This window comes from Peromyscus californicus, unplaced genomic scaffold (assembly GCF_007827085.1).
Source record: "Peromyscus californicus insignis strain IS unplaced genomic scaffold, ASM782708v3 Scaffold_21__1_contigs__length_65335640, whole genome shotgun sequence".
Lineage (NCBI taxonomy): Eukaryota > Metazoa > Chordata > Mammalia > Rodentia > Cricetidae > Peromyscus > Peromyscus californicus.
Genome location: NW_026294514.1, coordinates 61,996,645 through 62,108,608, shown reverse-complemented (window position 1 = coordinate 62,108,608; position 111,964 = coordinate 61,996,645). Strand labels below are relative to the sequence as shown.

The following is a 111,964-nucleotide window of genomic DNA, read 5'->3' as shown; positions in this document are numbered from 1 at the left end:
AGATCCGCAGTCATTTTCAACAGGGGTCCAACATACTGTACAGCAAACGCTGGTCCTCAGGGGTTCTCCTGCAGTTCTTCAGCAGTGACGTGACGCAGGTGGCCCCAGAGCATCAGTAGATGCCTCTGCAGGTGGGTGGTGGCAGAAGCTCCCAGGCTTCCTTCTCTAAGAAGGAAGTCATGCAGAACTGAGGACATATGCATGTCATCACGATGACTGTGATGAGTACCGAGGACTCGGAGTCTCGGATTTTTTTAAAAAAGGAGATTATTTGTCGTGTTTTGTTTTGTTTTTGAAACAGGATCTCATGTAACTCAGACTGGCCCCAAACTCACCAAACTTCTGATCCTTTTACTTCCCTGGCGTTAGAATCACAGGCTCCACCATGCTTAGCTTGCAGAGCTAGGGCCTCCTGCATGCTAGGCAGTCTATCAGTGAGCTACATCTTCGTCATACTGACATACATTGTGTGTGCAACTGGGCACGGCGGCGCACACTTCATCCCAGCACTTGGCAAGCAGAGGCAGGTGGATCTCAGTGAGCTCCGGGACAGCCTGGTCTACAGAGTGAGAGCTCCAGGACAGCCTGGTCTACAGAGAGAGAGAGCTCCAGGACAGCTTGGTCTACTTGGCTTCTGTGTCTTTTTCACCTACCTCCAGGACTGGAAGTTGTACAGTTGTAGATCAGGTGCAGACTCTGTGTAGTGATTTTGTATCTAGATATAATTGGTTTTCTTTATACTCCTGTGTGGTTTTGTTTTTAAATCATTAATTTTTTTCATACAGACCCGTTCTAGAAAGAGTCTGTGGATGCCACCAGAGACCATCAGTGGCCAGGGAGCAAACAGGCCAACCTCCTGTGCTGTTGTCTACTTCTTGAGGGGTCACTAGCTGCTCACAGGGTCCCGCTGTTACGCTCTAGCCAGACACAGTGAGCAGAGACAGATGCTCCAGCTCCCATGGGAGGAGAATGGGGGACCTAAGATGACACCAGCCAGCTGGGGACCTGCTCCTGCCTGTCAGGCGTTCAGGGACCTCACGAAAGAGCCATGTCAAGGCTGGAGATGGCGTTTGATGCTCTTCCAGAGGGCCTGGGTTTGGTTCCCAGACCCACATGGCAATTCACAACCATCTGTAACTGCAGGTCCAGGGGATCTGACGCCCTCTTCTGGCCTCCTCAGATACCAGGCACACGTGGTACACAGATATACATGCAGGTCAAACACTCAAATCTATAAATTAAAAATAAATCTAAAGGAAGATGAGGAGGAGTTTCCTACGGAGACATCCTGAGAAGATGTCCCTATGAGTTTTCTAAGCCTGAGGAAGACCACAGCTCAACACTCTGGTCCCTCTGGATCTTGAGGGGGACAGCGCACCCCACGTCTCATCCGACTACCTTTGTAATAAACCCTTTCATAGCAAAAGGGCTCCAGCTGCCTGGAGAATGCGGAGTCATGATTAAAGTCCAGCCCCAGGTGTGGGCCCTGAAGGCAGGCAGAGAACCTGGTGAAGGGTGGACTGCTCGCCAGTGGACACAGCCCCTCAACATCTCCCCCTCGGGTAGAGCAGTTTCCTGCCGGCCTCGGGGCTGAGGCTGACATCCCCTCAGGCGAAGACTCTTCTAGCCACAGAAGCACCGCCAACAGGAAGCCTTTGCTCACATTCCAGAGCTGGGCAGGCGCGAGCCCGCATGGCCTGGGATCCTTCCATCTGGTTGTTCTGCACAGCAGCCAGCATGGACAGCCTCTCTGAGACCTCCTGGGTGCTATATTCTCCCACATTAGGGCTGGCTCTCCAGTCCAGCATCCCTTCCAGAAGAAAGCCAGTGGGTCTGGCCTGATACCAGGCTGCCGGTAACCTTTTCCGTGTCTTTACCTGCCTGGCCCAGTCAGTATGTGGGCACAGTGACACCAGCTGGTTGCGACAACATAGAGTCTCATCATCTCAGCTTTGTTCTGTTGAAGATTCTGAGAAATACACAGGCAGCTGGGCTTGGGGCACCCATGTACCTAGCCTCTCCCTCTTTGAGCTTTTTATTGACATGAAAACAAGCATGAGCCTCAGAAGTTACTAAGAATAAATTCAAAGGGAAGCTACGGGGTAAGAGCGAACGCCCTCAAGGCCTGTCTGCCAAAGGATTTGTGCCCAGGATAAACCATGCAATCAGAAATGGGCCCCGGACTCCAGCAAAAATGGTACCAGAGAAGATATATGGAGGGTTTACAGAGACATGAAGCACCAACCAGCATCACTGGTCACTGGAGAAATGCTATTTAAAACTACAGTGAGGCTGGGGGTGTGGCTCAGTTGTTAGAGAACTTGCCTGGAATGAACAAAGCCCTGGCTTTGATTCCCCAGAGGACATAAACTGGCCATGATGACACACTGTAACCCTAGCTCTCAGGAGGTAGAGGAGTAGAGGTAGAAGAAATCTCATGTTGAGGAAGAAGAATTTGATACCAGCTTGGGTCACATAGCAAGATACCCTCAGAAAAAGCAGTGTTCTCCTCCACGGCACATATAATAAATTTGGAACAACAGGGAAGATTAAGGGCCCTGTGTGGCCCCTGCACAAGGATACCACAAAAGTTTGTGAAGTGATCCATATTTAAAAAAAAAAAAAAGAGGCTAGGGGTGGGGCTCAGAGCACTTGTCTAGTATTAAAGCCCTGGTTTGGTCTCCGAGACCGCTAGACAAGCACAACGAGACCGTGAACCCAACACCCCTGCTTTGAACAGCTACAAACCTCTGAAACTTTTATACATGGGCAAGTGGGACCGTCTTAAAAACTGAAGCATAGTATTTAAAACATTTGCTATCCCACTCACAATAACTAACAGCGTGAAGCGTGTGTCCACACAAAGTCACAAACACCAATTCTCACAGCAGCTTACTAGTCGCAGGCCAAACCAAAAACAGCGCCCGTGTTCACCATGAACAGTCAACTAGCTGTGGTATGTCCACCCAGCAGGAAGCTGCTGCTTGTCCATAGGAAGGAACCAAGTCGGACATGCACAGCCAGAGGCAGAAAGGTGTGTCTGCCCTGACCCTGCTTATACAGAAGGGTGGGAGGCTCACTCTTGCAACTTGTCAGCTCAAGGGTCTCTGTGTCCTCTGGGGCTGTCCTGGTCCCCTTGGTATGCAGTGGTTTTCCCTGGCCTCCTTGTAGAAGCCCTGCCTGTGTGTGTGTGTGTGTGTGTGTGTGTGTGTGTGTGTGTGTGTGTGAGAGAGAGAGAGAGAGAGAGAGAGAGAGAGAGAGAGAGAGCACAGAGGTCAGAGACGGTGGATTCCCACAGCGCTGCCTGACATGGGATGAGAAGCAAAGCCATAACCACTGCGAGGCCAGCTAGCGCTCTTCACCACTAAGCCATCTCCATTCCCTTCTCTGTTGTCTCAGTTATTCAAAATAAACAATTAACTGCGTGGGTTTCAGTAAGAGACGCAGGTTCCCTACCGTCTAAAGGAAGCCTTCAACCCTAGCCTAAGAGCCCGGACTTCACACCACCCTCTTCACCTGTAGGCCGAGCTAGATGTGTGTGCTGTGGTATTGTTACACATGCAATAGATGCAACACCACGAGCAGCTTTGAACAGATGCACTTCCGGGCGAAGGCTGGTATCACCGGTATTCTCCAGTCCATCTTCTGCTTTAGTCCTCCAAGGTCTTTGTTGGTTTGTGTGTTTGAGACAGTCTCAGTAGCCACAGCCGTGGGCCGCTCCAGGCTTAGGCTTTGTATTTAAAGAGATGGAGGTCCCTGCTGCAGCTTGCCTGCACCCGTCTGGCCATGCCCAGTCCTGTTTGTCTAGATTTGGCCCTGGGTGGTGCTGTCAGGCATAAAGCAGATTTCTTTTTCTCTGAGAAGAGGCTGTGGGGGCCTCGGATGGTCTGTGTGTCCCAAGTCTTTGAAGCAATGCTTTGCTGAATGACACAGTTTCTTTTAATAGCATAGTCATTTTCTTTTCATAAACTTTTATTGAGGCACAGCATCCTTCCAGGCAATTGGTGTGGCTTAACACACACACACACACACACACACACACACACACACACACACGAGAGAGAGAGAGAGAGAGAGAGAGAGAGAGAGAGAGAGAGAGAGAACGACAACTCTATGGTGACCTCTTCTCAACAGCCGACAGGAGGAAGGCACTCTGGGTAGATAGACTCCTAGACCAGCAAAACTGGGTCTACACACACAGCGTCATTATCACCATCCTTAGAGAAAGGAGCCTTGACACAGGCTACAACAGGGAGAACCATGGCGACCTCAGCTCAGAGAAACTAGCCAGACACTCAGTGGACAGGCGCTGTTGGAGTCTACCTGTGTGAGGAACTTAGATGAGCCGAATTCCTAAAGACAGTATGGAAGATCAGGTGCCAGGGGCTGGGGAAGAGGGTGAGGAATTGTTGGTTTTAAAAGTACGTTTTTGGGGGAAGGGTCTCATGGAGCCTAGGCTGGCTCCAAACGTGCTGTGTATCTCAGAATAATCTTGAACTCCTGACCTCCGATCTCAGCCTCCCAGGTGCTGGGATTATAGGCACGAGCCACGATGGCTGGTGCATCCGATGGTTTAGATAGCAACGTTACCACCATTTTAAAAAAATCATTGAATCTGAGCATGGGAGCTCACACCCGTAATCTCAGGCCTCAGCTGAGGCAGGAGGATCAAAGTTTGAGGTCATCTGGGCTACATAATAAAACTGTATTTAAAAGGGAAGGAAGGGCCAGGCGGTGGTGGCACACACCTTTAATCCCAGCACTCAGGAGGCAGAAGCAGGTGGATCTCTGTGAGTTTCAGGCCAGCCTGGGCTACAGAGTGAGTTCCAGGACAGCCAGGGCTGTTACACAGAGACCTTGTCTGGGGGGGGGGGGGGGGGGGGGGAGGAGGGAGAGAGGGAGAGAGGAAGGGAAAAAAAGAAAGGGAGGGAGGAAAGAAAGGAAGGAAGCAGGCCAGGAAGGAGCTGAAGGTCAGCTCACTGGTAAAGTGTTTGCCTGGTATCCCTGAAGTCCTAGATATCACACACACACACACACACACACACACACACACACACACACACACACACACACGGGGAATGGGGGTGGGTGTGTTGTGGTGTGCTGGTCACCTTTCTAGACAGTCATCTGAGGTTGCAGCCATGGTCAGCCGGCCCCGTCGTTTGGGGGTCTGCAGCAATCCACCAGGAGGCAAAGGGAGAAGAAGGAGCTTGGGTCCACCATTCCCTTGAGAGCATGCAGTCTCTCAGACGTAGCTACCTTCGGAGGGTGTCTCCTCCGTTCTTCCACACTGGGCCCTCTTAATTTGGTCTTTAATGGCACTCTTTCAAGCCACTGACTTAAGAGGGTTTACGGATTTTGTTTGTTGTATTTTGTAGTTCAGGCCTGAACTTGCTATGTTGCCTAGGACAATCTTGAACTCCTGATCCTCTGTGTTTATACATTACTGGAGAATATATAAACCCCCAGGGGGTTGTGCTTGCTGGCTGCACCCCCAGACCTTCTAATTGTTCGATGCTGAGCATAATAAGACAAGAAAGCCAGGCAGGGTGTGACTCAGACCCCTCATCCCAGCACTCAGGATGCATAGGTGGGAAAGTCTTGAGTTTGAGGCCAGACAGACAGGACCCTGCCTCAAAAACCAAACCAAACCTATCTTTTTACCAGAATTTGTTCTGAGGCTATTTTTCCTGACCACGTGATAACTAGACTATGGGAGAAGGGTGTTAACACACGCTCCAAACCTTTCACCACTGTACTAGTCCACCAAAGAGAATTTAGGAATTACTGGGTTGCCAGATATGGCACACACCTTTAAGCCCAGCACTCGGGAGGTAGAAGCAAGAGGATCTCTGTGAGTTCGAGACCAGCCTGGTCTGCAGACTGAGTTCCAGGACAGGCAGGGTAGGAAAAACTGGGGGGGCAGGGGGAACCTTTCAACGTGGGTGTGGCTTAACTCAGAGAGGCATGGAGCTAAGAGCTAAGGTGCACAACAACTTTGGAGTGGGTAGAGAAGCTGCAAAGACCAAGAGTTTTCAAAACCCAAGGCACGGGGATTCCCTGGTGTCTCCAAACCACTCTCCCTGGTTCGGGCTTTAGAGAGCCCAAGGGCTGAGCTTCCTCCTCTTCTGCATGGCAGGAATGTGGCGAAGGTCCTAAACTCTCCCCACCTCCAGCTTGGCTTAGTGCCTACAGCAGAGGGCAGAAAGCCCTGGGGCTGGAGCTGCTTGCTTGCCCACCCCTGCAAGTCCCTGTGCCCGTCCACTGCAGTGGGTCCCACAGGAAGCAATTGTCATGCATCCCATCACACTCCGCCCTCCAAGGCCCTGGCATTGTCTCTGCCGGGCAGAGGAGCAAACTGGAGTTCAGAGAGTTCCAGCACTTATTCAAGGGCACATGGCCGCAAAGTGACAAGAACTGAGTTTAGAGCATCATGTGGCCACGATGGAGAAGTCCTTGTCCTGTGTCTAAAGGGAAGAGCTAGGATAGAGAGGACGGGTGGAGACAGAAATTACAGGACCTCCACACTGGTTGGTTTTGTTGTTGCTGTGGCTGTTTGCAGTATATGGGCTTTGCCACACTAATGCTCGACCACTGTGCAATATTTATTTTTGAGGCAAAGAATTTGGGGGATTGAATGAAGTGTGGTATCCCCAGACCTCTAAAAGAAGCTGTGTCAGCATATGCCTAACACTACGCAAACCTTTCAACTTTGGACTAGTCCACTCTGAAGGGAGAGGCAGCTCCACCCACTCTTATGAGCTTCCTGTGGCCAGGGCCCCAGACTTCAATGGCACAGTGTCTGGAGCAACGACGCCACTTGCATTTTTCCCCACTCAGGTCTAGGGATCCACAGAACACTGGGTAGATGTGGGTGGATCTGCACACTGCTGGAGTGTCAGGGTCCAGAGGACACAGCAGAGACCAGAAAAGCACTAACACATTCCCAGTGAGGGTTGGCAGCGGAACAGTGAGAGAAGCAACTTCCTCCTAGCTGCCCTAGACCTAGAGTACCCATGTTGTAGGCCCGAGTTCACAAGCCTGCCACCTGTTCCACATAGCTATTGAGCCCTAGGAACTGACTAGTGTCACCTGAAATAGCCTTAATTGTAAAATACACTCTAGCGCCCCCGCCCCCCAACCTACTGGGGCTCAGACCCAGAGCCTGGTGCATGCTCTCCGTCTCCACCACTGAGCTACTTTTTTTAAAGCTATTTTTATTTATATATTATGTGTATATGTGTGTCTGTGTGAGGCTAGCCTGTGATACAGCTGCGCTCAGAGGGCAGAGATCCCCCTGGAGATGAGTGACAGGCAGTTGTGAGCCACCTGACATGGTCCCCTGGAAGAACTGCCAGTGCTCTGCCCTTACCGACTGAACCCCTCCCCAGCCCCCACTGAAGGGATTCACAGCCTATACTCCACATTGCAAATCTTAGTGGGGGAGGAAGATAATATAAAATACTTACTAATATTTTTAATATTGCTCACATCTTGGAATGATACTATTTGGCACATATTGGATTTAATAAAATATATTAAAATTATTTTCATCTGTGTATGTGTATGAGAGAGAGAGAGAGAGTTGCTGGAGGTCTTGGAGGTATGCTCAGGACCTTGTGTGTGCTAAGCAAGCACTTAGCTACTAACCACATTCAGACCCCCCCCCCCCTTTCTGTTTCGAGACAGGGTTTCTCTGTAGTTTGGTTCCTGTCCTGGATCTCGCTCTGTAGACCAGGCTGGCCTCGAACTCACAGAGATCCACCTGCCTCTACCTCCTGAGCACTGGGATTAAAGGCGTGTGCCAGCACCGCCCAGCTCAGACCTTCTTTTACACATTTTGTTTAAGTTGGCTACTAGAAAGTTTAACATACTTTGCAGAGCACGATGGAGCACATCTGTCATCCGAGCACTTAGAAAGTGAAGTCAGAACAGCAAGCATTCAAGGCCAGCCTCAGCTACACAGTAAGTTCAAGGCCCAGCCTGGGCTATATGAGACACTGTCTCAAAAAAAAAAATCAAAAGTAAAGTAAATTAAAAAACAAAGCCATGTCTCTTCTTTCTGTTGGACGACCTGACTATCAGTGTTCCCTGCAGGTGGGCAGAGGGTTAAGTTCCTGAAAATGAAGGTACCGTCACCTGGGAAAACCTGGTTCAGGGGAGGAATGGGGGTGGGGAGAATTGAGCCACCCTGGGGCTGGAACTCAGAGCTGATTACCAGGGTTGAGGATGGGTTTGTGGGAGCAGGAGAGGAGGGTTCTGAGGGAATGGCTGCAAAGTGGGGTGGGACCTTCCTGCAGCCATGCCAGGCTGGGGGAGGGCTGTGTCAGGTGAGGTACAAGAAAGGGCATTGTTTACTGTTATGTTTTTGTGAACTTGACACGGGCTAGAGTTACCTGGGAAGAGGAACCTCATCTGAGACAATGCTTCTATCAGATTGCCTGTGGGGAAGTCTGCAGGGCATTTTCTGGATTAATGACTGATGTGGGAGAGCCCAGTTTGCTGGGGGTTGTGCCACTGGTGAGCAGGTGGCCTTGGGGAGCAGTCAGTAGCAACACTCCTCCATGGCCTCTGATTCAGCTCCTGCCTCCAGGTTCCTGCTTTAATTCAGTGCCTACCTTGGTTTCCCCCAATGATGGACTGTGGTCGGACACATAAACCAAATAAACCCTTCCCTCCCCAAATTGCTTTGGTTGGTGGTGTCTTTATTACAGCAATAGAAACCTAAGGCACCAGCTGGGGTGGTGCACATGTGTAATCTCCACACCTGGGAGACTGAGGCAGGTTTGAAGCCAGTCTGTGCTACACAGCAAGACCATGCCACAAAAAATTTTCCCCACGTTCTTCTTTCAGTATCATGCCAGAGTCTCCTGGCTTTGTAAATCACAGACAGCTGACATCACCCAGGTAATCTATGTCTGCCCTAGGCTGCATCCTTGGTATGTCCTTGTGGTCCTAGACTCTGGCTTGTCCCCCAAATCATAGCTGTGGGTGACCAGAGCCTAGAGGTCCCAGGAGGGTTGCATCCCGGGGAGTTGGAGCTTGCTGGCCTGGCCTGGAAGGTCTGAGGCATCAGAGCCCCCAGACTTTTGCTTCCACATTTTCGTGTGGAGTTTTCAGAGGATTCTCCCACAGCTGTGTCAGCTCTGGACCTCAGGGACTGTGCCAGGAGCATCATCACAAGTGCAAGTTTGGCTAGCTGGCAGTGACAGGATGCAAGTGTGAGGGACAGTGTGCTGGCAATGAAGGGGAGAATTTGATGCCAACCACATGACTGGTGTTGTGAGCCCACAGCCCAGTTAGGCCCCCGCACTTCCACCGGTCATTACTGAAATGTCACCTCCAAGATGCCAGAGGATGCTTCCTTGGGGCCTTTATTTATTTATTTTAACTTTTTTTTTTTTTTAAGAGTGTGCATGACTGTGTGGCTGTAGGTTCCAATGTATGTAGGGGGGGGGTACCCCAGGAGACCAGATGGTGTCCGATTCCCTGGAACTGGAATTATAGGTGGGTATGAGCACACACAATGTGGGTGCTGAGAACTGGACCAGGGACCCCAGGAAGAAGAGCTAGTGCTCTTAACCACTGAACCATCTCTCCAGCCTTGCCTAGTAGCTTTTTGATCATGGTGTTGAACACTTTGATCCCAGTATTCAGGAGGCAGAGGCAGACAGCCTTCTGTGAGTTTGAGGCCAGCCTGGTCTACACAGTGAGTTATAGGGCAACCAGAACTACACAGTGAGACCGTGTCTCAATATATATATGAATATAGATATATTCACTTTGTGTATATATGTGGGTAGGTGAGTGCGTGCTTGCCATGGTGGACATGTGTAAGGGTCACAGGAAAACTTTCTGGATTCAGTTCTCTCCTTCCACAAGGTGGGTCCTAGAGATGGAACTCTAAGTTGTCAGGCTTTACTGCAAACACCCCATCCTGCATGGGAGCTCCTTAAGCCAGGAGGTAAACAACAACAAAAGAGTTTCAAGAACTCCCTGAAACTGACTAGATTCACTAGGCCACTCCCTGCTGGAGTAAACTCTCAGAGGAATTGAGAGGGCCGGGGAGCCCGAGCAGATCCATGACAGGTTTCTAACAGCCCTGCCAGGGACCAGGCCTTGGTTTCCGTTCATTGGAACTGGCTGGAGCTGAGCCAGCAGTTCTCAGGAAGACCACAGCTCAGGGGCAATCAATCAGCAGGTGCCCCATAGCCTTGTTAGCTAAAGATAGCTTTCCCTATCCTGCCACTAGGAAGTCCTTAACCACTAGGGCCTCCCACCAATCAGCCCCCCAGGCTAACCCCTCCTCCCTGGAATTCCCCTAACCCTGCTTAAAAGGAGCCTGTGAACTTTTCTGGGGGTCGCCATTGGCCACCCCAACACGTTGGAAATAATAAACACTCTTGTGGTTTGCATACAGGACTGATGGTCTTTTATGAGATTTCTCTCGGACCCTAACAGAGTCTGAGACCAGCTGAGCTGCTGGAAGAGGCTGAGAACAGAGTCACTTGGAAAGGACACTCTCCAGCCTGCTGATCTGCCTGCAGGCTGTGCAGCGTCCTTCCGGTTTCCCAGCTCTGTGAGCTGTCACCCATGCTGGGGTGGGCCTTGGTGACGCAGCTGTCTTTGAGCCATTTCTGCTCCTGTGAGTGACCCCTCACCCATATTCCTGTAAGTAATCCCAGCCAAACTTGTTGGTTCACCAAGTTGGACTTTGATGATACCCGGTCTGCAGTGGGTTTCCTTATCTGGGGTGAGTAGACTAGTATGTTTTGTCTCCCCAGGAAAAGTGTTATCACATAACACGCCTTTATCTACTAGGCCCATCTTGCTGGACCCCTAATAGCATTTTAAACACACACACACACACACACACACACACACACGCACACGCACACGCACACGCACACGCACACGCACACGCACTCCAACTTGAACCTAGGTTCTCTTTCATGACAAGTATAAAGGTCTGCTACTGAACTGAACCCCTTATGGTTACTACCTCCCCAATAACTGTTTTGTTTTGATTTGGTTTTTGAGGCAGAGAGTCTTAACTCTGTAAGTATGGTCCAGGCTACTATGATCCTCCTGCCTCAGCCTTCCAAGTGCTGGAATCACAGGCATGAGTACCCATGCCCAGGAAAAGTACGTTTATTTTAATGACTTATTTTCTTGAACAGCTCTAAAAAAGAAACACATATTTTACTTTGCGTGTGTGCTAGAGATTGAATCAGAGCCTCCTTCACGCTAAGCATTGGGACTCTGCACTGAGTCATACCTCCCTCCAGTTTTTTTTTTTTTTTTTTTTTTTTTTTGCTTTGTTTTGAAACAGAGGGTCTTGCTATGAACCCCAGGCTGGCTTCTGGCCCTGGAATTCTCTTGTCTCAGCCTTCTGAGTGCTGGGATTATAGGCGTGTATCCCCTACGCCCAGCTAATCGAATTACATTTTCATCAGGGCACAGGCAGGCTCTGAATTACACCCTCCACCCCACCCCGCCACCCCGCCCTCGGTCCCAAAGATGCACATGCTACCAAATCGTCCCTTTTGAAAGCAGATGCTGCCGCCCCGGGCTCATCACAGACACATCCCAGCCTTCAGACCACAAGGGTCCGAGCGGAGCTGGTCCCCAGTCAACCACTGCGGTGTTCACAAGCTGTTTTCTCCACGCTTGGCTGACGTAAGGCCAGTCCTCACCACCCTTCCTTAGGGAGAATGACGGCGCTGCTTGTTTTTACTTCAATCTCTTGTTTTAAAAGTTGCCTTATTTATTTTCGAGCCTCTTCTTCCCTCCACAGTGGTGGCCCTCACATTAAAAAAAAAAGTGTTTGTGTGTGTGGGGGGGGGATAAACTAAGATGCTTACGGCATTTGTCTCTTATCTCCCGGGAATCAGGAATTTTTTTTTCTCAATTTGTTTATTTTTTTGTTTAGTATTTTTAGTTTGTTGTGGAAACGTTTCAGTGCTACATGAGAAGCAGCCCCGCACTGCCTGGGGCATCTGCTACTCCAGGGCCTCAGCACAACGACTGCCCCCTGCACACGTGGGGACGCGCGGAGGTCACCAGGCGCGCCCAGTTCTCCCGTCTCAGCGGGTCCCAGGCCGCGAGCTCCCTGGTTGGAGCGCTTCTGGAAGAGCGTGGAACTGCCTGAACGGTTGCCAAACTTAACTCCCCAGCTTTGCTACTGGTCCCCTGGGACTACGAGGTCCCTCAGTTCCCCCAGGGTGGATGCTGGAGGCAAGATCAGAGTTGATTTTAGGGTCCATGTTGGACTGAGGGACGGGTTAGCCTCCAGTACCCAGCCTCGGGGAGGATTAGGCAGACGCGACCCCTAGGACGCACAGACACCCCGCTTGTCCCCTGTCCAGCAGGCAGTCCTGCTGCTCCCGCGCCTCCTTAAAGCCGCAGCTCCGCCCTGCCCGCCCCGCCCACCCGCGGTTTTACCCAACCGCCGGGTCCCGAGCGACACCGCCGAGCGTCACAAAGCCACGAGCCCACAAAAGAGCGTGCAACCCTCTGCGTCCCGGTGCCGGATCGCCCATCCCAGCTCCACCATCATCACCCGCCACCATGTCCAGCGAGGAGCTGGCCCGCAAGCTGCAGCGCCGGTTGAGACTAGAGGCGTTGGCCGAGACCAACCACGGCTCCCCGCAGCCTGCACCCTACGCTGCCCCAGCTGGGGACCAGGAGCCTGAACCGCCTGCCCGAGCGCCCATGGCCAGCGCGGATTCGGAACTGAGCGCCCAGCTGAACCGCAGGCTGGACATCCACCAGGGCGCAGCGCCGTCCCGCCGCAGCAAGGTCTTCAACCCCTACACTGAGTTCCCGGAGTTCAGCCGTCGCCTCCTCAGGGATCTGGAGAGCATGTTCAAAATGTGAGCGCTCGCCCTGCGCCTCCGAGGAACGGGAGGTCTGGGACAGGGCGAGGGGCGGCCGCGCTGTGAGTGGGATGGTGCTGGGAGGAGGTGCAGAGGCCCAGGGGTGCAGTGAGCATCTGGCCCAGTGTAGCCAGATCTTGCACGCAGGAGTTCATTGCGCGCGATCAGGGACCTAGCCGGGCTAGGGATCTGAGAGTTAGGAGCTCTCTTTCCCAGGCACAGCTCCGAAGTTCCCACTAAAGCCCCCTCCTTGGAATTCCCTGCCCGCTCCACTCACTCACCCGTCCCCCTTCACCCACACAGTTCCAGATATTTGCTCTGAGCACCTTCTAGGAAGCAACCCCAGGGCGCACCTCACCTGCCAGCCTTAACTTTATCCCTCAGGGAGAAATTAGCAGGATTGTCCTGTTATCTTTTAAAACAAAGGTGATAGTTAATCCTAGTCTTCCGCACCGGGTCTGAGGGATGAGCCAAGGCTGAGAACTTGGTTGATTTCAACTCACACGGGCATCCCTACGCTAGTGTGGGGCCAGGAGCCTCCTGAGGGCCTTTCCTACTCGGTTACCCCTTCCAGCTAGTTGGGTTGCAGATGCCGCTGGCTGGGGACTGATTCCTGCTACTCGTCACTAGAATGGTGGCTGCTGGTGGCGTCATCCTATCACCCATCTGATCACCCATCAGAAGAGGAGGGCATACAGAGACCCAATGGGTAGCCTGTCACGTGAGAGGTCTCGTCTCTGGCCTCATTTCCCCACTTGAAACGGGGAAGCAGTAAGCGAGGTGTGGTGACACTCGGATTTAATCCCAACATTTGGATTTGGGAAACAGAGGCAGGCGATCGATCTCTGTGAATTCGAGGCCAGCCATGGCTGCATAGTGACACCCTGTCTCAAAAAAAAAATCACATTTATTTATTTACTGTGAGTGTGTATGTGTGAGGAAGTGCACACTCGTGGAGGTCAGAGGACAGTTTGTGAGAATCGGTTCTCTCCCTCAACCATGCAGGTGTTGGCATCGAACTCAGATGGTCAGAGCTGGTAGCAAGCGTCTTTACCAGCTGAGCCATCTCGCCGGCCCGACCTTTGCCTTTTAAGGTCACAAAGTAGTCTGTACACCGAAAATGTCACCAAGCTATTAATATTATTTCCAGAATTGGGCCGAGACCGGAAAAATGGCTGGGGGGGGGGGGGGCGAAGGCCACTGGCCAGGTCATGCTTGGGCGTCTTTAAAAGCGCTTGGAATGTGTTTGCCCTCCGCAAGGAGGCTCTGTTTAGAGGCTCTGGGTGAGCACCGCCTCCACTACTCACGCTTGCTCCGAGGTCTGCAGAGCCCACACCTGCAGTACTCACCGCCTCTGACACCTCGATTTCTCAGTGCCTGGCTCCCAGCCACTGTTTTCTGCATTCAGTTTGGGCAGCCCAGGAAGGTGGAGTTGGGACTAAAGACTGAGCGAAGGTAGAAAAGCCCGGGAACAGACAGAGACCGCAGTGATTTACTTTGCCTTTTGCGTTTCACGGAAAGGGCTGCTCTAGCCTGGATGTTCCCGGTGTGGCAATCCCTCCACAGTCCTGGCAGATTTATCTTCACCTTGCGTGAAGTCTCTCCAGCTCCATTTATTTTTACTGGGAAACACTCTTTGGAAGGTTAAGTTTGTTAGTGGGGGCTGCCTAAGAGGAATAAAGTCCATCCGGTCGGGAGGTCTTTGGGACCCAGCCGTGCTAGCGCTGGTAAAGACCAGGCGCTGGCCCAGCATCAAGCTAAGGGCAAGGCAGTGTGTGACTGGTGTTCCGGGAGAAGCGGCATCCCAAACTGTGCAGGGCATTTCTACAGAGCTGTACTGTCCGCCCGAATGCTAGGTTAGAGCTTTTACCACTCGCAGTAAAACTTAGCATTAACAAATGTTAACTTAGGAGTTATCCGGGCCAGCTTCCGGTGTGGCTGGACCTGGGAGACTTGGGTGATGATGTGGTCAGCAGTGGTTCATTTGTCTTTTCTTCCCACCCTCTCCTCCGCTTCTTGTTCTTTGAGTTAGGGTCTTATATAGCCTCAAATTTACTATGTAGCTGAGGCTGGCTAGCTCCTGGTCCTCAATGCTCCCTTCTCTCTCACAGGGGGCCTCACTCTCACAGCTCAGGCTGGGCTTCTAGCTGTTGAAATTATTTGCATACAAGGTACCGGCCCAGTACCTTCTTGTTTTGTTTTGTTTCCTCGAGACAGAGTTTCTCTGTGTAGCCTTGACTGTCCTGGATCTCACTCTGTAGACCAGGCTGGTCTGGAACTCACAGAGATCCACCTGCCTCTGCCTCCCGAGTGCTGGGATTAAAGGTGTGCACCACCAATGCCTTTCTCGTTTAGAAAACATTTCTTTTTTTCTAAAGCCAGCTTCTTTTTCCCTTTTTCTTTTCTGTCCTTATTCTCAGGTGGCTCCTTCCAGTGGCAGAAGTAGGGTCACAGCTGCTCTAGAAAAGTCCAGTGAGGAAGAGTAGTCATAGCCACCTTTATGTGCCCTTTTTAGGGGTGTGTGTGTGTGTATGTGCGCGTGTGTGTTTACTATTGTTTGTTATTGCCTCTTAGCCAGGAGCTGTGCACAGGGTGAATTCATTGCTCTCACTGGCCAGGACGTGCCTCGTGCCTTCCCACCAGCTGTCCCTATCTACCTCAGGCTCCCCGTGCCTAATAGAAACAGGGCTTGCTCAGCTCAGACCTTCTAAATGTCCATGAGACTCAGTAATAAAGTCACTGTCCCCCACTCAGTTCATTTTTCCCATGGGTGCTTCTGCTGGGTCTTCCATCCTTGAGGCAGCAGGAACTCCATCCCCACCCCCAGCCCCCAGGCCCCTCCCCCTCTGACAGTCAGGGACCCCAATGTGGAGATTTGTTGTCTAGATGCTCCTAATGAACTCTGGTTTTAGCTCTCATCTGGCCTGCTGTCCCAGGGAGACATGAAGCCCCGACCAGCAGTGAATGAACACAACATTTTCTGAAGGGTCCAGAGGTGCCTGTGGTCACATCTGCCCAGCTGCTCTGCCTCCTCGTCAACTGTTTCCTTCCACCTTGAGCTGCCTCTGGGTGGCCAGCTGGCTCTCAGTCCTTCTCCGTCTATGCCATCAACTGGTGTTTGTACACACGTACAGGTGTGTGCCTGTGCTCTGTTGCCCTTACCCAGGCAAGGGCAGGCCCTGAGCCCTCTTCTGCTCACTGGGGCTTGGTGATTTGTAGATCTGCGCTGACCTGGCCGTGTCACCTGTCCTGTAGGCTGGTTAGTACTCCTTTTCCTCTGCCTACAGTCCTGCATGGCTTAATTTTATTTATTGAGACAGGTTTTTACTATATAACCAGACTGGCCTGGAACTTAAGGCATTGCTCCTGCCTCAGCTTTCCAAGTGTTGAAATCAGAGTGTGTGCCACTTTGGCCCTATATTACTTTTTTCTTTTCTCTGATACAGGATTTCATGTATCTTAGGCTAGTCTTGAACTCACCATGTAGCCAAGTTTGACTTTGAACTTCTGATCCTCCTGCCTCTAGCTCCTGAGTGCCATGACTACAGGCTTATACCACCATATCCTTTCATGTAGTACTGGGGATCAAACCCAGGGCTTTGTGTATGCTAGGCGAGTACTTTACCAGCTAAGCCACACCCCTATCCTTCTGCATGACTTTTAAAAGAAAATATAAAACTGCCTAGGTCCTCCTGAACACCCACTTGTCCTCTAAGCACCACACTTTGCCCACAGAGTGCTGCCTTGACTTTAGGTTTGGGCCAGACAAGGAACTGGGCAGAAAGCCTGGGTCTCCTGCGACCCAGACTCTCCTGGAGACCAGTGCATTCTAATCAACTCCTCTCTGCTTTCCTGACCCTGAGAGCCTGGTCTGCTGGGACAAGTTCAGGTCCCCTCACCACACCATCCCTCTCCCTGCAAAGCAGTGTGCTAACACAAACCAACAAAACCCAAACACAGTGTGTGCCGGCCTGTCTTCTGTGGCATGGCTTTCTACCTTTTCCTTCTGGCTGACCAACCTCTCTGGGAGGTTGTAAGGAGCATAACTGCCATCAGGACTCTGCGGTTCAAACCTGGCTCTTCCTCTACTCTCCAGGAGAGTTCTTCTGGGCAGCCAGTTTAAGCGTTCTGTGTGTTTGAGTCCCCTTCTGTCCTGTGGTATGTGGGGAGCAGTTCACTGATGCTTGTTGGAAAGACTTACTGGGTTGGTTTCAGCCACTGACTTTCAAATCGTATTTATTGCTTATTATTATTATTTTGGCTTTTGGAAGTAGCATCTCAGTCTGTATCCCAGGCTAGCCTTGAACTCAAAGCAATCCTCCTGCCTCATTCTACGTGCTGGGATTACTCTCAGATTTTTAGATGATTACATGACTGTCGTTTTGTCCCCATGAAAAATTGCACTACCCTTCTTGTTTAACGATACACTTCACCAAGTCGAAGGTATCTGACCCCGAGGGGCTTTTGCTCAGTTGTCTGTCTTTCCTCTTCTGGTCATTTGTGGCAGGGTCTCACTGTGAATGGACCGCTGGCCCACAGCATCACACCCAGAGATAGCCCGCTCTTTGAGCTGTGTTGTGGTGGTCTGGTCCTCCGGGGGTCAGTGGGCGGATCTCTGGCTCAGTGTCCCGCTTCCCTGAGGCCTCCAGAACTCAGTTCCGTACCCTGGGTGGCTGAAAACAGGCACACTTTATTCTTCATAGCTCTGGAAGCCAGAAGACTGCAGTGCAGGTGCTGGCTAAACCCTGCCTGCCCTGCTGGCCACAGGCAGAATCTTCCTGCCTCCTATCTCCATCTGTCTGTCTTTCTGTCTCTCTCAGTGTCTATCTTTCTCTGTCCCTGTCACTTGGTCGGTCTCTCTCTCTCTCTCTCTCTCTCTCTCTCTCTCTCTCTCTCTCTCTCTGTGTGTGTGTGTGTGTGTGTGTGTGTGTGTGTGTGTGTGTGTGTCTGTCTGTCTGTCTGTCTGTCCGTCTTCACATGGCATTCTCATGAGACTCCCAGGTACTGGATTCAGGGCTACCCTAATCTAGCATAACCTCATCTTTTTTTTTTTTTTTTTTTTTTTTTGGTTTTTCGAGACAGGGTTTCTCTGTGTAGCTTTGCGCCTGTCCTGGAACTCACTTGGTAGCCCAGGCTGGCCTCGAACTCACAGAGATCCGCCTGGCTCTGCCTCCCGAGTGCTGGGATTAAAGGCGTGCGCCACCACCGCATAACCTCATCTTAATTTAATGTATCACCTCTGCAAAGACCCTATTTCCAGCCAAGGCCGCATTGTAAGGTTTGAATGGATAGGATGTGGGGGAAGGGGATTCTGCTTAACAAAGGAAAGTGAATGAGACAAGCCCCTCAGCCCTCAGATTTAGGAGTGAGATTTAGGAAGGTGGGAATCTCATCGAGGTGCTCCTGCAGCCCCAGCCCCCTCCCCATGGACTTGCCTTCTCAAAACCCAGTCTCCTGTAGCAAAGCGATCCAGAGGAGCCCAGCCCCATCTGTACCAGGAGTGCTCTGGCTTCAGCTGGCCTTGCCAGAATTTCACTTTTCAGTAGTTTCTAGATGCGCATTCTGATGTCCCTCTCTCCCCCGGCCCCTTGCAGGGTGTGACCTGATTAGATCAGCGTGCACAAAGCACACCCACTCTTTGTAAGGAAGCGAGGCTAGAAGGATTTACCTAGACACAGCAAAAACACTCCTTGGTCTTTTATATTTGATTTTCCTGTTTTAAATGACTTGGCCGAGGGGTTCCTTACATTTTTTTTCAAAGCTTTAAAAGTGTGGAGAGAGGGAATGGTCCCCAGCCTGGGAGCTTGCTGGGTTCTTGGAGTAGGTGTCAAGTGTCCTGAGTTCTAAATGGAGTGCTGGAGGAGAAAGACAACTTTCTAAGGAGTGTGGGAAGCCAGAGGCGTCGGCAGCCTGGCCAGGGCTGTTGCCTCTCTGTTTCCAAGCGTGTAAGTGTGTCACTGAATCGCTGGAGCCAGAAGAGTGGCCTGATTTCAAAGGAAGGGTGAGAAGGGCCCAGAAGAAACTGACCCTGTAGTGTGTGGACACGACTGAAATGCGATCAGAGCTGGCCGTGCAGTCAGGGCTGGAGAGGACTTTAATTAGCCTGGCTGCTCCAGAGGCCCCTGCGCTGGGAGGTAATGGGGACAACCAGCTGCAGGCAGGGCCCAGGCACAGCAGCTCAACATGCAGCTGCGGTGCCTCCCCAGCACAGTGCTTGTGTTTCAACTCCCCAAAGAGAGGGTGGGGAGGGGAGTGTTAGCCGATAGGAAAGTTGCTGTTTATTAAGAATCTGAAATGCGGATATCATGATGCCCTGCCAAGGCCACATTCCCTGTCGCCAGGACACCACCGACCTGTGGATTTCCCTCTCCCTCCCCACTTTTTCTCCCTCCTTAGTCGGCCTAGGAGGAGGAAGAAAGGAGTGTGTGGGGTGTGGATGATTCGATTTTCCTTCTTTCTTAGTTTTGGTTCTGGAGCTAGAACTCAGGGCTTGTGCATGTCAATCATACCCTCCACTGTGGAGTCACACTCTCAACTCTTCCAGATTGAGAATTTTCATGGAAGTGAAGTGGGTCGTCTTAAGGCAGCTAGAGGGAGGTGCCCACATCTGGGCATCTTAAGCTTTAGTGTGAATTGGTTCTTGCCATAGGGCAGATGGGAGCCAGAGCACAGCTCATTGGTAGAATATTTATAGTCAGCACGCTTGAGGCCCTGGGCTCGGTCCCCAGTGCAAGCACACACAGATACACACACAGATACACACACACACACACACACACACACACACACACACACACACACACACACACACACACGATAGGAAGAATAGCAACTCACCTTGGATTTGAAGTATTCTTATCTCACTGGGTTTGTACATTTTGTTCATTTAACCATCTTGACTTGAGGGAGAGGCAAGAGAACCCAGGACTGGCCTGAATCCCTGGGAAGTAGCTCCAGGCTGGTCCTCCGAGGGTCTTGGTCTCTAGCAGAAAGATGAATGACTGACAGTTCTCTCTTCCCCCTCCCTTGCTTCCCATCTCTCTCTCTCTCTGTCTCTCTCCTATCTCTCTCCTCTCTCTCTTTCTCTCTCTCTCTCTCCTCCCTCTCTCTTCTTCTTCTTCTTCTTCTTCTTCTTCTTCTTCTTCTTCTTCTTCTTCTTCTTCTTCTCTCTCTCTCTCTCTCTCTCTCTCTCTCTCTCTCTCTCTCTCTCTCTCTCGTCTCCTCTGCATCATATCGTATGGGGATTTGAAGGATGGTACTTTAAAATGGAGAGATGAGAACAGTTTTTAAAGCCTGAAGGGTTTCTGTGACAGGGAAGTCACAGCTGGGTGGTAGCTGCTGTGTCCCTTAAGCAGCCCCTTGTCACCTCAGAAGCTAGCACTGCATCCTGGGTCCATCCAGACCAGGGACCACCCAGGCAAAAGTGGCATTATAATGGGTTTTGCCAAGCTGGAGGAGCTCCCCTTTCCTATGGCCTGTGGTGGGGTTTCTGTTAGTGAGGAAAGAAAAGTGGCCCCAACTGTGTCCCTCAGGATCCCTTTAGTGAGATAATGTACCATGATTCTTGTCTGCCTACCTACTTTGTGTGTGTACGGTTTGCTCTGTTTGTTTGTTTGGTTTGGTTTTGGTTTTGGTTTTGGTTTTGGTTTTGTTTTTTTGAGACAATTTCTCTGTGTAGCCCTGGCTGTCTTGGAACTTACTCTGTAGACCAGGCTGGCCTCGAACTTACGGAGAGCTGCCTGCCTCTGCCTCCCAAGTGCTGGGATTAGAGACCACTACCGCCCAGCCCCTACCAGTGTTTTTATTTACCTGAGGGGTTTTGGATGGTGGGCATGGAGGCCAGCAATGGGGCTTGGAGAATCCTATCATGGAAAAGGGGTGGTTCTTACAGTCCGTGCTCCTGGGACACTCATGTCTGCCTCTGCAATCCACATCTATCGCCAGTGTTTTCTTCTTGCCGATGGGCATGGGTCTCTGGGCAGGCTAGAGTACGGGCTACTGTGTGGGGCGGTGTGGGATGTTATGTGGACCATCTTCCCAGCCTTCCCTCAGGTAACCCTCCCCCACACCCCTCTGAAGGGGCTCATCTGAAGGGCCCAGCCCAAGGGGCTCATCCACCCCTGCCTGCCTTCAGTCCTCGAGAGCTGCTTACTGCTGTTCCCCGCTTTGCCTGCCTCCACCCCTCCACCCCTCCCCTCAGCTCCCTTCGTGTTCACCAAGTGCATCCTGGGGGTCATCCCTCTGACTTCCTCCCCTCTGAAAGCTGCGAGTGTGTGGTGTCAACTTGCTTTGATGGGCCTTGTCCCTTCAGTAGCGGCCTGTAGTTTTGCTGCTAAGGTCCCTAACCCTTGACTTAGAGGCCTTGACTTGTGTAAGCAGTTGTGTGTGTGTGTGTGTGTGTCTTGTTTCGACAGTGCTGGGGATAGAGCCCCGAGCCTTGTGCATGCTAGGCAAGTGTTTTACCACTGAGCTACACTCAGCCCTGGGCTATTTTATTTATTTATTATACAAAGCATCACTGTTGCATGTGTGGCGCACATGTGTAGAGGTCAGAAGACAACCGTGTGGAGTCTGTTCTCTCCTTTCCCTTGTATGTGGGTCCCGGGGATCAAATTCAAGTCTTCAATTCAGGTCTTGGCATGCATGGCCAGTACTTTACCTGCTGAGGCCTCTCTCTCTCTCTCTCTCTCTCTCTCTCTCTCTCTCTCTCTCCTCCAGCCTGGAATCCCTTGCTTCTGAACGAAGGCCGGTTCTTTGGCTTAGAGCTAGACCTGGCTTTCTGGTGATGGCAGCAGACCTCCTTCCAGGCCTAGGCTAAGCAGGGCCTTGGGGACAGGGTGGGGACTGGGTGGAGACCGAGTGGAGTGGCAGCGGGGCTCCTCGTAGCTGTGTTAGGGTCTGATTCCAACGTAGTGACCCTCATCTCTGGTGGGTGTGGTGGCTATCTGGTCTCCCTCTCCAAGGCCAGTGATAGGTCACAGACCCACCCTCGGCCTACTGCCAGCTTGGACTTGGATTGCAGGAAGCAGAGGAATAATGTTCAGGACTTACAGGCTGTTGTGTGCTGGTCCTTAAAACACTAAGAGAACCCCCCCCAACCTCCCCCCAGTCTCTCCCTCCCTCCTCCCTGCCACAGTGCTTACTGAATACCCATTGTGCTTTGGAATAGATCTTGCCAAAAATACCCCACTGCTGACAGCCCAAGCTCTTTGGCCATGGGGACCTGCTGAGTTCAGTCATGGCCTTGGGGAAGCTGGCCCTGGATCCTGCCCAGCCTGGTCTTGGCAGTGACTTTCTCTGCCCCTCCCTAAGCGCTTCAGGCTTCCCTATGCAGTACCCAGTGAAATTGAGCTCTGTGTTTGGAGTCATACAGAGTGCCTACTGTATACAGGCTCCCATGGGAACTCATTCCTTTGTTTCATGCTCTGAATTGGGTGTCAGCAGCATGATTATGGTACAGCCAGGAAGTAGAACCACAGAGAAGCCAGACCATCAGCCCAGTAAATGGTGGACCTGGAGTTTGAACCCAAATGGCTTGCACTCTGTTTTCTGTGTCAGGAGCCTTCTTCATTAATGGCACTTCTACCCCGAGCCCCAGGCTCTAAATCACAGCCACCCTTGACCCACATGGCTGCACTTCCTGCCTCTGCAGCCTGCCTGAACTCCAGGTCCCACTGGACCGCCCACCTCATGTCATACCGGGCCTCATCCATCTGTCATACATGTTGTAGCCACAGGGACCTTGCCTGAACCCAGATCTTATTACTTATCTCCTTTTTCAGAAGTCCTTGTGGATCAGAGGCAGCAGAGAACATTCGTAAAGCAAAGCTCAGACTCCTCATTGCTGACCCTTAAGGCCCAGCCCACCCTTCTCTCACTGACCTGCCCTCTAGCTAGTCTCTAGCAGATGGTGCTTAGGTCTGTCAGTCATTGTCTCTTGTGTGATCTCCTCCTCTTTCTGGAAATCAGCCATATATATACGTGTATGTGGGGGGGGGGGGGGGGCGTGTTTTGAGATAGGGTTTCTCTGTGTCGCCCTGGCAGTCCTAGAACTCACTATGTTGACCAGGCTGGCCTCGAACTCAGAGATCTTCCTGCCTTTGACTCCCCAGTGCTGGGATTAAAGGTGTGTGCCACCGTGCCCTGCCTAGAGCCAGATATTTTAAAAGAAAAAAATGTTTTTTAAAGGCAAGATGTTGTGCAATTCATGCTGGCCTCAAACTTAGTACATAGCCAAGGATGACTGAATTTCTGATACTCCTGTCTCTACCTCCAAGTGGAGGCGTTGGGATATTATAGATGTATGCCACCATGTCAGATTTATGTGCTGCTAGGGATGGAAGCCAGAGCTCAGAGCATGCTAACTAGGCACTCTACCAACCTAACTGTATCTCTGGTCGAGGATTCTTTATGGTTGAGTGTGACCGACATTTCTCTGGGGTCTTCCTGGCCATCTCAGGGGCAGGGACCTCCTATGGAGATTCTGGGCTCCGTCAGCTGCAGTTGCCTGAAGGCCCTATCCAGCGCTAGGCAGTAACTGGAACCTGTGGTGGGGTCCTGCGCCTCCCTTCAGCAGAGCCACTGACCCGCTCAGGCTCAAGCCTGTAAGTGAGATGTGGAAAAGGTAAATGACCACTTCTCAGGTTGTGCCCAAGATCGCGTGACCACTGAGTATGCAGTTTGGGGCCTTAATTAGGTCACTGGTTCTAGCCGGGTATTCTAGACACTGAAGGCTGCTGGGTTTAAGGTGGTGCCAGCGTAGAAGAGGGCATGGGAAGAAGTCTTGTTGGCAAGGAGGAGTGGGGCAGAGATGGATGTCTGAGGCTGAGGACAGGAGGGTGGTGGCCTGAGTGTACTCCCTTCATTTAGGAGCCGTAAGTCAGTCCTCACCTTACACTAAAGCTGGGCTGTGGCCCTTGGCTGTCTCCAAGCCCCCACCCCCATCTCTGTCCCACCTCTTCTCCCCCAGCTGGCCTCCCCAGCCCCTTTACTTCCTGAATTTCCTGACCTGGGAATCAGGGGTGAGGGTGGATGCTGCCTAACCAGTCCTAATGGACTGTAGAAAGCCTCTGGTGTTTGGGGGCATTGTCCCCACAGTCCCCAACAGGACTAGTCCCAGGGGCACCTCTACCCTGGGGCCCAGCCCCTCAGGACTTTTCAAGGCTGCAGCATAGTATGCTCCTTTGGCCAACTCTGGTTGCAAGAACCCTCCAAGTGCGGTGGAAAGGCCTGTAAGCCCGGCTCCTCTAAGATTGAAGACACATTCAAGTTCAAAGGCCACTTGAGCTACAATTTGAGTTCAAGACCAGCCAGAGATGTAGCTCAGTGATGGAGTACTTGTCTAATGTGAGAGACCCTGAGCTCAACCACTGGTAACCAACAAAAAGAAAAAAAAATATCCCGGGACTTTCCCTCTGCCCCCCCCCCCCCCCGGCCCCCCCCCCACACTGTCTAGGGCTGCTTCAGATCGGCATCCTGCAGGCCACCAGAGCCTCTGCCCTCCCCATCTGCTCATTTTCCTCTCTTTTCTGAATGAACCACCTGGAACTCTAAACCTCCAGGTTTTTTCACTCAGTTCCCTGTCCCAAGTCACAGGCCAGCCTGCTTGTGCCAACTCAGACCCAGCAAAACCTAGACCCCTTTTGAAAAGCACCCTGAGATCATGAAGTAACAGTCGGTCCCTAGCCAGGTGAGTTTTTTCCGGTGTGCTGGGTACAGCTGAGAACTTATTTGCCTGCAATCATTTTTTATTTTTTTTAAAGACTTTTATTACTTTTTAATTATGGGGAGGGGGGAGTGCACATGTGAGTGCAAGAACCTTCACAGACCAAAAGAGGGAGTCAGGCTATTTAGGGGTGGAATTGATGAAACATTTGATGCGGGTCCTGAAAATCAAAACTCAGGTGTGTTGGAAGAGGAGGAGATGCTCTTAACTGTTGAGCCATACTTCCAGCCCCTCTCCTGGTCATCTTAGCAACATCTGGGAAAAAGAAGGGATGACCAGAGAAACAAGAGCACATGAGAGTACCTGCGCTTTGAACTGGTGACTCCAGCAGCCATGCCTTCTTCTGGAGGAGTCCAGAGGCTGAACTGGCCAGTCATATTTGCATTGTTGGCTGTTCCCTCAGCACCTCCTTGGCAGGTTCTTGGCATTTTATGAGAGGCAGCTCATGTGATTAACTTGTTAGGTCATTATCATGCCTCTTTAGGGTATCCTTGAAGGGCCAAACCTAATCAGAGGGAGAATTTACACACAGTCCCCCACAGCTTTGTTGACTTTCTTTCTTTCCGGCTGGTTCCATTCCCTGTTAGCAGCTCTCCTCAGCAGGTATCCTGCGGCTCTGGCATCTCCAACATCTTGGGGTCTCCAAAGGCAATGCAGGCTTCACCTTCACAGCTTCATGCAATGGCCTCTCTAGGCCTCCGTTCAGGGACACCCCGACACTTGCCTGGCCTCACCAGCTCACCTTCCTTGTCGTGGAGGGAGATTCTATAACCCCTTCTTCTGTCTTTGACTCCAAAGCCAGAACCATATTGTTATGATTTATTACTGGGGAGACCCCGAGGGTATCCCACGTGTGCAGGGAAACATGCTGGCATGTTGAGTAGTGGCCGGCTGGCGGGTGACCCACTCCATGCGGGCACGATGGCGGTGGCCAGTAATACACAACCCAGACGCTGCATCCATGTGGACAGTTTATTCTAATAGAGAGACAAAGAGGCAGAAAGACAGAAAGAGGGAGACAGAGAGAGAGAGAAAGGAGGGGGTGTCGAGGGATGCACACTTTGTGCGAGTGAAAAGGCAGAAGAGAGAGAGAGAGAGAAAAGGGCGGAGTTTGTCCTTAAGAAGAGCGTCTACATCAGGACGCAGGGCGGCCCCAAGGGGCAGGATCAGAATGTTAACATTTCCCCATTTTGATTATTATAAAAAGAGGTGACTTATGGGAGTAAGTAGGGAAACAAAGGCATTGAATTCTTGAGGCTACTTCAAACTGGCAAGGGGCGAAGTGGGGAGGGGGGTAGCCAGGAGTCACGCATGGCGGGAGGCGAGAGTGAAGAAGCATTGTTAGCTGTCATCGTGGAAATCTCTGGCGTCTGTTCCTTGAGGTTGCTAGGAGAAAAAAAAATAGATGGTTATCATTGGCCATATGAGCTGTGCTAGCCGTGGTAGAGTGATAACTGCCAGAAAGAATGGAACAGGGAAGTGCCCTAGTTGTACAGAGGAGGCAAGGGTGAGCAGGGTCCAGTTGCTGGGCAGGTGCCCGCCTGAGCCTGGAGAGGTGGTACCAGCAGTGAATTGAAGGATGTGTTCTTCAGGATGGTAGGAGTCATCACATCTGCCATTTCTCTGGAGGTGGGGTGCATCCCTCCCAGTTGGCATCCTCAGTTGGGGGTTGGCATCCTCGGAGCTGGTGCCAGCTGGTGCAGGGGCTGGCGTATCTGGAGAGCCCCTTGGCCCAGGCTGGATGAGGGAAACTGCAAAATATTCTCGAAAATAGATGAGGTCAAAATGGGCTCTGAAGACTGCTAATTTTTATCAGACCAGATTTTTTGATACAGTAGCAGAACTTTTCCCAGTGACCTGTAGGTATCTGTAAGACAGCTGGAATAGATTTACATCATAGCAAAAGGGTTGAAAATCCATAGAAATTTAAGGACTCCTAAGAACTGTTTGTAGTCAGTGTTGTATCAGTTTATCAAAGCTGCATTTATCAATATTAAAATTTTGAACCTCTGGAGTTACATCTGAAACTAGTCTATACTGTACCATGAAGTCTGTGAATGAGGCATAGCTGTCTGTAATTTTAATAGGAAAGTTATTAATGAACTGTCAGTAATCTTGGGATTGGGGCTGTCAAACTGATACACCCTAGTCATCAAACATCATCAGACCTGAGAAGGATAAATTTAAGAAGTGAGACAGCTTTCCAGCTACCTAGGCAGCAATCCCAAGTCTCTCTGTGGTGGTGGTGGTGGTGGGGGGGCAGGAGCCCCAAAGGAAGCATTTGTTCAGCGGATAGGCCCAGAAGATCTGACAGATTTTTCCGTGGAGTAGGAATTTGGGGAGATCGACCTACCTGTCTCAGCAGGGGGCCAATCGATCCCCATTGCTCCAGTAATTCACAGTCTGGACAGGATCTCAGCATTTCACTGCATGGCTGGCCTTGCCATAAGCTTACGGGTGAAGGATCTGTGGCCATTCATCTTTTTGGAGAAGATACAGGATGCTGCCAGGAGCTGACATCTCTTTATTATAAAAAAGTTTTTACATTACATGTCTTATTCTCAGATCTCTACAGGTGTTTGAGGACCGGGGGAACAAAATCTGTTAGATGTATTTATAACTTTGAGAGCATATATATATGACTCAAATCTGAGTATACAGGTTTCCCAGTTAGTTACAGCTTAATGAAGTTAGCAAGGACAGTCGGACTGACCTTTGAGTACAGTCAGATTATAATCCTGAGTGACTTACATAGAAATAATCATTTCTTAAGCTGTCTCCTGAGAAGGCAAAGAAGAGTGACGGGGAAAGATACCAAGGCTGAATGAGAACAGGAGAGAAGGGGTTTGTGAGTCCGGGTGCAAAGGACTTTGTGAGAAGAGGAAAAGGGCCCTCTTGGTAGACCAGAAACTCCATCCTGAATGATTTATGTAGAAATAATAATTTCTTAAGGTCATACAATATCTTCCTGCTTCTTCATAAAGAAAGTCAAATGTCTTATCTTATTGCAGAACCATTATAATTAATAAATATCAATGGACATTAGATAACTAATTGGTCCTCTATGCCAGGGGGTTTTCATTCCTAACCTAGCCCTCCAGCCTGTCCTGAGAACAGGGAGCACAGGACGACATATTCTCCATAGCTGCTTCAAGCTGAACTGGGGCCCAGGTGTTCAGGACCCAGGCAATGGAGCATTTGTCAGAAGCATGTGGTTGTATGACCTGGCTGTAGAAGCAGGGGACATTTACGTTTGGCTGGGCTGGTCCACATCACATAGACAAGAGTCTCTGTTGGCATCCGCGGCAGGCAAAGTGCTGCAGGTTCCATAACCGCTGCTTTGATGTTTCTGCCAGCCTGCTGGAATATAGACTAGAGATGGGAGTTAAAATTTATGAATTTGCCGGGCGGTGGTGGCGCACGCCTTTAATCCCAGCACTCGGGAGGCAGAGGCAGGCAGATCTCTGTGAGTTCGAGGCCAGCCTGGTCTATAAAGCGAATTCCAGGAAAGGCACAAAACTACACAGAGAAACCCTGTCTCGAAAAACAAAAAAACAAAAAAAAAAAAACAAAAAAAATTTATGAATTTATTTGGAGCCTTCAGGCCTGCAGTTTTGGTAATTGGAGACCAGGAGAGAAAAACGCCATCCTCAGGAATAGACATGTGAGAAAGACTCCTGAACTGGAGAAGGGATGGGACATCTGAAAAGCAGCATATAGGTTTAAAATCCTGAGCTTGTGACCCAGATAGTATCAGAATTGTATTAATGTTGAAATTTAAAATCTTAAACATTAGTGCTGCTACCCTATCCCTGCTTAAGAGTGTGCTGTCCCGGCCCGCAGGCATGGCTGCAGAGGAGCAAAGGCCAGGCTGCGACTGAACCTTTGCCCCACTCATGCTGCCTCTAGTAAAGATGGTGGTGAGGTCATAAGACCTGTCGGCTTTGACCTTAGCCAAGATGGTGGCTTGACCTTATTTAAGATGGCACCAGCTTGACCATATGACTGCCCTTATCAAATATGGCAGCTGAGTGGGAGAAGAGGAGGGAGAGGGAACAGGGGCTGGTATGTAAAAGGAAAGAAATTTTTTTTTAATAAAAAAATTATAAAAAAAAATGGCGGCTGACCACGTGTTCATGTGGGTTTTTGTTGTTGTTGTTGTTTGTTTTTGTTTTTTTTTGTCAAAACAAAAAAGGACAAGGAACAGGTAAAGTGAAGCATTTAAAAGTTAGTCAGAAACAAGTTAACAAGTTAACAAGTTAACATGGCCATCTCTCAAGCCCGGGTAGTGGCAGAGCAGCAGAGGGAGGGCGGGCTGATGGAGGAGGGAGGGCAGGGCTCTGAGCAGCGGTGGAGCACTGCTGGGGTGGAGGAAGGGCCCCGCACCAAAGTCCTGCCGGTGGAACAAGAGGTCCTGGCCAGAGTCAAAGCGACAGAGAGAAAAGATTTAAATGATAGAGTTACAGACAAGGAAAGGCAGTAGAGGCAAGGGATGTACATGCGGCGGCGAAGAACCTGGCAACAGGTGGTGACTAACTGCTTAGCAGAGGCTGCAGGAGCACGGAGGATAGACAACGGGGAGGGGCTTGGGGGTAGGTGCGTTTTTCCACAATGAGGTATAAGGGCGCAAGATAGCCAATGGACCGTCGTCACAGAGACCATGAACCGAGGAATTCAGAGGGCACAGGCTGCCTCCGGATGCTGTCACATAGGGGCAGGGGCAGCAAGAATGAACGGCTCAAGATAGCCAATGGACTGTCGTCACAGTGGCTATGAGCCATGGAGGGCATAGGCCCCAGGGGCTTAGAGCCTGAAAGACAAGTGGTCAGCACCACGCTCGTCTGGAGCAAATCCTCAGTTGTGGGAAAATGGCCAAAAGGGAAGCTTACCGAAAGGGGTGGGGGGCCTACCGGTTATGCTGGTGTTGGGTGGGGGCTTACCGGTTATGCCGGTGTTGGGTGAAGGTTCCGGGGCTCCTAGCATGTCTCAGCCAGCAGGCAGGGGAAACGCGCCAGGAGGACCTCTGATGAGTCACTAGCACCAATGTTATGATTTATGATGAGGGTGGGGTGAGGGAGGGACATCCGAGGGTATCCCGCACGTGCAGGGAAACATGCTGGCATGCTGAGCAGATGCAGTGGCGGGCTGGCAGATGACCCACTTCATGCGGGCATGGCAGCGGTGGTGGCAGCCAGTAAGACATAACCCAGACACTGCATCCACGTGGAGAGTTTATTATAATAGAGAGATAAAGAGGCAGAGAGATGGGGCGGGGGAAAGAGAGAGGAGTCAAGGGGCGCACACCTCGTGGTAGTGGAAAGGTAGAAGAGAGAAAAGGGCGGAGTTTGTCCTTAAGAAAAGGCTTCTACATCAGGACGCAGGGCAGCCCCAAGGGCCAGGATCAGAATATTAACATACATGGCTGAAGCAGACAAGTTCTGCTGCTGGCTGGGGCTGGAACATGGTCCCCTCGTTCAATTACATCTTCACCAGCTTTCTGTCTTTCACTGCCTAAGCTTGATTCTCCTGAGACTTGCTCTGTAGACCCAGAATGGCCTTAAACTCAGAGATCGACAGCCTCCGCCTTCCCAGTGCTGGGATTAAAGGTGTCCCCACCACACCTGGCTCTAAAGTTTTCTTTAATTCCTTTTCACACATTGGAAACAGCTGGGTGGGATCTTGCCCTGATCACCACTCCCTTTATTCCATTTCTTAATCTTTTTATCTCCTTGAACAGAGGACTTAGCTCCATTCCACTTTCTGGTGCCCTTTTTCCTCTCAAATATTTTTCCTTGCTCAGCTTGCTCCTTTTCGTTGTAGATCTTCATTAGAGTTACCACTAATATCCACACAACAGAGACTATACTAGACTGTTCTAAAACTCGTCACTTTAGCCTCAGGCAGACTCTTCCCACAAGGGTAGAAAGCAGCCACTTCCTTCACCAAAATATCACAAGAATGATCTCTAGGCAACATACTAAAATTCTTCTCCTCTGAACCCTCTTGAGTGAGCCCCCCACAGTTCAAATCACTCTTACACCACTGTCTTCCATGCTCCAGCCAGTATGGCCCATTGAGCAGTGCTTAAAGCATGCCATGACTTTCCAAACCCAAAGTATGGAAGTCCAAATTCCTCCAAACACATGGTCAGGCCTGTCACAGCAATACCCCGCTCCTGGTACCAACTTCTGTCTTAGTTAAGGTTTTCTATTGTTGTGAAAAGACACCATGACCACAGCAACTCTTTTTTTTTTTAACTTTTATCTGTATTATTTTATGCTGAATTTATTCCTGTGCCATAAGTCTTTGTTTCTCCAGTTTCTTCTGGGATGTCTTCTTCTTCTGTACAACCTCCTCTTCTGGCTTTGGAACAGTTTGTTCCTTTTCAGTGAGGATCATCTCCATGTGGCAAGGGGAGCTCATGTATGGGTTAATCCGGCCACGAGCTCTGTAAGTTCGTCAGCACATCTTGGGTTCTTTGTTCACCTGGACGTGTTCAATGACTAAAGAAGCTACATCTAAACCCTTCATTCAGTTCAGCATTACTCTGCATTTTTAAGCATGTGCAGTAAAAAACTCAGCAGTCATTTTAGGCCACTGACCCTGTGTCCAGCCCCACTGTTTGGCCTGGGCACACCTACTGACTCCACCATTATACCGATGGAAAGGCACACGTTGCTTCTTTACAGTGACATCTTTCAGATATTTGGTGGCTTTTCGGATATGCATACCCTTGATGGCCTGGGCAGTTTCACAGGTGTTCTTAAAGTGAGCCCGAAGATTTGAACATCTTGATTTGCATGATTTTGTAGGGTTTTCTGGGTCAAGAGAGTAGCGAAGCGTCTTCACAGGTCACCTCAGGCTGCTTTCAGGAAAAGCAACCACAGCAACTCTTAAAAATGAAACATTTAATTGGGGTGGCTTGCTTACAGTTTCAGAGGTTCAGTCCATTATGATGGGGAGCATGGCAGCATACAGACAGACATGGTTCTGGAGCTGAGACTGCCACATCTTGACCAGAAAGCAGGAGGAAATCGACTGACTGTCACACTGAGGGACACTTGAGCAAAAGAGACCTCAAAGCCCGCCCCCACAGTGACACACTTCCTCCAACAAGGCCATACCTCCTAATAGTGCCACTCTATTTGGGGGCCATTTTCTTTCAAACCACCACAACTGGTCTTCTACACACACACACACACACACACACACACACACACACACACACACACACACACACACGTTCATCTTTTTGCCAGAAAAGGAAGAGAATATTTCAGAAGGGAGTCCACAGGCATTGGCTGTGTAAGAGCAGATGAAGCTGGAGTTCAAACTTGCTTTGTGGCTACATCCAGGCCACCCTCCCCAGCTGCTCCATCCTTGGCTAAGGCTGCCTTGTATACTCAACAGCTGGATCATGTCCTCCAAAATTCTGTCCTGTGTTGGCACCCGGAGGAGAGGTTTTCCTGAGACAGACATCTATGTTCCTGCTACCCTGTTGAAACCACAGCCCTTCCAGACTGCCTTGTGTGAGTTAGCCGGCTGCTCCCTTTCCAGAATATTCTGGCACCCCCAAACCACTTAGCAGCAGAAGTCCCCTTGCCTGGGTCTGCATACTTGCCTCTGTTGGCTCCAGTGCAGCAGGTGACTCTGCACTCCCACCTCACAGTGCAACACTTCCATTGTGTCTGCGTCCCTTCTGGGACTGTCCCTTCTGGGACTGTCTTTGTGTTTCCCTTCTGCCCTGGAGAGGTCCCAGCACATGTGAGCCCAGTGATGAGGGACTGAATGAATGAGTATCAGGAGCTCCAGAAAGCCAAGAGCTGTGGGACAGCAGTGGCCTGTGAGCAGGCTGGACACCAGAGGTTTCGTGTTAACTCTGTCCTTGTGCTCATTGCTGAGAACCAGGGCCATCCACAGCCCGCGTGAGCACTCTGAAGATCCGGTTTCCCAGCCTGCGCTTGGGAGGGTAGGAAGGACAGGTGCTGTGATAGCTAGAGGGGGCCCAGGGAACTGGGTAGAGGGACTCTGGGCCTGTGGCCTCAGGAAGTCCCTGAGGCTAATCTAGACAGACAGAGTTGGGGCCGTCAGGTTGGGCCTCTGCGTGGTCACCTGCTGGGGGAGGAGCATGCAGTGGCCTCCCTGACTTAAAAGTGCCTGGGGTCACACAGGAGCTGCTGACACATGGGCTCTTATCCAGCTGGACTGGGGTAGACAATGATTCTGACAATCCCACAGTGTCCTTGTTCTGTGCTCCCAACTCTAGTCATTTGAAAAGACATACGTTTCCAACAAAGCCTTGCTATGTGCGTTTGCCAGTGTACGAGCCTGTGAGCTATATGCACCCAAAGATAGCTATGAATGTGCCCCAACACAAAATCATAAAATTACTTAAAACAGATTTTTTTTTTGAAGGGGAGCAATTATTTTTGTAACTCGATTGTGAGCTTCTTAAGCATGACTTTGTAGATGACATCATGTTACAGTGTCAAAAGATTGTCCTTGCTGAGGCACAGGCTCCACCCGGCCCCAGGCACCACCACCCTCCTGAGAAAGCCCTGAGGGGTCCCTGGGGAGTTTCTGATGGCAGAACGTCTGCACAAAGGTTACCTGCTTGCTTTCTTTCTCCCTTAATGGCAGGATTATTCTGGGAGGTGAAAACCAAGAAAGCTCAGGGGCTCTGCACAGTGCCAACAAAAAGAAAAAGCAGCTCACAGGGGTGGGGAGTGGGGGGGTGGGGAGGGTGGGGAGGGTGGGGAGTGGGGGTGGGGAGGTGGGAGGCAGGTGTCCAAACTAGTCAGACACTGGAAACCAGCTCTGTCCCCTCGCTGCTAACTTTTTAATAGCTGGGCCCCTAGGCCAGGTTGGGTGGGGCTGCTGTGGCCAGGGACTCAACCTGCCCTCCTCAGCCTTCATTGCTGTCCAATTGGCAAAGAGTAGAGACTACTTCCCAGTGGAGCCGGGACCCTGGCCTTGTCCCCGGTGGGCTGGCACAGAGTGTCTCTTCTACCCGGAATGGGGAGGCAGGTGGTGGGTTACATTTTCTCCAGATGTCAAAGATGGTGAAGCCTGGGACCGAGCTGAGTCTGGGCAGATCTTTGGGGTAGAAGCCTGGGAGCCATTTTCTTGTCTTGTCTGTGGACTGTGGCTTGTCTGGGGTAGCAACTCCTTCATAAAAAGAGCCCCAGGCACCAATCATGGTGCCTGCTGAGGAGGATTAGCTCCTTTGACAACTCCACAGAGCAGGTCAAATCTCTCCCAGGTGCCCAGTAGGGTGAGGCTTGTGCCCAGGTCTTCAGAGACATCTGAAGACTAGAGTCCTCCCACATCGAGTTCCGAAGAACCTGAAGGGGCGAAGGGACAGAGAAAATGGGAAACATGATACATCTAGATGGAAGCCTCAGGAAAGGGCGGGAGAAGGGCTTGGGGCTGGGCTATTTTCTTCCTCCTCTTCCTCTTCCGCCACTCCTCCTCGTCTTTAATTCTGCTAAGATTTATTTTCTTTCATGTGTATGAGTACTTTGCCTGGATGCACATGTGTGTGCACCACATGTGTGTGCACCACAGGCCCGAGGAACCTGTGGATGTCAGAAGAGGGCATCAGATCCCCTGGAACCAGAGTTATAGTTGGTTATGAGCCACCATGTAGGTGTTGGGAACTCAACCTAGGTCCTCTTGAAAAGCAACCAGTGCTCTTAACTACTGAGCCACAGCCCACACACCCCCAAACCCAGCCTGTGCTTGTTCTTTGCTGGGTGAAACAGCTTAAAAAAGGAAGATTTGGGTTAAAATTTATTGCCAGGTGCAATAGAACATGCCTTTAATCCTAGCAGTTGGAATGCAGAGACAGACTTTGTGGACCAGACTGGGCTACATAGTGAGTTCCAGGCCAGCCAGGGTTCTGTGATGAGACCCTGGCTTAGACCAATTTAAATCACAGAAAGGCTTGGGTGTAGCCTAGTGGCAGAGGGCATGCTTAATCCTGGGTTTGACCCTAACACCCTCCTCCCTCCAATTATAGGGACAAAAAGGCGGTAAAGCTGAGTGTGGTGGCACATACCTGTAGTCCTAGCACTGGGGAGGCTGAGGCAGGAGGATTTTGAGATTGGGGCCTGCCTGGGCTATGTACATAAGCCGTAATCTAAAACAAAACATAAGGAAAAAGGAACTAAGGTACTGTGGAGGAAAAATGGGGACCAAGGGGCTTTTCTAAGCCTAAAAGCTTTGGAAGATGTAATCTCTCTCCCCTGCCCAATATGTGTGGGGGTGAGGGGTGACCTATCAGTTGCTGTTGCTGGGCCTCATGACTTCAGGCTCTCGAGTCACAGTGGACTCTCGTCTTCAGCAGCTGGACAGTGCCACACTTCTGAGCAAGGTGCTGAAAGATTAAACAGGTGAAATTTTTCTGAGGTGCTCAGCCGGTGGGACCATTCCTCTGAATGTTTGTAAGGTGGGAACGATAGCGCTCCACTGACCAGAAATGAATTCCGTTGCATATGCTTCAAGTCTTGCTGTGGGGCCAAACTCAGAGCCCACTCATTCCTAGACCTTACCAACGTAGCTCTTTTCATTTCTGCCGCTCTTCAGATGTAAACTGCAGAAGATGTAATCCAGGTAAAACGGCTCGGATCTTCCTTGGGACAGTGAGCACGCCTTGTGCCGGTCCTCTTTCGAGTTGAGGGCTTCATAGTTTAAATGCAGTCACTGGTTGCTCTTGACTTCCCTGCTAAAAGCCTAAAAAAGCCCTTTAGAAAGCCTAAAAGCCCCTGCCTGAGGTGGGGCTGGAAAGATGGCTCAGTGGTTAAGAGCACCGGCTGCTCTTCCAGAGGACCCAGGTTCTATTCTTAGCAGCTGCATGATACTTAACAGGTAGCTCTAACTTCACCTCCAGGGGATCCAGTGCCATTTTCTGGCCCCCGAAGGCACTGCATGCATTTGATACATAGACATGCATGCAGTCAAAACACCAATGCATACGAAAAAATTAAAAAACAAACAAACAAAAACAACCCTGCTTGAGAATCCCAAGTTAAACTTGGCAGGAGCTGGTGAGACGGCTCAGCCGGTAAAGACACTTGCCACCAAGCCTGTCCCAGAGAAGGAGACAGGCAATTCCAGCGAGTTGTCTTATGACCTCTACCCAGTGCCACGGCATAGGCGCCCCCATGAATAAATGAATGTAATAATAAATAAATAAATAGTTCATGGCAGCTTAGACCTATAATGCCAGCACTTGGGAGGCTAAGACCAGGGTCACTCACCAATCTGAGGCTAGCCTGGGCTAAAATGAAAGACTATCTAAAAGAGAAAGAGGAGGGTGAGAGAAGAGAGGGGGAGGGAGGAAGGGAAGAAAGAGGGAGAGAATCCACCAGCTTAATTCAGATCCACCTGGCTGTTTTCATCATCTGTTGAATGAGGCCACTAATTGTCTCCCTCAGTGAAGTGAGGAAGGCCCTTAGTAAGCTCTTAATTAGCAGTGCGGGCAGGCAGCTATGATTAATTTGTTCCAGGATTGACCCAAAGACCCAAAGGCTTGCACTGAGAAGATACACCACAGAGCACTTGGAGTTACTATCTTGAGTCCTTTTTTTTTTTCTTTTGTACTGCGCAGCTGCGTAAGTCACTCCCCGCTCTGAGGGGGCAGATACAGTGGGAAATGAAAGCGGGCCTGTCAAGTTCTGCTCTTGCCCGCCTTGCAAACCCAGGCCCTGAAGGAAGCGACTGCTTGTAAAACCTCTTGCGAAGGGTCACTTTGAAGACAGGGCGACATGTCTGATTTTAAACCCCAGCTCCACAGGGGAGAAAGATGTCACTGATGTGGTCACTTTATAGTCTTGCCAGGACTTCAGTAGATGGCACTAGGCCTCTGTTTCTAGCAGGAATAAAAGGAAGCAGCCTTAACTGAGCACCGGGGCGGGGATGGGGGGATGGGAAGCTGGCTGGTGCCTCTTTTCTTTCCTGCTATCTTGACCTCAGAGATGTCCCTTCACGTCTGTCTATGCTTATTCCCATGTCAATCAGGTGGCCTCCCGCAGAACAGAGTCAGGGCTCTCTTTTGCCTCCCCCTTGGCTCTTTTTTCTGCCTAGGATTACTGCTTCTGGTGGGCTTCTGCTTCCCAGCCAATACTTTGCCAAGGGCCTGAACTCTCATCTCAGCCCCTCCTCCCCCTCTTTTTAGTTATAACGTCATTTTGGTTTTGAGACAGGGTCTCATATGTAGTTCAGTCTGGTTTCAAACTCTGGATGTAGCCTCAACCTTGCGCCTCTGCCTCCTGACTGTTAGGAGTATGGGCTTGTATCCCTGTGCCCTCCTTTCCTTATTTAAAAAGGATGTTGAGGGGAGGCGGCCCAGAGAGATGGCTCAGTGGTTAAGAGCAATGGCTGATCTAGAGGGCCCAGGTGTGGTTCCCAGTACCCACAAGGAGGCTAGCAACTGTCTGTAACTCACGTCCCAGAGGATCTAACACCCTCTTCTGGCCTCTGCTGTTACTAGACACACATGGTGTACACACACGCAACACAGGCAAAATCCCCATAGATATTTTTTAAACTTTTAAAAGCTCATTTGGAGGCTGGGAGGACGGGTTGGTTAGTGGATGAAGCACTTGTCACACAAACGTGAGGGCCTGAGTTCAGGTCCCGGAATCCACACGAAGCTGGAAGCAATAGCTGTCTCTATTCCCAGAGCTCCTGCTGTGAGATGGGAGGCAGGAAACTCAGCCAACTAGCCTGGCGTACAGAGTGATGAATGTTAGGAACTCTGCCTCAGGAAGGCAAGGACTAACCCATGATATTGTCTTTTAACATACACATCATCACATACATGTGCATGCATGTACAGTTATGAAAGAAATTAAATTGTGCTGACCTGAGCCTAGTGCTTACTGGGGTCTGTCCTGAACTATGTGAGCTTTCTGTTAGACCTAGAAGGTGTTAGACCTCAGGTCTGTTAGAAAGTTTTCCAGGTCAGAATCCCAGAGGAGACTCAAGGACGGCTTTACTGAACCCGTCTCTTGTGTCTAGAGGGGAGCCCCCGCTCAGACTGGCCTCGTTGGCAGCTCCCTCTGGGTGAGCGTGGGGAAGGCTCCCTCCCCTCCAGAGCAGCTGAAGACAAGTCTTTGCCTTGTTTGTTGACCTTTAGTTATCACCCCCATCCTTACACCTAATCCTGTCAGCTGCTCCTCCCCCTCCCCTGTTCAACCGGCATCAGAACCCTCTGTTAATGCCTGGACTGATTGTGTCTTGACCGCACCGTCCTCCATGGCTCCAGCCTTCTTTGTAAATGTTGGAATGCAGAGTGTGAACAGAGGACAGAAGACATCTGTCTGCATCTCGGCATCACAGTTACTTTAGTGGGCCCTAACTAGGCCACTTCCCCTGCTTTTGTGTGTGCATGCAGGGCAAGTGCCTTGCCACTGAATCACAACCCCAGCCCCAAGGCCGGCCAACCCTTGAATCCACCTTCTCCCGTGGAAAATCCCCAGACGTGGAAGACTGTGAGCTTGGGATAAGCCTGTGTCATCTGGTTCCCTCTTGTAAGTTTGGGACACATAACCTCATGGATGGGGTTCTGGAAAGTTCCACATTGTAGAAACCTGTTGGCTTTGACCAGGACTCTTGTAACAGAGACATCTGGGTCTAGCCTGTTTGTAAGAGCTTAGCTTTACAGGGTCAGTTCTCAGGGGCTCTCAGAAAGCTCCTCTCCTGTCACTGCTGGGCTCCAGGCAGCATCTGCAGGCAGCTCTTTGCTTCCCTGGCAGGTACCCCTGGTGCTGTCTGCTACTGACTTTGAGTGGGATTTTAGCCTGTCCACCTTCCTAGGGTTCTCTCATTGACTAGCCCCCGACTCTCTGAAGTGCAGCGTCTGCACAGGGTGGAACAGAGCATCATGGAACTGGAGAAGAGGGTTGCCTTTATGGGACTTTGGGACTTTGCAGCTTGGCTTGCCATTATTGAGCATTGTCACAGCCTCCTGGACTCTGTTATTCAACAGGTGTCCGAAGTCATGCTGCTGAACTCTACCTCTTCTGAGGCCTACCTAGGCCTGAGAAGGCGACCTGGGAGTGGAGGGAATTTCCGGACCTCACTTCTTCTTCTTCTTCTTCTTCTTCTTCTTCTTCTTCTTCTTCTTCTTCTTCTTCTTCTTCTTCTTCTTCTCCTTCTCCTTCTCCTTCTCCTTCTCCTTCTCCTTCTCCTTCTCCTTCTCCTTCTCCTTCTCCTTCTCCTTCTCCTTCTCCTCCTTCTCCTTCTTTTCTCATTAAAAATTAAAAATATTTTATGTATGTGGATGTCTGCATATTGTGTGTATATGTATAATGCCTTCAGAAACTAGAAGAACATTCCCTGGGACTGAAATTACAGATGATTGTGGACCACCATATGGGAGCTGGGAATAGTACTAGAAAGGTAGCAGTACTTTTAACTGCTGAGCCATCATCTCTAGCCCCAGGACCTTTGTTTTTAAAAATTGTGATAAGATTAAAGTCAAGAGAATTTTCACAAGTTCAGCTGTGCCTACTTGCAAAAGATCATCCCAAGCTGGGCTTGTGGACAGCATTCCCCCATACCCCAGTGAGGTCTCAATGACAAACCAAAGTTCATTCTGGGTAGCTAATTCGTTTATTAGGGTTACTTACCGAGCACGAGTAAGGGCTTCTGGGCAGAAGTGTGAGTGACCCACTTGGAAGGTCTGCAGCCAGCATGGATGATGGCTTCCACATGGCTGTGTAGATGGATCCCTGTCCCCCAGTCCTTCCCTACCTGTGTACTCTAGCCCCCCCCCCCTCACTCCCCCAGGGCAGGCAGATTAACAACATACAACCGGATATTCCAGTGAGGTCCCATGTCTTAGTGTTTTATTGCTGTGAAGAGACACCATGACCACACCAACTCTTATAAAGGAAAGCATTTAATTAGGGCTGGCTTACAGTTCAGAGGTTTAGTCTATTGTCGTCATGATGGAAAACATGGTGACATGCAGGCAGACGTGGTACCCAAGAGGTAGATGAGAGTTCTACATCTGGATCAACAGGCAGCAGGGAGAGAGAGAGAGAGACTGGATCTGGCTTGAGCATTTGAAACTCCAAAACCCACCCCCAGTGGCACACTTCCTCCAGCAAGGCCATACCTCCTAACCTCTGTCAAGTAATGCAATTCCCTAATGACCAAGCATTCAAATCTCTGAGCCTATGGGAGCCATTTCTTATTCAAACCACCATATCCCATAACCCTCCCACCCCTTTTCTATGAGGGAATAGTCCACAAGCCCAGCTAGGGTGATACTTTGCAAGCAGGCACAGCTCTACTCATGAACACGGTAGCAGTTTGGCTCAGAGGCTAGTCCTCTACAACAGATACATATAAATTTAACCTCCTCTCAACTTTCTAAAAATTGGTGCTTGGGATCAAATCCAAGGCCTGTGCACTTTCAGTAAGCATTCTGACTTTAAACATTCAGTTCAGTGGTGTTCAGTGCATTCACACTGTGGCGCAGTCATCCCCACCATGGGCCGCAGAGTTTTCCTATCTTCTGACAGTTCCCTTGCACTTCCCCTAGTCTCTGGCTATCATCCCTGTACTTCTGTCTCTGTGAATTTGGCTACTCCAGGTGCCTCATAGAAGTGGAATCCTGCAATGTGTGCCTACACCTTGTTTCACTTAGCGTGAGTTAATTCGCATAACGATGCATTTACTTCATCCATGCATTAGCATGTGCCAGAACTTCCCTTCCATTCTGTTTCATGGATTCACCGTTTTTGCATATCCAGTCACAGGCTGATGGACACTTGGGTTTCTTCTATTTAACTGTTGTGGATAGTGTTGTGATGAGCCTTCATGTACAAGTATCTTAAGATCCTACTTCTATATCCATAGAAAGTAAAATAAACAAATAAAAAATAAGAAAGGGATGAGTATGTATCTCAGCCGTAGAGCACCGGCTTGGTATGTTCAATCACCGGCTTTAGGTTCAATCTGCTATACTTAGAGAGAGAAAAAGAAATATGGGATATTTGATCACACTGTGATACTCTGAGACGGTTAATAAAGTTAACCTTGAATCAGGGGTAGAGTCAATGACTAGCTGACTTGAATTATCCATAGAGATTTTGGAGGACTCAAGATATGATAGAGAGGCACAGGAAAAAATAGGGAGGGGCTTGGATAGATTTGCCAGCCCTTTCAATCTGGGAAACATGGAGAGAGAGGGTTACCTGTTCGTTTCTCCACTGCTTGCTTGATCTATCAGGTTTTTACCCCAATATCCGACTCCCAAGTTTTTGTTGATAATAGAAGAGTTTAGATAAATACTTCAACAATGGAATTGTTGGGTTGTATGGTGACTCTCTGTTTAGCACCTTGAACTCCTTGCTGTGTTTTATTCCTGGTCATCAAACCAGCATCCTTTCTCCCCTGATTATATCTTTTGTTTTACTAGTTTTGGGCCTAGATTCTTTCCTGACAGATATGCCCCAGCAAGATCAGAGATCACCTTCCTTAGATGGCTCAGGAACAGACAGCCCCCCTTATTGTCTGGGTGAGTCTCCCACAAGTGCATAGTGGAGAGCCCTGCTCACCTGAGCAGTGGCATCAGAGTTGGCCCTGGTTTTCTGTTGGGCCAGCTTGACATCTCTGTTTCCAAAGTAAAGGAGTGTGTGTCATCCCAGCAGTTCACCTTTGGACATATCACAAGCAAACTGAAACACAGGAACACTTGTACCCCAGTGTTCAAAGTGGAAACATTTTTTATTAGTACGATGCATTTTGATAATGTTTACTCCCTCCCCTAACTTCTTCCAGATTCACCTCTACTTCCGTACCCACCCAACTTTGTGTCCTTTTTTTTAAACCAACTGTGGTGGTTTGAATAGGAATGGCCCCCACAGACTCATGTCTATAAATACTTGGTCCATAGGAAGTGGCACTGTTAGGAGGGGGTGTGACTTTGTAGGAGGAAGTGTGTCACTAGGGGGCGGGCTTTGAGGTCTTAGAAGCTCAAGGCAGTTCTTTTCCTGCTGCCTGTGGATCAAGATGTGGAACTCTTAGCTCCTTCTCCAGCACCATGTCTGCCTTCACACTGCCATGCTTCTCACCATGATGATAATGGACTAAACCTCTGAAGTGCAAGCCAGCCCCAACTAAATGTTTCCTTTTATACGAGTTGCCCATGCTCATGGTGTCTCTTCACAGCAATAGAAACCCTAACTAAGACACCTATCAAATACAAATACAGTTTATACTGCTCTTGGTCTTGGATATGTGACTTTCATTGGAGGCTGGTCTACCAACACCATACCATTAAAGAAAACACTCTCTCTCTCTCTCTCTCTCTCTCTCTCTCTCTCTCTGAGTGTGTGTGTGTGTGTGTGTGTGTGTGTGTGTGTGTGTGTGTGTGTGTGAAATATCAACTGCCAATACTTCTTAGCTAGGGCTGGTACTTCATCTCTCCTCTCCATGCTAGAATTTTATCTAGCCTGAGTCTGCATAGGCCTTGTGCATGACGTTTAAAATACTCTTAGTTCCCATGTGCAGTTTCCCTGCTGTGTCCTTTACTCAGCCATTACGTTGGACTCTTAAAACCTTTCTGCCCCCTCTTCCATCATGATCCTTTAGCCTTGGGAGGAGGGGATGTGGTATAACTGTCCCACTTAGGACTGAGCATTCTGTAGTCTTGTTCTCTGCTCCTTGATCAGTTGTAGGTCTCTGTGTTAACCACCATCTATTGCAAAAAGAAGCTTCTCTGGTAAGAGCTCCTGATACACTAATCTATGGGTATAACAATAAGTCATTAGGAGTCAGTTTAATATTATGTACATTTAGCAGAGTGATAGTAGCAAGTTCTCCCCTAAGGCCCATGGCCTATCTAACCACAGGTTCTTGGCCTCAGTAATGGTGCTAGGTGTGGGTGGTTTCAACTTGTGGAATCTGCCTGGAGTCCCATGAAAAAGTGGTTGGTTACTCCCATACATTTGGGCCACTGCTGCACCAGTGGGTGTGTCTTGTTTTAGCTCCAGGGTTCACATTTGTTGAGAATGATGATTCCTTTTCTCCCGTTAGTGTCCGCAGCACCTTCGAACACTGAAAGCTAGCCAATAGAGATGAGGCTTCCAGCTTAATGACAGCTTCTTTTCCCCAGGTTCTGAGTCAGACGTATTGTGTCTTCAGTATGGCATCATCTTTTTTAAAGTAGGTTAGACTTCTGAAGAGTTTCCTTTTTAAGATGTATGCTTTTAAGTTTTATTTTTATTCATTTGTATGTGCGTGTGTACTATGTGTGCACTCATAACCACAGTGGCCAGAAGCAGGTATCAGATCCCTTGGAACTCTAGTCATAGGTGGATGTAGGCTTTCTGATGTGGGTGCTGGGAACTTGGATCCCCTGTAAGAATAATAGTGCTCTTAACCGCTGTGCCACATCGCCACTCCCAAAGTGGCATCATTTGTGAGATCCAAAAAAGAGAAATAGCTCAAACATCTATTTTCATGACTATGGGAGAGTCATTTGGAACCTCACACAAGGGCTGCAGACAAGGGCTGTACCACCCACCAAGTTACTTACATTCCTAGCCCTAGAGCTTTGATTTTTCAGTTAAAAAAAAAAAGTAGGTAAATGAGGTCTACATTGAGTCAGTTTTGGTAAATCCATGGAAATCATTGTTTGCTTGTTTTGAGATAGGGTCTCAAGCTTTGTAGCCCAGGTTGGCCTTAAACTCACTGAGATAGTCCTCCCTCAGCTTCCTGGATGTTTGGTATTGTGTTATTAAGTGATCATACATCATCCTTTTATGCCTTGGGGTCCTGGACTGGCCCATCTGGAAACCTGGAGGCACCCTGTTAATTTCCAGACATGGGGCACCGATATTACGGGATTCTCAGAGGTTATCACTAGTCACACAGAGATCTTGCCTGTATACTTTGTAGAGTAGGTCTTCCAGCAACAAGGCTGTGCCCAGTGGGAGCTCAGAGGGCTTGAAGAAGAAACAGCTAGCAGGAGAGGGCAGTGAATCCTGGCACCAGAAAAGGACATACAATGGATGCTATTGGGGACCAAGAAGGCTGCGGAGGAGGGAGTGGTGCTTGTGTTTGCAATGAGCAGAACAGCATGAATCAGCCCCTGTGGCTAGAATGCGGTGTGTCAGTGTGTCCAGGAGTCCTGGCCCCTTCCAGCATGACAATGTGAGCTTTAAATACCACTGCCCACAGTTAAGATTTCCAGTTGCCCACAGGCTACATTTCTTGGTGAATGGTGGTGGTTCTCAACAGAGATGCTTTTTCATTATGGGGGTGGGGGCAGATAGATAGTAGAAAAGACTGAATATAATTTTTTAAAAATATGGAAAAATGTGCTTAACAAATATGACCACTTCAAGCTGGTATAGTTGCACACAATTGCAATCCATCTCTTGGGAGATTCAGAGTGAATTTGAGGCTGGTCTGAGCTACAGAGTGGAGCCCTGTCTAAACACACACACACACATATACACACACGGGAGTGAGGAGTGGACCGGTGGATGGTTCTGTGGTTCAGAGTGAGCGCTGCTCTTATAGAGGACCCAAATTGAGTTCCTAGCACTCACATCAGGTAGTTCACAACCTCCTGTAACTCCATCTCAGGGCGATCTGAAGCCTCTGGCTTCTGTGGGCACCTGCACTCATGGGCACATACCCACACCCAGATTCACATACATGCACATAATTAAAAATAATAAAAATACAAAGGAAATAAAATGACCATATTAACCATTTAAGTGAACACAGTTGAGGGGCCTTCAGTATGTACACAGAGTTGCACCAGTGACTTGACCCTTGTCCCAGATTGAACCTTTACCCATGAAGCCATCCCTCCCACCCCAGAAAACACCCTTCAACCTGTCTATATGAGTTTGGCTACTGTCCTTTTGTGACTGACTTAATTGACTTATTGTGGCATCCCTGAGGGTCACCTGTGTGCACCATGCGTCAAAGTTCTCTTCCTTTTATTGCTGAAGAATATTCCAATCTGTAACTGTTCTGTACTGCACTGTGTGGGTGAGCCCATTGTGTTATCAGCCCCTCTCTCTCTGGACTCTTGGGTGCTTCCCAGATCTTGGCTGTGGAGACCTGACTGATTCATTCTCTTGTTGAGACAAGGTTTCTCTGTGTAGCCCTGGCTGTCTTGGAACTCACTCTGTAGACCAGGCTGGCTTCAAACTCACAGAGACCCTCCTGCCTCTGCCTTCCAGTGCTGGGATTAAAGGCGTGCACTCCCCCTCCCCCTCCCCTCCTAACTGATTCATTCTTGTTTCTGTGTATGTGATGCTGGGGAACGGAACCCGGGGCTTCCTGCCTAATGCTAAGCAAGTGTTCTTTCATTGAGCTTCATCCTAAGCCTCTTATTTGTTCTTTTTATTTTATTGAGATGGGGTTTCTCTTTATGGGCCTGGAATTCACTACTTAGAACAGGCTGGCCTGGAGCTCACAGAGATCTGTCTGCCTCTACCTCCAGAGTGCTGTCACTTTCTTGTTTGTTCTTTAAAGCAAGATGTTCAGACCTGAGCAACAAAGGGTTTCTGGGAAGTACGAAGAAGCAGGAAATATAAGAAGGGCTCACTGGGAAGGGAGCCAAGGAGCCCTTGGGAAGTCCTGGGAGGCCCTATGTGTTGAAAGGGAGCTGGGTAGGAAGTGGCTGGGAGGAAGTGCAGAGTAGGTACCTGAAGATGGCTGGCCCAAGGAGAAAGGGTCAAGGTCGACCTCTTACTTCATGAAGCTGGTCTTATTTCCAGGCAGGGATGCATGGCTAGAGTGACAGCCAGGAGAGGAGCTGGCCCGTGGGAGGACAGCCACCCACAGAGCTGTGACTGCTCAGGCATGGAGATAAGTGACCCGGAAGTAGAAGCACAGAGCCTGAGGCGAGACCACACCCACTTCACAGCCACTCTTGGGGTGGAAGGCAGCTTTCAAAGACACAAGACAAGCAGGAGAGAGAGGGGGTTGCCAGGAATGGGTGTGGCAGAGACTCCAGGATGGCGACCACTAGGACGGTCTGTCACTAGGTGTAGCATTTGTTGAGTTTCAGGGCATGCCCCACGCACAGAGTCCAATATTTGGAGGTGTTGGATCTGTGTTGGTTGACTGAAAATGAAAGCCATGAAGGAAATAAAGGACATGAACAACGTTTTGAGAGTGCAAAGCACAAAGACAAATTTTTTGCTAAAAGAGGAGTCTCTTCTGATGAGGTAGCCTGAGGGGTCCTTCTGATAAGGTGGCCTTGGTGGTGGTGGTGGGGGGGGGGGGTTCCCTCCTGATGAGGTAGCCTTGAGGGGTCACTTGTGGTAAAGTGGCCTGAAAAGCCTTGCAAAGCAGGAGGCAGTTACTCTTCCGTAGATAAAACCAAGAGTTACACATCTGGGAAACTAGTTTTGTCCTGACCTTTCCTCCTCTGACCTTGCAGGTATGATGCTGGAAGGGATGGCTTTATTGACCTGATGGAGCTGAAACTCATGATGGAGAAACTGGGGGCTCCCCAGACCCACCTGGGCCTGAAGAGTATGATCAAAGAGGTGGATGAGGACTTCGATGGCAAGCTCAGCTTCCGGGAGGTACCGCTGGCCTGCTGAGCCTGAGAAGACCCCCAGTCCACAGCCCCTGAATGCAAATGGGTTTGCCTCTGAGAATGCTCTTTGAATGGATATTTAATCATCAACTCAGCTTTTAAACACATCCTTTGTAAACTGTGTGGGTGGAACATTCCTATAATCCCAGCACTCGGGAGCTAGAGGCTGATCATGAGTGAACAGTGAATTACATGAGACCCTGTCTCAAAAAAAAAAAATCTTTCATGGTAGCTTATGTCTATAATCCCAGTACATGAAGGCTGAGTCAGGAGGATTGCTATAAGTTTCTGCCTATGAGCCACTTTGTCTGACTTCTTACATAATTTTTGGGGGGTGTGTATGGGTTTTATTGGAAGATTTTTTGATGTTTCAGTTGGACATGATGTCACATAACTTGTGACAGCCTCCTAATGTCAAGATGATAGAATTAGACATTTTCTGTTTTCCTATTGTAGGTTCTGAATCAGCCAGGCCCTTGAGAGCAGTACTCTTAACCACTGGGCCATCTCTCCAGCTTCCTCTCTCCTGTTTCATTCAGAGGCCACCACAGGTTATCCAACTGAATCGAAGCTCCTTGGCCATCTTTTGTTTAGCTTCTGGTGTGGCCATTTCTCACAGAGGTGGACATCCAAGGTTTGGAGCGCTCCAAAGCAGTTTTGTCAGCTCTCGGCCCCTGTAAGCAACTCCAACACTATTCACATTAGTCCTTTCTTTGTGAGCGCCAAGCCCTGTCTTGGTCCCATTTCTAGATTGTCCTAGGTCTGTGGGCTTGGAAGTGTGAGGACATGTGACCATCTAGACCCCCCACAAGCTTCACCCTGCTCTGTGATTTGCTTTGCTGTATCTACCCACGGCAGAAGTCACCTGGGCTCTCAGGCAGACCTCTGGCTGTCAGAACTGTGTGTGCCTCTTGAGAAAGTTCACCTTTCCTGGAAGCAGAATCCATCCCAGGCTGGCTTCAGACGGGGGTTCTTCTGCTTTAGGTCCCCAAGGGCTGAACCTGTAGACTTGTACCACACGCCTGCCACCGTGGAGTTCTCTTTGGTTTTTTGAGTCAGAGTCTCACTCTGGTGTCTAGACTAGCCTAGAACTCAATATGTAGCCCAGGCTGGCTTTGAACACATAGCAATCTTTCTATTTTAGCCTCTTATAGTGCTGGAGATTATAGGCGAGTATCACCATAGTCCATTGGTTCTCTCTCTATCTCTGTTTCTATGTGTGTGTGTGTGTGTGTGTGTGTGTGTGTGTGTGTGTGTGTGTGTGTGTGTGTGTGTGTGATTTTAGGGGTGGGGAGAGTTAAGACAGGGTCTTAAAAACATTTTTTTACAAATGATTTTATGTGTATGAATGTTTTGTCTATATGTACATCTGTATATCACATGTGTGTCTAGTGCCTTGGAGGCCAGAAGAGAGCATCAGATCTCCTGGAACTGGGATTACAAATGATCGTGAGCCTCCATGTTGGAACTGAGAATCAAACCTGGGTCCTCTACAAGAGCAACAAATGCAGTTAACTGCTGGAGCCATCTTTTCATCCCTGAAGACAGGGTCTTACATAGCGAAGGCTGGCCTCAAACTCACTCTTGTAGCTGAGGATGACCTTGAACTCCTGATCCTCTTGCCTCTGATGGGATTACAGGCTTGTACTGTCACACCTAGCTTTACCCTGTTTTACCTTATTTATTGAACGGGACATATGTGCCTCCGTGCATGTGTGAAGAGCAGAGGACAACTTGGAGAAGTTAGTTCTCCCCTTCCGCTATGTCAGCCCAGGGCTTGAACTCAGGCTGTCAGCCTTGGCAGCAAGCCCCTTTGCTTGCTGAGCCTTCTTGTCAGCCCATCCTTGGGTTCTTGACACATCCTTTCTCTACAGTGAGTTACCTCCTTTGTCCTAAAAAAGAAATTTACGTCTGTCACTTACAAACGAAGCCCTCTAACATGGGAAGTATTTGTACACCACTAACCACAGTCCTGAAGTTAAAAATTCCCTCACTCTTGGGACGGGCATCCACGGGCTTGGGACTGAAAGAGCTTCTGAACTGTGCTAGCTCCCTCCCTCTGCCCTTGGCCTTTGTTCTCTACCTCCGCTCCCCTCCCCCTCAGAGTCACCACTGGGACGTTTTCCAGCTCAACACCATGCCAGCCTTTGTGGACTATAAATAGGAAAACAAACAAGGTTGGGCAGAGAAGGGGACTGTCATTCGAGGCAGTGACTATAACAGGTGAAATAGGAGTGCTGGGTATGCTGGATGCCGTTGGGTTGAACTGGATTTCCTTTTTCTTTTCTTTTCTGGCTGGCTGGGGTTAGGAGACCCCTGGGTTTTGATGGGGAATGCTGTTGGTCCTGGATGTCTTGGACCTCAGGGCTCAGAGCAAACAGTACTGGAAAAGGCCCAAGGGATTCGCTAATGTTTCTGGTTCACAAAGCTCTTCTGTGAATGTGAACAGTCACCTCCACTTACACTTTTTGAAAATTTAGTTTTATATTTTTAATTGTTTAGTGTTGAGGGAAGGGGTACATGGATGCCACAACACAACTGTGGAGGTCAGAGGACAACTTCCATCATGTGGGCCCTGGGGATCAAGCTTAGGTTGTCAGTCTTGATGACAAATACTCTGAGCCTTCTCACTAGCCCCACCTCCATTTTAGAGGTGAGAAAACTGAGTCTTGGGAAATGGAGAGTCGCTGGATGCTGAGCTGGGACAATGTTCCCTCTTTGCTGAGTCTCTGAGAAGTGTTCCTGTAGAAGGTGGCTCTCCTTGTGGAGACCTCCAGTAAACGAAGGACTTTAAGGACTGCTAGGTGTTTGGCCAGGTTTCTTTTGTAATAACAGACCTTCCCAGCTTGGATTATTTAGAAAGAAAAGAAGTTTGTCTTGAACTGCAGTTCTGGGAGTCCAAGGGCATGGTACCAGCCTCTGCAAAGCTCCTGGTGGAGGCCGTGTGCAGCTTTAAGTCAGGGTGGAAAGCACAGGGCAAGCACGGATGGAGGAAGATCGTCATGGTGAGAGAATGGGAGTACACAGCCCCTAAGAAAAGCATCCTCCCTCTCAGGGGCCTATTGGCCTTCTTGCGGCTACCACCTCTTAACACTTTTGGACTAAGGGACCAAAGCGTCACAGGAGTCAGGTGCTGAGGGGCAGACGTTTACTCCATCCACAGCTCACATTTGCAGTGCTGAAGTCTTCGCTTCATCTCTTTCATGAGAGAAGAGAGAACCAAGAGGAAGGCAGCAGTTCCCACTCTCCCCACCCTCCTGGCCTGCATCCCATTGCTGGGAGCCTGGCCGCCTATAACAGACTTGCTTCCTCTCCAGCCAATGTGCTGGCTCTAAAAACCTGCTGCAAACTGAGTCTTTGCCGGCCTCTAGTGAGAGAGTTGGAAGCTGCAGGCGGGTGAGTGTGGCATTTCTGTTCATCCGGACAGCCTCAGGGACCTCAGAGAAGCTACAAGTCCCCACACACCTCCCTTCATCCCTTGGGTTAGTGGTCACCAGTGTCCACCGCTGAGTGAGGCCTGAGTAAGAAGTGCAAGTGTCAAGCAGGCTTCCTAGCAAAAAGGAAGTTGTAGCCTTGGGAGCTAAGACCCTGGAATTGGGATTTGGAAAGCCTGTTGAGGCGGTTGACTGTCTTTCAGAAAAAGCATTCTTTAGGGAAGATGGCTATATTTTCCCTCTGTACATGCTTTCAGTAGCACCTGAAAACCTGGAGAAACCTCTTTCGGTGGTTTGGGCCCATCCGTTTATAAATGGGGGATGGTGGTGTCCATAGAAATTGGATAGTGCTTAGAAAAATCTGTAATTTTTCAAGACTTATTTTATTTTATTTATGTGTATAAAGGTTTTGCCTGCATGGATGTATGTGTACCATGTGCATGCCTAGTGCTCACAGAGGCCAGAAGAGGGTCTTGAATCCCCTAGAACTGGAATTCTAGATGTTTGTGAGCCACTGTGTGGGTGCTGGGCAAGAACCTGAGTCCCCTGCAAGTACAACACGACCCACGGAGCCATGTCTCCATTTCCGACCCCCAACTTGTAGGTTTTTGTGGAGGCAAATCCTGACAACCTGAGTTCAATCATGGGCTCACACATGGTAGAAGAGAACCAGCCAAGTTGTCCTTTGACCTCCATATGTACACCATGGCATGCACAGATACAAAATGAATAAAATGTAATAAGGGTTTTTTTTGTAATTCATAGGTTTTTGTTGTTGTTTGTTTTTGTTTTGTTTTGGGTTAGAGTTTCATACCATAGCCCACGCTGGTCTGAAACTCTTGGCAACCTGCCTACCTCAGCCTCCTGTTGCTGATGTTACGGGTGTGAGCCCCCACACTAGCTTTGTAAGAATACTTAAGAAAGGAATTAAATATTTATAAAGTGACCCAGGGAGAGAGAGGGTCAGGGAGAGGAGAGCCTGGTATTTAAGAAGTGATTCTGCAGAGGCCCTGATACAATTGTCCTCCAGGATTTCTTTGCTCCGATCACACATTTTGAATGTGGAGGAAGACGGTGGATGACACAATAAATGTGGGGCTTACTAAGTAACTGTTTGGAAGAAAATAAGGTTAATGATTACCCTTGCAATAGAACAGAATACATTTCAGAGATTAAATATTTACAAGTTTTTTTAAAAAGCCATAAAAATACTAGACAGAAACATACCTGACTGTTTATGTAACCTTGGTGTCGGGGAAGGTTTTCCTAAGTCTCTCTCTGGCAAGAGGAAAGAAAAGGATTTGGCAGATTTTATGTCAAACTTTTCTGAGTCAAAAGATACTGTAGGAAGCCAGGAATGGTGGCACACCCCTGCAGTCCCACTAACTCCAGAGGCCAGTGTTGGAGTATCAGTTGAGACCAGTAACATAGCAGGACCCTCTCATCTCAGAAGCTAGTGAACAGAGCCGGCTGTGGTGTTGCCTTTAATCCCAGCACTCAGGAGGCCAAGGCAGGTAGATCTCTGAGTTTGAGAGCAACCTGGTCTACATAGTGAGTTCCAGGATAGCCAGGGCTATGTAGAGGAACCCTGTCTCAGAAAACAAAAACAAACAAACAAAAATAACAAACAGGACTGGGGAGGTGACTCAGTGGGTAGAGACACTCGATGTCCAACCTGCTGACCTGAGTTCGATCCCAGGGACCCACATGGTGGAAGGCGAGAACTGACTCTTGTAAGTTATCCTCTGCCCTCCACATATGTGTATAAACAAATAAAATACTGAAATGACAAGTAGCAAGAGCTAACGCATTGAAGATAAACTAAGGCCTACGAAGATCGCTTAGGAAACTGCAAGGAAGGTAGGCAGTCTCATGCAAAAACAGAACACGGGAGAAAAACAGAGGTAGCTAAGAGATGTTAAAAAGGCGGGGCAGGGAGCAGGGGCAACGAAATGGCTCAAAAGACCCGGCCTGACAACCTGAGTTTAGTCTCAGGGACTCACATAGTTTAAGAAGAGAACCGACTCCTGTAAATAGTCCTCTGGCCTCCACGTGTGTACCACGGTACACACGCACAATAAGTACATAAATAAATATATGAGCTTTTTTGTTTGTTTGTTTGTTTTTTGTTTGTTTTTGTTTTTGTTTTCCAAGACAGGGTTTCTCTGTGTAGCTTTGTGCCTTTCCTGGAACTCACTCTGTAGCCCAGGCTGGCCTCGAACTCACAGAGATCCGCCTGCCTCTGCCTCCCGAGTGCTGGGATTAAAGGCATGCGCCACCACTACCCGGTAATATATGCTTTTTAAAAAATACAACAACAACAACAACACCAATAATAATAATAATAATAATAATAATAATAATAATAATAATAATAATAATAATGAAGTTGGAGCTGGGTGTGCGGTAAAGGTCTGTAATCCCAGCACTTGGAAGGCAGAGGCAGGTGGATCTTCCTGAGTTCAAGATCATTCACACACCCCTAAAAAAAAAAAAAATAATTTATTTAGTTCAAAAATAGCATACAGGGAGCAGGGAAATGGCTGGTAGATAGAGGCTCCAGCTGTGCTAGCTGTACGAGCCTGAAGTTTACTCCCCGGACACATGTAAAAAGCTGGATGTATTAGCACACATCTGTAAACCCAGCACTCCCATAGGGAGATGGCAGGTAGGGACAGGAGAATTGGAGGGAAGTTGGAGGGCCAGCTAGAAACAAGACAGACCCTGCCTCAATAAGGTGGAAGGCAAGAACTGACTCTGCCCTCCATACTTGTACTGTGGAATGTGCATGCCTGCATGCACGCACGGACGTATGCACGCACTCACGCACTGAATGAAGAATGGCTGGATGGCTGGATGGCTGGATGGATGAGAGTCAGCCACATGCCTACAATCCCAGCATTCTGGAGACGGACACAGACAGGTAGATTTCTATGATGTTGAGGTCTTCCTGGTGTATAGATACCCAGTTCTAGGCCAGCCAAGCCTACATAGTGAGACCTTGTCTCAAAGAAATAAATACAAACAAATAAATAAACTTTCAGATTACAGACCTATACCATCATGTTCATGCAATACTTACTAGGGATTGAACCCAGGACTTTCTACCAACAGGGTTAATCTGCAGCCTTATTATTATTATTATTTCGAGACAGGGTTTCTCTGTGTAGCTTTGGAGACTGTCCTGGAACTCGCTCTGTAGACCAGGCTACCCGCAAACTCAGAGATCTGCCTGCCTCTGCCTCCTGAGCACTGGAATTAAAGGTGTGCACCACCACCCGGCCCTCGGCAACCTTATTGTGTGGATTTTTGAGGGATAGATTTCCAACAGTGGCATTACTGATGGGGGAGAGAACAGGATTTAATTCAATTAATTTATTTGTTACTTGGGATTGGACTCAGGTCCTTACACATACTAAGCATTGCTTTACCACCGAGCTATGCCCTTATTGAGCCCCCCCTTTATTGTTTTGATGATCTGGAAAGGGACAAAATAATTCTCCACGTATACATAGACATAAATGTTCTTTCCAGGTAGGAGAGATGGCTAAGAGTGCTTGCTGCTCTGGCAGAGGATTCAAATTTGGTTCCTAGTACCCATATCAGGCAGCTCACAACTTCCAATAACCCAGCTCCAGGGGTTCCAACGCCCTCTTTTGAAGTCTGTGGACACCTGCACCCGCACATGCACATCCTCCCCCATGTGCATACAATTAAAAAGTCAATCTTTTAAAAAACCCATCCTTTTCAAGTGCTTGGCAAGAATGTCATTTGCTCAGGCCGGAGGGATTATTGTGGCTGTGTTGGTGAGGCTGTGTTTGTTGGTGAGGCTGTGTGTGTTGGTGAGGCTGTGTTTGTTGGTGAGGCTGTGTGTGTTGGTGAGGCTGTGTTTGTTGGTGAGGCTGTGTTTGTTGGTGAGACTGTGTTGGTGGGGCTGTGTTGGTGAGGCTGTGTGTGTTGGTGAGGCTGTGTTGGTGAGGCTGTGTTGGTGAGGCTGTGTGTGTTGGTGAGGCTGTGTGTGTTGGTGAGGCTGTGTGTGTTGGTGAGGCTGTGTGTGTTGGTGGGGCTGTGTTGGTGAGGCTGTGTGTGTTGGTGAGGCTGTGTTGGTGAGACTGTGATGGCGAGGCTGTGTGTGTTGGTGAGGCTGTGTGTGTTGGTGAGACTGTGTGTGTTGGTGAGGCTGTGTTGGTGAGGCTGTGTGTGTTGGCGAGACTGTGTGGGCGAGGCTGTGTTGGTGAGGCTGTGTTTGTTGGTGGGGCTGTGTTGGTGAGGCTGTGTGTGTTGGTGAGACTGTGTTGGTGAGGCTGTGTGTGTTGGCGAGACTGTGTGGGTGAGGCTGTGTTGGTGAGGCTGTGTATGTTGGTGAGGCTGTGTTGGTGAAGCTGTGTTGGTGAGGCTGTGTGTGTTGGTGAGGCTGTGATGGCGAGGCTGTGTGTGTTGGTGAGACTGTGTGGGCGAGGCTGTGTTGGTGAGGCTGTGTTTGTTGGTGGGGCTGTGTTGGTGAGGCTGTGTGTGTTGGTGAAGCTGTGTTGGTGAGGCTGTGTGTGTTGGTGAGGCTGTGATGGCGAGGCTGTGTGTGTTGGCGAGACTGTGTGGGCGAGGCTGTGTTGGTGAGGCTGTGTTTGTTGGTGGGGCTGTGTTGGTGAGGCTGTGTGTGTTGGTGAAGCTGTGTTGGTGAGGCTGTGTGTGTTGGTGAGGCTGTGATGGCGAGGCTGTGTGTGTTGGCGAGACTGTGTGGGCGAGGCTGTGTTGGTGAGGCTGTGTGTGTGGGCGACGCTGTGTTGGTGAGGCTGTGTGTGTTGGTGAGGCTGTGTTGGTGAGGCTGTGATGGCGAGGCTGTGTTGGTGGGGCTGTGTGTGTTGGTGAGGCTGTGTGTGTTGGTGAGACTGTGTGTGTTGGTGAGGCTGTGTTGGTGAGGCTGTGTGTGTTGGCGAGACTGTGTGGGCGAGGCTGTGTTGGTGAGGCTGTGTGTGTGGGCGAGGCTGTGTTGGTGAGGCTGTGTGTGTTGGTGAGGCTGTGATGGCGAGGCTGTGTGTGTTGGTGAGGCTGTGTGTGTTGGTGAGGCTGTGTGTGTTGGCGAGACTGTGTGGGCGAGGCTGTGTTGGTGAGGCTGTGTTTGTTGGTGGGGCTGTGTTGGTGAGGCTGTGTGTGTTGGTGAGTCTGTGTTGGTGAGGCTGTGTGTGTTGGCGAGACTGTGTGGGCGAGGCTGTGTTGGTGAGGCTGTGTGTGTGGGCGAGGCTGTGTTGGTGAGGCTGTGTGTGTTGGTGAGGCTGTGATGGCGAGGCTGTGTGTGTTGGTGAGGCTGTGTGTGTTGGTGAGGCTGTGTGTGTTGGTGAGGCTGTGTTTGTTGGCAAGGCTGTGTTGGCGAGGCTGTGTTGGTGAGGCATCGTGGATAGCAGTAACCCTCCGGTCCCTCTCCCTCCCGCAGTTCCTGCTCATTTTTCACAAAGCCGCTGCTGGTGAGCTGCAAGAGGACAGTGGACTGCTGGCATTGGCCAAGCTTTCTGAGATCGATGTCGCCCTGGAGGGCGTCAGAGGTGCCAAGAACTTCTTTGAAGCTAAGGTAAGCGTCGTGTTCCTTCCCTACCCAGCCTCCACTCTTCCTTTACCCTGCCCCGGTGACAGGCACTTCCTGTGCAGTGACCCATGAGCTCACTCAGGACAAGGCTGTACTGGGAAGTGAAAGTGTGTCCTCACACAGCACGGAAGACACCTGTTCACAGGCTCAGGAGGGTTTGTTGGCCTCAGACTCTCCGTCTAGACTTTGAGGTGTTTCCATAGCTCCCCTTTTCCCCATCTTAAACATCTGGGTTGGAGGCCTGGAAAGATGCCGCTCTTGCAGAGGACTGGAGTTTGGTTCCCAGCACCTACACTGCATAGCTTACAATCCCTCTAACTTCAGTTCCAGGGTATCCAATGCCCTCTTCACACACACACACACACACACACACACACACACACACACACAGACACACTTTAAAAATAAATAAATATCACCAGGCAGTGGTGACACGTGTCTTTAATCCCAGCACTCAGGAGGCAGAGACAGGTGGATGCCTGTGAGTTCTGAGGCCAGCCTGGTCTACAGAGCAAGTTCTAGGACAGCCAGGGCTACACAGAGAAACCCTGTCTCAAACAACAACAAATCATTAAAAATAAATCTTAAAAATAATAACATATGGGTTGGACACAAGTAGGAGAGGGGTCAGGGGAGGGTGGCAGGGTGGCCTGCCCCAAATCAATGTTCACATCACTGTGATCAGGTGGTGAGGAGGCCTCACAACCCTGCAAGCCCACAACCCCTGAGCACTGAGGCACCTGTCCAAAGCTAGCTGCTGCTATCCCTGTCTTTGCAGAGCACACCTGCAAACACACGGACAGGGGGCCCCTTCACACCTGCTGCCAAGCAGGGCGGGGCGCAGTGAGACGGGCCCCCACTAGCTGGCCCAAGAGCAACTCTGGCCCCCTCCTTCATGTTGCCACGCTGGCCTTGTTTCCATTTGTACCGAAGACGCACCAACAGGATTAGATGAGCTTGTATGTATGGTGTTAAGCGATTGCCTGGCTCGTGGGGAGCAGTCGGCACCTAGTCCAAGCTGTCAGGATTGCATGCTTCTTCAGTCAGTTGCCAGCCTCTGGGAGATTTGAGTTTCTTCCATCCGTTGGTGCCTTCACATTTTCAGTCTCTTGAGATTTCTTGGGAAAGGCCCTAGGACTGAGGCCCAAGAGCAGCAGGACAGTTCACTGCCAAGGTGCACTGGGCTAAGTGCCCTAGGTGAAGCACATGGGTCCCTGTGACTGTATCATCAGGGCATGCAGGACTTGTCGTGACTTGCCTGTTATCCTTGCTCCAGTCCCATCGAGTCCTTCAGACATTGCTGGGAATTTTCACAACCGATCCTCAGAATCTGTAGCTCTCTTTGCCCAGAATGCCACCCCAGGACCTCTGTTTGGAAAACTCTGCTCCCTTTGGACCGCCTTCCAGGCCAGCCCACTCCTGCCTATCCAAGCCTGAAAAGGCCCTCCTGAGTGCCTTTATCCCATGTGCAAGTGGCACTGTTTGTATCTGTTCAAGGTGCTGTTGGACACTTGCAAGGAGAGTGTCAATTGATCCGTCTGTAGTGCATTTAGTACTCTGCCTCGGGAACGTCTCCCTCCTGAGGTGCTTGCGCACTTGGGAAGGATTTTCCTGTAACACTGTTAGGGTTGATGCAAACTGGACACAAGCGGAACTTCAGTTATCAGAGATGAGTCCATCATGGCATGACCATGTGTTTGCTCACTCTGTAGCCATCGAAGATGAGGTGAAGCTGTGTAATATGTGTACACAGATGTCCAAAGTAAATCAAGCACAGTAATATGTGGACACCTGACTTTAAATACTGAACACAGCCTAGATAATTATGTATGAAAGTATTAGTAATAGTTATGTCAAGGGACTTGTTTTATTCCTCTGTAGTGTTGTAGAATTAGTGTGCATTATTTTTATAAGGAGAAAAGATGAAACGCACAAAACAATAAACTTTTTCCTACCTGCTGTGTTTATACGTCTGCCTCCTCAACCAGACTCAAAGGCAGAGTAGGCGGGTTATCTTTGTAATTACAGCGTCAGCCCGGTGTGGTGTGTAATGGCCCTCAATAAACGTTCGCATGAATGACGAATGGAGGGAAGCACCGGCTGGGTTTGGGAGAGGCCGTAAGGGAGGTGAGGCTGGTGACAGATGTTCTAAGATGAATGGGGATTCACCTTGTAATCAAGGAAGGGAGGCGTTCTGGTCATGGGAACTGCAAGCCAAGGCTCCAAGGCATGGAGGGCTGGAGTCCTGGAGGCTGTGGAGAACATGGAGTTGTGTGAGGGGGAAGGGCTGGTGCCACCGTTGGGAAAGCAAGCCAAAATGTAAGTGTGGAGACCTGGGAACTGGACCACCACTTCCCACCCTTTGTTATGAGGTAGGTGACTCTGAGGTCAGATGGTCCCTGGATATAACCCCAGCCTGAGGGACACCTTGTAGACTGGCCTCTCAGGCCCAACCCAAGTCTCTTTAAAACTTATTTGGAGCGGGGCGGTGGTGGCGCACGCCTTTAATCCCAGCACTCGGGAGGCAGAGGCAGGCGGATCTCTGTGAGTTCGAGGCCAGCCTGGTCTCCAAAGCAAGTTCCAGGAAAGGTGCAAAGCTACACAGAGAAACCCTGTCTCGAAAAACCAAAAAAAAAAAAACAAAAAACTTATTTGGGTGTGTGGGGGTTGGGGACATTGTCAGGAAACATGTGGTTGATCCAGCACTGCAGGTGGCGTCAGGGGCAGCCAGGCTGGGATAGTGCCACTGCAGGGCCTGCAGAGACCTCAGAGCTGTCTGGGCAGGTCTGACACCAGGAGGTCTGATACAGATGTCTTAGGAGAGTTTCTACAGGTGCTGGGGGAGAATGTCAGTCTGCCAAGCACTGTGACGTGGGACCAGGGACAACACAAAGACATACCACTTTAGAGCTTCAGGGCCTGTGACTACCTTATCGGGGGTTTGGGGAAGACCAACGTGAGGTGAGCACTGAGGAGGGGAGCTGAGATTTTTGTGACAAGAAAGCCCCTCTCCCAAGTGGGAGTGGTCTGAGGAGGAAAAGTGATAAACTGGCTTCGGTGTGAAGTCCAAGCCAACTTCAGGCACAGTGAAGGCATGAGCGGATTTGGTGGGTATGGCAAGGGCTGCAAACAGCACTCTATAATGGCCACACGGAGGCTATAAAAATATCTGTCTTTCTTGGAGCTCTGCGTGTCTTGCTGTAAGGATGGATCATGAAGGAATTCTTTCACTTCCTCTATTCACCATTGGCAATGGCTGGAATATGGCTGTCTTCATAGCCCCCTCCTGGGGTCAGGGGTGGGGTCAGGGGTGGGGCCAGGCTCCACATGCCAGGTGAGCTTCCCATAGGAAGAAAGAAGGGAAGAAATACGTTCGATGGGTACCCAGTGGGCACCCAGTAACACAGAGGTAGGAGCCACCTTCACAAGTATGTATTGACACATCAGGAGAGTGAATCTTGGTGGTGGTGACTGGGCTGTGGGGAAAGCTTTGTATTCCCATCTTCGGGAAAAAGATGGAGTCATCAGAGGCTCAAGGGAATGCTGGAGAAAAATGCTACTTTTTTTTTTTCCCAATGGTGAAGATGTTTTGCGTTTTTTTTTTTTTTTTTTTTTTTTTTATTCTAAAGGTTTTGGTTCCCAGCATCCATGTCCAGCAGCGGACAACCATCTGTAACTCCGGTTCCAGGGATATCCAATGCCTTTGGTCTCCATGGGCAACTATATTCACATGTGTGCACACACACACATTTTAAATTTTTTTTAAAAAGCTTTTACTTTTTTAAGGCTATGTGTCTGCTCGTGGGTTTATGTAGGGCTGGTGGAAGCTGGAAAAGACTGCCCAGCTCCCTGCAACTGGGAAACCAGCTCAGGTCTTCTGTAAGAGCAGAAAGCACTGGCAACCACCCAGCGTCCCTGCAGCCCACCCTCTCTCCAGCCTTCCTCCTATCTAATTGGCTGTGGGGTCTCCAGGCCCAGGCCAGCAGGACAGTGAATTCTGTATCTCCCTGAGAGAGGCCAGCTAACTCCTTTCCAGTGTGAGAACTGAGAGGAGACTTGGAGCCTCTGGCTCAGGCAACTAGCCCACCTGTCCCGGCTTGTGTAAGAGAGAACCTAGAGGGTATCAGGGTTCTGAATATGGGGGACTTCCTTTACTGGTCCATAAATAGTTGGATGTTTGGGTACAGAGGCCAAGAAAACAGTCACCTGGCCACACCCACTCCTTGCCCAACTAGGCATGAGCTCTGACTCAATAGGTCCCTAGGAAAGTTATTCAGAATTTCCTTATTATAAGTGATGAAAGGCAGTGGTTTTTGTTGTTGTTGTTGTTTTTTGAAAAACGCTACTTTGCTGGACAGGAGCAGTTTGGGCTTTTTAACTTTTATTTTTGTTAATTATGTATATGGATGAATCTGTGACCGTGACTGCAGTTGTCCAAAGAGGCAAGAGGTGTCAGATGTCCCAAGACATACCGGTGGTCTTGAGCCTCCTGATGTGGGTGCTGGGAATTGAACTTAGGTTCATGTGGAAGAGCAGTATGTGCTCCTAACCTCTGAGCCAGCTCTCCAGCCCCAGCTGTTCTCTCCTTCTACCATGGGAGTGTTACAGATTGAACTCGGGTTGTCAAGTCTGGCAGCAAGCAATGTGGCCAGCCCTCAGTAGAGATGCTTAAGGGATCAGATTCGCCCTACTGAGTGGATTGCATTGGGATGGACCTAGTAGAAGGATCCTCGAGAGCCAAGTCTCCATTGCAGGTGCCCACAGGTGAGACAGTAGCTTGGGGTTAGATAAGAACATTTTTGTTTACTTTGCAGCTTCTGAGAGAAATCAGTATGTTTTCCTATCAGAGAGAAATTGTCTAGGAAACATGGAAATAAAAAGCAAGATGACGCCGGGCGGTGGTGGCTCACGCCTTTAATCCCAGCACTCGGGAGGCAGAGGCAGGTGGATCTTTGTGAGTTCAAGGCCAGCCTGGTCTACAGAGCGAGATCCAGGAAAAGGCGCAAAGCTACACAGAGAAACCCTATCTCAAAAAAACCACAAAAAAAAAAAAAAAAGCAAGATGACTGAGCAGATAGGTCGTGGGGTGGGGGTTCAGGGTCAGGGGTGGGTTATAGAACCCAGAGGCAAGATTTGTGGTGGAGGAGATGAAAGATTCCTGGGTGACGAGATGTCAAGTTACGCTCTCCTGCTGGCCTAGCTAGAAATGGTGGAGAAGGGGGAGTGTTGGTGCTGAGTTAGGCCACCTCCAAATGCTTCAGGTTCACACACCAGCACCCTGGAGGTAGGTGTTACGGTACCATTTGGGTGTTTTTGTTTGTGTGTTTGACTTGAGACAGAGTCTCTTGTGATATATGCTAACCGTGAACTTTGAATCTTTGTACATCACCACCGTAGTGCTGGGAACACAAGCATTTGCCACTAGACCCAACGATTGTCTCATCTTGAAGATAAGGAAGTTGAAGTTTAGACAGTAGTAAATATTTGGTAGACATTTAGCAACAAACTACAATACCTTGTAACCCTAGCATTCAGGAGGCAGAGGTAGGAAGGTTAAGAGTTCAAGGCTCCAGTCCACTATGTATGGAGTTCAAGGTCTGTCTGGGCTACAGGAGACCCCATGTTAAAAACACAAACTACGCTGGGCAATGGTGGCACACGCCTTTAGTCCCAGCACTCGGGAGGCAGAGGCAGGCGGGTCTCTGTGAGTTTGAGGCCAGCCTGGTCTACAGAGTGAGTTCCAGGACAGGCTCCAAAGCTACACAGAGAAACCCTGTCTCAAAAAAATAAAAACAAAAACAAAAACCCACAAACTACATGTTTGTTATGTTTGTTATAAAGTCTATAACATATTTTACATTGTACATCATACTCCGCACAGATATTGATCCTCAGAGGTGCTTTGTAGGTAGAGTTTTATTGCCTGGCCCACAGTCAGGACAAATCTCTCTCACCTGCCAGTCCTACAGCCGCTCAGACCCGACCAAGTAAACACAGAGACTTATATTGCTTACAAACTGTATGGCCGTGGCAGGCTTCTTGCTAACTTTTCTTACAGCTTGAATTAATCCATTTCCATAAATCTATACCTTGCCACGTGGCTCGTGGCTTACCGGCATCTTCACATGCTGTTTCTCATCATGGCGGCTGGCAGTGTCTCTCTGACTCAGCCTTCCACTTCCCAGCTTTATTCTCCTCCTTGTCCCGCCTACACTTCCTGCCTAGCCAATGGCCAATCAGTGTTTTATTTATTGACTAATTAGCAACACATTTGCCATACAGAACATCCCACAGCAGTGCTTTTTCTAGACTCCTGCATCTGTTGCCAGATTGTGGTTGCAATGAACAAAAGAAAGTAGTTTCTAGGGCTGGAGAAGTGCCTGAGTGCTTCAGAGCACTGATTGCTCTTCCAGAGGACCTGGGTTTGATTCCCAGCAACCACCTGGTCTGTAACTCCTGTTCCAGGGCTTCCAAAATCCTCTTCTGGCCTTTGCAGGTACCAGGAATGCATGTGGAGCACAGACTTACGTGCAGCCAAAATATATAAACACGCCGGGCGGTGGTGGCGCACGCCTTTAATCCCAGCACTCGGGAGGCAGAGGCAGGCGGATCTCTGTGAGTTCGAGGCCAGTCTGGTCTACAGCGCGAGATCCAGGAAAGGCGCAAAGCTACACAGAGAAACCCTGTCTCGAAAAAACCAAAAAAAAAAAAAAAAAAATATATATATATATATATATATATATATATATATATATATAAACACATAAAAATGTGATTTAAAAAAAATAGTTTCTGCATGAGTGTTGGTTCATAGTTTAAGATAATTCAAAAAGAAAAAAGTGACCTCTCCACCAGGTCACCACCACCATGGCGACAGTCGCATGCAGCCCATCAAGCTGGCTAGGGCTACCAAAGTGCTGGGCAGGACTGGATCACAGGGACAGTGCACACAGGTGCATGTGGAATTTATGGATGACACCAGTCACTCCATCACCCGAAATGTCATAGTCGCCCCCCCCCCCCCCCCCACCCAGTTCGGGAGGGTGATGTGCTCATTCTATTGGAGGTTGCACTGACCAAGTCCTGGATAGCCACCACTTGGCCCATGATACCTGCAACTATTAAATAAAGCATTAGTATTGCTATAAAAAAGAAAGGAAGGAAGGAAGGGAGGGAGGGAGGGAGAGAGAGAGAGAGAAAGAAAGGAAGGAAGGAAGAAAGAAGAAAGAAAGAAAGAAAGAAAGAAAGAAAGAAAGAAAGAAAGAAAGAAGAAGAAAGAAGAAAGAAAGAGAAAGAAACTTTAGGCTGAGTTTGATGGTGCATGCCTGTAATCCTAGTCCTTGAGCAGGGGGTTTGCTATAAGTTTGAGGCTAGCCTGAGCTACAAAGCAAGTACCAGAATTGTCAGAGCTATATAGTAAGATTGTATCTCAGAAGGATAGGGTGGGATAAGTGTTACAGCTCTGAGGGGGAAAGGCTTCCTCAATGGAAATGTTGCATTATAATGGGAAAGTAATCCTGGCAGTCAGGAGCCAAGGAATACCACAAAGTCACACTGCACGACAAACCTCACACTAGAGGGTGGCTCAGGTGAGAAGCAGTAGGGAACTAAGCAGGAGGCAGGCTTATATAGGGTTTCTTTGGGGGAGGAGTTTTCCAGGAAGATTTCCAGGATGGGGACTGGTGGGATTTCAAGTCCTGAGCTGCAGCAAGCCCAGAGATTGGTGGGTTTTTTTAACTCAGGGATTGGTGGTGGTGGTGGTGGGGTTTGTTTGTTTGTTTTTGGATTTCTCTGTGAAGCACTGACTTTCCTGGAACTTGTTCTATAAGCCAGGCTGCCCTTGAACTCAGAGATCCACCTGCCTCTGCCTCTTGAGTGCTGGGATTAAAGGCATGTGCCACCATTGGCTGGCAGATGGTAGGTTTTTGAGCTCAGGGATTGGTAGGTTTTGATGGGTTTTCAAACCAGGAAGTAAGCTTGGACTTTTTACCTTGGTGGGTTTGGGGGCTTCAGAGTTAACCCAGTGGTTAAAGTGTTTGCTGCAGGAGGGCTAGCGTTCAGATCCCCAGAACCTTTGTGAAGCAGGACATGTTAGTACACATCCATAATCCCAGTATCTTGTGCCAGAAGTTGGCAAACCAGCTAGCCTGGGTCCAGAGAAATGAACAAGGGAGACACCGTGTCTCCCACAAGGTGAAGGTGAAGACCAACACTGGAGGCTGCCCTCTGACCTCCACACATGTCCTAGCAACAGAGAGAGACAGAGAGGCACAGAGACAGAGAGAGGGAGAAAGAGGAGAAAAACCACTTCATTGCTTGAGGTGCTGAGCAATTTCTTATGGATGATTTCAAGTACCAAAAGGTCATCCTCTCAATGACTCAGGACACTTCATAATGCAAAGGCAACGGACAACACATTGGAAGTTTTACCTGCCTTTTGACATTTCCCCAGCATATTATGACGAGACTGTGTAGACAGAGACAAGGAAGGCCAAACGTGCAGTGCTGGCTGCTTTCCACGGTGTAAATACTCACACCGAGACTGAGTTCAAGCTCTCAATGGAAAGTGGATGCATGTGGAGCAGGGAAGCTGTTCCCAGTCGTCATGTCATCACGCAGTATTCCCCCGCTGGAGGCTCAGCCCTGGCAGATAATCGTAACGTGTGACGAGGTCGTCAGAGTGTGACGGCCCTTCAGTGCTCAACCCTTCTGCTTTTGGTGCAGTGGGTTACAGATTCACACAATTTAAAATTTTGTAATGACTAATTTTATCAACAGCTCACAGGCGTTCTGGGAATGAAGCAGTTGGATTTTGAGCAGTTACAAGCCAGCTCCAGCATACCTTGGGGTAGTGGAAAGATGATCTGTTTTCTTCTAACTGAAGGAGGCAGAGATGGAAGGAATCACTGTGAGGAGAGAGATGGGGAAGAAGGCCATTGAAGACCTGGCTTTGGCCGGAAATCCCAAGTTCCAGTGGATCTAGATCTAGCCACTATTTTTTTTTTTTTTCAAGATAGGCCTTCTCTGTGTAACAGTCCTAGCTGTCCTGGAACTCACTTTGTAGACCAGGGTGGCCTTGAACTCACAGAGATCTGCCTGCCTCTGCCTTTCAAGTGCTGTAATTAAAGGCGTGTACCACACACCACCTGGATTCTAGCCACTCTTCTTGTGAGTGGTTTTTGTTTGTTTTTATTGCTTTTAAGTATATGAGTATTTTGCCTGAATAAATGTGTGCACCTTGAGCCTGCAGAGGCCAGAACTGGGTGTCCAGAACCCTTGGAACCAGAAGTTCAGATGGTTGTGAACTGTCAGGTGGATGCTAGGAACTGAACTTTGGTCCTCTGCAAGTGCTCTTAAGCTCTTAACCACTGAACCTTCTCTCTAGGTGGGAGAGATTTCTTTCATCCATCTATCTATCTATCTATCTATCTATCTATCTATCTATCTATCTGTCTGTCTGTCTGTCTGTCTACCTGTCTAAAAAGTGTGTCTTTAGCTTAGAAGCATGCATGCTAAATCATGACGGTGAGGGGTGGGCCTTAATGAGGGGGTGGGCAGATGTGACGGTGTGGCAGGTGGAAGTGCAGCTGGGGAGCTGAGGGTGTAGTTAGCCTTTTGTGTACATGAAGGAGTTCCAGAAACCTCAGACATGAACATTTTTATAAGCTCAAGCCCCCCCCCACCTCACCCCCTGACCCCCGATCACTATAAAATGGTATGTATTGCTGGAGAGAGAGTGTAGTCTGCAAAGCACTTACCTTGCAAGCGTGTGGACCTGAGTTCAATCCCCTGAACCTACCTGAGAAAGAAGAAGCCAGGCATGGTAGTGTATTTGGATCCCTGGGGTTCCCAAGCCAGCCAGCCCTGAGTGCTTAGTGAGCTCCAGGCTAAAACAAGATGGACCCCTGAGGAGCTAGAGTCAAGGCTGTCCCCTCCTCTGGCCTCTGCATGCACCTTCACATCCACACACATGAAGTGGTATACGTTTGCACATAACCTATGTACTTAAAACAGGTTAAATATTGAGGGATGTAGAGACTTAGTATGTGTTTTTATTTTGTTTTACTTGTTTTCGAAATAGGGTCTCATATGTATCCCAGATTAGCCTCAAATTTGTAATCTTCCTGCCTTTGCCTCCAGAGTGCTTAGGATTATATTTGTGTACAAACACACGTGGTGAGATCTATTATTTTCTTTAAGTACCGAGGATCAAATCCAGGGCTTTATTCATGCTAAATACACACTTCTGTTACTGGGCTACACCCACAGCTTGATATCCAGTGTTGTAAAAACATAGACAATAGCTGGGTGGTTGGTGGTGCATGACTCTAAACCCAGCACTCAGGAGGCAGAGGCAGCTGGATCTCTGTGAGTTCCAAGCCAGCCTGGTCTACAGAGTGAGTTCAGGACAACCAGGACTGTTTCACAGAGAAAACCTGTCTCGAAAAACCAAAACCCACCATAGATAGATAGATAGATAGATAGATAGATAGATAGATAGATAGATAGATAGATAGATGGATAGATGGATAGATAGGTAGATAGATGGATAATAACAGACACTATAAATGAATAATAAAAAAGAATGAATGCAAAAAGATCATGTCATGTTCAATTTCTGAAGCCACCAATTTTGAAAACACAATCAGACAAGAGTCACAGGTCATGAATAGTTGTGTTTGTTTTTATTTTGAAACAGATTCTCACTGTTTAGCCCTGGCTGGCCTGGAACTCTCTGGGTAGAGCAGGCTATCCTCAGACTTAAACAGGTCTGCCTGCCTCTGCCTCTTGAATGCTGGGAATGAATAAGTTATGTGCCACTATAGGCAGTTAAGAAAAAAATGTTTATATCAAGAATTGTAACTGGGAGCCGGGCGGTGGTGGCGCACGCCTTTAATCCCAGCACTCAGGAGGCAGAGGCAGGTGGATCTCTGTGAGTTCTAGGCCAACCTGGGCTACAAAGCAAGTTCCAGGAAAGGCGCAAAACTACACAGAGAAACCCTGTCTCGAAAAAACAAACAAACAAACAAAAGAATTGTAACTGGGAGGGAAAGAATAGGGTCAAAATATATTGTATAAAAAAATAAATAAATTAAAAAAGAGAAATGTAGCTGTGAGAATCTTAAATCAGGGCCCTATGTGGTAGTGCATACCTATAATTCAGTACTTCAGAGATCTTAGGATAACAAGAACTAGACTATAATGGTAATATTTAAGAAGATTCACTCTAGCTGTGAGTTTAACACACAACAACTAATTTAGTAGTAAGAAAATTAGGGGCTACAGCGCTGTCTCCGTCCAGAGCAGGTACTGTTCTTCCAGATCCTGGGTTTAGTCTCCAGCACCCACAGCAGGTGGCTCACAGCCCCCTGCAGCTCCAGCTCCAAGAGATCCAGTGCCCTCTTCTGGCTTCCCCCAGGCACCCCCACACTCATGGCTGTGTGTGCACACATGAGCACAATACACACAATTTAAAAATAATTTTTTTAATTAAAAATAAATTTTTACTTATTTTCTGATAGTATGGTTTGAATTCATGGCCATGTGCATGCTAAGCACACAAGCGACCACTGGGTTCTACCTCATAGCACCCCCAAAACAGTGTTTAAACAGGATATCACATGATATTAAATCCTGTGGACGGATGTGGGGTCAAGCAGAGCAGCCATTGAAATAGGCTGGCTAATAAGCGGGATGGACAGATGCCTTCTGCGTGGGATTTCAGCAGGGGAGAACTACAGGAACAATAGTGAACTACCAACAAGAGCGTCTGGGACAGCTAGTCAGACAGGCTCTAAGCTTAGCTACTTGGGAAACTGAGGCAACAGGATCACAGGTTGCCAGCTTGACCTTGTCTCAAAAAGTTGCAAAGAGGTCCGAGGATACAGCACAAGGGGAGGCCCTTCCTAGGCTCAGTTCCAGGTACTGCCAAAATCGATAAATTAATAATACATAAATAGGTAAGTGTAAAAGAAGCTTTAAAAGACAAAAATGTTAAAAATAAATGTAAATGACAGTTACTGGCTAACCACTTAAGTAGAAGAATTTCAAATCCCTCCTTCACACCCCCCCATTAAAATAAATGAGGCACTGGAGAGAAAGCTTAGTAGTTAAGAGCACTGGCTGCTCTTGCTGGCTGCTTTTACAGAGGACCTCCCCAGCACCCACATGGTCCTCACAAACATCTGTAATACCAGTTCCAGGAGATCCAATGACCTCTTCTGACCTCCACAGGCACTAGGAAGGCATACATGTGGTGCACATACATATATGCAGGCAAAGCACTCCTACCCATAAAATGAAATTAAAAATTTAAAATAAAGGAGTGTGTGTGTGTGTGTGTGTGTGTGTGTGTGTGTGTGTGTGTGCCTCAAAGAACCAAATAAAAAAGTCAGGTATGGTGTCATACATCTGTCATCCCAATATTTGTGAGGTGGAGGTAGGAGGATCAAAAGTTGAAGGTCAGTTTGTGTAATTGTACATTTCTCTCTGGCCCACCAGTTCCCAAATAACTACTCAGAGGCTTAATATTAATTATAAATGCTCAGCTGGTAGCTCAGGCTTATTACTAACTAGCTTTTATACTTAAATTAACCCTTAATTCTTATCTGTGTTTAGCCATGTGGCTTGGTATTCTTACCTTGTTTCCTCTGCATCTGGCTGGCGACTCCTGACTTCGCCCTTCCTCTTCCCAGCATTCTTAGTTTGGTCGCCCTGCCTATACTTCCTGCCTGGCTACTGGCCAATTAGTATTTTATTAGACCAACTTGAGTGACAAATTTTTACAGTGTACAAGAGGATTATTCCACAGCAAGTTTGGGCTACACAGTGAGTACAAGGCCAGCCTGGACTACATGAGCAAAATACAGAAGATCCACATGAGAAAACCATAAAAGTATTAGAAAGAAATACAGAAAAATGGATTTGAAATGTTGGAGGTATTTAGAGTATTGGAGACCTTCTTAAATGTAACATAAGAGGTAAGAGAAAATGGTTGATAAATTACATCAAGATTTTAAGCACTTTGGGGGTCCAAGATACTTTAAAAGACCAGTCAAGATAGGAAGAAGACAACAGAAAGATTGACAGCAAGGGATTAATATTAAGTTATGTAGAGAACTGCCAGTTGGAAGAGGGAAACAGCTGAACATGAAAGTGGGTGAATGATCCGAGTGGGTAATTCTCCAGGGAGGAAATGAGAAAAGACAATATTTGACCAGCAGATTGGTAAGAGAGGATGATCCTGGAAAGCTTGGGCCAAGTCTATGTGGGAGGGCTTCCGGTCCATGATGTTGGGGGCGTAAAGCGGAACAGCTGCCTTCAAGGGCTGTATCATAGCCTTCATTAAAATCACATGCACACTCAGTGTGCCGTTGAGAGAGGGTACCAATATGTAAGCCACAGAAAAAAGTCAGCTCGAGAAGGGAGGATTTTGAAATGGTTTTATCTGATAAGGTATCATTATTACTACAATTGAACCTGTCTCGCGTGTCTCAGGCTTTCCTCACACTGGCTGTGCAGCCAGGGACGGCCACACACTTCTGATCCTCTGCCTCTGCCTCCTGAGGTCTGGAATTGCAGGCTTTTGCCACCACACCCCGTTTTTTGGGGACTAGGGACTAACATGGAGCTTCATACATGCTAGTCAAGCACTCTACCAACTGGATTGTATCCCCAGCCCCTGATAGAGTATTATTAAAGAGAAATCAAGTTTAAAAAAACAGATATTATAAAGTCCACTCACAATACAAACAAAAACCTGTAATATTCACTTTATTTAGTTAATTTGAAGATTGGATCTCACGCTGTAGTTCTGGCCAGTCTAGAACTCTATATGTCCAGATTGGCCTTGAACTCAACACTACCTCCTGAGTCCTAGGATTGCAAGCATGAGCCACCACACGTAGCTAAACATGTATTATTTTATATATATGTTACCAAAGCAAACCAAAAATGTAATATTTAGAAGGAAATTTAGAATGACTGAGAGAGATTTAAGAATATATTTGCTTTTTGTAGTTACTGATGATTGAACCCAGGATCTTATGCATGCCAGCTAAGTCCTCGGCCACTGAATTATATTCCAGCCCAGAACTAAAATGTTGATGGGAACACAGAAGCAGGATTGAACAATAACTGATGCATTGGGGTTGGAGAGATGGCTCAGTGGTTAAGAGTATGTATTCTCCACCAGAGGACCCAGGTCCGCCTCCCAGCATCCACATCATTTGGAAAGCTATTATAAAGATTTCCTCTTACAGCCCATTATCAGATGCAATCCCAATCAAATACTCCCAAGGCATTTACTTTCCACCATTCCAAGGCATTCATTCTTCCACCTAGAATGTAGCAATGTTTTAAGAATATTTTTTAATTCCTTGAGAATTTCACACAATTTTATACAATGAATTTTGATCATATTTGTCCCCAATTTCTCACTTTAACTTTTCCCAAATCCACCTCTTCTCCTCCACCCCACAGCTTGCATCTCTTAAACAAAATAAAAATGCCAGGTGGTGGTGGCCCACACCTTTAATCCCAGCACTGGCAGATGGATCTCTGTGAGTTCGAGGCCATCCTGGTCTACAGAACGAGTTCCAGGACAGTCAGGGCTACACAGAGAAACCCTGTCTTGAAAAACTTAAAATAAAACAAAACAAAAACCTATTGACTCCAATTTGTGCTACCCATGTACTTCTGGGTGTGAGGCCATCCACTGGAGCATGGTCGACCTACCAGGAGCCCCACCCTTGACGAAAACTGACTCTTTCTCCCAGAAGCCATCAGCTGCCCCTAGGTCCCCAAGGATGGGACCTCATGAACCCCTTCCTGCTCTACTCCGTGCTAGAATGGTGACTGACTTGATGGTGTGCAGGTCTTGTGCAGGCAAGCACAGCTGCTGTGAGTTTCTGAGCGCAGCCCCCACCCCCCAACCTCTGGCTCTTCCTGCTTCCACCCACTCTCCCATGATTCTCCCTGAGTCTTGGGAAAGGAATATGATAGAGGTGTCATGTTTGTGCCTAAGTATTCCGTTGTCACTTGCTCTCTGCGCCTTGACCAGTGCTGAGTTTCTGTGTCAGCTGCCCTCTATCTGACACACAAAGAACCTTCGCCGCTGCCGTCTGAGAGTAGCACTGATCCTGGTTCAGAACTGGTCCACCAGAGTGTAGTGAAGTTGTTGTGAAACCAAGGGAATGTACGTGTGGGAAAGAGTTTGGGGAAGCGGCTTCACAGTGGAGCTGGCCCAGCATCATGAAGTAGTGAATACTCACTACTACCCCAAAAGAGAATCGAGAATGAGCAAACCCAGAAGATAGAAGCAGGAAGTCAGCCACCAGTAAAGCAATGGTATCGGCACTTACCTTGGACCAAAGGAGGTGTCACTGGAGCCCCTGCTCTCGGCAGTGACAGCTCCATTTGTCCAAGATTTGAATGTCCACTGCTTGGTGTCAACATCCCTGTACCCTTCCCTGACCTTACTGTGTCATCTGTTTGCTGTTTCTCTGCAGGCCCAGGCCTTGTCATGCTCCAGTAGATTTGAAGCTGAGTTAAAAGCTGAACAAGATGAGCGGAAACGGGAGGAGGAGACTAGGCGGCTCCGCCAGGCAGCCTTCCAGGAGCTCAAGGCTGCTTTCAGCACATAGTCCTGCTGACCTGACCCATGACCACAGCTGTGCCTTATTGACATCCTGGAGGAGATGACCAGAATTTTCACATTTTTTCCTCTCTGCCTGAATGACACCCCCCTCCCCCCGACACCCCAGGCTTGTTTCTTGGTGCCTCTGGATAACCGGAGGCTGCTTTTATCCTTCCCAGGGTCCTGGCCTCTTCGGAAAAGGCTTGCCAGTTGGTCTTTCCTGCCTTCGCTCCTCTGCTGTTATCTGTAGCCGAGACTTGTTTCTTCTTGAAAACCGTCTTTGTCCCTGCGTGGTTCTGTGTCAACGAGTCCTGTTCATCTATGGTCCTCAGAGGACACGTTGCCTAATGCTTGGATGGTTCTTCCCTGTGGTCCTTGCATTGTTTCCTGGCCACCCTCTCTCTACTCAGACTGCACTGACTTCTTTTTCACTGGCTTCCATCCTAACGTCATGGCGGGATTTGAAGGAGAACTTGTGGATCATTACCTGTCCCCTCTCCACCTGTCATATTGCCTGTCTCCTGGCCCTTAACAGTGCCCACCCTCTAGTCCCCCCCTCATCCTTTTCTTTCTATTTCAGCCGTTGTTTCCCCACTCCTAAGTCCTTTACTGTAAGAACAAAAGAATTGTTGGAAGTAATGTTAATGAGCAGAAGGATATCTGTCACCTGACTCCATGCAAATCAGAGTGGACCCCCGAAATTCTCGTGACACATCAAGATCTTTTGAAATCCCAGAAGTTGTGACCATCTTCCAGTGTCTGACATCAGCTCCAAGGAGCTAAAGGAAAGGTATTGTCAGCATGGGACAGATTTTTATATCTTGTGAGTTCTTGGGATTTCTCACAAATTCCAGGGGGTTGTATTTTTTAACAAAAAAAAAAATCCCAATGTCATATTTATTACTTCTCTTTTGTAACTGTTGTCTTTGAAATAAAGAAAACATCTGCCTTTTTATCTTAAAGCTGTTTCCTTTTAAATAAAATGTGCAAATAATCTTTGCCTTCACACCAGTGTGCCTTTGGTCTTTTTTTGAATTAGGGGATGAAGACTGTGTTTTCTATGGGGTCAGTTCAGCCTTGAGCTTCCGTTGCTACTGAATTCAGAAAGTATGGGTAGAATAGGAAGAGGATGGGTGAGTCTGGGGATGATGTTGATCAATGGTGGAGTACTTACCTAGCACGCATGAAGCCCTAAGTTCAGTCCAAGCACCACATACAGCCAGTCACGGCAGCCCACTCCTGCAATCCCAGCACTCAGGAGATAGATGCAGAATTCAAGGTCGTGGTCATCCTTGGCTATAGAGTGAGTTTGAGGCCAGGCTGAGCTACATGAGACCTTATTTTAAGAACTCAAGTAATAAAACCAAAAGGAGGAGCCGGCAGGTGGGTCCCCACCGACGACCATCGTGCTGACACTGTCACCTGCTTGCCCTTCCCACCAGTGAGAACGCTTTCCGCTGCTGGTAAAATCGGCAGTTTTGTTTCTTTTAGTTGCAGATCGCTCGAAACTCTTACTAGGGCACGGCTTTAATTAACAATACATTGTACCTTGGTACATCAAATTTAACAAATATTTCACACTAATGAAAGAAAATGATGGGTTAGTCAGGGCCAGAGATAGAGAGGTATATAAGATCCTGAATTTTTTTATTTTCTCAGTTTCTCTGTAAACCTAAACTTCTCTTTAGAACACTCTATTAGTGACCAGCAAGATGGTCCAGCAGGTACAGCTGCTTACTACCAAGCCCGAGAACTTGCATTCAGTATACCCAGCCCTACATGTTAGAGGGAGAGAATCGTTCCTTCGGGTTGTCCTCTGGATTCCACACGCATGCCTTACCACATGAATGTCCACCTCCACACCCACATTTTAAAATAGTTAGGGCTGGGGAAACGGCTCAGCAGATAAAGGTGCTTGCTGCCAAACCCGATGACCCGGGTTTGATCCCTGGGTATAAGGAGAGAACCAACTCCCCAAAGTTTTCCTAGACGTAACTAGGAAGAGGAAATCTTAATTGAGAAAAATGCCTCCATAACATTTGTGGTTGATGTGGGAGGGCCCAGCTCATTGTGAATGGTGCCACCCACCCCCGGGCAGGTGATTCTGAGGTGTTTAAGAAACCAGGCTGAGCTGGACGGTGGAGGTGCACACCTTTAATCCCAGCACTCGGGAGGCAGAGGCAGGTGGATCTCTGTGAGTTCGAGGCCAGCCTGGTCTACAGAGCGAGATCCAGGAAAGGCGCAAAGCTACACAGAGAAACTCTGTCTCGAAAAATCAAAAAAAAAAAAAAAAAAAAAAAAAAAAGAAAGAAAGAAAGCAGGTTGAATAAGCTATGTGGGAGCAAGTCAGTAAGCAGCACTCCTCCATGGCTTTGCTTCAGTTCCACTCTTGAGTTCCTGCCACGACTTCCCTCCATGATGGCAGTGACTGGACCTGTAAGTTGAAATAAAACCTTTTGTCCCCAGGTTGGTTTTGATATGGTATTTTATCACAACAATAGGATCCCTGAGACAGCTAGTTCGAGGCATCCTGGGTTACACAAGACACTGTCTCAAAAACCAAAGCAAGATAAAAACAAAAGCCAAACAGAAAATAAAAAAAGCCTTTCTATACAAACAGGCCAAAATAAGCGATAAAATTCTCAAGTGATACAACATGTCCCACGAGTTCTTGGGCCAGAAGATGACATCCACTGGGTCGGCCAGGTGACCACCAAGAGCAGGATATGTGGTCTCTGTGCCCTCTTGGCTCACTTTTCGTGTCCTGCAGAAATTGCTCCCTTCATAGCTGTAACCTCTGGTTCCCAGGCTCCATCTCCAGGACCAAGGCCCAAACCCAGCCCTTTCCTGGTCCTTCCCTGGGGCTCTCCAGTGACCAGACTGGTTTTTCTGCTCTCCTTTTGCCTAATTGTCCACTGTTCTGCTGGGATACTCTGAAATGCAAATCTGTTCCTAGCATCCCCAGAGCTTCCAGCTTTGACCCCTGCTCAACTGGTCTGTTGATCCCGCCCCCCTTCCCTTTGGAAGCCGTAGGCCCAGAACGGTGACTGGGTGACTCCGCTGTCCCTGGGTGACCAGCTGTCCCTGGGAAGTGCCACACCCCCTGCCTTGCACGAGCTGTTTCCTCTGCTCACTTGCACTCCCTCCTCCCTCCCACTAGTGATCTACTTCTCCTTGTTGGCTCAGCTCAGAGTGTCTTCCAGAAGCCTTCTTGCTGCTCCTGGAAGGGCAATGAACACCTAGGCTTCCTTTTTTACCTTGAAGCTTTTCTCTGTTGTAATGTTTTTTGTCTTTTGTGGTTTTTTTTTTTTTTTTTTTTTTTTTGAGCTGAGGATTGAACCCAGGGCCTTGCACTTGCTAGGCAAGCGCTCTACCACTGAGCTAAATCCCCAACCCCTCTCTGTTGTAATCTTAAGGCACCTGGGCATTTCACAGGATTCCTGACTGCTTCCTCACCTCTCTGTTAGGACTATGACCTTCTAAAAAACACATTTGTTTACCATTGTGTGTGTGTGTGTGTGTGTGTGTGTGTAGAGGTCAGAAGACAATTGCAGGAGTCAGTTCTTTCTTTCCACCACGTGGATCCCTGGGATTGAACTCACGTTGTTGGGCTTGGCAGCAAGCACCTCGCTTTGCTGAGCCATCAAGCTGGCACAGGACTGTGAACCTTTGTGAGGACAGGAAGTCTGCCCTGTCTGTTGCTGTAGGTCTAACAGGTAACTTGAAGATTTGTGTGTAAATTTCACAAGGTATGTCAAGTTTGTTGAGTAGATAGAACTAGGCAAGGCAGGATCCTCATCACTGATGTCAGAGAACTTCCAAGTACCTGTTGTTATTGAAAGACCCCCACCAAAGGCCCAGATACAGTTCCCCCAAAAACCCAGAAGAGCTAAGGAAAGAGATATCTTAAAATAAACAGAACTGAGTCAGTTCCCCCTTCCTGGAGAGGGTAAAGTCAGGTGTTTTCAAAAGAATAAAGTCAGGATGTCTGGTGGTAACGGATTAACCAGAGATGTCCCTCTCTGGAGATAACATGACCAGACCCCAGAGATGGGTTGTAAAACTCCTGACAGGGCAAACAGATAAGCTGAAATAAGACAAAGTGCAGGCCCGGGAAAAACTGGACCAATCAAGGATGGACCCGTACTAACCCCCTCCGCTCTAAGACATTTTATGGTTTTACCTACAAAAACTAACTTCCCCGAGAAAGAGCAACTCCTCCCTGCCTCACTGCTCTGCGGCCAGTGAGTGCTTGAGATGAGTTCCCTGTCACACAACTTGTAACGGAAATAAACCTTGCTTTTGCATTCTGGTACACTCGGTGGTCTCTCTGGCGGTCACGATCTGGGCACAACAGTTATAATAATGAAATACCCAATGCCAATGAGCTTCATAAGAAAAGTTTGTGAGAATGGTGTTGGCATAAGTTCACTGTTGAGGGTCCTCATAGGAGACCATCAGCAGAGCAGGGTCAAGTGTGGGTTAGAGGACTCATGGGGTCAGATAGGACTCAGGGTGAGGGGGAAGCTACCATTACTGTTTTTATAATAGTTCCCTCAGGAGAACAAATTCATGGCCCCCTGGAGGAATGTGAATCCCTTCAGAAGGTTGTGCTCTCTGTGACCTAAGTACCTCCTATCACAGGGTCTCACACTGTTGCTGGAAGATTTCCTGTGTCCCAGCCTGCTGGTGATCGGGACAAATCTCTTCCACTCACGTCCCCCAAATAAACACACAGAGGCTTATATTAATTATAACTGCATGGCCATGGCTCAAGCCTTTAGCTAGCTAGCTCTTATATCTTAAGTTAGCTCAGAACTATTAATCTACATATCGTCACATGTTCTGTGGCTTTACCTGCGTCCCATTACATGTTGCTCCTTGGGAGGCTCGCTGGTGTTCCATCCCTTCCCCCCAACTTCTTCCTGTCTCTCTCTTTGAATCTCTGCCTGCCTCTAAGCTGCCTTGCCATAGGTCAAACAGCTTTATTTATCAACCTTGGCCTCGAACTGCCTATGTAGCTGAAGAGGACATTGAATTTCTGATCCTCCAGACTCTACCTTCTAAATGCTGGGATTATGGGCATGTGTCACCGTATCTGGTTTATGCAGTGCTGGGGATCAGACCCAGGGCTTTGGGTATGCTAGGCAAATACTCCACCCCTGACCTTCTCAGCCTTCTGCTCTGCAATTTAAAAAGTTGTATTTATGTGTATGAATGTTTTGCCTGAATGCATGTGTGTGTATCACCTGTGTGCCTAGTGCCCTTAGAAGTCAGAAGAGGGCTTTGGTCTCCTGGAATTGGAATTATGGTTGTGAGACAACACATGGATGCTGAGGATTAAACCAAGGTCCTCGGCGAGAGCAACCAACGCTCTCAATCACCAAGCCATCTCTTGAGTCCATGCCTGCATTTTAAAGTGCCCATAAATATTGACACTACCACACCAAGGACCAAATCTCACGAACCACACGTAACACCAGGCAGGCCTTTGACATGTGGCCTTTCCCTGAGGGGACAGCTCTGTAAGTGAGGGCAGCTGACACTGTATATACATTGGGGGGGGGGGGGAGGAAGCAACTAAGAGTTTTGCCTCTGTCCAGGGGTCACTGTGTGATGTAAATGAGATTTAGACTCAATCTCTAGTGACTCAGGCCTTGGTAAACCTCCAAGTTCTTACCTGTAAAATGGGAATGACTAATTACCAGGCAGGTCTCCTGCCTGGATTAGTATTCAGGACATGAGTTCCCCTCTCTACTTGCCATCCTCCACGACTGCAACTCTATCTCCTCCTGAGCTTCTGGTCTCTACATTTAGGTCCAGTGGCCCAGGGAATGTTTAGTCCTGGCTGTTGTCCTTGCCCCAAGGGCAGGACACCATTTCCCGGCTTCTCTGGTCTGTTGTGGTGGTGGGAGAACACCCACCCCGTCTGTCTCCTTAGCTGCCTTGCCCTCTGCAGCTGACAACTGTCTATCTGAGCCTGATCATGTGACCTGATACTGTGGCTTTGTCTCCTGGATATGTACTAGGATGTATACAGATGTCTCCACTGTGTGCTAGGTTAGATTCCCTGCCCACCTTGCCTGGCTATAGAAGAACAGTAGTTCCACAGTTATCTAGCAGGTTCTGTGATGGCTGTGGGGTGCTAGGGTGCTGAAATGGGTATCTATCTATCTATCTATCTATCTATCTATCTATCTATCTGTCTGTCTGTCTGTCTGTCTATCCATCCATCCATCCATCCATCCATTCATCCATCTATCTATTCGTCCATCCATGTGTCTAATGAGATAGAGTCTCATATTATAGTCCAATCTGGCCTTGAACAACTTATGGCAATCTTCCTGTCTCAGTCTCCTAAATGCTGACATTAGAGGTGTGAGCTAGCACAGCAGACTGACAGGACAGTTAAGGGTCAGTTTCTTGTCTTCTTTCAGAAACCAGTCACTTTTAGCACATGTCACCAGTGAGAGGGTACATTGCTATTGTCTCCTTTGCTCGCTCGTCTGTTTGGGATAGGGTCTCCTTATATAGCCCAGGCTGGCTTGGAACTCACGATCTTTCCTGCTTCAGTCTCCCAGAGGCTGGGATTACCAGTGAGTAACCATCAGCTCTTGTCTTTTTTAAAGATTTGTTTTTATTCTTCATGTTATTATTGTTTTGAGATAGAGTCTCTTTATATAGTTGGCTGTCCTAGAACTTGCCATGTAGACCAGATTGACCTCAAACTCCCCGAGATCTGCTTGCCTCTGCCTCTATTTTCATTATTTTTAAATTATGTATATGTGTGTATGTTTGTGCATGAGTGTGTGTGAGGGCAGGTACCCACAGCATCCAGAAGAGGATGTCAGGTCCCTTGGAGCTGGAGATGTAGGTGGCTTTGAGTCTCCCAACATGGGTGAGGGGAACTAAATTCAGGTCCTCTGGAAGAGCAGCACCCCTTCTCAATGCTGAGCCAGCTCCCCAGGTTTCTTGTTGTCTTTTTGACGGACAATTTGATGATTTTCAACATTGAAATTTTGACCTGTATTTGTTACTTATTTCTGTATTAACAAACCATCTGATGACTTAGTGGCTTAAAATAATCATCACCCCTTATCAGCTCATGGAGTATTTGAGGGCTAGGGATTCAGAAGCAGTTTAACTGGGCGAGTCTGACTCAGGGTCTCTCACGTGGCTGCAGTTCAAACTCCATGTGGAGTGCCGTCATCTGAGGCTTCAGTGGGGCTGGAGAATCTGTTTCTGATGTGACTCACTCCTGTGGTTTAAAGGTTGGTGCCGGCTGCTGGCAGAAGGCCTCAGTTGTCTGCCATGGAAATATCACTGGGCGTCTTGAGTGTCTTCCCAACATGGTGAAGCACTTGCGGCACCCCTGGCCTTTTCCCAAGAAACAAGATGTCTTTGGCCTTCAGTGCTGGTTTGTGTTGATGTGTGATCTACCTGTGGACGGACTGCCTGGGTGTGGTCAAGGATTTTATTGTTAGAAAGTACACTGACTGGGTGGATTTCAACCCAGCACAAGTGCTTTAAGAGTAAAGTATAAGTCATTACAGCCTTTAAGATGTAGCTTCAGAAAGCACACTGTCATTTCCCCAGTATCCCACTGATTACATAGGTTAGCTTTATTGAGAAGAATCAGCAGGAGCCATCTTGGAGCTAACCATTATAAAATCAGTCAGAGTTCTTAATCACCAGTAACAGAATCTAAGGCAGACTGATTGAAACAGGAAAAGAATCGATTGAGAAGACACTGATGAGCTCTCAGAATGACTAGCAGAGGGAGAGAGTGGGTATCAAGCTAAGAAAATGGGCATGACGCCAGGCAACTGGGACACAGGCCAAGAGCACACCCTGGGAACCGGCCAAGGATAGTGCCACTGCCCTGGCTGCTTAGAACTCTGCGGTGTTGTGCTTCTTCGGGTCATTTACTCAGGCTCCAGACTCTGGGGCTAAGCTCAGTCATGTGCCCATGAGTTGGGATCGAGGGGTAGCATCTGGATTTTTTTTTCCTTCTGTAAAGGGAAGCAGGTGCTGATAGGTGCTGCTTCACACCAACATTCTCACTCTCCTCAAACATGGGAAGGTATTCCAAGTGCAGAAGTCACTAGAAAGTGGCACTATCCACTGCAGAGGCATCCACGGGTTTTTTGTTTGTTTTTTTGACAGGGTCTCACCGTGTAGCCAAGACTGGCCTGGAACTCACAGTCTTCCTGCCCCAGCCTTCCTGGTGCTAAGATAAGAGTGCGCATGACTGCTCCCACCTTTCTTCATGACTTTGGACCTTGGAATATTTCCTGTAGGTAAAAGGTAAAAGTAGAGAAGGAAATATATTTAAGGGAACGTATATAGTATTCTTTCTTTCTTTCTATTATTTTATTTATTCTTTGAGAAGGTTATACATGTATACAATGCATTTTGATCATATCTGCTTCCCTACTGCCCACCTCCGACTCCTCCCCAGTCACTATTCTTTTAACAATAAAACCCTTGACAGCAATTAGGCAGTCTGCCCACAGGTTCACGAGAGCAGCAACCAGGTGGGGTTTGGAGTAACTACCATATCCACAGAATGGAGTAGTGCTGAAAACACAGGGCTCTATTGTCCTTGTTTTTTGTCTTTCCCCCCATCCCCCACCCCGGAGCTGAGGACCGAACCCAGGGCCTTGCTAGGAAAGCACTCTACCACTGAGCTAAATCCCCAACCCCTGTCCTTGTTTATATACACTATTGTCCTTGTTTATATACACAGAATTTGGTACACATGAACTGAGGGGAGGAGTCATGGTCCTATAGGCCAGGGTGAGGAGAGGTATTCAGTTTTTTCCCTTTATGTTTTGAATTAAAAAAAAATTGTAGCTCTGTAAGTAGATATTGCTTTCACACTATAATTACGACTACTGTCAGTGCTATTTTTATTTTTCAGGATAGAGTCTCTTGTATTTCAGGCTGGTCTTGAAATTGACGTGTAGCCAAGATGACCTTTGACTTCTGTTTTTTTTTTTTTGGTTTTTCGAGACAGGGTTTCTCTGTGTAGCTTTGTGCCTTTCCTGGGACTCACTTGGTAGCCTAGGCTGGCCTCGAACTCACAGAGATCCACCTGGCTCTGCCTCCCAAGTGCTGGGATTAAGGCGTGCGCCACCACTGCCCAGCTGACCTTTGACTTCTGATTCTCCTGCCTCCACATCTGGAATGCTAGGATTACAGACTTGTGCCATCATGCTTCATTTCTACAGTGTTGGGGGCCAATCCAGAGCTTTGTGCATGCTAGGCAATCACTCTACTCACTGAGCTGCCTCTCCTCCCACCGCTGGGAGTACTCTTAGTAATAATGACCCAGATCTGGTATTGGGCATGGGGCTTACGACATTCCGAGGCAGGAGGATAGGTTCAAGTTCAAGGCCAGTGTCGCACACACAGTGAGTTTCAGGTCAGGCAGTGCTATGGAAGGAGAATTTATCTCCAAATAAACAATGAGGGTGAAGGCAAGCCAGCAGGCAACACTGGCATGTAATGGCATGTCCATAATCCGAGTCAGCAGGCAACATTGGCATGTAATGGCATGTCCATAATCCCAGCCAGCAGGCAACACTGGCATGTAATGGTGTGTCCATAATCCCATCCAGCAGGCAACACTGGCATGTGATGGCATGTCCATAATCCCAGCAAGCAGAAGGATCAGACAGTAAAGGCCATCTTTGGCTACATACCCTGTTTGGTGCCAGCCATCTGTCTTAGTTAGGGTTTCTATTGCTGTGATAAAACACCATGACCAAAAGCAAGTTGGAAAGGAAAGAGTTTATTTCAGCTTATGGTTCCATATCACAGTCCATCATCAAAGGAAGTCAGGTCAGGAACTCAAACATGGCAGAAACCTGAAGCAGAAACCTCCATGCAGAGACCATGGAGAAACAATGCTTACTGGCTTGTTTCTCTTAGTTTCCTCAATTTGTTTTCTTATACACCCCTGGACCACCATCCACAATGGGCTGGGATTGTTTATGTCAATCATCAGTCAAGAAAAATGCCCTAAGACTTTCCTATATAGACCAATCTTGTGGGGGCATGCTCTTGATTAAGATTCCTTCTTCTGGAGAGAACCAGTTCGGAAGGTACCCTCTGACCTCCACATGTGCATCATGGCATGGACCTTCTTCCTCAGTATACACAGTAAGTAAATAAATGTAATTTAAAAAATTAAAAATAATTCCTTCTTTCCAGATAACTTTACCTTATGTCAAGTTGACATAAAACTAACCATCACACTAGCCTATCTAATGTGTGACAGTCTTTTACTAGGAGACACAACACATATATGTCTATTCACCTCAAATAGGGATGCCACTACAAAATACAGGTACCATGTAGCTAGAGTTTTCCTGCCTGGCCCACAGTCAGGACAAATCTCTCTCACCTGCCAGTCCCACAGCCGCTCAGACCCGACCAAGTAAACACAGAGACTTATATTGCTTACAAACTGTATGGCCTGGCCGTGGCAGGCTTCTTGTTGACTGTTCTTACAGCTTGAATTAATCCATTTCCATAAATCTATACCTTGCCACGTGGCTCGTGGCTTACCGGCATCTTCACATGCTGTTTCTCATCATGGCGGCTGGCAGTGTCTCTCTGACTCAGCCTTCCACTTCCCAGCTTTATTCTCCTCCTTGTCCCCGCCTATACTTCCTGCCTGGCCACTGGCCAATCAGTGATTTATTTATTGACCAATCAGCAACACACTTGACATACAGACCATCCCACAGCAGTACCACCAAATTCTAACTTGGTGAACCAATGGTTTTTGTTGTTGTTGCTGTTTTGTTTTGTTTTTGTTTGCTTGTTTGGGGTTTTTTTTTTGGTTTTTTTGAGACAGGGTTTCTCTGTGTAGTCCTGGATCTCACTTTGTAGACCAGGTTGGCCTTGAACTCACAAAGATTCGCCTGGCTCTGCCTCCTGAGTGCTGGGATTAAAGGCGTGTGCCACCACTGCCCAGCGAACCAATGGGTTTTATTGGGGTTACTTACAGGAGCAGAAATTACTCCAAGATGGCTACATCACCAAGGCCCACCCCAGCATGGGTGATAGCTCTTGAAAGCTGGGAACCTGAAGCACACTACACAGTGGGCCGGCAGCTCAACAGGTTGGAAAGTGTCCTTTCCAGGGGCTCAGTTGGTGTAAGCCTCTTCCAGGGACCTCAGTTCTTTTCTGCTTCTTCCAGGAGGCTGGTCTGGTCTGAGAGTGTTCTTTGCAGTTTGGATTGACAGAGAGTGACTCTCAGCAGTCCTTAGTGTTTACTCTTGGGAGGGAGGGACCTTCTGAATCTGGTCAGTTTTAGGGACTTCCTGAAGTTATTTTGAGTTGTTTACTTTCTGTTTTAAGGAGCTTCCCTTAAATATTTTAGCCTGGAGGAAACTGCTACAGAATACTTAGACTACATGAAATCATGTCTCTCCCTTTCACCTCACCACAAAAGGAAAAAAAGGCCAATGAGATGCCTTAGTGGATGAACTGCCACCAAGCCCGATGACCTGAGTTTTATTCCTGGATCCTATGTTGCTAGAAGAAGAGAACCAACTCCTGAAAGTTGTCCTCTGATTTCCACACTTGGATTGTAGTGTGCACACAAAGTAAATATAATACATTTTTTTTAGAAATAAAAGAACAGAGTCTGGAAGTAGTGATGTACACTTATAATTCCAGCACTCAGGAGGCTGAGGCAGAAAGATCTTGAGTTGGAGGCCAGGTTGGGCTACAGAGTTCCATGCCAGTGTAGGTTACACAGAGAGACCCTCTCCCAACCTCCTTCCTGAACAAACACATAAATAAGAAAGAGATGGTGTTTCAGTTTCTTTCTCTCCTGCTGTAATCCAATATCTTAAGGAAGACAACTTCAGGAAGATTTGTTCTACTCTCAGTTCAACACACAGACCATCATGGCCGAGTAGTTAGGGCAGCAGCTTGAAGTAGCCATTCATGTGAGGGGACGGGATGAATGAATGCTGCTCCTTAGTCCCCTCTGTCCATTACAAAGCCCAGGATCCTGGCCAGTGAATGGTGCTGTCCACAGTGGGCCGGTCTATCAATCAAGATAATCCCTTACAGGTATCTGCAGAGGCCTATCTCCCCAGTGATTCTAGATTCTGTCAAGTTGACAGTTAACACGAGCAATCACAGATGGAAATATATGACCAGAAATGAGAGGAACAGTTCAATTATGTGTGAGAACTCTGGAACAGTAGAAATATGAACCCCTAAATGTATTTGTGGCAGTTTGAACATAATTGGCCCCCATAATCTCATAGGGATTATGGCACTCATGGCATTATTAGGAAGTGTGGCTTTGTTGGAGTGGGCATGGCCTTGTTGGAGGAAGTGTGTCACTATGGGGGCGGGTTTCCTATGCTCAGGATACCATCCAGTGTGTCAGTCAACTTCCTGGTCCCCCGCAAGCCAAGATGTAGCCAGCACGACATCTGCCTTCACGCTGCCGTGCTCCCCACCATGATGATAATGGACTGAACCTCTGAAATGATAAATGAGACACCCCAATTAAATGTTTTCCTTATAATAGTTGCTGTGGTCATAGTCTCTTCACAGCAATAGAAATCCTAACTAAGACAGTGTTAAAGACTGAGAAAACAGATAGTATTTTGGGACACACCATGGAGCATTAGGTGGAATAATGCATATTTTTCCAAGATTTTTTTATGCCTTAATTTTCTTGGGCATTCAAAGGTTGGAAAAGAATTGAAAATGTCTAAGAAGTTTTATAGTAAAAGTCTGCTTTTGTGAGATGTAAAAATGGATTTATTTCCACGGTTATCATCTCTATGGCCTCTCTGGCTGTTTCCTCAGCTCTCTGGTTTGCTGTCTTCAGACAGTCTTCCCTTGTTTTCCTTTGTTTTCTAGGCCAACCCTCTCAGAGTCCTACGCTGGTCCATTTCCCATCGCTATAACAAAATACTGGCCGGGCGGTGGTGGCACATGCCTTTAATCTCAGCACTCGGGAGGCAGAGGCAGGTGAATCTCTGTGAGTTCAAGGCCAGCCTGGTCTACAAAGCGAGTTCCAGGACAGGCTCCAAAGCTACACAGAGAAACCCTATCAAAAAAAAAAAAAAGACATTTTATGGGCTGGAGAGATGGCTCAGAGGTTAAGAACACTGGCTATTCTTCCAGAGTTTCTGAGTTCAATTCCCAGCATCCACATGGTGGCTCCCAACCATCTTTAATGAGATCAGGCTCCCTCTTCTGGCCTGCAGGGATACATGCAAACAAAATACTGAAGCTTGGTAACTTTTTTTTTGTTTTTTGGTTTTTTTTCGAGACAGGGTTTCTCTGTGTAGCTTTGCGCCTTTCCTGGATCTTGCTCTGTAGACCAGGCTGGCCTCGAACTCACAAAGATCCGCCTGCCTCTGCCTCCCAAGTGCTGGGATTAAAGGCGTGTGCCACCACTGCCCGGTGCTTGGTAACTTTTTAAAGAAAAGAGCTGTACTCCCAACTCACAGTGATCCTCCTGCCTCATCCTCCTGAGTGCAGAGATTTTAGGTCTAGCTTTATTTCTCCATTTTTATAAGAGCACCAGCCATATTGGATTAGGGCTTATCCAAACTCACCTCATTTTATCTTGAGTAACCTTTGAAGACCTGTCACTGGATAAAGTCACATTCTGAGGTGCTTGTGGGTGAGGATGTCAGCATCCTTTTTTGGGAGACATCCATAATCATAATGTTCCAGACTCTGTTGCTGTGAACAAATTACTCTAAGACATAATGGCCTCAAAAGTCCATTTTATTATGCGGGCAGATTCAATGGATCAGGAATTCAGACAAAGTGCCATGAAGGTGCTTGTCTCTCCTTCATGATGTCTTGGGCTTAGATGCCCTGGGATGACCTGACTGGCAGGGCCAGATTCATCTAGTGGTTTTTTTCCACTCAGACAGAGTCTGGCTGTGGGCTGAGACTTCAGTTGGTGTTGTTGATGAAGAAGTCTCACACACACACACACACACACACACACACACACACACACACACACACACAGAGGCTTCTTCTTGTGGTTTAAACTCAAGGCAGTGTTCTAATTAACCTTCACTGTCAGTTTGACACAGCCTGGAGTCATCCGAGAGGATTGGCTTTCCCACTGAGGAACTGTTTCAATTACTTAGGCCTGTGGGCCTGTTGGTGGGTGGTTGCCTAGGTTGTTGACAGATGTAGAAGGGCTTGGGCCACTCTAGGCAGCAAAACTCCCTGGGCAGGCAGTTCCAGGTTGTATAAGAATGCTAGCTAAGAAAGGGCCTGGGAACAGGCTAGCAAGCAACCCTCCCCACGGTTCCTGCCTTGAGTTTCTGCTTAAATTCCTACCATGACTTCCTTCATATGACCTGGAAGTATAAGCCAAACAAACCCCTGAGTTTCTTTTGGTTAGTATAAACGCCCCCCCCCCCCCCCACATGTGGGTTTCTCTATGTAGCCCTGGCTGTCCTTGAACTCAGAGATCCACCTGTCTCTAGCGCTGGGATTAAAGGCATGCACCACCATCACCCAGCTTGGTTAGTGTTTTATCACAAACAAAAATGAAACTACAGCAGGCAGTCACAAGATATTTGGGCCAAGTGAAAGCTTTGCTTCAAAAGACACTGTTTAGGCAAACAGGATGAAGCTGTGTTACCCCTCAAAATCTAGCACTAGGGAGCCTGTCATTTCCTGTCTACTACCCTGTCCATATAGGGACCCAAAGGAAGGTAAGATGACTCCACTTCTGAAGGGGCAGGGAAAGTTATGGAAGAATATGTTGAATAGACGGCATAGCCAAGGTCATTTTAGAAAAATATAAACTCACAAATGCTGAGCCCAAGTTCATTACAAATTATACCCGTTTTGTGTTAAACTCAACTCCACTCTCATTTGCAAATGATTTTTTATTCCCAATGTCTTGTTTCTAACAATGATACAGTAAAGTGGAAAAGTTACTTCGTCACTTTTCTTAACTAGAACACCCATCAGTCTACTGTTGTACACTTGGTCTTAGCCAAAAGGCTGAGAAGTGATAACTGCTGTTGTACTTTAAAAATCGCTCTTGGGTGAAACATCAGAGAGCTAGTGTGACTAACAGAAGGAAAGGAATGCGCCCTTCCTAAGGAGCACAGAATGGATAATTTGATTGCATATGTCTTTGTTCAGCATTTATCACGTGTCAGGTTGATGACAGCTGCCGAGGTGCACAGGTGAATAATGCAGTACGGACTGTAAATAAAGGCATGGGCTTTCGTCAGCTCTTATCACCAACACCATCACCATCATCATTCCTTAGATTTGGTTCTTGCTTTCTTTAAGCTTATAAGTTAGGAAGGAACATATGGCCGAGGCACTCTGAAAAGTTTGGTACTTTCTGATGAAGTCAAACTAATACCACACCACTATCCCTTTCCAAGTGAGAGGAAGGAATACCATCTTCCCTTGAGAGCCATACCCTTGCTCAGCAGGTCAGCATCACCTGGACACTGGTAGTAATGCTGGTCTCCAGTGGGCGCTTCCGACCCCCATGCTGCTGAAAGCTATCCTCCATCATCCTTATTTCCCCTTCCCTTTGTTCTTCCCCTTGAATGAGTTATCTTTCTTGTTGCTGTGGTAAAATAATTGGAAAAAATTTGCTGAAGAGATAAATGGCTAGCCCATGGTGGAACACGCCTTTAGTCTCAGCACTGGGGAGGCAGAGGCAGGAGGATCTCTGTGAGTTCAAAGCCAGTCTGGTCTACAAAGTGAGTTCTAGGACAGCCAGGGCTGCACAGAAAAACCTTGTCTTGAAAAAGTAGAGAATGAGTGAGTGGGGGGTGGGCAAAGAGCGGAGAGAGACGAGAAGAGAGAAGAGAGAGGCCTATTTTGGCTCACAATTCAAGGGTATGGTCCACCTTGGTGGGGATGGGGGCTTGGGGGTGGGGGTGGGAGCTTGTCATGATGGCAGGAGCTTGATGTGGCCGGTCACATTGCATCCAACGTTAGGAAGCTGTGTATGATGAATGCTCTATGACTGAGCTCTGAAACTCAAGTTTTCTTTTTCTTTCTTTTTCTCTCTCTCTCTCTCTCTTTTTTTTTTCCCTCGAGGCAGGGTTTCTCTGTGTAGCTTTGGAGCCTGTCCTGGAACTCGCTCTGTATAGACCAGGCTGGCCTAGAACTCACAGACACCTGCCCGCCTCTGCCTCCTGAGCGCTGTGATTAAAGTTGCCGGGCAGAGTGAGTTCCAGGAAAGGTGCAAAGCTATACAGAGAAACCCTGTCTCAAAAAAACAAACAAACAGCCGGGCGGTGGTGGCGCACGCCTTTAATCCCAGCACTCGGGAGGCAGAGACAGGCGGATCTCTGTGAGTTCGAGGCCAGCCTGGTCTACAGAGCGAGATCCAGGAAAGGCGCAAAGCTACACAGAGAAACCCTGTCTCGAAAAAACGAAAAAACCAAAACAAACAAACAAACAAACAAATAAAGACGTGCACCACCACTGCCCGGCGAAACTCAAATTTTCAACATTTAATTTTAAGATAAAGCCATTTACGTATATTTGTAAAAAAAAAAAAAAAAGAAAAGAAAAGGTTGGTGGGAAGAACCATGTTAAAAGGGCTGGAAGATACAGTTTACTGTGTAAAGCTCTGGGCTGATCCCAAACACCAAAGGAGGTAGAGGGGTATGAAAAGACGAATAGTGCCAGAAAGATCGTGATGACTTGAGAGGGTAGCTGTACCAGGTTTAGCAGCTAGAAGTATAGTAAGTCCAGCCAAATACGAGTTCCAGAAAGACAGCAGATAATTTCCTGTCTTCTGTATTGCTGGGTTTCCTACCCGCTATCTAGCAACCCTAAAACGAGAGCGCAATATATGAAGGGATTGTAGGCTCGCATGTAGTGGGAGTCAGAACTTTAAAACCCTTCCCAGCTGTCACATTCCAACACTCTAAAATGAATTGCCATTTCTACCCGAAAGGAAACTGCTTTGAATTTCAGCCTCACCCTTTGCTCCACGATGGACAAACTGGCAGGAAAATGCTAGACCAAAAGCTATGGAAAAGTTCTAGCTTGGAAAACCAGCTCCTAAGTGATGTGGAGATTTCTGTACTGCATAAGGGGACTGGATTGGGTGCACTGGACAGTGAGTCACAGGGCCCCTGGCTGGGCTCCAACTCGGGACTCCAGCTCAACTCTACGACGGGCAGGAGCTTCAGCCAAAGGCCCCAGTGCGCGCCTGCGCTGCCGCTGCTCCGCCCTCTCTCAGCCCTGCATCCGGGTCTCGGGAAGGGGCGTGCCCGGCCGGAGGGGCGGTCCGCAGAGGAAGGGAAGGATGTCGTGGGAAGCTGGAGTGCAGGGAGGGATGTAGGCGGGGCGGGGGGCGGGGCGGCGCGCGGGGTCACGTGACGTGCGTGGCGACGTGTCGGCCATCTTGTGTTGTTGAGGCTGAGGATTGACTTGGGTTCTGAGAGACTCCTGTCCCGGACCGCAGGTAACCAGTGGCTCGGTGTGTCTCCCCTGCCCGCGGCCATCCCGCGCCCAGGGCCCGCTGTAGCTCCCCAAGCCGCCATGGCCTGGCGCCCACCGTCGCGTCCCCGCCATTCCGGCCCGAGCCGGCCGCATGGACACACTTGAGGCTACCCTGCAGCGGCTGCGGCCGGCTGGGGGCGTCAGACGTGTGGACAGGGCAGGTGCGGGGTCGGCAGGATCCTCTTCCAGTGCGTGGGCCGCTGCGGGCCAGGGCGCGTTCCGGCCGAGGGCAGCCCCCTGCCTTCGCCCCTGTGGCATCGCGGGGGGAAGCCGCGGAGAGGAGGCGGGAGGCGGGGTGGGCAGTGTCAGGCCGGAGGGCTCGCCTTCCGCTGCCCGCTCCTCGGGGCCGGCCGCCCGCGCAGCCTCGGGGTGCCCCGGCTAACAGCTGCTGCGAGCCGACAGCTGCTCCTGCCGGCGCTCCTGCCCGCACCTGCCCCGGGGAGGTGCGCCCTTGCCTTCCCCACCGAGCATCTGGACTGGGGAAGACTGCTTCCTCGGCCGCAGGACTGGTCTGGAGCAGGCCCCAGGCGAGGTGGAGTCATGATCTGATCCTGGGACTGAGAGGCTTGGGAAAGTAGAGCCCGGGGCAGCTCCGGGCCCCCGAATGTTCACACCGGGTTGAAATGGGCAAGCAGTTTCCCACGAAGCACTCTTGAACACTTCAGTTTTGTGGCTGAAATATCAGTCAGTCAAGTGAGCAGGGAAGGGAGGGTATGAAATAGGAAAGAAGCAGGGTGTGTGACCGCGTTTGGGAAGCAGTAACGTTGCTTTGCATTTATCTAGCACTGTCCCCCCTCACCTCCCGTTTTCTTGAAAGTCAAAGCACTTCAACACACCTAGTGGCTCTATTAGGAAGGGAAGAAGTCCAACATAACTTAAGAAATTAAGGGACTTGAATCCGTGAAGGCTTCCTGCCATGTACCTTGGATCATAGGTAGTTTTGGCTCAGACTATAGTCTTCTGTAGTTTCTCTCAACAATAACTTCATGATAAAATTTATCCTCCTTTTTGTATGTTAATTTTCATCCTTTAATTTTGTGGCTCTGACCAGCTGATATTGCCCATTTTGGTTAGAACACATACTTTGTCCTCATTTAGTGATGTTTTTCTAGTGTAGCAGCTTTTGAATTGCTTAAACTGGGATGTATACTTTATTGTCACATTAGAAGACACTAGAAAAACACTTAGAAGTGACACGTATCTGGAAAAATATCACCAACATTGAGGAGTTAACATAGATAATGTTAGTGATTTGCTAGAAAGGAAAAGCCCATACCTTGTTTGCTATTTGACAGAGACTTTAGGGTTTTGTGGTTGGAGAAGAAGGGACTATTTACTATTTGCTGCCAGTCATTCTTTTTTGGACAAACTTCAAGTGCTTGCTGAGAACAAAAATTTCTGTTGTGGAGCTCATTTCTAAACATCTAAACACTTACGTAAAAATATGCAAATGCTTCCTGATGTAATGATGGGGCTACATCCCTTAACCTGATTGAAAGTTGAAAATATTGTAAGCTGAAAATGCATTTAATGCAGTCAGCCTACTACCCATTATAACAGCAAAGCCTCCTGTAGAGTCTTACTTCCCCCTCGTGATTGTATGGCTAGATTGTGATACTGTGGCTCTCTGTTCCTAGCCAGCCATGCTAGGGAGTATTGGACCACGTATTGCTAACTCAGGAAGAAAATAAAATTTGAGGAATGATTTCCACTGACCGCATATTGTTTTTACATCATAGTAAAGTGGAAAATCTTAAGTCAAACAGTTCTGTGCAGGGAGCATCTGTATAATGTAGGAGTAATTGATGTTGAAAAAAATGAGATAGGGAGACAGGATAATAGTTGTGGGAAGGGTTAATTTTTAAATTTAGTCCCTTGAGGGGACTTTACAGGTAAGCTCAAATTTGAGGAAACACCTCGTAGGTAGAAGGCAGGGTGCTTCAGCCTAAGGCAAAAAGGGCAAAAACCCTAAGACAAAGACAAAACTTAGGTGGGACCTATCAAGGGCTTGCTGGGAAGAGCATGAGGCTGTCTAGTCTGGAAAGACTGGAGTGAGGAAGAAACTGAGCAATGTGTCTACACATTGATTAGATGGACCATTCACTGTTCTGGAATCTTTTCTTTTTCCTTGTGACTTTGTTTTTTTTCTTTTCTTTTTTTTAAATTTATTTTTGTGCATTGGTGTTTTCCCTGCATATATGTTTGTGTGAGGGCATTGGATCCTGGAGTTACAGACGTTTGTGAGCTGCCATGTTGGTGCTGGGAATTGAACCTGGGTTCTCTGGAAGACCCGGTGCTCTTAGCTGCTGAGCCATCTTTCCAGGCCCCCCTCCTTGTGACTTTGACTCTGTGTGTGTGTGTGTGTGTGAGAGAGAGAGAGAGAGACAGAGAAAGAGAGAGAGAGACAGACAGAGAGACAGACAGAGACACTGACACTGTGTAACCCAGACTGGCCTCAAACTTGCTATTCTCCTGTCTCAGTCTTCTAAGTGATGAGTTCTATGGAAAATCAGATTCTGTAGACTTAAGCCAAGACCCCTCCCTCCCATTCCTTTGGAAAACTCAGGATGTTCATATGTTTCAGGGAATTCTAATGAATTATTTTAAAAGTAAGTTTTTAGATGTGATTGGTGTTAGGCTGCCTGAACATACTTTTCAGTAGGAATGGCCTTTAGGAAGGGCATCCCAGCATCTTGACTGACTGAAGTAGGAACATACAAACTCAGGGATTACCTGGTAACTTGGTGAGACACTAAGACTCAAAAGAGCCAGGAATAATAGCTCACTGGTAGACTACTTCATGCCTGATGACTAGGTTCAGTATTCAGTACTCAAAACAAAAAAAAGAATTGGAAATTTTAGAGTATTTGGAAATGGAGGGAAATGAAGAATTGCCCTTGGACACTAGTGATTAAGGAATATAATCAAATGAATTAGTGTATTAACTCAAATTATCCATAAGTGGTTAATAAGGAGTGTCTTGTAATTCTCTATAGCCCTGCCTGTTTTTACTGGCTCAGGGACCCTTTCCCCTAATATGTATTGGTATCCCTTACATGATTTTGTTGTGTAGAGTGCTACCTGTTTTTCCTTTTTCACTTTTCAGACTAACTCTCAAATTGATACGCTTAATAGACTAGTGAATTTTTTTTCCTGAGAGCCTTTCAGCTTATTTTTATATTCGTAAATGGCTGATTTAATAATCTTTCATTTTAATTTACCTGATAAATGTAGTATTTTGACTTTTGAGGCATTTTTTTTTTTTGCTGATGAATTACCTGTATGAAAAATAATTTATAGTAGACTTGCCTCAAAGTCCCATGAAGCTAGGAATTACAAGGTCAGAGTATGAATGGAGTTTTGCAGCTCGAGGACATAGTGATGGTGGTGCTGAGGTGGTGTTTTCAATAATTACATCTACATCGTGTTCCCATGCTGAATCTTTGAAATGACATTTCCAAATTATAATGTCTCTGATGTCATATCAGTTTATTTGTTCTCATGACTCTGCATTTTAATACTCTGTACATGTCTTTTCTTTTTGTTGACCTTCACAAGGGAAGATATGTTGATAGTAATTGCTGTCTGGGAAGACCTTTTTAGGTGGAAAGATAAATTTTATTCCTGGATTTTCTAAAAGATCTCTGGTTTGTACCACTTAAAAAATACTGACTTTTTTTCCAGTTCTTCATTAGTCCCTGCTTACTAAATTTAATGTACTTTCTGTTTTATTCTATAGTTGGACCAGTCTCATAGGTTGAATCTACAATTTATGTGATGTTAATCTACGTATATTAGAGGCAAGTTAAATGTCTCATTTTCCTTCAATAGTTTGAATTTTCTTAATGTTGCTTGTTCATTCTTTTAAAAATCTGAACCTATTTTAAAAATTTGCCCTTGATCTGCATTAGCATTTTTTAAAAATTACGTGTGTGTGTGTGTGTGTGTGTGTGTGTGTGTGTGTGTGTGTATGAATGCATCCATGCCATTGAGTGCCTCTGGAGGTCAGTAACAACTTGTGGAAGTTGGTTTTCTCCATCCGCTGTGGGTTCCAGGAGTTAAGCTAAGGTTATCAGACTTGGCACCGGTGCCTTCACTCCTTGAGCCGCCTGTGGTCCCTTAGTAGTGTTTTCTGGTGATGTTTTCGAGTTGCCATGAAGAATTATATCTCTAAAACATAAATAATTTTTTATTTTGTAAGTTTACTTTCTTTTGTTTAAAAAATATTTGAGTTTTATCTGTGGAGATCAGAGGACAACTTTGTTATTGGCTCTTCTCTTCCAACATACAGGCCACTGGAGTTGGAACCCAGGTCATTTAGGCTTAAGGGCAAGTGCCCATACCCACTGAACTGTCTGATAGTCTTCCTCGTCCCTGCCCCCCATCCTCCCCAACAGGAGGCCTTGTAGACCAAACCAGCCTTGAACTACGTAGCTGAGGATGACCTTGAATCTCTCTTTTTTTTTTTTTCCGTTTTTCGAGACAGGGTTTCCCTGTGTAGCTTTGCGCCTTTTCTGGAACTCACTTGGTAGCCCAGGCTGGCCTCAAACTCACAGAGATCCGCCTGGCTCTGCCTCCCAAGTGCTGGGATTAAAGGCGTGCGCCACCACCGCCCGGTGACCTTGAATCTCTTGATCCTCCTCCCTCTACCAGAGTGATAACTGTTACTAGCCTGTGCTCTCACCGTATCTCCCCATGGAGTGCTGGAGATCAAACCCAGAGCCTCATGCATGCCAAACAAGTATTCTTCATTGAATTAATTATATATATCTTCAGCCCTAGAACTTAATATTATTGACTAGATTATTTTTTAATTTTGTCGTGTTCTCATATGAATAAGAAATACACTAATTTCATAGGAATATAAAATGATACGTACCATCGTTGACTTGCCTTTAATTTTGTGTGAGGTAGGGAGAAAAGGGAAGAAATTTGAAAAGAAAAAAAATATTCCTTTCGGTCACCAAACTTAATTTTATAAAAATGTTTTCCAACCGGCCGTAGTGGTACAGTCCAGTAATCCCAGGACTTGGGCAGTAGAGGCTAGAGGATCAGGAGCCCAAGGTCATCCTCTGCTACATAGTGAGTTGGAGGTCAGCCTGGGCTACAGGAAAGACTGTCTCAAAAACAAGAAAACAAAACTGCATTTAAAGTTACTTCTCTAGAGTAAGGAACACAATTATTTTTTCTTGTTAACTAAAATGTTTTATTAACTTGAGCTTAGGAGATAACTTGGAGTTTATGTTCTTTTTTTTTTTTTTGGTTTTTTGAGACAGGGTTTCTCTGTAGTTTTGCGCCTTTCCTGGAACTCACTTTGTAGCCCAGGCTGGCCTCGAACTCACAGAGATCCGCCTGGCTCTGCCTCCCGAGTGCTGGGATTAAAGGCGTGTGCCACCACCGCCCGGTGGAGTTTATGTTCTTAAGTGTATAGGAGAGTTTGTTGTACACTCTAGTTCTACTCCCTATTCCTTCCCCTTTTAAAAAAATGCAGAGTTTATAGGGCTGAAGTAATGGCTCAGCAGCTAAGAGCACTTGCTGTTCTTCAGGAGGACCTCAGGTACAGCGACTCACACCGGCCAGCTCCAGGGAGGTTAGGCACTCTTCTGCCCTCCTCAGTTACCCTCCGCATGTTATAAATAATAAATAGATAAATAATGATGAATCTTGAATGTAGATTTCTAAGGCTATTATTGGATAAACTTTAGGACATTGTAACATGCCTATTTTTTGCAGAATTAAAAGTGGAATGGGTTTTCTCAGGTTGTTTTCTTACAGCTAATACAATTGTCAACTTATTTAATTAAAAAATTGCTATTTTTTTAGTTTTATGTGTAGGGGTGTTTTGCTTGTATGTATTTCTGTGTACCATGTGCATGTCTGGTGCCTGCAGAGGCCAGAGAGGATATTGGAGATGGTTGTAAGTTGACATGTGCATGCTAGGAATTGAACCTGGTTCCTCTGGAAAAGCAGCCAGTACTCTTAACTACTAAGCTATCTATCTCTCTAGCCCTTTGAGACAAGATTTTGCGTGTAGTCCAGGCACACTTCAGTGCCATGACCCTCTTGCCTCTGCCTCCTCAGTGTTGGGATTACAGGTATGTGCCACCATGCCTGATCGTTTTTGGACAGCATTCTTCTTATCATTTGATTTTAGCTAAGAAACTGCTTCAAGTTTTGCTTCAGAGACTTTTTAGAACTGCAAATCCACTTGTGGGTTTTTAAGTTTCTGCCTCAACACAGCATTAAAAGCAGGCTATAGGCCAGGCAACAGTGATAGATGCCTTTAATACCAGTACTTAGGAGGCAGAGGTAGGTAGGTGGATTTCTATGAATTTGCTAAGACTACATAGTTGAGACCCTGTCTCAAAAACCAGCAGGTTATGGTTTAGCAGCTGAAGATACTGCAGACTTCACTTGTGGGTGTTTTGGTGACAGGCAGGGCTCAGTGGCTTGGATTATTTGCACAGGAGTCGCATTGCTCTGATGCTGCTGCTTTTTCCTTTCCTTTCATCAGATGTGCTGGAAAGGTCAGTACTGCTGACTGTAAAGCAGTTTTGAGTGGAAACCCCACGTTAGTCACTTCCCTTGAGTCCCCAAGTGGTCATTGTCACTAAACTACTTAGGACTTTTGTTTAAGATTTGTACTTTTCCATTGCTCTGTAGAACTAGTGAGGTTCTCTAGATGTGACGGAGTCTGATTTGTTTTTTTTTTTCCTGAGACAATCTTGCTATACTGTCTAGGTCTTGAATCCCTGTGTTCAAGTAATCTCTTTCCCTCAGCCTCCTGAGTATGCCAGGCACATGCTACTGTGCTAGGCAGAGGGTCTGATTTACAAACATACCAGATGTTCCTAGTATTTTAATCAGGCTTGGAAACTATTTTCTATAAAATATATTCATGAGAAAAACTTGCTTTTTAAAGTTTTTAAGGTTTAGTGAGATTGATGATGATAGTGCTAGATGATTTACATGAATACTTCTTATTATTTACAGTGTTAAAAAGACCTGAAAACGTTTACTGAAACGTCCTGCAGTGAGGTAGCAGAACTTTTGAACAGGTAAGTGTGAAGAAAGTTGAGAGTTCATGCCGATAGTCTTCTGTCCCGTAAGGGTTCAAGCCGGGGCCTTGTGTATGCTAGGTAAGTGCTCTACCACTGACCTTTATCCATAGTCCCAAGCGGAGTTGACTTTTGCTTTGAGGTTTCAGGGTTTTTTTTGTCCCATTATTTCTTCTGAGGTTACAGATAGTGAGAAGAAACTTCTGGTACCTCTCAGATCCCTTTTGAATCAGAATAACAGACCCTTTCTGGATTGGTCATAGTGTAACTTTATGTTTTAAACTATTGTATTTTTTTTTGTTTGTTTTTGTTTTTTTTTGATGACGAGCAGAAAGAGCAGTGTTTTGAGGGCAAATGTGCTGAGAGGCCAAGGTATTTTTAAAGAACCCAAGAGTTGTTGCTTCAGGAGGGACTTGAACCAGAAATTGGGAAGCATTTGGGAGTCATGGTGTCTAGAGTGTACTTTTCTCCCAGTTGGTTGTGAGTATCCTCTTTTCTGTTCTGTCTTAGTTGTGCTTCTCTAGTCAGGCTATTATGCTTCAACAAACAGGTAGAAGAAAATGACTGCTTCATTCCTGGGGTCACAGATAAACTTAAACTCCAGTACCATGGCAAACTGATAACTAGCTCAGGGTCCTAGCCCTATGAAGGAAATAATGGATTGCGTTCGACTTGGTTTTCAGATAGTTGTGGCAAGGGTTGGGCTCTAGAAGGACAAACATAGTGAGCTGAAAGTCTTCCATTTGCCTTCAGGACTAGTGGTAGACCTCAGGAGTATAGAGTCGTAGCTCTTCTAGGGTAGACTCCAATGGAAACTTTTAGACATTTTTCTCTTCTAGCATTCTAGAACAGTTTTCATAGGTTTTAACTCAGATGTCTTGAAGATATAACCTATATGCATCTGTTTTGGAGAATGAGGCCCAGTAATTCTTACCATGCATCAATGTTGGAACCTTCTAGTTCATTAAAAAAATTTTTTTTAATTAAAAAATTACATTTATTATGTTGTATATGCATGTGAGTATGTGTGTGGGAGTGAATGCCATGACACTTGTGTGGCGGTCAGAGGAAAATTTTCAGGAATTGGGTCTCTTTTGACCATACTATGTCCAGGTCATGAACCCTGGTCATCAGGCTTGGCAACAAGCACCTTTTCTGACTGAGCTATCTTGCTAGCCCCAATTAAAATTTCTAGATTTGGGGCTGGGGAAGCTCAGGGTAAAGGTTTAAACAGGTGACTTTGGTTTGTGGAAAAATTTATTATTGGTTGTTTTTATAAATTTTAATTGTTGGTACTTTTTATAGTATTAAGCAACTCATGAAACTGTAGGATCTGAGGGTTCAGAATTTATACAGGATCTTCATGTTATTAACAGATGTTAGTAGTACCAGGCCAACCAGGACTACGTAGTGAGACCCCATCTACCAAAAACAAAGAAAAGAAACAAGAATAGAGAGTAGTAATAGAGACTTAGCTATTGGAGAAGATGAATAACATAGTATAAACTTTGGAAATTATATATTTCTGTACTCCAGAATTATTAGGAAATTTGGAAGTAAGTTTGTTGTTTTTAATACGGTGTTGGGGTCTAACCCAGGGCATTCGGTATGCCTAAGCACATGATTTATTACTGAGCTACATCCTTTGCTCCTTAAGTAAATTCTGTATGTATCTGTATGTGTGAGACAGGGTCTCACTGTATAACCCAGGCTAGCTTTGAATTTATAGTTCCCCTTCCTCTGCCTCCTGAGTGTTGGAATTATAGGCATGCACTACCACACTTGGCTTTAAACTTCATTTGGGGATAGAGTCTCTTGTAGCCGAGGCTGGCCTCAAGTTTGCTGTGTAGCTGAGACTGGCTTTCAACTCCTGTCCTCCTGACTCCACCTCTCAAGTGTTGTGGTTACAGATGTGTGCCACTGGAAGCTTTATAGTCTTTGAATCCCTTTATTGTTTGTTTGTTTGTTTTTGAAGACGGGATCAAATGATATAGCCTTTACCGGCCTGAACTCACTATGTAGAATTGCAGACTGGCCTGGGGCTCATGAGTGATCTTCTTGCCTTTGCCCACAAATGTTGGAATTAACAGACATGTGCCACTATGCCCAGTTTGTGGCAACTTTTCTGAGTGGAACATATTGAAGTTTTATTCATTTATTTTCATTTATTTTTTTTGTAGCTTATATATTTGTTGACTTCTAATTTTTAATTAATTTTTTTTTTTTAATAGCTGGGCATGATGGTATACACTTTTAATCCCAGCACTTGGGAGGCAGAGGCAGTTCAGTCTCTGAGTTCGAGGTCAGCCTGGTCTACATAGTGAGGTCCTGTCTCGAGAAAAGCAAACAAAATTATTATATTCACACACATGCGCGCGCACACGCACAGATAGATGATTATAACCCTTTTTACATTTAGTGTGTTTGTACCTGTGTCTGTATCATATGTGTGTGCATCAGTGTGGTCAGAGGCGAGGACAACTTTTGGCATTTGGTTCTTTTCCATCATGTGGATCCAGGAGTTTGAACTCAAGATTGTAAGTGTGGCAGCAAGTGTACCTGCCGAGTCATCTCTCCAGTCCTTATATCTAGATTTTTTGATGTAAAGCCTAGGGATTACTAATAAAAGTTGATACATTTATGTAACAATAGTTTATAGATCTGGCTTCTTCTGTACTTTATTCCCCTGGCTGAAGATGCTTTGGTGTGTGTGTGTGTGTGTGTGCGCGTGCACGTGCACATGCACAAATGTATGTTTACTTGTGTTTACGTGCATGTGGAGGCCAGGGGTTGACATTAGGTAGCTTCTTCAGTTGTTTTCTACTGTTATTTTTTGAGATTTCACTAAACCTGGAGCTCACCAATTTGGCTAGACTGGCATATTACAGGTGCATCCAGTCCACCTGACTTTTTCTGTGGATGCTGGACTCCAGGCAGGTCTTTGTGGTTGCCTAGCAGGTACCTTACTGACATGCCCCTCTCTCCAGCTCAAAGTCTTCTTTAGTTACCACATTATAGCTGAATTTATTTTTAAGGTTGAAGAGTTGTCTCAAATGATCTGTTTTCCTAACTCGGGACATTGAGTTAAGACATATTCAGAGTTTTGTGAGTTTTACAAAAATTTCCATATGTTCTGTGTAAAACTTTTGATAGTTCCTGGGTATCCCTCTTTGCAAAACATAGGCTCGAGGTAAGATTATTATGGGACATGGCCATGTTGATGGCATCCTGGGTTTTCTTAGGATGATTTTTTTTCCCCTTGAGACAAGGTCTGGCCATGTACCTTTGGCTAGCTTAGAACTCGCTGTGTAGACCAGGCAAACTCATAGAGATCTGCCTGCCTCTGCCTTCCTCAGCTGGGCTTAAAGGCATATGCCCTTACAACTAGCTCTAGAATGATAAATTTTTCTCCTTTCCAAAGCAGTAGGGGAAATGTTGGTTAACAATACCTTTTATTAGAGTCATCTTTAATGGCTAGCATGTTCTTTTGAGACAAAGTTTTTTTGTATTCAAGTTGTTCTGGGCCTGGAGGAAGTCTTAGGAGCTCCAGTCTTCAGCATTTGGTCCTTAGGTTGTAGGGACTGACAATTCACTGACAGCAGTATTGTCTTGGAACTTTCAAATTGGTACATCATGACAGAGCTGTGAAAGGTAGCCAAATCCAAGGACTCTCACTATCATCTGATTGGTAGTTGATGGAGCACTGCTCAAGCCATTGTATAACTGGATGCAAAGCTATCCTATAAAAGCAGTGGTCAGAGAACCTTAATTTGTGTTTTGGAAACTGACAACTTTTTGGAAGACTTCCAAGCCCCTTATCCCCCTGTTCTGAGTAGTAGAACATGTTCTTTAAAAGAGGGCTTACTATGATAGAAAGGGGTGAGAGTTAGTAATGAACAAATTGAGGATATTGAGGAAAGGAGGAAAAAAATTACCGTAAAAATTGCAAGGAGATTGGAAGGTATGCTAGGCAGGGTTCTCTAAAAGAACAGAACTGATAGAATGAATATATATTAAAAGTGGATGTGTTAGAGGCAGGGTTCTCTAAAAGAACAGAACTGATAGAATGAATATATATAAAAAGCAGATGTGTTAGATTGGCTCACAGGATGTGGTCTGGATAGTCCAGCAATGGCTGTCTCCCACTGGATAGGCTGAGGATCTAATTGTTCAGTCCACAAGGCTGGATGTCTCATCAGTCCCATTGTGGCCCTGAAGACTGGAAGGATTCCTGGAGAGCTGCTGATCTTCAGTCTGCATTGGAATCTTGAAGCTGATTCTGATACCTGGGATGCTGTGGCCGCAGGACAGATGAACTTGCCAGCAAGAGTGAGGGCAATCAGGCAGAAAGATTTCTTTTTTCCATGTTCTTTATGTGGACTGTCACCAGAAAGTGCCACATACATTTAAGGTGGGTCTTCCTGCTTCAAATAATCTGATCAAGAAAAATCCCTCACAGGAGTGCCCAGCAGCTTGGGTTTTAGTTGATTCCAGATGCAGTCAAGATTAGCCATCACAGTATTGAGGGGGCCATATCAATATATAGTGAAAAGCAGAGAGCTGTGTATTTAATTTTCTGTCACTTATTACCTGGGAGTTTAGACAAGTTAACTAATTGGAACCTTATTTTCCTAACTATAAGGTATATCCCTGGAAAGTTGTGGTAGTTAATATAAAATGTAAGCAATTCCTGGCCTGGCATAGAGTAGTTAAATGATAGCTTTTATGATCTTTTGTGATTGTTATTACTATGAAAATAGGTAAATCTTAAGTCTAAAATTTTATATAATTTTTGCAAGTTTAGTGTTTTGCTTTTTCTTTCTTTTTTTTTTCTTTTGATTATGTGTTTTAAGTATTTTGCCTACATGTATGTATGTATACCACATATGTGCCTGATGCCTGAGGAGTTCAGAAGAGGGGATTAGATTCCCTAAAAGTGAGCCACAATGTGGGTGCTGGGATCTGAACCTGTGCCCTTTGTAAGAGCAGTAAGTTCTCTTAACTACTAAGAAGTTTCTCCAGCCCAGAGTGTTATCCAGTGTTTAAACTTGTGGATATCTTCTGGCATCTTCTTCCTGGGAGTTTAGACAAGACAAGACAAGAGAAGAGAGCTTAGATTACAGGCATGCACCACCATTTTAAATTCTATTTTAGATTTATTTGTTTTTATTTTTATGTGTATGAATATTTGCCTGCATGTATATATGTGCACAGCACATGTGCCTGGTACCTGAGGAAGCCAGAAGAGGGCATGTGAGCTGCTATGTGGGTGTTGGGAGCAGAACCTGAGTTCTCTACAAGAGCAACAAGCCATCTCTCCAGCCCATGCACCACCATTTAAAGTATCTTTTTGTTTTTGTTCTTGAAAACTAGGTCACACTATGTATCCCAGGCCATGTTGAAAATTGCTGTATAGCCCAGTCTGGCCTCAAACTCATAATTCTCCTGCTTTACCCCCCATTAGTTTATTGCCATATCCAGTTTTAAAACTCCACCTTTATAATTTTGGATAGGCGTGTTACTGGGTTCTGTTTATAGGCCTTTAATTTTTTTTTAACTCCCCCCTCCCACCATACATATATGTTTGTGGATGTGTGTGCAGCAGGACAGAGGAAAACTTGAGAGAACTGATTCTTTCCTCCCACTATGTGGGTCCCAGGGAATGAACTCTGGTCATCAGGTTTGGTGGCAGGTACCTTTCCATGCTAAACTGTCTTGAAGCCTACCTCCCCCCATTGTGGCTCCTTACTCCCATTTCTTAATTATTTTACATCTTTCTTTAGTTTTATTGTATGAATGTTTGCCGTGTGTGTGTGTTGTGTGTGTGTGTGTGTGTGTGTGTGTGTGTGTGTGTGTGTGTGTCCTTGTGGAGGTTAGAAGAGGGTATTAGATCTTCTGGAAGAGTAGTTACAGATGGCTGTGAGCCGCTGTGTGGGTGCTGGAAATCAAACTCTGGTACTCATAAGAGTAGCCGGTGTTCTTAACCACTGAGCAATCTCTCTAGCCCCCAACTCGGCAAGTTCTTAAATGTTTGCTTTGTGCCAGGTGCTGACTGGAGCCTTACTGACCTGTCCTGAGGCTTAGAGTCCAGTGAGAGAGGTGTTCAGACAGCCCCAGTGAATCTTTTCAGAATAAGAAGTCTGTCAGTTTTGGAGAAAGTTAATTTTTTTTTAAGATTAATTTCTTTTATGTGTATATAAATGTTTTGCTGTGTGTATTTCTGTGTACCGTATGCATGCAGTGCCAAAGAGGCCAGAAGAGGCTGTTGGAAATCCCCTGGAACTGGATGGTTGTGTGCAGCCATGTGGGTGCTAGGAATTGAATCCTTTGGAAGAGCAGCCAGTATTCTTTAATTGCTGAGCCAACTCTCCAGCCTGAGATAGTTTGATTATTAGGCCACATTGATCTTTAATGCCCTTGATAAGCTTTCCAAGGTGTGTGGTGTGTGTGTGTGTGTGTGTGTGTGTGTGTGTGTGCGCGTGCGCGTGCGCGCACTTGTGTTTGTGTGTTTTAATTTATTTTTGGAGGCAGAATCATGCTATGTAACCCTGGCTGACCTGGAACTCAATGTGTAGCCTTGGCTGACATGAAACGTAATGGTAGATCAGACTGTCCTTGAACCTGCTGAGCTCCTCCTGCCCCTTGAATACTGAGATTATAGATGTGTGTCGTCATGTCTGGCTGTTTGTTTTACATTTTTTATTATGTTTTCCTTTTTCTCTGAGATGTATGCTAATTTTGCAGTGCTGGGCATTAAACTCAGGGCTTTGGACATGCTAGGCAAGCACTTTACCATTGCCCAGTCTCTAGTCCCTTTTGATTTTAAGACCTGCCTTAGTCTGATTTCTGTTGCAAGTAGTAATACTCAGGTGTGTGCCACAATTTATTTGGCTCTTGTTTTGGCCTGGGAAGTTCAAGAGCATGGTACCAGCATCTGTGTAGGCTTTTATTTAGGCTGCACCATCCCATGGTAGAAGGCAAGAGGGAGAGAGCAAGGGGAAGAGGGCTTAAACTTGCTTTTATAATGACCCACATTAGTGATGACTAACCACATCCTGGTTAATGGCATTAATCTGTTCAAAAATGGCAGTGCCCTCTTTACTTAATCACCTCTTGTGACTGTTGTGTTGGGGAAATTTCCAGCACATGAACTTTAAAGGGAGGATGTATTCAAACTGTAGCAAGCAGGATATATTTACTTCCAAACGTCACTGAAGAACCCAACAAAATCTCTCAGTTTTCCTTGTAGTAATAGTCTCTTGTGTTCTCTTTGAAAAAAAATGACCCAACTCTGATAACCATATTTGTCTGTTAGCTATTCTTTTTTTCAAATTAAAATAATCTTCCTGGGATGGGGGCTGGAGAGATGGCTCAGCGGTTAAGAGCACTGGCTGTTCTTCCAGACGTCCTGAGTTCAATTCCCAGCAACCACATGGTGGCTCACAACCATCAATAATGAAATCTGGTGCCCTCTTCTGGCTTGCAGGCAGAACACTGTATACATAATAAATAAATAAATCTTTAAAAAAAAAAAATCTTCCTGGGGGCGGGGAGCAGTTTAGTTGATCTCACAACTCTTGAGTAGTTGTGTCTTTCTTGATGATACTGGTTTGCAGAAGAAGTTAGTGCTTTATTTTATTTCCTATTTCATCAAACAGATTAAAACATATACACAGTTTTTTCTGATTTGTCAAATACGGCATTCTTAAAAAAGGGTGCTGATTCTCCTTTTGTGATACATGCTGCTGGCAGTGAAGAATAGACTTGCTGCTGGTGTAGTAGTTGTTACTCATGTGAATGTTGTCACAGTGTCAGCAAGTAGTCCCCCTTAGTGTGTGGTTTGTACAAGTGCTGACATACAGTAGAAGGCAAATAATACTTTAACATTACTATGGTGGAAATTGTGGTGGTATTGTGTTCCCCAAAATGTTGTGCACCCTAATAAACTTATCTGGGGTCAGAGAACAGAACAGCCACTAGATACAGAGGCCAGAAAATGGTGGCGCACGTGCCTTTAATCCTATCACTTGGGAGTCAGAGATCCATGTGGATCTCTGTGAGTTTAAAGCCATACTGGAAACAGCCAGGCATGGTGACTCATGCCTTTAATCCCAGGAGTGATGGCAGAAAGCAGAAAGGTATATAAGGCGTGAGGACCAGAAACTAGGATGGTTAAGCTTTTAGGCTTTGAGCAGCAGTTCAGCTGAGATTCACTCTGGATGAGGACTCAGAGGCTTCCAGTCTGAGGAAACAGGATCTGCTGAGGAATTAGCAAGGTGAGTTGGCAAGTGGTTGTGGCTTGTTCTGCTTTTTTGATCTTCCAGCATTCACCCCCAATACCTGGCTCCAGGTTTGTTTTTATTAATAAGATCTTCTAACCATTCGTACTACAGTAAATAGTTTTGACATTACCAATATTCAGTGTTAAAATTTACACATTTACCTGAATTTTAATTTTGTTGGCCCCCTCTTTTTGGAGACAGGGTCACATGTATTCTAGGCTAGCCTTGAACTTCTGAACCTTGTGTTTCCACTTTCTGAGTGCCAGGATTTCATGTATGTTTTAGTTACTGTGTGATGCTAGGAATTGAACCTAGAGTTTCATACATGTAAGGTAAGCCGTAGGCACTCTACCAACTAAGATGCATCTCTAGCCTCATACACTGAGTTCTTTAAAATGATTTAAAATTTGTTTGAATGGTAATACACATATTGTTGGTGTTAAATTTTGTTGTTGTTGCTAGGGATTGAACCCAGGGCCTTACACAAGCTAAGCATGCTCTTATCACAGGTTACAACCTGTAGTCTTCTTTCAAGGTTTTTAGGGCTGAGTAGGTACAGATTTGTGGAAGTTATGATCAGTTACAATTCCTTTAAAAATAGTCTCCAGCACTATTCAACCAGAACTTGTGCTATGATGGACTATCCTTCAGTCACTATTGACCAGTACAGTAGTTATACACAGTATGTCTATTGAGCTTGGAGATGTGGCTAGTGTGATTAAGAAACTTTTATTTATTTACTTAATAGTAGTTAGTGGTTCAAGTTTGTCTGGAACTTGTTGTGTGGCCTGGGTTGGCCTCAAACTTACAGCAATCTTCTTTCATCTACCTCTCAAGTGCTAAGATGTTGGAGGGAATATGTTAATCACACTTATTTTTAAATGTTAAAAAATGGCTGGAGCTCCGGGTGATGGTGGTGGTGGTGGTGGTGGTGGTGGTGGTGGTGGTGGTGGTGGTGGTGCACACCTTTAATCCCTGCATTCAGGAGGCAGAGGCAGGAGGATCTCTGTGAGTTCGAGGCCAGCCTGGTCAGTATTTAAAAACATAAGTTGTTTAAAGCACTGTTTATTCATAATGGCAAAAAACTTGAAACTACCTGTTTTATAAACATTATATAACTTTCAAAAACCATGAGTTGGAGCTCGAGAGATAGTTCAGTGATTAAGAGCACTGTTGCTCTTGCAGAGGACCCAGGTTCAGTTTCTAGCACTTGCTCACATGGTGGCTTACAAACATCTGTAACTCCAGTTCCAGAGATCTAACTCTCTCTTCTGTCCTCTTTCAGGCATGCCTATGATACGCATACATACATGCAGGCAAAGCATTCATACACAAAAAATAAAATAATTAAATCTGAAACTTTTTTTTAAGGATTAAAAACAAAATTCTGGCTTAATTGTATATATGTTAGAAATTCGTCCATTCAGCTGTACTGAATGTTTCAAAATAGAGGATAGAATGGGGTTTTCTTTGGAGACACCGTCCCATGTAACCCAGGATATTCTCCAACTTGCTGTGTAGCTGAGGATGACCTTGAACTTCTGATCTTCTGCCTCTGTCTCTCCAGTGCTGGGGATTGCAGCGTGTCCCATTGTGCCATTTATGAGGCATCAAGGATAGAACAGGGCACATTCCGGGTTAGGCATCCCCAGACTTAGAGTGTAATTGTAGTCTGTGGGAATTAATAGCTAGTCCCCCCTTTCCATTTCATATAGGTGAACATAAAAAGAGGTATGGAGGGACACTTTGTAAATTTTTAACACGTCAGGTGAGAGTAATCATTGACTTACTGAAAATTATTATGTTGTGGATATGGTGAACATGGTGACAGTTTTATTTCCAGAGGAGAAAGCTAGAGATGAAATTGAGTTAGGTAAAAGAAGCTGTGAGTTGCAGATGTCTAATCATATGGTCTTTCTCTACTTGTAACCTCTAGCACAGTGTATAGACTGAGACAGTTGCTTGGCCCCCACCCAGGGTTTTTTTTTTTTTTTTTTTTTTGTTGTTGTTGTTGTTGTTGTTGTTGTTGTTGTTGTTGGACAGAGCCTTATGTAGCTTAAACTGGTCTCAAACTCACTGTGTAGCTGAGGCTGACTTTGACCTCTTGATCCTTCCACTGCCCTGAGAAGCCATAAGAGAGTGTCTAATTCTGCCAAACTGGAGTAATAAGCAGTTGGGTGCTGGGAATCAAACTTAGGTCTGCTACAAGAGCAGGATATGCTTCTAATTGCTGAGCCATCCTTCCAGCTTTGCAAATTGGATTTCTACAAATATTAGTATTTTGGAGATAGAATCTGACTACATAGTGCAGACTAACTATCCTTGAATACATTTCTTCCTTTGCTTTTGTAGTGTACATGCACTACCATATCTAGTTTAGGAATTTTGTTATATTTAGATATGAATTAAAAGAATTCAGACTATTGAAAGGATATAAGAAGACTCTTTAAGAGTTAGCAATAGTTGAGAAAATGCCTAGGTGAAGGATCGTAAAGTGGAAGCAGTTTCACATGATTGCTTTTTCAGTGTGATTAACCAGTAAACTTTCAAACAGTGGTACCTTTATCAATTGTTCCCTGCTTTGAGGTAGGTGTATTTAATTGATTTAGAATGATAAACAAGCCGGGCGGTGGTGGCGCACGCCTTTAATCCCAGCACTCGGGAGGCAGAGCCAGGCGGATCTCTGTGAGTTCGAGGCCAGCCTGGTCTCAAAAGCGAGTACCAGGAAAGGCGCAAAGCTACACAGAGAAACCCTGTCTCGAAAAACCAAAAAAAAAAAAAAAAGATAAAGTAATACTATAGAAAAAGAATCAAGTTTGTAATTTGGGGCAGTGTGGGTGGGTCCTTTTTCCCAAGCTCCCTTTCCCAGGCCATGTAGAAATTTGTTTTCATTTCCTTTGTGCCCTTTTTGCTACTGCATACTTTGAGCGGAGTTCTCTCCACAGGGACTTGGTAGAGACAGCCCTAGGAGTTTACAGTTCAATAAGCCATGGATATTCTGGGGGGAAACTAGGGAGAGAAACAGAAAAGTTTGGATCATAATAGTAGTACCAGGTAGTACTAATCATGGAGGAAAAATGAACTGGTTTCAAGAGAAGGCAATCTAGAGAGGAGCTTGGCCAAGCAGAGTCGGCTTCAGATCCCAAGTTACAAATTCAGAGCTGTTTCCCAAAGGTCAGGAGGCTTGTAGGGATTTGAATTGGCTAGGTGGGGTTTGAAATGATGCCCTTGGGTGTGTGGTGGTGCCCGCAGAGCAGACTGATCTCTATGAGTTTGAGGCCAGCCTGTCTACAGAGTAAGTTCCTCAGGGCAGCCAAGTCTACATAATGAGACCCTATCTTCACCTCCCCCCCAAAAAAAATAAAGAAAGGAAAAAAAAAAGATGGGAAGACTATTCTCATTCCAGCACCCAGCTCTAGCTTTAGAAGACTGTTCAGAGATAAGGCGTAATTTCCATTTCAAACTAATTTATAATTCAGAGGAACTATGTAAGACGGTCCCTCCAGAACTTAGAAGTCCATTAAACTTGCTCTATTAAATTGATTGGGAAGGAGCAATGTGGGGTCTGGAACTCAGGGTTGAATAAGGTGCTTAGTGCTTAAGTTAGATTTCCTCTTTTAATTCATAAGGAAAAGGAGCAGAGCACTCTTCTGTTTGTGCTCTTGAGAATTAAATTGCTTGGGTTGTTCTTAGAGTTCTCTAGAAGTGTTTGCACCAGGACATAATTCTAGGGAACCATGTTATAATTAGTAGCTGGGTTCAAGCTTTGGGGCATTTGATGTTTGTGAGGTTTTGCAGTACCTATAGTCAGAATGATCAAATGTACTGGAACAGGAATTTCCTGCTCAGTAATTTGTTCCCTAGATGCTCCCTATGTCCAAGGGGCTTCTCTTACACTTTCAAGACTACTGTCTGGAGCTGCATCCATACCCAACCCCAGGGGTTCTGTTTTTATCTTCTGTATTAATAGCACATGGGAAGTTTGGTGCTTTGACAACCTGTGTGGTCATATGTGATGACCTGGTAATAAGTTAAAGAGGAAAATAAATTGAAGAGATTTTTATAATTTTCATAGATACCAAGTAATTTCATTTGTAGTCAGAATCTACTTGCCTTATAAATCCATTCTAGTTCAAAGCTTTAGAAATTTAGATCTACTTTGCGGTAGTCAGAGATCCCCTTAAAGTTCATTTGAAAGCTTTAGGGTAGGTAGAGTTTGAAATAGCAGTTTAAAAAGACCTAAGATTAAAAAAAATAATAATAATAATAATAACAAACATGCCTTTAATCCCAGCACTTGTGAGGCAGAGGCAGGTGGATCTCTGTGAGTTCAAGGCCAGCCTGGTCTACATAGTGAATTCCAGGACAGCCAGGATTTTGTAGAGACCTGTCTGAGAAAACAAGTTAACAAAACAAACAAGCGTGTGTGTTACCTGTGGAGGCCAGAAGAGGGCATCAGATCCCCTGAAATAGGAGTTACAGACAGTTGTGAGCCACCGAGTGGGTGCTGGGAACTGAACCTGTGTCCTCTGTAAGAACAGCAAGTGTTCTAATCACTGAGTCATCTCTCCAGCCTCTAAATGTTTTGTATGACAAAAAAATCTTTACTTGATGCAGTCCATGTAGCACTGTTTGGTAACCAGGTGGTTTGACATACTTGTACAAAACATACTGAACTGATTATGACAGTAAGGTAGTAACAGGACTGATTGGTATGCAGAATACTTGTTTTAACAGTTTTCTTGGTCTTACCTAATTACTCAATTTGGGATGTACTGTGAGTTATTTATTTATTTATTTATTGAAACAGGATTTCTCTGTATAGCTTTGCGCCTTTTCCTGGAACTCGTTTTGTAGATCAGGCTGGCCTCGAACTCACAGAGATCTGCCTGCTTCTGCCTCCCGAGTGCTGGGATTAAAAGCGTGCGCCACCACCGCCCAGCTTGTACTGTGAGTTTAATTGGTTCTAATGTGCATACCCTTGTGAAGCTCTTAACAGTATGCATTATTTAGAAGAAAACATGCTAGCTGGATGTGTTGATACACATTTGTAATGTCAGTACTCAGGAGGCAGAGTTTGAGTCTAGCCTGGACTACATGGTCAGTCCTTGTTTCAAAAAGCAAAAGAAATGATAATCTTAGGAAGTCTGGTACAGAATTTTCATATTTTGTATTTAAAAAAAAAAGAGTTGTTTAGAAAATAAAAAGAGTTCTTTTAGAAAATTTGGGAGATGGTTCAGTGGTTTAAAGTTTTTGCCATGCAAGCATGAGGACTGGAGTTTGGATCCTCAGAACCCATATAAATGCCAGGTGGGAGTGGCAGTTTGCCTGTAATTCTAGCCTCCGATGAGTCTGGCTAGGGAGACAGCAATACTGGTGATCTCTGGGTTTGATTGAAAGACTCTGCTGCAATAAATTAGGCGGAAAATAAAAATCAAGGATGATTCCTAATACCGTCTTTGGGCCTCCACATGCACAGGCACCCATGCATCCCCCACACATGCACACACGCAAGTTCAAGTACACACACCACAGGAAAATTGAAAAAGAAAAAAAAAAAAACCTCTCTTTTCATTAAGGGAGTTTTTGTTGTGGTCCGCCCCCTCTCCCCCCAACAGGGATTCCCTGTGTAGCTTTGGAGCCTGTCCCGGAACTCACTCTGTAGACAAGGCTGGCCTTGAACTCACAGAGATCTGCCTGCCTCTGCCTCACAGTGCTGGATTAAAGGCGTGTGCCCGGCTCATTAAGGGAGTTTTAATAGATTTACACGGTGTATCATTTTGTGTACCTGTTAAGAGGAAAAGGGGCTAGAGAAATGACTCAGTTGGTAAAGCCCTTACCATGTAAGCATTGGAGCCAGGTTTGATGCCCTAGAATCATCATCCAAAACCTGGGTACAGTGGCACATGTCTATGATTTAAGCACTGGGGAGGCAGAAACAGGAGGATCCCTGAGCCTTGCTGGCCAGCTGATCTAACCAACTCGCCAGCTCTAGCTTTAGTAAGAGACCTTGTCCCCGAAAGTAAGGTAGAGAGTGATTGAAGAATGCACCTGATAGCCACCTATGGCCTTCACACACACACGTGTGAGAAGACAGTAGTCTCCCACTTTTCTTTTTCCTAGCTGTGTGATAGTAGTAATTCACTCAGAATGACTACTATGTATTAAACAGAGTGTCTATTGTAATCCAGGTTGACCTTGAACTCAGATCCTCTTGCCTTAGTCCCCAAGTGTTGGGATTACAAGTGTGTTAGGATTACAAATGTTATGGAACTACACGTGTGTACATGCCTGGTTCCACTATTATCAGTTTAAAATTTAGCCATTTGGTGCTTGTGACAACTTTAAAAACAATATAAGCAGTTTAGTCTTTTAAAATTTTTTTGGCGTATTTGGTATACACTTATATGTGTCCTGTATACACTTGTGTGTTCTATGTGCACATGTATGCATATGAGTATGAAGGCCAGAGGTGAATGAATGCTTGGTGTCTTAGTTGTTTTTCACTTTATTTTTTGAGACTGAACCTGTAGCTTACTGGTTTGGATTGACTGGCTGTCCAGCAAGTCTCAGGGATCTTCCTGTCTCTGCACTTTTAAAACATGTCCATTTAGCAAAACAAGAGTAACAGGTTCCTCCCTAGGGCTTAGGATGTTCTGGGCCACGGGCTTCTGACTAAGTTCATAGAACTAGGCATGGATTCCTTTCTCTGAGCAAATCTAGTCAGAAAGTGGCTAGTTACCTCCACTACTTTCTTGCCACTATTGTACTAGTGAGCACATTAACCTGGCAGCTTGGCATCACACACTGGGTAACTCCATTGATGCTTTCCTCCTGCACAGCGCCTTCCGGCACTGTGAACATCTCAGGTCAGTTCCACCTTGGTTTTCTTAGGTCCTACAACCAGAGAGTGTTGTGACTTTAGTAATAGGGTGTTACCATCTTGTTGGGTAGGTAACCAAGAGCAGTGGCAATGACCTCTCTTATTTTGGGGGCCTCCCTGACCATTGATATTTTCATTTAATAACCCATTTCTTCTGGGGAAACACGGTCTACTCACTCAGGGTTATCTTTGTTCAAAACTCCTCCCCCTTTTCAAATTGCACTTTTAAATTAGTTTACGGAGTAGTGGGTTTCTATAAGCATTTTCATACATCCTTTGTTTGGGTCACCACCTTCCACTCTTGTCTTCATCCCATTAAACTTACTATTTGCTCGTCATTGTCGTCGCCGTCGCCGTCGTCTTTTGGAGACAGTTTCTCCTACCATAACGCTGGTTGTTCTGGAACTCGCTGTGTAGTCCAGGCTGGCCTAGAACTGTCAGAAATTCACCTGCCTCTGCCTCCTGAGTGCTTGGATTAAAGATGTTTGCCACTGTGCCCAATGTTTATTTATTATTATTTTTTTTAATGAGACTCCCCCCCCCCCCCCCTTTCTGTCACGGAACTCAGTTGATATGCTCCATATCACAAGTATCTGGGGCTTGAGGTATAAGCCACTGAGCCTGGTCATTCTTGAACCCTGTTGAACACTTTAAGGCAGCTATGTGTAACCATTTGGATTGTGCAGTTTCAAGTATAAGCAGTAAACCATAATAACCTCAACTTGTGTTTGCTTTCTCTCTTCCCTACTTCCTGCCTCCCTCCCCCTTTCCCTCTTTCCCTTCCTGCTTACTCCCATCTTCTTTCCTTTTCTTTCTTACTTTTTTTTTTTCTATTTCCTATAAAGAATTTGGATTTACCTCTCCAATGACAGTCACTTCACTACCTACTGTCCCAGCACTGTTTTGCTTCCTTTGTGTTATCATAAAATCATTTTGAGGCATTTTTTAGTGGAGTTAGAACCAAAATTGGGCCTCGCTTTGTAGACCAGGCTGACCTCGAACTCACAGAGATCTGCCTGCCCCTGCCTCCCGAGTGCTGGGATTAAAGGTATTCGCCACCACCGCCTGGCTTCTTAGGAGATTATAAGCAGATCATACATTGTCTAGCTCTGTGTTCTGACCTGGTATTCTTCACTTTTCTTGACATTGTTTGACAAAGATGTGTTTCTATTAACAGGTTTTTCAACATACAAAAATCTTTTTAAAAATACGGAGAATGGCAGCAGAAACCCAGACACTAAATTTTGGGCCTGAATGGTGAGTTCTGTCTTGTCTTATTTGGGATTAAATGACATAATCCACTAGTATGATGTATACAGATGCCGGGTAGTATATAAATATACATATTTCTGAGATTTTGTTCATGTGTATAGTTTTTAAAATGTG

The 111,964-nt window shown here is 47.0% G+C and overlaps 1 protein-coding gene, 1 long non-coding RNA gene and 2 pseudogenes across 2 annotated transcripts; 3 read left to right on the top strand and 1 right to left on the bottom strand.

Annotated features, from left to right (window-relative positions):
• The first annotated feature begins 2,501 nt into the window (after positions 1-2,501).
• LOC128118079 (uncharacterized) lies at positions 2,502-2,614 on the top strand (annotated as a pseudogene).
• A 9,859-nt stretch (positions 2,615-12,473) lies between these two features.
• Efhd1 (EF-hand domain family member D1) lies at positions 12,474-71,847 on the top strand. Its single transcript, XM_052750509.1, has 4 exons — positions 12,474-12,875; positions 46,031-46,178; positions 55,055-55,189; positions 70,714-71,847. Exons 1-4 carry the CDS (start codon positions 12,571-12,573, stop codon positions 70,846-70,848), a joined length of 723 nt encoding a protein of 240 aa, XP_052606469.1. The 5' UTR covers positions 12,474-12,570; the 3' UTR covers positions 70,849-71,847.
• Positions 30,889-31,765, bottom strand: LOC128117941 (60S ribosomal protein L17-like; annotated as a pseudogene).
• A 16,361-nt stretch (positions 71,848-88,208) lies between the features above and the next one.
• Positions 88,209-111,902, top strand: LOC128117937 (uncharacterized). Its single transcript, XR_008220954.1, has 3 exons — positions 88,209-88,317; positions 95,349-95,413; positions 111,756-111,902. It is a non-coding gene; the product is annotated as an uncharacterized LOC128117937 (long non-coding RNA).
• The last annotated feature ends 62 nt before the right edge of the window (positions 111,903-111,964 follow it).

Excerpts from the sequence above, each read along its gene's own strand:
- Efhd1 (XM_052750509.1), top strand. The coding sequence starts at position 12,571 with ATGTCCAGCGAGGAGCTGGCCCGCAAGCTGCAGCGCCGGTTGAGACTA. Across the intron at positions 12,876-46,030 it reads CTGGAGAGCATGTTCAAAAT|GTATGATGCTGGAAGGGATG; the intron begins GTGAGCGCTCGC and ends CTGACCTTGCAG. Across the intron at positions 55,190-70,713 it reads AGAACTTCTTTGAAGCTAAG|GCCCAGGCCTTGTCATGCTC; the intron begins GTAAGCGTCGTG and ends GTTTCTCTGCAG.